This window comes from Epinephelus fuscoguttatus, linkage group LG13 (genome assembly GCF_011397635.1).
Source record: "Epinephelus fuscoguttatus linkage group LG13, E.fuscoguttatus.final_Chr_v1".
Taxonomy (NCBI): Eukaryota; Metazoa; Chordata; class Actinopteri; order Perciformes; family Serranidae; genus Epinephelus; species Epinephelus fuscoguttatus.
The window spans coordinates 26,558,492-26,701,149 of record NC_064764.1 but is presented as its reverse complement, the minus strand read 5'-3'; the positions used below and the strand labels follow the sequence as shown (position 1 = coordinate 26,701,149).

The 142,658-nt window shown below is 40.8% G+C and overlaps 9 protein-coding genes across 13 annotated transcripts; 3 read left to right on the top strand and 6 right to left on the bottom strand.

The window, feature by feature from the left end:
* Nucleotides 1–796: 796 nt before the first annotated feature.
* On the bottom strand, nt 797–18,959 carry xk (X-linked Kx blood group (McLeod syndrome)). Its single transcript, XM_049594812.1, has 3 exons — nt 18,485–18,959; nt 7,326–7,588; nt 797–2,853 (listed from the first exon to the last, which is right to left on the bottom strand). Exons 1-3 carry the CDS (start codon nt 18,727–18,729, stop codon nt 1,928–1,930), a joined length of 1,434 nt encoding a protein of 477 aa, XP_049450769.1. The 5' UTR covers nt 18,730–18,959; the 3' UTR covers nt 797–1,927.
* Nucleotides 18,960–20,898: 1,939 nt separating this feature from the next.
* LOC125900144 (lanC-like protein 3) lies at nt 20,899–29,599 on the bottom strand. The gene is made up of 5 exons (XM_049594946.1): nt 28,928–29,599; nt 27,325–27,448; nt 24,815–25,012; nt 24,501–24,708; nt 20,899–23,855 (listed from the first exon to the last, which is right to left on the bottom strand). Exons 1-5 carry the CDS (start codon nt 29,462–29,464, stop codon nt 23,696–23,698), a joined length of 1,227 nt encoding a protein of 408 aa, XP_049450903.1. The 5' UTR covers nt 29,465–29,599; the 3' UTR covers nt 20,899–23,695.
* Nucleotides 29,600–36,489: 6,890 nt separating this feature from the next.
* On the top strand, nt 36,490–42,875 carry LOC125899758 (gastrin-releasing peptide receptor-like). Its single transcript, XM_049594270.1, has 3 exons — nt 36,490–36,887; nt 40,381–40,732; nt 42,436–42,875. Exons 1-3 carry the CDS (start codon nt 36,490–36,492, stop codon nt 42,748–42,750), a joined length of 1,065 nt encoding a protein of 354 aa, XP_049450227.1. The 3' UTR covers nt 42,751–42,875.
* Nucleotides 42,876–46,359: 3,484 nt separating this feature from the next.
* On the bottom strand, nt 46,360–55,299 carry asb11 (ankyrin repeat and SOCS box containing 11). The gene is made up of 7 exons (XM_049594143.1): nt 55,167–55,299; nt 54,361–54,440; nt 54,168–54,275; nt 53,006–53,156; nt 52,777–52,911; nt 51,593–51,781; nt 46,360–48,292 (listed from the first exon to the last, which is right to left on the bottom strand). Exons 1-7 carry the CDS (start codon nt 55,261–55,263, stop codon nt 48,168–48,170), a joined length of 885 nt encoding a protein of 294 aa, XP_049450100.1. The 5' UTR covers nt 55,264–55,299; the 3' UTR covers nt 46,360–48,167.
* Nucleotides 55,300–57,037: 1,738 nt separating this feature from the next.
* Nucleotides 57,038–64,929, bottom strand: piga (phosphatidylinositol glycan anchor biosynthesis, class A). The gene is made up of 7 exons (XM_049594720.1): nt 64,802–64,929; nt 62,974–63,444; nt 62,615–62,885; nt 62,171–62,303; nt 61,734–61,866; nt 59,770–59,976; nt 57,038–59,557 (listed from the first exon to the last, which is right to left on the bottom strand). The coding sequence occupies exons 2-7, from the start codon at nt 63,406–63,408 to the stop codon at nt 59,273–59,275; spliced, it is 1,464 nt and encodes a 487-aa protein (XP_049450677.1). The 5' UTR covers nt 63,409–63,444; nt 64,802–64,929; the 3' UTR covers nt 57,038–59,272.
* A 2,079-nt stretch (nt 64,930–67,008) lies between these two features.
* On the bottom strand, nt 67,009–76,159 carry LOC125899209 (T-lymphocyte activation antigen CD80-like). The gene is made up of 5 exons (XM_049593310.1): nt 75,845–76,159; nt 70,433–70,747; nt 70,024–70,311; nt 69,780–69,894; nt 67,009–69,586 (listed from the first exon to the last, which is right to left on the bottom strand). The coding sequence occupies exons 1-5, from the start codon at nt 75,885–75,887 to the stop codon at nt 69,550–69,552; spliced, it is 798 nt and encodes a 265-aa protein (XP_049449267.1). The 5' UTR covers nt 75,888–76,159; the 3' UTR covers nt 67,009–69,549.
* A 271-nt stretch (nt 76,160–76,430) lies between these two features.
* On the top strand, nt 76,431–95,056 carry LOC125899208 (amyloid-beta A4 protein). 2 transcript variants are annotated; one of them, XM_049593308.1, is made up of 18 exons: nt 76,431–76,658; nt 79,828–79,995; nt 80,107–80,236; nt 80,349–80,461; nt 81,623–81,813; nt 81,901–82,133; nt 82,293–82,460; nt 84,964–85,097; nt 85,234–85,308; nt 87,022–87,180; nt 87,474–87,602; nt 87,701–87,800; nt 89,574–89,641; nt 90,125–90,263; nt 90,411–90,464; nt 91,900–91,991; nt 92,082–92,228; nt 92,337–95,056. In XM_049593308.1, exons 1-18 carry the CDS (start codon nt 76,599–76,601, stop codon nt 92,436–92,438), a joined length of 2,262 nt encoding a protein of 753 aa, XP_049449265.1. In that variant the 5' UTR covers nt 76,431–76,598; the 3' UTR covers nt 92,439–95,056. The 2 variants fall into 2 exon arrangements, with proteins under 2 accessions (XP_049449265.1, XP_049449266.1); XM_049593309.1 differs by lacking the exon at nt 82,293–82,460.
* Nucleotides 95,057–96,835: 1,779 nt separating this feature from the next.
* On the bottom strand, nt 96,836–121,606 carry gabpa (GA binding protein transcription factor subunit alpha). Of its 4 annotated transcripts, none has more exons than XM_049594192.1 (10): nt 121,495–121,606; nt 101,095–101,194; nt 100,856–101,000; nt 100,653–100,737; nt 100,324–100,548; nt 100,040–100,234; nt 99,855–99,911; nt 98,420–98,545; nt 97,999–98,191; nt 96,836–97,590 (listed from the first exon to the last, which is right to left on the bottom strand). In XM_049594192.1, the coding sequence occupies exons 2-10, from the start codon at nt 101,169–101,171 to the stop codon at nt 97,368–97,370; spliced, it is 1,326 nt and encodes a 441-aa protein (XP_049450149.1). In that variant the 5' UTR covers nt 101,172–101,194; nt 121,495–121,606; the 3' UTR covers nt 96,836–97,367. The 4 variants fall into 4 exon arrangements, with proteins under 4 accessions (XP_049450149.1, XP_049450146.1, XP_049450147.1 ...); XM_049594189.1 differs by lacking the exon at nt 121,495–121,606 and adding an exon at nt 103,914–104,260; XM_049594190.1 differs by lacking the exon at nt 121,495–121,606 and adding an exon at nt 103,517–103,896.
* On the top strand, nt 106,585–113,615 carry u2af1 (U2 small nuclear RNA auxiliary factor 1). The gene is made up of 8 exons (XM_049594194.1): nt 106,585–106,662; nt 108,759–108,846; nt 109,335–109,401; nt 110,134–110,183; nt 110,851–110,949; nt 111,078–111,211; nt 111,803–111,895; nt 112,456–113,615. Exons 1-8 carry the CDS (start codon nt 106,619–106,621, stop codon nt 112,583–112,585), a joined length of 705 nt encoding a protein of 234 aa, XP_049450151.1. The 5' UTR covers nt 106,585–106,618; the 3' UTR covers nt 112,586–113,615.
* Nucleotides 121,607–142,658: the final 21,052 nt, after the last annotated feature.

Here is a 142,658-nt window from a genome sequence, read left to right as displayed (position 1 = left end):
ACATCAAGCACGAGGAGGCGTTGGTGCTTGTTTATTGAGACTGGGATGTCTACATGAATGTGAGTCAGCTGCCTTCAGGTGTTGCGTTGGTATTGTAACACCTTCACTGAACTTCTTAAATCTTGCCCCTGACAAATATCCATCCACTTATCCGGGACGGGTCGCAGGGGCAGACATCCCTCTCCCCAGCAACACTTTCCAGCTCCTCCCGGGGAACTTCAAGGTGTTCCCAGGCCAGATGAGATATGTAATCCCTCCAGAGTGTTCTGGGTCTGCCCCAGGGCCTCCTACCAGTGGGACATGCCTGGAAGACCTCCAATGGGAGGCGCCCGGGAGGCATACTGATCAGATATCCAAACCACCTCAACTGACCCCTTTCGGCCTGAAGGAGCAGCGATTCTACTCCAAGCTTACCCTATTTCTAAGGCTGAGCCCACCCACCCCACGGAGGAAACTCATTTTGGCTGCTTGTATGAGCCACAAATATCCCCATATTAGGAAAATAAAATACTGAAACTAATAAAAATTAAAAAAAAAAAAAAACCTAAACACTTTTTAACAATAAAAACTAAAAACAAAAAGGCAAATCCACTCTGGAAACTAAATGAAAAATAAAACGAAATAAAAATACACTAATTAAGATTACAAAACTGTAGTAACAGTGTGATGATAGCAGACTTGACACAAAGGAGACAAATGTTACTGACGTTGCAGTTTGGGTGTTTGTCCACTAGATGTCAGCACAAGACTGTATATGGCAACAGCTTCTCAGCTAAAAACAAAACAGCACTGACAATTTTCACATATAAATATAAATTTATTTTGATTTTTAATTAGGATTTTATCTTCTATTACTTTTATCTTGCTCTGTACGAGAATGTTCGATGTGTACAATAGATTTTCTATTTTTTTTTTTTTTTGGGCTTATCTCATTTGTACAAACATTAGGAGCATTCATTTGATACCCGAGGTTTTCATCCCTCTGCAGATACATTGCAAAAAGGAGCAGGTGCAAAACAGACAACACTGACATTCTCTCTCACACACACTGTTACGCATTAAAGGTTGAGAATAAGCAAAAATACTTGTTACAGTTCCAGTTTTTCAGTTAGATATAATTTAGTGTGCACACGGTGTAAATATCCTAACTAATGAGACACACAGACGCAGAGCTGACAGACGTGACAAGCATGAATTAGAAATTAGCAAATACATCATACAGTGCTCAACAGCTGAACCAAAGCCACTTAAATCCTTTTTTTTTTGTAAACGTGCAAAAACTTTGGAGATGTCCGTGCTTTACAGGTAACGTGTTTGGTGATCAAACGGGCTCTTTTTATTAAACAGTGTGTGGAGATTCACATCTCATCGTCAAGCACAAACACATCACAGAAGCAGCGCGTATTTATGATAAAGCTCTTATCAAGGAGTAAAAAAAGCTGATTGCTTGCAGCCATAAAACTAGATTGGGGGGGGGGGGTTCAGAAAAAACCCTGTACAAAACAAACCCCCCTCACCCCTGCAGGAAGTCATCTGAGGCTCCACACATGCACACTTCCATGCCAAACAGATACTAAATACAATCAATTCAAACGCATGGCGCCTTGTGATCAGTAATGCAGCATATTAGTGGACACAATCTCCAGAACTAAAGACGCAATGGTGATGTCCATGTTTTTATATTTGTATTAAAGCCTGCAGGATGATGGGCCCAGGATGTTGGCTGATGACTCAGGTGAGCACCACCTCTGCAGCCAGAATACATCTCCAGTTAAGGACACATTTGCTTCACGTAGGAGGAACATAGAGTGGTAGAAAACAGAGTTGAGATGGATATATGAAAGGATTCAAAGTGTAAACTCAAGTGGCACTTAAAAGGTCGCAGAGGGTGTGATAACAGTCGCTCCTCTGGATGGCACATGATGCTTTAAGCGTTGCAGGATACAATGTGGTTAATGTCACCATTGATTCCACCACATATATTATTGCCCATTTCATTAGGAGTTTCACAGATTGTGTCGTTGAGCATGTCGTATGTTGTTTCATTAGGCATGTCCTCTGTGGTGTCGCTGGCTGAGTCGTGGGCCCCGTCATCAGCCGGCTCTTTGCGTGTGGTCGGGCTGGGCGACTTCCCCATCGGCCTGTTCTGAGGTGAAGCAGAGTTGCACATGAGACAGAGCAGGGAGGAGCAGTTCCACAGGTTGTGGGTCATGCTGGAGGAGAAGAGCCTCCGACATGGATGACAGAACTGGTAGAAGACCAGCATAAAGAAGATGGCGATGGCGTAGGCGACCAGCAGCTGCAGCACCAGCAGTGGGGCGCAGATGAAGTTGTAGAAGTCAGTTTTGTGGATGTACCAGAGCAGGAGCAGTGAGGCGTTCTCCACAAAGCGTAACATGTAGTACACGGCCATGCGATACCAGTTCTGGGACTTGTTGATGAGGTCTGGGTCGTTTAGTTTCACCTGCACGGCCGACCAGCAGAACATGTTGATGCCGGCGTAGAGGAAGGTGAGCAGGCAGAGCACGATGGTGGTTCCCACCCTGGTCAGAGTTTTTTCTATGTTCTCGGGGAATGGTGAGTGGCTCTGCCAGAACAGGATCCACGGGTAGAGGAAGAAAACCAGGAAGTTAAGCAGGACAACAGGCAGGACCCAGAGCTGCAGCACAGAGCTGAACAGAACCAAAACCACCACACGGGTGGCAATCTCAAAGCTCCTCCACAGGAAGATGCACAGGTAAGCCATGGGCCGGACGTCCACTTCATAGTCGTCGTATTTGATCTTAATTGCCAGGATGTTGCAGCGCAGCGCTCCGTACACGATGGACAGGAGGGAGATCACCATCAGTGTGCCTGACAGTGAAGAAGAGACAGAAATATGAGGACAACATCAAGTCTATCTTCTCAAGTCCAGGTTGATTTTGGCCGACTTTCAATGCATTCATTTTCTCATTCATCATCTCATTTTGTCAGTTTAACAAGGTTTAAAGTGATAGTTTGGATTTTTTGAAGCGGGGTTGTATGAGGTACTTAATCATAGTTAGTGTATTACCTACAATAAATGGCAGTCAGCACACCCCGAGTTAAAAGAAGCTGCAGCAGTACCACCAAGGAAGCTATGTAATGTACTGCTATGGAAAGGGGGCAGCAGCAAAACAAATTTCAGCCACCTAGAAAAATCAATATCACTTTAAGTGCACGCTATATTTAAAGTATTATCACACTTTATCTTGCTGTCAGACAGCTTCAGTTCAGTGTCTATGCTCTCATCAAAGCCACCAGACTCCACTGGCAAAAACAGTAATTTTAGCTCAGTGAACACAGGAGCCTGATGTTGTTGTGTGACTTTGGTGAATCAGAACTAACCCTTTTAAACGCCAAAAGTCACACAATAACACAAACAAATTAACCAATCAAGGCAGCTGTAGACAAGAAACTCCTGTGTTTAGCAATGTTAAATTACTGTTTTCTCAATGGAGTCTGGTTTTGAAGAGAGTAGTGTAACGGTTTCTGTTCCACGCCAGAAATAGCTGTCTGACAGTAAGATAAAGCCGCGACAATGTCCTAAACATAGTGTACACTAAAACTGATGTTGAGTTTTTTTTAAGTGGGTAAAATTTGTGTTATTGCTGCCCCCGTCCACAGCAGTACATTAGCTTCCGTGTCAGTACTCCTGCCTGCTTCTCCAAACCAGGGGCCTTCTGACTGCCGGTCAGCTGACTCTTGGCATCATCCTAAATTAACCCAACCAGATTTTGCCACGACCTCCCTAAGCCAATCATATCGCCAATCATCACTGCCACCTTTACCAAAAGGTTGGCTGGCCACATTTGGCTGGAACAGCATTAGTATCTGTTCGTTTATAAAGCTTTGATGCTTCCACCCTATATTTCATCCCTTTCAACTCCGACCTCACATAATCTTGGCACTTGTTCACAGAACACATTGTTGCCTCACGTTCCCTTCATCAGAACTGAACTAGGAGGAATGTCATTCTCTTACTATGGATAAATACCTCATTCAATCCCACTTCAAAACATCTATCTATCTTTATAAAGTAGCTAGTAACCAGAAATACTTTAAACACCAAACACAGCAGAAAAACATAAGAAACAACTATCTTCATAGTTGATAAATGAACACCCGTAACTCACTTAAAATATCAATAAAAAACATCTTTATAGTCCAAAGCCATACATGAGATACTGTGTGAAAGCCCCACATTAGGCTGCAGTATCAGCTGGTTTCCTCAGCTCGTCTCTACATGATGTATAAATACAGTGACTATAAATAAAACATGCTCAGTTTATTCACTGGTGAACAGACAGACTCCAGAGGGTTATATCAACGTTCAGGTGCTCGGATGAGCATTCAGACAGGTTTAACTTGCTGTAATTTTTCCTGCTGATTCATATTAGCTGTGAAAAGACTTCTCCTAACATGCTTCTAGTGTGCGTGATGGGGGACAAAATCTAATATAAACGAATTCCAGAGATTATCTGACGCTAATATGAGGCTTCAGTCTGAGTTAATCAAATCAGTCCATCTGTCTGGTTTGAAATTACCTTCTTGTGTTTCCTTGTGTTGAGCTGCAGTGGAGGGATCGTGACAAGACGATGAAAGACTGAAACTGTGGATGAAACTTGATTCGACTGACTCAGACTGATTTATATTCGCTGCAGATAAACTTTGGCCTTTTTGTCCAGAACGAGAGTGTGGATTTTGTCCTCCATCATGCATACTGGAAACACATCATGAAGGGATCTTTTAAAGGGACAGTTCACCTCAAAGTCAAAAACACATATTTTCCTCTTACCCGTAGAGTTATTGATCACTCTACACTGTTTGGTGTGAGGTGTAGAGTGTTGGAGATGAGATCTAGAGATGTCTGCCTCCTCTCCAATATAATGGAACTAATCATTGACAACTCCAAAGTCCGTCCATCCCCTCAGGTTAAGAGTCTAGGTGTCACCCTGGACAGTACGCTGTCCTTTGAGGCCCACATCCATTATGTTACTCTGTCTACATATGTTCATCTATGAAATATTGATCGTCCTCGCCCGTCACATTCACCTCAGAGTGCTGCTATTCTCGTTCATTCTTCAGTTACATCCCGTATTGATTATTACAACTCTGTCCTTTATGGTCTCCCTCTCAAGTGTCTTCATAAACTTCAGTTGGTCCAGAATTTAACCGCCCATATCGTTACCAGAACCCCCTCCACTGATCATATCACTCCTGTTCTTCAACAACTTCACTGACTTCCTGTTAAATATTGCATCGACTTCAAGATTCTGCTTCACGCTCCTCTCACTCTCTTTAATCAAGCCCCTTCCCACCTGTCTGAACTCCTTCATATCTACACACCCTCCTGTACTCTTAGATCCTCTTCTGTAATCCAACTCACATCATCATCTGCCCACCTGACTACCATAAGAGCCTTCAGCCATTCTGCCTCCAGCCCTGGAGCTTGTTCCCCCACAACATTTGCAGTATTGACTCCCTCTCCACTTTCAAATCTCGTCTGAAAACACACCTTTTCAAGCTGGCATATTTGGTGACAGGCATATTGAGACTTGCACTGAATTTATACCTCATATTTATGACTACAGTTTTTGTCTGGTCATTTTATTAACTTTTATTGTACATTGCAGAATTGTCTGAATTTATGATCCATGGACACATTACTGCTTGTGTCTTTTTTCCACTGTGTCTTGTAATGTGTCCTTGAGTGCTTTGAAAGGCGCCTATAAATAAAATGCATTAGACAGGACTCAGTTTGTGGTGCTCAAAAAAACAAAAAAATACATGTGAAAAACTCATCAGGAATCACTCCCTCCAGGATTTCGCAGGCTGTTTTTTGGGATGTTGCTGCCTGAAATGCCTGATTTCACAGCAGCTTCTCTAAAAAACTGAAAAAAGATGTTGCAATATTTATAGTTTTTTTATGCGATGAAATTGCGGGGTGAAGTGCAAATTGCAAAAATAGCTGTAGTACTGTTTTGGATTCGGAGCGTATCATTATGAGCATTAAGTGTTTCCCACAGAATTAGAATCTATGTGTCATAGTAGGGGGATTGCCACAGATCAGCTGTTAAAGCTGTTTAACACATTGCTTAAGGACTGTCCCCATCAGAAGCTCTCCTCCTGCTTTCTCGCACAATATGATCTCATCACTACTTGTCATATTTGTAATGAATATTTGTGAATCATGACCTGGTTACTCGAGATAACCCAAAGACCATGTTGTGTGCAGTTTCATGTAGGAACTATTTCTTTCTACTGAACTACAACCAACTGTATCACCATGCAGAAGGAAGCGTGCATCAACTGCTAGCACCACTGAGCTTGCTAACGTTACAACCCAGCCAAGGAGGACGCCATTAAGTTTACATTTCATGCTATCACGAGCACAAGCCACTCGTCTATGACGAGCAGGCTTCCTTCTGTGCAGTGATGCGTTTGGTGGGTGTAGTTCGGTAGAAAGAAAATAGTTCCTACATGAAACTGCTCACAAGAAGGTCTGTGGATTATCTTGAGTAACCGGGTCATGATTTCTGAAAAGAGACATTGCTCTTGAGGTTTTCAAACATATTTTTTAGCACTTTGCACACCACAAGCTGAGTGCCGTCTAGTTCCATTATATTCAAGAGGAGGCAGACATCTCTACAGCTGATATCTCCAACACTCAGCAACTCACACCAAAACAATCTATACTGATAAATAGCACTACAGGTAAGAGGACAAATATGTATTTTTAATTAGGAGGTGAACTGTCTCTTTAATTGCCATTATGAACAGGAGGGAATGATAAAAGCAAGCAAAATCAGTTTCAGTATATTTATGGGTGTTTGTGAATCTCTCATTTAAAGGCCCTAAGCCTCCATTCACCAAATTCAGGCTGTTAAATCGTCGAGCGTGAAATAGAAGTGTCAGACCGCCAGGAGCAGAGGATGTAAGATTTATGTATTTATAACGTCTTTTATTTTGTCCTAACTCCAAGACCAGATGTCCTCGTTTGACTTGGTATGAACCTTTACTAAATCTGTCTCAGGAACAGAAATGCTGGCTCCCACAAAGAGTTGGACAGCCAGATCTCCAGATCACCATTTTCCATCCTCGATATCAGAGAGGCGGTTGCATAACACCACTTTGACTCATGAAAACACCATCCTCTTATTTCCAATACGGCACTTAGCTTGATCAGCCCACGTTACGGTGGAGCTGTGGACTGGTGACAGGGGATTGAAGGTACACGTGACCATAAAATCAGAGTACATGTACCCCCTCCTCCTCCTCCTCCTTCTGCTCCTCCTCATCCTCACCTCTTCCGATGGACACCCCTTGCTGCAGGACGCAGATATAAAGCTGCAGGGTGAGCTGGGGGGCAGATCCCAGGAAGGCCTGAATGACAGAGGTGCGGGCGAAGGCTGCTCGGTGAGTAAACAGTTTCCCCTCCGCCTGCCCCACCTGCCGCTCCACCTCCTCAGACTGACCCCCGCGAGGCATCTGCTTCTTCCTGGTGATGCTGACATACGGCTCCTCCACTCGGCCCACACTGCCATAGATACAGAACGCCTCCAGACACCTGCAGGAACACGAAACAGCAGGGGAACGTTAGAGCTGAAGAGAACTTTTCTATTATTAATTAATTATTTATTTTCCAGAGTATTCGTTTTTCAGTTCATCTGTTAGCTGATACCTCCAACTCTCGGCAACTCACACCAAAACAGGCTAGATCAGGGGTCTTCAACGTTTTGCAGGCCAAGGACCCCTTAGTTTGATGAGAGATGGAGCAGGGACCCCCTACTACACATACTGAGCTGCACTTGAGATAATTTCCAGATAAGTTTTGAGTCGTTTTAATGTGCGCTTGCCTGTAGCTGGTAAGCCTGCAGCAGTTGTAGCATTGCTAGTTGCATTAGCCTCTCTACACTTTCACCAGTTGTTTCTGAGGCGTCTCTTGCTTGTACAGTTACAAAATGATCTACTGTGGCTCACAAGAATGTCCATACACTTGGATTAATACCACAGCTAACTGACCAATATATTTCAGTAGTATGTAACGGTTAGCTAACTAGTTCACCTTGCTGTTACGGATAAGTGTCGTACAGTGATTTAGTGTTAGCTAGCTCATAATTGCACTTGGATTCATGGGTAGCAGTTAGCCTTTAATTAATGTTGTGTATTGTAAAAAAAATGTGAATAGGTATTTTTATCTTTGTTATAACATGACAGATTTGTGTTAAATTCAGCCAGGACCCTTTTTTCCATTTGCAGTATTACATTTGGCTGTATGGCTCTGTTCTGGGGCCTCTGCCTTTCCTAGTCCTATGCAGAAAGCCTCTTCCATGTGCCTACGTGTAAAGCCTGAGGTGGAGAGAGCAAACCTCTCAGCCCATACATGCACCTACGTAGAGCAGCAGCAAACAGAACAGAGCCAACATCAATGACAAACATTGATAAGTCAGACACAACAAGAAAAGGAGGAGCTGGGGTGGAAGAATGCCAAGGGGTCACGAACCCCCTGTTGAAGACAAATATGTATTTTTGATTTTGGGGTGAACTGTCCCTTTAACAGTATGATTTGAACGAAATGGATGATATACTATATAACAGACATAACCCACTGTGTGGGTGGTTAAACAACTCTGCTCTGTACCACCGTGTGACTCAAACCAACCCTTGTTCTTTTGTTTTGTGACCTTTAAACACCAATAAAAAGAAAGTTAAAATTAAACTTCTACATCACCTATTTAGGAAGTAAACTGCATTTTTCTCAGTGTTTCAACACAGTGTGATGCATGTTATGTTGCTGAACGTACTCTGATAAGCAGATACATTTTTTAAGTTTATCACCAACTGATCCCACTCTGATAATTTTCAGCATGTCTCAGACACCGACCACACTGAGCGTGTCTCAAGGACAGATGAGTGATTACAGCCCGATAACTGCAATGAAAACTCTTTGACTTTAGCTCTCAAAAACATCTGAAATACCTACAGCGCAGCTTCAGTCAAATGATTCAGTCAGTCAGGTTTGCTCTGAAAGATAAATATATGCTTATGAAAATTTAGTTCCCTTTAAGGGCTTCTCCTAAAGACGTCCATACAAACTGTACAAATGACAGTCCTGTAGGGAACAGACTGTGGTGGTTTACTGAGCTCAATCAGTTCATTGTTCTTTGTTTTATGTATTTTTACTGTATTTATTGCATTTTTCAGGGAATCTGTACAAAAGGAACACAGCACATGGGTAAACTAATAAAAAGAACAAGTAGGTGAGGGAAAGTAAGGCGTAAATAACTAAAAACCAATCAATGGTAAGATCAATAATAATTGTAAAATAGATAAATAAGAGAAAATAAATTAAATAAATAACTAGATAAGTGCACATAAACTAAATCAAGAGGGTGAGGGTGGGGTCAACTTCAGGATACAGTCTGGCAGGTCTGCTTCTGCAGAGATGTGAACAGTGGAACACTTTGAATCGGAGTATACCATGCCTCACACAAACTGATGACTTATGTATTCTCTTGCCAGGTTTTATCAGGTAACCTTGTTCCCAATTCTTCTTCCCAAGCACCCTTCAGATGGTTAAGAGAGGGGCTAGAGATATTTTGAATTATATTATACACTCTTGAAATAGTGCCCCCCCCGGTAGGTCTTATCTTTGTTTTAATTGTTTTGGTGTTTGTTTTCCATTCTTGCATATGAATCGTGTGTTGTTGAGTTCTTTTGTATTCTCTCTACTGTCTTTACAGAAAATTGAAGCTATATATGGCTGTAACTTATGGCTGTTTTCATTTTAATTGAAAAATGTTTTAGTCTGTAAAATGTCAGAAAATAGTAAAAAAAATACCATCACAATTTAATGGAGTCCATAATAAGTAAATTAAGTTTACAATGACATTAAAAAACAGCAAATACTGTTATTTGAGAGGCTGTAACCAGAGGGGAAAAGCATTTTTGCTTGATAAACAAATTAAACTGTATCAAATGAGAAGCAAAACTGTTGCAGACTAATTTAATGTCAATCTACCAATTGTTTCAGCTTCCAGCCCCTTTCAGCTGTACACATTTTAAACACTAACTACCAGGGCTTGAGTAAAAGGTTAAAGCCTGATTGATTGTTTCGGCACTAACTCAGTTAGGCCAGAGGGGACATTTAACATTTAATATTCATCATCAATACCTATTGTACACCAGCATTTAGCGCTCTGTTATATTGAGTGTTTAAAGAGATGTCAGTCACAGTCAGATGAGCGTGGGTCGAGGTGAGGTCGAGGCAGCGCTGTGCCAATAAAACAGCAAGGCAGGAGGATTTAAGCCACAGGGGTGCTGAGGGACAGACTGTTTATCAGCTGGAGTGGCACGCACAGTGAACACATCACTGACTTGATTAAAAGATATAAATAAATAAAAGTGTAAAAGATTGAGTCTGTCAGCAGCTTTTCGGATGTTAACCTATTTGTGGCTGCAGCTGAAATTTTGATTTTCCTCTGGTGGAAATGTTTGGTGCAAACTTGAAGAAATTTTCAAAAGCATTTAGCTAAAGATTGATTTTTCCCTACTATATTTTGTCTCTTTGCACACAGGGCTGCTGCTTTTTCACACATATTTCATTATATTTTAGGAAGAAACTGTAGTCCCATGTACCCAAAGACTAAATATACAATCATAAGAAAACGACTGTATCTCAGAAACTACAAGGAGCACAATCAAGTATTTGGTAACAAGTTAAATATCAGAAACATGCACACATGTGCGATGTTAACAAAAAAATGTGAAAAAAAATGTCATAAAATGGTAGCATTTTTCAAAAATTGTAACTGTGACTGTTGACAAAATGGTGATTTTTCATGTGATTTCAAGTTGTACTGTTAAACACTTTTTTACCAGACCTCAGGACTTTAGACCATCAGATCAAATGGTGTGCCATTTTTCCTTATCAAACTAAATATGGTCTTTGAGCACAATTAAACAAAATACCAAAATCTCATTAAAGGATGAAGAGCTTAAGATCAGTCACACACTCCGTCTCTGCTGACTTCAGCTTGTTGTTAAATTCATGTGTTTGTGCATCTTTAAATGGCGAAGTAAGCAGAAGTTACAGACAACAAACCAATAATCGTAACTTACGGCCGCTATCATCAATATTGATTCTCGTGTGAAGGTGACCCTTGTAGTGGATTATCACCTGATTCTGCAGTTCCACTCATCTTCACTATAGGCCCGTTTCCACTGAAGAAGTTCCTGGTACTATTTGGGGGGCAGGAACCACTACAGGAACGTCCTCTCGCTTGGCCCTCTCAACCACCGTGTCTCCACTGAGAGCGGAGTAGGAGGAAGGTTCCTGTAAAGTTACCGGGCTCTGTATGTGACGTAACGGTTGTGCGACCATTTTGACGTAGGGATGCCGTTAGCCCTTAGTGGTGTTTGTAATAACTCCGGTCACGGTCCGTGAAAAAAAATATTTTTTTTCCAGCGGATGTCTTAGTTACAACATGATTGAGCTAACTGGAGTAATTTCATGTCATATCCGACAACGGGAGGCTTTTAACAGATGACGTCCTGATGGGGAACAGCCCATTGGTTCGACATCCCATTGTTCCGAAGTCCGTTCCGAAATCATCATGATGCCCTATGGTTAGGGTCTGGTTAGGTTTAGGCACAAAAATCACTTGGTTAGGGTCAGGAAAAGATCATGGTGTGGGTTAAAATGAAAAAGAAAGTGACAAAAACATAAGCTGTGAGCCTGCTTCGCCTCAAGCCTTTCCCAGCTGACCCAGAACCGGTCGCGGCGCACCATCAAGGTAGAAAGGGGGAGCTATTCAGCACCACAGACCGTCGGATTAATGGGATGTCAGACCAATGGGCTGTCGGACCAATGACATGGACCCTCCTGATGTTAGCTTTGCTGCTGGTGTTAGCTGTCCCGGTCAGCTGATGCTTTCTAGACATCGTGATTTCCCAAAACTGAATAATTACCACACACAGAAACACAAAACTGCTTTGCTAGCTCAGTCATGTTGTAAGTAAGATATCCGCTGGAAAAAATATTTTTTTCACGGACCGTTTATTGAGTTATTACAGACACCGCTAACAGCTAACGGTTAGCCTAGCTAAACTACGATAACCATGTTGGTATTTACAAAACATCACATCCCGCCTTGAGTATATCCAATCAGCACCAAATAATCCCAAAGCCCCAGCCAGGAGTTTTTCGGGGCCGTTCTGAGTACCTACTCCGAGGCAGGGACTTGTTGAGCCCCTGTAAAAGTTCCGGAACTCTGTCCTTCGGGGGTGGTTCCTGCGGTGGAGACACACACCAATGGCCCCAGCCCCGTAAAATTACCCCGAAGTTCCTGCGGTGGAAACGGGCCTAGAGCTTTACAGCAGGGGTGTCAAACTCTTTTTAGTTCATGGGCCACATACAGCCCAATTTGACTGGTCCAAAACCATCGCATTGCATGTAAAGAAGTACATTCTGAAAACATTCATCCATTTACAAAACAAATGATGAACAGCCTATGATATTCCAAGAAAAACTGTGTGCAAATTCAACAGTGTGTCTCACTCTCATAACATGTGACTTTTTTTTTCATAATTTTCCACTTAAGTGGTAGCTATTAAGGAAGCTACTGCTTTGAATCAATGCTGTAGCTACAGCATAGACTCTGGGTCGAAATGGCGCCTGCTAGGCTAATTTATACAATGTAAAATGCCATAGGCTTGTGCTAATAACATTAGCATGTTGTACTTGTGGGGAAAATGTGTCCGGGCAGTTTTGTCCACCCATACTGTTTGACATTGTTTCACAATGTTCAGTATCTTTAAGTATGACCACATTAAGTATTTTTTGTTATTTCAGAGAGCTGTATTCTGGTCAGGGTGGAAAAGCCTCTGAGGCTGCATTTTACATGAAGTATCTGCTCACTGTTTAAATTGCTCTTGACACCTCTGAGCTTTCACATGTGCATCATTTGGTGTGCAAAATCATCTAGAGGGCCGGATTGGACCCTCTGACACCCCTGCCTTTACAGTGTCTTTCAGCCTCTGTTTGGTTTCTGGCCCAAAACTTTACTGTTTCAGTCCACTCTCACCGCTCTCTCAGTGTTGTTTTCAGCTGCAGCAGACAGATCTATAAACCTTGTGTACATGACCTGCTCAACACCAAAGAGCAGACACACACAGTTAGCAACCAGCTGGTGAGCATGAAATTTCTCTCAGGAGTTAGTAGAGGCCAAAAACAGAGCTAAATTCATCAGGCGAACAGAGACATGCCTCTAAACAAATGCTTAACTGCTTGATGTGTAAATAGTCTAGCCTCACACTTCACTATTTACTCAGAGTGTTATTCACTGTACACTTGTTTTGCTTAATATTTATTTGTTGTTATATTATTTTTTTTAATTTTACTTTTATTCCTTATTTCATTGACTTTTTAAATCTGCTGTTATTTTCTCTATGTTTGTCTGTAAGGTGACCTTAAGTTTCTTGAAAGGCGCCTAAAAATAAAATGTATTATTATCTATTATTAACTCAAAAGGTGATGATATGCCACTGTTGTTGCTTATGCAAAAATAAAATCCAAATCCATCGAAAAATCCAAACTATCCCTTTAACTGCTGGAGACAAGATGTCTCCAATGTCACTGAAAAGTCGATTATTAATGTCTGTGACCTGAAGGTTTAAGTTTTCACTCGAGCTGCATTCTGAACCATGATTGGCTTTCAGTTGTGATGTCACAAAATCAGCACATGGACATCGTTTTTAGCTCAGATTTAAGGTGAGCTCTGAGAAACTTCCACTTCCAGCAAATGTCAAACTCTGCACACACATCATTTTTATTACCTTCAATGAGGAGGAAAAACAAGCAAATGACATTGAGAGGAGGGTGACTTTAAGCGTTTAAAAACTGCGGGAAAAGCTGTGGACCTTGAGTGAGGATTACTTTGTCAAAGGCCAACAAGTTATTTACACACTTAACAGACAGCTCTCCACCTCTTGAGAGAAGCAATGATCACACACTTCCAACATACACTGAGGAGGAATTAGAATAAAGCTCCTAATTACATAAGAGGCTGGAATTAAGAAAATAAAACAAGCAGACGAGTGTTTTGAACCATAAGTGTCACTGCTGCTATAACACAATATGATAAGGACTATGTTTATAATAAGTGGCGTTTCAGAGAACAGGAAGCGGTGCCGTGATGTCGGTGGCAGAGACAGATATTTCCCTCTCTGGTTGTGTTCTCAGAGATAAGGAGCCGGCAGCGACCTGTGCTATTCTTAGATCTGCTCTTCACTGAGGAAAGATGTAGAAGTCTGAACAGTAATCATCCAAACACACTCGAGGGGAAACAGCCGGGCAGGGTCACTTCCACAGAGGCCACTGCAGGGGAGTCAACAGGCGGAGAGACGTTGGCTTAACTGGTCCACCATAGAAAAAAACACTAAAGTATAGACGTCACTGGGTCACCATAAATATAACTGTCTCCATCAGTTGCTAAGCTTATATTCAGTAGCTGAAGGCTTACTGAACACTGACAAGCCGATGTACAACTAACCGTTTTCTTGATTAATCCATTTTTTAATCTATAAAATATCTCCAAACGTCTCTCTCTACGCCCAGGTCCCTCAGGTCAGCTGACCTGGGGTTTCTGGCTGTCCCACGCTCCAGACTTAAGCTCAGGGGTGATCGTGCCTTTGCTGTGTCTGCCCCCAAAGTGTGGAACGGCATCCACCTCCCAGTGATCAGTAGCATATGAGAATAAATAGCATATACAAACTTGTCCTCCCTCTTATTGTGTACCACTGTAAAAACATTTACTCATCTTTATTTCACAACTTGTTTGTGTTGTTTTCTTTCATCACTCCCCCACCCTTTTTGGTTACTATTTACGTTCTGTTTGCACTGCGACTATTTCCTCATGCCTCCCTCTTTTTATTAGACACAAGTTTACTTCATTTAATGTGTATCATTTTAAAGGGGTTGCTCTGTATAGTTTATGTATGTTTTGTTCTGTGTTTTATAACGTATTGAAACATTACAATAAAACTATAAATCTTTAAAAATAGACTGATAAGTAGCACTACAGGTAAGAAGAAAAATATGTATTTTTGATTATGGGGTGAACTTCCTCTTTAAAAAGCAACTAGAAATCAAGATTTAACAGATGTATTAGTAGCACCAGTATCCCACAAGTCTCTGCTCAGTAGATTAGAAGGGCAAACTGGAAATGGGATTTCTTTTTGAGACCTTTTTGGACCTGCTGTTTAAAAAAAGTGCCTGTTGATTTTTATAATCAATTTAATTTAATTTAATTTAATTTAATTTAATTTAATTTAATTTTATTTTATTTTATTAATTTAATTTTATCAATTTAATTTAATTTAAATGTATTAATTTCATTTCATTTTATTTTATTCTTATGAAGGACAAAATGTGTCCACACACTGAACTAAGATATTTTTGGAAAAATTCTGTGGGATCACTGTGACAGTTTAATGGGATATTTTTAGGATATGATAATGTATTTTGTCTTGCCTTATTTTCTGCTGAACAGATGAATCAGTCATCAAATATAAAGTCTTATCAGGAAATGTACCTGTAATGACATCAGCATGATGTAACCACTTTATATATACACCTCGCTCTTTGTCACGTTGTCCACTGATGCTGTCATCAGTCAAATAAAGTTCTTGGGAGCTAAAATGTACTTTTTATTTTCTACTCTGTGTTTAATAATGTTTACTCATAAAGTTACAGGCCACAATGCAGATGTGGGAGTAAGTCACACATGTGCAAGTCACAAGCAGTTCTCAAGTCTTTACCTTCAAGTCTCAAGCAAGTCCCAAGTAACTGTGGTGAGAATCAAACAAATCACAAGTCGGGTCTTATGAATTTCTGATTATCTACAGTTTCCACATTTAAATCAGTTTAACAGACAGTGGTCATAAAAGTTGAGTGTTATTTTCAACAGTAACAAAAACTGTTGCAGCCTGCTTACACCTTATAAATCGTACTTATATTAGACATTTTGTGGCACTCAATAAAAAGCCTCCTAGATGAACAGCAGACGAGAGAGGGGCTCTGAAATGATAGTACAGCCGTATAGCTCTAAAGTACAACACAAACAAAATGGATGCCGTGGAGGTTGTGTCACTGAGTTTTGAGCAGACCAGAAATTTTATTATATTTGCATTAACTGCCTGAATGATAACTGCCTTATGCGTTGGCTTCTGCTGGTCTGCAGTGTTTGAGTAGGTTGCCAGGTTTGGGTGAACTGTACTAGCAATCACCCGATCGTGTTTCACAAACAAATCAACCACTCAATATGTAGACATGTCAAGGCATGAACACCAGGTCAAAGTCAAGTTGAGTCTTTTATCATTGTCATGCAAGTCTCAGGTCATGTGACTTGATGTACTGGCCTTTTCATTAAAGATTATTTTTCAGGGTTTTTAGCCTTTATTTGCTAAGACAGTGTTAGTGTGAAAGGGAGAGACAGAGGGGATGAACTGTAGCAAAGGGCCACAGGTCGAAATTGAGCCTGCGGCTGCTGCGGAAAGGACATGGCTTTTGTACATGGAGTGCCTGCTCTATCATGTGAGCTACTTGGCACCCTACCAACCTTTTCTTTAAAAAACAATAAAACAAAAATTGTTGCATATTGAATTTCTGTCAAACAGATCTCCATTAGAGCTGCAACTAACAATTATTTTACTTTATTAGTCCAAGATGATGTCTTCAAATCTCTCTTTTCCTTTTGTCTAATGCTGATGGATGGATTACTGAACAAGCCGACCAGGCACAGGCCCAGGGGCCAACAGTTTCAGGGCCCCCCCTGAACTTCACCTGCAAAACGTCAGTCAAATGAACACATACTGACCAGGAAGAGACTCAAAATGACCACAAAGAGACACAAAGGAACTACAACACCGGCTAAACTAACACAAAGAGACACTACAGCCCTGTTTCCATCGAGTAGTACGGCACAGTTTAGTTCGGTACACTTTTTTTTTCTGTTTCCACTGTGAAAAGTTGTTGGGGTACCTGGCACACAGATCTGGTACTAAAAGGTGGAGCTGTGAACACTGCAGTCTGTTGATTGGTCAATAGAGGACGGTCACTCTGCTCAGGGCTGAGTTGTGGCTGGTTTTGAGGCTCATGTAACCACTGTTCATACTGTGGAGAGTTTTATAGTAGACTGTAACTATAAAATGAAAGGATGTTTTGCTGCCTCTCACAGCAGCTGGAGTCTGAGAAAGAATAACTTAATTCACTGGGACGACTGTCTGCGACTTTTAAGGTGGAACATTAACTTGTAATGTTACTCAATGCATGAGCTGACGACGTGAATCCATCAGCACACCTTAAATATCACTGTGACAACTTTGACCATTACTTTAGTTTTTATATGACATACACTTTTAGTAACGAGTGGATCTTTGAGCGTTTAAAAATATATATCAATTTCGACTGGATTATGTGAACTGCATATATTCAAATCCTCACTCCAAGAACAACAACCCCACCCACATTTAAAAGTACAGTTTGCAGTGGAAACACTAGGGTCTAGGTACCATGTCTGAAGGGTTACTTTTAGTTTCAAAGGTACCATACTGAAAGTGTTTGGTGGAAATGGGGCTTGAAATACCACAAAGCCTGTGTGTCTCGCTCCTATGTAGAAGAGGTGGTGGGGCCTTTTGTATATCTCATGCCTACAGCTTAAAAACTCAAAGAGATTCACTTTACTGTAACATCATTTCAGCTCCAGCTTCTCTATGACAGGAGATAAATGGGTTTTGATACCACAGTCATTCCTCCTGCTGTGTGTCTGTTTGATAACATGATCATGCTGCATGTCTGACAGCAGGGAGGTTTTCTACATGCAGGATTAGGCTCCTATAGCTGAGGCAGATGGTCCCTGCAGGTCAGGCCGGGCTGAGGCTTACACAGAGAAACACCAGGCCTATTATACTTTAAAGTCTCCTCCGTCAGTGTGTAACAGCTACGTGATGTCAGGTTTCCCCTTCAGAAGGTGCAGTCATGCATTAATAAATCAGACACAGCTGAATTTGATCGACCTGTGAGGAGGAGGGGGGTCTTATAAAGTACACAGACAGCGATGGCGTCCAGCTGTGTGCCTATATGGAACATATCGATGAGCATATTGATTGGGTTTTAATTTCCGAACTCATAGCACACATAGATTCATTGCAGCGGCATGTATGCAGTCAGCCGGAGACAAAAGGCCGGAGGAAATGAAAACAACAGCATGTGCGCAATGCATTCACCAAACCATAAGCAGCTTATGTGAAAACAGGCCGGACATATTTTTAACAAAAAAAAAAAAATCACGCGTGGACACAACACCTGTGGGTAATAATAGCTTGCGTGACACGGTGATTAGGAGGACAATGGCATCCAGGGCTGCTTTAGGATTCAATGAGAGATAAACAAGCCAGCACTGACCTGACGATGGGTCCGAGCTGCAGGATGTGCAGCAGCAGGATGAGCGGTCTGTCTCTGCTCAGGTCCCGGTGGATGAAGGTGAGGGTCAGCTGCACGAGCACGGACGGTACGAGCGTGAAGAGGAGCGTGAGCCCTTGCCAGATTTGGTCTCCAGCTGAGCGGTACGTGGAGCTGAGGTAGAGCGCTGCCGTGGTCTCGGCCGTGAACAGAGACACCGACACAAATATGGAACTGGGGAGTCGCATCCTCACTCACTCCGCCATTTGGGGAATGCGGCTTCGCTCGGGGTCCGCGCATCCATACCACCGGTTAACACCGGGCAGTCGGTCGGTCGGTCAACCGCCGGAGGGGACGGCGTCGTCTCTGGCTCCCGCCGCCGCCGCCGCAGCTCATCTGCGATTTTGAGGCAGGCAGGATGTTTTCACAGCCCGGTGTTGTCCCGGGGAGAGACTGCGGGGGGCGCACGAGGCGTTGCGCTGTCGAGAGAGCACGGTGCGCTCGCGAGAGGCGGCTGTCAGAGAGGAAAAGAGACGACCTGCAGTCATGGAGTTCTTTCTGTTCAGACACTGGAGCATTATTTCACTCATCAAACAAACCATATAATGAAGTTAGTCATTAGTCAAATGTTTTATTGAGGTATTAGGGAATAAATGAGAGCAGCCGCTGTAACTTCAATTCTTGTATTTTAGCTTGTTTTTTATTTTCTGTTCTTCAGCTCTTTCATGGCGTTTTGTATTTCTGTCATTTTATAATGTTTATTTTGCACTTCGTCTCGATGCAGAGCACTGTGAATTGCTTTGCTATTGGAATGTCCAGTATAGATAAACTTGCTTTACATCCATAAGACAGATAACAACACATGACTGGGGGAAATACAATAGAAGGCAAAAAGAAATAAGGGGGAGGGAGAGCACGTAACACTGAAAATAAGGACCCGAAATTTCAGGGTTTTGCTGATTTACTGATTCTGTGTGCTGAATGCTTTGGCGAATTTTATCTTAAGTAATTTTATTATTATTATTATTATTATTTAAATTATTTTAATAATTTATAGTTATTTTTTATTTAATTATTCACAATTGAATCCCCAAATAATTTGTCTCAGGGATTATTTAAAGATATTCAATTAAGATAATATGCCCTTTGACCTTTTTTCTACGTTTATAATTTCTCTTATATTATTTCACAAGGTTAGGTTTTTTGTTTTATTTTTTGTTTTTAAATATATCTGCTTTGTTATATTCTTGGACTGCTTTGTTATTTGCTCTGTATGTTGCATGATCTTGTGCAACTTTTAAGGGACAGTTCAGTTTAAAATCAAAAAAACATATTTTTCCTCTCACCTGTAGTGCTATTTATCAATCTAGATTGTTTTGGTGTGAGTTGCTGAGTGTTGGAGATATCAGCCATAGAGATGTCTGCCTTCTCTTAAATATAATAGAACTAGACTGCCAGTGCCAAAAAATACATTTGAAAAACTCAACAGCAATGTCTCTTTCCAGAAATCATGAGCAGGCTCCTCAAGATAATCCACAGGCCTTGTTGTGAGCAGTTTTATGTAGGAACTATTTTATTCTTCTGAACTACACCCACCAGCTGTCACTGAACAGAACGCAGTGTGCATTACTCATGGACAAGAGGCTCTTGACAGTGCAAAAGGTATACCTTAATGAAAGCCTCCCTAGATGAGCTGTAACACTGGCTAACTGGTGCTAAGTGAATTAGCAGTAGATGGACACTTCCTTGTGCACAGTGATATGGTTGACAAGTGTAGTTCAGTAGAAAGAACATAATTCCTACATGAAACTGCTCACAACAAGGTCTGTGGATTATCTTGAGTAACTGGGTCATGATTTCTGGAAGGAAGGCAGACATCTCTAACACTCAGCAACTCACACCAAAACAATCTCGACTGATAAAAAGGACGACAGGTAAGAGGAAAAATATGTATTTCTGATTTTGGGGTGAACTGTCCCTTTAATGTTTTGGCATGCTGTAGATTTCATGTTTCTGTTAGCCTTGTTCTACAAGGCTGTAATCTGTTCAATAAAGGGAACCTTTCCTTTCATTATTTACTTAGTTTCTCTCCTTTCCATGAATTCTGATGGATACACTGTACATCTGTTCTTTCTCCACCCAGGGCAGCATGTGTTTTGTGTTACTGATTGCACAATTGAGATGTTTTCCTCTTTCTCTGCTGCGTCAACTTGGAAAGGAAATACTGCAGCAGGAATGCAGTAAAACATTTTAACTACAACAAAGAAGAGTGATGTAAGTGCTTTGTTGGAGATGCACTGATTTATGTTTTAATTTTTTTTCATGTAAATGACATTGTCATTATGTGGAGCTGTGGAGGCAGTTCAAGATGATGTTACATTTTCAGAAAAGAAAACCCCTTAATTTGTTTTCATCCAGACACTTTATTAATGACAATAAGCTTTTAGACTTGGTTGTGGACAGCTTGGATTGCAAATGCAAAAAACAGCACACACACACATACACGGCTTATAAATGTTCCACAACATGCTCAGTTAGCATCAGGAGACTTTGGTTTGCGATTATTCACAGCCACTTTTACCAACTTAAGCCATGATGATGTCCAAAACGCTGCCCAAAGCATTTTTCAGTTTCCAATATCGTCAATCCTTTTTCACTCTGAGAGATGGGATCATATCCAAATGCTAGAAATTTGTTTTAAGGCCTCATTATCACATTTACATAAAGAAATCCTCCGTCCACTGTAATTTACACAACTGAGGAGCGTCTTGAACAGATTGCATCGGAAAAGAAATGAAATTCTCACACTGACGACATTTTTACAGGCTCACAAACCTGCACTCTAACATACTAAAAGTCATAACAGATCACATACAGTAACTAACACAGTTTATTGCAAATCATACTGCGCAGCTCAAAGAAAGTGACACTATGAAAAGGACAATAATCTACAGTTGTTGTCAACAGCATCTGTTGGTTGTACCTCACTACCCAAGTTCAGTATCAAAATCCTTCCGTTATATTCAACGTTAAACGTTGTGAAAACAATAATTTGAGAGATTGCGTAGGCCTACCCTAAAGACATAAATTCAAAGTTCTGTGATATGTGATGCCAAGCTGGTGACGTGATAGAAAAATATTTAAAGGCATTATGTGACACCAGATTTTGTTTTCTGTTTTTTCTTTTGGTTGTGATCGCCGTTTATTTAAGCTGTCAATGGCTGCAACAAGTCCTCCAACCAATAAAGCCACATAGATTGTTTGTTCCTATCCTTTGATACGACACACAGGAGCGTTTCGTAAATCAGTGCCTCTATCAGTGGCAGGGGATCAACACAAACACAACATAAATGACGATTAATGGCTTCAGTTTGCAGGTGGTAGATGTTGTGGAACGGTAACGATAAAGTTCAGGGTACAGTCACATATAAGCAAAATTAACTGGGGTAAATATTCACCTTCCGTTGCATTCAATGCAAGCAGAGGGGCAAATAAAACATCTGCTTCCGGTGGCAAAGCAAATTTGCATATTCAACTTTGGTAACCAACGAAATCAAAGCCTTCCTGTGGAGGAGACAGTGATTGTTGCCAAGTCTAACATATAAACTGCCCAATACGAAAGATGCTGCCTAGCTGGCAGTGAGTCAGGACACAGGCACGAAACATAAGAAATTGGTCAATGTACCACTAACATCATATTTCATAGTATCTATTCGCAAGCTAGCTAGTATTAGCTTGCAAGTCACATCTGGCACTGTCCACATTCAGCACACATATCGCCTCAGCAAGTGATGGTAACTTGCCTGCATTTGCTCGTTTGTGACCGTACCTTTAGGAAACAAAACTACATGGTTAGGTTTAAGAAAAGGTCATGGTTTGGATTAGCCTATCTTTGTTGCGTATGACATGTGCCAAACATAACTTAAAATAGTTCAGAATTAACTTTTGGTGTCACATGGGACACAGACAGTGAACTCCTGGGTCAAAGTCCTGTGTTGGATTGACTCATCCATCATCCGCGACCTCCTCATTGTCTTAACGTATTTTGCTGCTCTTAATACTACGTCACCTGAATTCCTCCTTGGCTCCCATCCTAATTACTATTAGAGGTCACTGCCTAACCATAAACCTAAATACAGACTGTAATCAAGCCACGGATTTGCCACTCAGCCTTGCTTCCAATTTTTCCAGTGGCCAGTTCACAGTATTGCAGCGGAAAAAATTCCCCTGTAGCCCAAAAAGCATTTTCCCCATAGACCACCATTATAAAAGAGACATCTGTAAAGTCGCCGTTGGAGCCAGCAGGAGAAACACTACTGCAAATATTCAGTGGAGTGCATACTGTAAACCCAAGCTAAAAACCTTATGCGCCAGGCAAGCAGTTCTCTTTAGACTGAATAGACGCCATCTTAGGGTCCAGTATCCAGATCTAACAATACATCCATTGCTGTAACAAGCTGCTTGTACAAACAACCTATGGGGTCCTTTTGTTGGAGGAGGACAATTGTATGTGTGTGTTTCTGTCCTGAGGGCAGCATCTTCTACATCTTCATATGCTGCAATTTCAATCAACATCAGCAGCATTACCTCTTTTCAAAACCGTCAGTACGTAATCACAAGGGTTTTCAAAGTCTGCAAGGCAAAATCATGACAACTACTTTGTCTCTGCCAAATCAGCAACATTACAAATATGCTGAATAACCTATTAGCAGTTCCTGTTACCAGTGCAGACATGGATTTAGCCTATCTATAAGTTATAAGGTGCGCTAAGATTTATGGATATTCATTTGGGATGGACATCACAGTGATAATGGACAATATTTTGTTTTCCATCCACCAGAGTTTGCTCGTGCGCTGTACGTTAGGAAGAAGTGTCAGACAGTATCTTCGCCCCGCAGTTTTAAAACCCTTGCTTTAGTAGTAGCCTTCATTGTAAATTGAAAAAGGTAGCGTTACAGTGAGTGGTGTGAATCTGGTAAAGCCTGGAAGCTGATCATCCACTTTTAGTATAGACACAAAACAAGACCATTTTCAGCTGTACTCAAATGTGATTTTCTAAATCCCCAAACAAATACCATCCATCCCTCCACTCCCACTCCAATCTCAGTCTAAATCCAGGCTCTTAGGCGCTTCTACCAATACCAGCTCTTAAGGGATCAGAGGGAAGGAAAGGTGTCTGTTCAGGTCAGTGAGCAGCGGTAAGCCAGGGTCCATTCACACAAAGATGCTGAACAGCGGGAACTCCGACTGGTCTGGCTGCAGGAGGTCGACCAGGAAACAAACAGTCCCCGACAGGCCTTCAAACAGACTGTAGACACTCGTCACTGAGTGGGAGCCTGTCTTAAACTCCTCAGTGAAGATGAACTCTGCAAACCTTTGGAGAGGGAAGAAGAGTAAATAGACATGAATGAACAGTGGGACTTTGAGTGAATAGGTAGGTAGCTACCGCATCACTGAGGTCATGTCCTCTGTATTTTCTGGGACTTTGGGCGTCTGAGGAGAGGATTAACTTCTACAGATAAACACAAACATGATGGAGTAACTAATATTCTTTTAGACTTAAAAAAGTTCTGTTTCCAGTTGCTATCCTAGCTGCTCTGTCAGGCTGTTCTTCCAGATGAACTATGGTACTTTAAGCTAAGTTTGCTGTCCCTGTTAAGTAGCTGTCTGCTCACTCTACAGCAGAAAACAGCACTTCAAAATAAAAGTTCCATGCAGAAAGTTCACTGTACGTAAAAATAAAGTGTGTTTTTTTTGTGTGTTTTTTTTTCCTCCAGATTGGACCCGTGACCCACTTTCGGACCACAACCCACCAGTTGGGAACCACTGATTTATAACATCTTTCACCATTAACTGTCATTGACTGTCGTTTGAGCCACCTGACTAAAAACTAAATGTGGTTACTGCCACACATTTTTAATTTGGGGTGAGTTTTCACTGGCTGGTTTGTACTAATGACCTCGGTATTTCTAAAATCCAGACTGCAGCTCTGTGGGAAACAGAAGGAGGGATTTCTTGCCTCTGAGCACGGTACATGTACTTGGAGTTGCCTGTGAGCCGATAAAGCAGGAGGAAGACGTAAGCGCTGCCTGCAACTCCGTGACAAATCCCAGGTCCCTTCTTCAGCAGACCCTTCTGCCACACGAGCTCCCCACTACGGATACAAGTGTCTAGATACTGGGGCTTCTTATGGATCAGGTAGGCTTTGGCAAAAAGATACGCCACACCTGTGTGATAGGATGGAGATGTTAATGTAACACAGCAACAGAAACAGCAACTGAGAAGCCATATATGAACGCCTGCGCAGAGTTATGTGTACAACACTGAGTGTACCTGGGGCTCCGTGGCACCAGTGCACCAGCTCGTTCTCCCTCTGGATGATGGCGCCCAGCTCAGCGGGCCAGTTACAGTTCTGCTCCTGGTTCATGAGGAAATCAACGCTCTGCCACACCAGGTCCTTCTCTGCTGCACTGAGCACGTCCTGGTAGCTCAGCAGCATCTGCAGCACGGATGAGAGGCCGTGGGCTGCACCTGACAGGATGGACGGGGGGGCGCGGGGATAACACATGCAGCCAGGCATGCAGGGAAGCACCATGCCAGGCACACAGACAGACACAAAGGACTACTGGAGAACATGTCTTTGTTGCTTTTTGCTTTTCATTTTCTTATCTATAGCCCACTGTACATACTTGACAGTTGTGTTTGACAGTAAAGGTTTTGTTTTTCAGTGCTGAGGAGGTCATCTACATGTAAACTTGTGATTATTCCCAGAACAGTTGAGCTCCTGTCAAGTACATAAGCAGCTGCACAATGGCTGTCCCACCAAAGAACCCTTCAAGACCAGAGACCACTCTCCATTTGACCGGAAGATATATACTGAACCAGGATTATAAACTGTATATTCAGTGATTAGTAGGGTAATTAAGCATCACAGAATCTAAAACAATTTAATTAAACAAACATGCTTTAGTGCAGAAATCTGGAGGTTTCAAAGACAAAATATTGGTCTAATCCCAGAGAGTGATTGAGTCACATATCATGCTTTGATCTGAGAATGCAGAGTAAAGTTGATAAAACAGAGTAGCTCTTCGTAGTCTTGCAATCCTCTTAACGAGAAAGTCGATATTTGACGATTCTGCAAATCCACAGATATGAATAAGCTGAATCTTTATTACGTCCAATGCCAACGTTTTAAAGTTCTTGTTTTCTGCAATATTAGCACATAGGATGCTAAGCTAAGTTAGCTAGCTGCTGGCAGTACCTTTATATTTAATGTACAGAGACCGTCTCATCCAAGCGGCAACTACTGTGGCTAAAAAATGAATGAAATTAACCTCGGGCATAAGCCCTGGGCATTGCTAAAATGACGCTGAGCAGCCTTATGTATTGTACCTTGATGCAAAAGGGGTCTGCAGTAAGAGTAGCTCGGAGGTTATTTTTAGGCAACAAATTACTTGGTTGTACCTGAGAGGTACCCATCTTTGAGGCTATAAAAGGTTCAATGTCATGTGTGCGACCCACCGTGGGAGATTTAAAAAGTAGGTGATAGCAGTTAGCAGCTAACTCAAAGAAGAACAGCGGCCAAAAATGCCCAAAAAATGAGAAAACAGTGAGGTCTAGGAGCTCCTTACCCTCTGAGCAAAGGATGAGATCAGCTGCCATATAACAGGGACAGAAAATGATCTTATTTTCATGTAATGCCATTGTCATTTTTTCTAAAAAGCTGCCAATGCATATCCTATATGTCACACTAGAGGCTGATGCTGTTGTGTTACATGCCACTGCCATCATGGCTCTTTTGCTTCTGGGATGCCAGCATGCTGTCTAAAATCACACACTGGGGCAGCATAATGCTGCAGTTGTTTGGTTCATTGTAAAAATACAAAGGCTGCATAAACAAGGGACTTTGCTGTGGCTCTATAGACGACTACTGTCTGGTGTTTGTTGGAGTCATCCATGTCCCTCTTGCCCTCCCTATAAGTACTTTGAGCCTCTTTAAACAACTTCCGTTGCTTTAAGTGTCTAATAATGAGGTGGGTGTGTCTATATTGGAGTTGGTGGAAAGCCCAGGTGATAAAAAAGTGTCCCTTTGTGCAAAAGCAGCACTATTTTAATGTCTTGGGAGTGAGACCAGGCTGGCTACATCCTATCCACCACCCTGACCTCCACACCCTCACTATAGCTACAGCATGACTTCCTGCACTGAACGCTGGGATTGGATGTAAATCTTGAGGTGCAGAATCGTCAAATATGGACAAAAATCACTGATTCACGGATGTTGGTCCGAGTCTTTCTACATAATGCTGGACACATGCAGGAAAAACACGGCTCTCTGAGTGTCTGTGAATTTTCTTTTTTATCTGCAGCAAATCGAAAGAGAAACCCCTCTGTGAGCAAATCTGTCAGATCAAGCAAACTGTAACACATGCAGCACCTTTAACCAGGTGTGTTCAACAGACATCCAGATACTTCTAGTTCAGAAATGTTTTTTTTAATCCTCCTCATCATCCTTTAAAGTTCTCGTTGTATCCATGCAGAAGTAGCCAGCGAGGCTATGCTTACTATGAACTCTGTGTTGGTGTGAAAGTTACTGAGGATCTCCAACCCTGACGGCTGTCTTCATCCGATGCAGTCAAGGAAAGGAAAGTTAGCTTTACACATGTTAACACATCTAAAGCATGTCTGCATATCTGCATAGGACTGCAGCAAGGTTTAGAGTAAAATCTTAATTTCCAAAAGGTAATTCACACTTGAACTGACAAAGTCTACCTGGATAAAAAGGACACATATTAAGGACTTAAATCAGTGTATCAGCGAATTAGGATCAAAGCTGCTTTTCTTACCAAGATACTCAGTTCCATAGTACGAGTACATGAGGGGGAAAGGCTTCCTCTTCCTCCTGGCATATTGTTTTCCAGACTCAATTATGGCCTGACAGATTGATTTGATTTGATCCTTGCTCAGAATCTGCAAATAAAAGACAACATTGTTTGCAAAGTTAATCAGCACTGGAAATACAGATATAAGACATAAACAAAATAATTTAAGAGTTCCAACTAAACCTGTTACATCATGGTTTTTGTGTTTCACAACTCCAAATGTAAAAATACAGAGCTGATTTTAAAGATGAATAGTTCATCAGCAGAAATTATTTGTCAACAGTTTTGAGAACTAATAAATCATTTAAGTCAATTATCAAAAAGACACATTAAAAATTTGCTGGTTTGAATGTGTGGATGCTGTTTTCTGTTTTATATAATTGTAAGTTGAATATCTTTGAGTTTTGGACTATAGCCAGACTTTTGATATCGATATTTGACCATTTAAAATATCAGATATTTTTTTTCCTACCATACTGATTTTTGTCATAAACATATTGTTGGAAATCTGATTTTCTGGCCTATTGGTTAATGCTAGTTTTAGCTGTCTGAATTTTTGTTAGTAGCTTGCACAGAAGTCTAAAGTGTGTCTGTTCTCCCTGGTACGGTTAGAACAGTATTGTTTACAGTTCCTGCCTTGTAGCGAAACAACAAAAAGTAGACAAAAACAAGACAAGGGCATTTACGAATTGAATATGACCAATGGTGAAGTCACTGAATGAATGTCCCACTTATTAAGAGATTTAAGCTGCTACGCTGAATTAATAGGCCACGTAAAAAAAAAAAAAAAAGTTAACCCTATATAAGCCTAAATGTTTAACTAAGGTTTTAAGAGAACCTTCAGGTAACATTACCTTAGTCTCCTTAGTCATTAGTTCAAGGTCCTCACAGTTCAATATATTCAGCATCATACTTGTGTTTGGCCATGTTGTTGAGTTAGTTTGCTGAGTTTAGAAAACGCACTCTGTATATATTCAATTAAACGGTGCCTTTCACATTTGGGTTGGGCTCCAAAAAACTTAACTAAAATGTCATTAGACATCTGTATCTGTTCAGGTATCAGTTTATTTTCATTATTGTTGAAGTAGTCCGTGAGTAATGGAAGGTTATTTTGTGTTGACACAGAAGTGTCCCAATTGACCCTGTTCTCCCCTATCGGCCTATAGGCCTACACTGACTCAACTGAGTTATCGGTCAAGCTGAAACTGTGTTGACCTTTTCTGACATTTTCTGGCATAAACAATAAATTAATACACCTATAGGCTACACATAATCATGATTTTCTGTAATACATTCTGTGACTCACTGTTGGTAGGTGATAACAGAGGTTATGATGATCTGGGACTCAGATCACCATTTTCTGACCTTTTGAATAAATCATTTAGCCCATAAAATAATCAAAGCATTATCAGGAGCTGCAGCCCTTTTTCATCCGGTGTTTACAATCAGGCCTTGTAACAACACATTAACAAAAGCTGGTCGTTGTCTTGTGTGTGCATGAAGTGTTAACAGGTCCTGAAGGTGAATCAGGGATCTGAAGTAGTCCCCCCCCTGTTGTTTAGCTCACCTCTATCCCCAGCTTCTGTTTGAGGACCAGGGCGGCACACAGGTACCCAGCCCTCCCCACGAACAGCTCATCCGAGCCGCACTCCAGAAAATTGATGGGCGCACACACCTCCCACAGGTTACGAAATTTGGTGAGCGGCTTAACGAAATCAGCCAGACCCAGAGACTTATAGATCATAGCGGCCACCGCGTAGATGCCCGCCCCGCCGAGCAGGAAGGCGGCGCGCATGTTTGTGTCCGGCTCCGCGTCCACATATCTGACCGACACGTCGATGATCTGCTTGGCCGCCTTCAGGTACACGTCCCGCTGCTCGGAGAACAGCGGACACTCGCTGACATGATACAGCATGTAAGCCACTCCGGCCGGTCCGTCGTACAGCCCTCCGTCGCAGTCGCTGATGTCGATGGGGACCTTCTTCAGGATCTTGTCCACGGTGGCGATGACGGCTGGCACCACGGCCTGCGCGCCCTGGCCCGGCAGCAGCGCACCGCTGTAGTCAGAGAAGCGGTTTGCAAAGCAGCGGAGGTTTTCCATCATAAACAGCTGGAGGCCCCAACGTTACAACGCAGATCTGTGCTCGGCTGCTCCAGGTATCCAGGGGTGCGAGAGGAAAAACACTTTGATTGCTCGTCCAGTCCCATCAGCCCGCAGCTGATTGGATGTCAACAGTGATGGCTCATCCTCATGTTGGCTGATGACTCCTGCAGCCTGTCACCATAATGATACCTGCACTCTCATGTCTGGTGATGAGACGAGCTGGAACAAGCGATCACATGATTTGAAAGTACAAGCCCTACCACAATATGAAACAAGTCAAAGTCCTTCATTCAAAAATAAAAAAACACACAAAGATAATATTTAATGAAAAGTACAATTTTTTTTCCTCTTTTATGATGTTATATTATCAGATATACTCCATTATGGTATTAGTGGTAAGGTGGGGGCATGGATGACCAGGGGAAATATGGAGTGAAACAAAGATGAATATGATTAATGTAAGGAACATAAACAAGAGTTTACTGATGCTATTGTGCTGACCTTTATTCACCAAAAGTCAACTTTTTTTAATTAGTTTTTTCAAAAATTGTTGTTACTGAAAGAAAAAAAGTGTGGGATGGGGGTTTATGAATTATGAAAAAACTTTGACCTCTGACATGGAGATTGTCTGAAGGTTATTTTTGGTTCTTAAAAGTAATTTTTCACATAATCTTTAGGGAATGTTCCCTGAAGGTCCTCTATTTTTTGTTGTTGTTTTCTTAATTAAATAACCTTCAGAAAAGGTTATCTTCAGTTTTGCTCACCTTTAAATCTTTGAATGACCTTTAGAGAACCTTTAGGGGACGTTCCCTGAATACTATCTTAGTTGGGTTTTTTTTAACATTTAAATAACCTTCATAAAACGTTTAGAGAAAGTTGCCTGAAGATTCTGTAGTTTTATTTATTTATTTATTTATTTTTACTTTAAATAGCCTTCAAAGTACCTTATAGGAATGTTTCTTTATGGTTCTCTCAAGGTGTTTTTTTTTTACGTGAAACATTTCCTGGATATTTAAAAACCCTTTAAATAATCTCCAGACAACATAGGGAACATTCGCCAGATGCTTTTTAATAAAACTTTGAATAAACCTTAAGAGAACCTTTAGGTACCCTTTAGGGAACGTTTCCTGGTGGTTATCTTTTTGCTGGGAATGTTGTCTTAATATTACTGCTTTTGTTGGTGCTGTTTGCCGGTTTATCTCTGGCTGACATCTCACTGTGTCACTATAAGAACGATTCATTTCTCCAGGAAATGAAGAAGTGTCCATTCGTTCTTATAGCTTTAAATTCAGCATCTTCTCCACCAGGTGGCGACAGAAACCTGCAGGCTGAGCTGGCTGCTGTCCATGGTGCTGAATGATGGTTTTTAATGCTCATATTTGTTAAACAAATACACACAAAAATATTTTAACTATAGGGAACTGATTGAATAAGTAAGAAGAAAAAGATATAATTTGTAAATCTCCAAGGGGAGATTAAATTTCACTCTGTTGTCATACACACAGGCCCGAAATACACATACATGCACAAACAGGACCTATACATGGAGAGAAGTCAGAGGGGGCTGCTTTGGACAGGTGCCCCGAGCAGTTGAAGGTTCCCTGCCTTGCTCAAGGGCACCTCAGCAGTGCCCAGGAGGCTGACTGGCACCTCTCCAGCTACCAGTCCACACTCATACTTGGTCTGTATGGAGACTTGAACTGGTGATTCTCCAACTCCCAAGCCAAGTCCTTATGAAGCCAGGTACTGCTGCCCTAAATTTTAAGTATAAATTTGAGGTAGTTGTACTTGAGATTCCTTCTGTTCCACTTTACACCTCATTTAAACCACTGATTCCACAGCAATTAAATTAAATTAAATTAAGTAAAATAAAATAACTTTTCAACAACTTTTTCACAAAACTGTTCAAGACTCAAATTATCCCTAGATAGGGAAATAAAATTTCTGAGTGTACACACACGCACACGCACACACAAAAACACACACACACAAAAAAAGTTAATAATGGGAACATCTCAGCAGCTACAATATCTGTTTATACACTCATGTATAACTCCGAACAGTCCACTATTGATGTAATATATTTCAGGCACAGGGGACATTTTTCTGCAGAACGAGTACTTTTACTGTGACACTTTAAGTGCACTTATACAATAAATACTATCCACTGAACATAAGTGTTTTTTTATTTGGCACCAAGACTATGAAACTGTCTCCCTCTGGGTCATTACATAGGATTTAAAAAACAGAACAAACAATAATCTTGTAGAATAAAACCCAAAGCACTCTTTAAAACCACCAAACACATTAAATATTCAGTAGATCATAGCCAACAATCAGCCATGTTAATCACAGCTTTAATCGAATGGTGTGCCATTTTAAAGTGGTTATCTGAATGTGTGGGAGATGCTTTTATTTAAATTTTGTTTTGGTCTTTGCCCAGTTTATAAAGAAAGAAAGAAAACAACAGGCAATGAATGCTGTTGACAAATATGGAAGCAATGGTCAATTTTTAACCACTAAAACTGGCAAAATGAATCCAAATGTCTTAGAGATGAAGAGACGCAAGGGTGAGGATAATGGAGAGAGAGATGAGGAGGAGGTTGCTTTGACATCAAATGAGAACAGAAGTGGATGCAGTTCCACTCAGAGCTCTGAAAACATCATTTGGATCAACATGGTCCATCTACATAACACTTGAAATAGCAGGCGGTGGAGTCAGTGTGTGTTGTTGTTTGTGAGTTCAGATAAAAGTGTCCAAGAAGACATTTTACTTTGAAGGCTGTTTTTCCTCTCAAATGATACACATTTTGGGGGGAAAAATACTTCTGAGAATTACCAACTCTGCAGCCATTTTGCTCTTTGAAATCATATTTGGCAACAGAAGAGTATTAGAAATTTAAAATGGTTAAAGTCATGCTCACCAAAGCGTACTTTTATCTCTGTTTTCCACCCCGTCAATACGGGAAAATTCAATTTGCATTTATATTGGAAAATGATTTCAAGCCAAGTTGGCACCATCTGACGCACCAGAGAATAATGCTGCTATATGTCTCGAGTATGATGCTGCAGCAGGGGGTTTTTATCTCTGGGTCTATAAAGTTAAACCAATGTGGAAGAGCCTTAAACTGTCACTCTTTCTAATGGCCAACAGGGGGCGACTCCACTTGTTACAAATAAAGGTCTATGAGAAAATAATATTACTTCTCACTTGGTTTATTACCTCAGTAAACATTTTCCTTGTGAGTTCATGGTCTCAGTCACAAGTTTCAGGTCTTCTGCAATACACCATGATGCTTATTTTGTAAATTATGGTCCCATTTAGATTAAAATAAATTATAAAGCAGGGTTTGCTTCAGAGTGTGGCTACCTCGTGTTTGACAAGTTGCTACCAGGTGGTCGCCTTTGGTTCTCAGTCAGATCCACCCATTGTTCCTTCACAGCTCCACCCTCTAATCAAAGTATAAGTCCAACTGTCTTTAAACAAGTACTTCCTTATTAGCAGTGTCGTAGCTTATAGTGTTGTTAGAATTGGTCAAATCTGTTGCCATATCAAACTACAAATATTATTAATTACAAATAAACAAATTCCAGACATTAAATGTGATCAGGTTTTGTTCCTTGCCCACTTTTTTGTCAGGACTGACTTGGCAGGGATGGCTGCCATCTTGTTTTTACATGGATTAGTGTATTGTGCTCTCACTACCACTAGACGGTATAAAAAGTGTCCACAAACGAGGACAACAGGTCTAAGTTATGTAGAATGAAATATAAGGTCAAGTAACCCCACAATGTGATGTCCTCATATGAGGACACAGGGTCTCAGGAGGATATGGCATCAGTGAAAACGGCAAACACCAAAAGCTCCAATACAGTAACCCACAAACCAATGGGTGACATCAAAATGGCTATGTCCACTTCTTCACGCACCTTCAGGAGAGCCAATCCAGGCAGTTATTTTGGGCCCCCCAAAATAATATGAGAAAAGGGGCCACTCACATTGGCACATTTTGCAATGACAAGTATAACCTCCCTTAAAATGACAATAAAGGCACTATACAGAGCACCAGCCGCTGCCTCTTAAGTGAGGCCTCTTCTTGCTACCATAGGATTTTTTCCATTGTACGTTCCTGCAAGTCATGACTATGTTACATTTGTACATTATTTTGTGGCAGATATGTTTCTCAGCAACGCTGTGGTGAAGGTGTGGTTAGATTTAGGCACAAAAAAACACTAGAAAAATGTAATGCTTTGGCTTTAAACACCCACGTTTGGTGGCACAAAAGCTGCTGAAGGAGCAGAGATGGCTCGGTGAAAAACACCTCGGGTCAGTTCCTCAAATGCTGCTGGGATATGGCATGATGTGTCAGTGGGAAAAACAACCAAATCTGTGGCTCAGACCTTACAGTGCAACCATCAGGGCGTTGATGTACTCCTTTACCTGGGGGCCCCAGCGTCTGGGATCACCACTGCTCATCTTTCAGGGACCTTCAACAATGTGTCAGAAAGAGATTCAGTGAAGGCATGTTGTACAAGAAAACATAAAGGTTTGAAAGGTTTGACCTTTACTTCCACACCTTACTTAGTTTTTAAGTGAGGTTCACAACATAGTTTTGATAATTTGGCTGTAATTTATTTAAAAATGACCATACACCGCTTACCAACACTGAAACGATACAGGCAATAACAAAAACATGCTATGTAAATCACAGAAATACTTTTTTCTTGGGTTTGGGATACTTATTAAATAACTACAATCTCATACAAAAGATTTCCCAAAGCGTTCTTCCTAAAGAGCTGAGGTTCTACCCCAAACTATTTGCTTCTGAAGAACCCTTTTTTTGAAGAAAGGGTGACAAGCCGAAAAACCCTATATGGCTCTAGTTAGTACTTTTGGTTGGAAGAGTGTAGGCTACATTTGTGTTTTTACTTTGAACAGAACAGAGTCATCTTATTGCCCACTGGTTCTTGGGTTCTGGGGGTCCTGATCCCCACTAAGGGTCATCAAAGCTTCACAAGCGGGGCCTTAGGAAACTCTGGTTGTTTGTTTTTAGATATTTTTTTTTAGGGCTTTTGCCTCTATTATAGAACAGCTGCAGAGTGACAGGAATAGAGGGAGAAAGACTGGGGATGACATGCAGCAAAGAGGTCACCCTCCCCCCCAATTTGTCAAATTTAGATCATTCATCAAGATATAAATATCAGTAAAACTCACAGGGTAAGGGCAGAGTGAAGAGCTGAATACAAGCTATGTTCACAGGACCTTCATGCTCTGCTAAACAGCCTCACACTACATTAGAAAAGTACACAGTTTAAACAACCAGAGAGCTAACAGAGTGGGGCGTCAGACAGGCGTCAGAGAGAAGAAAACACTGACATTGTTTAAAAAGAAGCCTATTAAATATCTGTGATTGCTGAAAAACAAAACACTGACATAATCCTAAAAGATGTCCCTTAGTCAGGGGTCCTCAGTTTACTCATTGGTAAAAGAGGGGTAGGTAAAGGAAAAGGGTTGGGAGCCACTGTTATAGCTTGTATCTTACAGTATGAGGTATAATATTGTACAAAGAGGGGACTTGTGTGGGGGACCTGGGCCTATGTGAGGTCCAGGGTACTAAATGGGTTAACAATTGATTTTAAAATCAGTTTTCTCAAAACTCCCCAAAGAATATTTTGATTACAATCAGGAGACAGATAGACAATTCAAGTCTGCAGCATTAAATAGAGGTGCCATTTCAGGTTTGTATAAGATGCTGATCTACTCCTCCCTGAATCCCAGCGCCCAGTGGGAACGAGATTTGGGGGTCGTATTGACTCCTGAAGAGTGGCAAAAAATATGGAGCCACCCAGTGGTGATTTCTAAGTCCATTAGAGCCACAGACATACAATCAAAGATCCTCCATATAGCTTACATCACACCCTCCAGTATTAAAAAATAGATCCAAGCTCCTCTGATCTCTGCTGGCATGGTCATGGGCATCTGGGAGCTTTGATTCATATGTTATGGCACTGCCTGGCAGTCAAGTCCTTCTGGGGGGAAGTATGTCATTCAGTCTCAGCAGTAATGAATATAAATCTTTCCACATGTCCTCTGGTTTGCTTGTTTGGCTGTAGGGCTACACAAGTTATGTCAAAAGAAGACTGGAAAACAGTAGCTGCCAAAAAAACCCCCAATATTACTGAACTGGAGAATTCATAAGCTAGCATGTTTCTCAATATAAGCTTGGTTGCCTGAGTTCTCCAGTCATCTTGGTGTGGAATGAAAAGATGATATGATCTGTGACACAACTTTTTCAAGGGGAACCAAATTTGGAACTGCATTTCAACATGACCGACATTGAGTAGTAGTAGTAAATGGGATGGCAAATGGACCCTATATAGGATTGCCCATGGGTTCCATGATGGCCCCATGCCAACATAGGCGGGTTTACCAAAGTGGGCTCCGCAAAGTTATGTTAGGACTACCTGGGTACCAAATGGGTATTGGCCCAAAATGGGCATCTTATCTGGGGTCCACTTGGGTAAACCCACCCATGTGGACAACTGGCATGGGGCCAATATGTAACCCATGAATAAGCCCATATATGGCCCAGTTTTCAGCCCATTCACTACCCACATGGGCCCCACATACAAATGTTGGTGGGGAAGTTATTGGTCATTTCATCATGTCTCTTCAAACTGTCCCCTCCTCTGAACTCCAAATCATATGCATCATATCAAGGCGACTACTTTGTGTGGACATCTCCAGATCATCTGTGCATATGTACCAATATTTTCTCAATTACATTTAGTAGAGTTTAAGCCCAGCTCACCTCTACACAAAGAATTAAGTTGAAACAGATCAGCCTATATGTTCCCTGTAGATATTTTTCCACCCTCATATCCACAGCTTTCAGCCTGTAGCGCGTAAAATGACGCACGCAACAGCAGGAGCTCATATAGTTTATAAAGTCAGTCACCAAACGCACCAGGAGAAACCGGGCCACCCTGCTGAAAACCTCCGTCCTCTCCCTGCATAGGCTGCCATGTCTCTGGAGGACTCCCTGGTTATTACCCCAGATGACAGCGGGTCTCTGGTCCTGAATGTGTCCATGAGGGAGCAGCTCCTGTACAACATCTGGCTCCCCGGGATCGGCATCGCTGCTGTGTACGGGCTCATCATTATCGTGGGTCTGGTCGGAAATGTCACCTTAATGAAAACCTGTCTGATGGTGAAGTCCATGCGGACAGTGCCCAACTTGTTCCTGTCCAGTCTGGCTCTGGGGGACGTGCTGCTGCTGGTGACCTGCGCCCCGGTGGACGCCAGCCGGTACCTGGTGGACGAGTGGCTGTTCGGCCGCGTTGGATGCAAACTGATCCCGTTCATCCAGCTCACCTCGGTGGGAGTCTCCGTGTTCACCCTCACTGCTCTCTCCGCTGACCGGTACTTCTCACGCAGTTAGTCCGAGCATGCTTTTACACTTGTTGACTGATTAATAACTAGGTTTCCTTACTGACACACTTTATCTGTTGTTTCAGAGCTACACTGATGCAACATGACGCGTGGATAGAAATGGGTGAAGAGTCATGCTTTTACGCATGGCTGCAGTATTACTTCACATTAACACATTCTAAAAGTCTTTATGTTTAGAGTACTTTTTTCTGCACATTTTATCTGACATGACTGTGGAAACTGTTGTATAAACTTAACTGGCTAAACTCTGACCAGAGTGACCTCCTTTTTTCCCTATTATTAGAACCACATTGTTACAACACTATAGGACATTACAGGCCTGTAAAATTACGTTTTGCTGTTTTATTCCCGAGCATAAGGTCTGAATGCTGCATCAACAGCCTCTCCATGCTGCCAGGATCTAAAATACTGAATAATGTCTTTGTTTATTAGTCCAAGTCGTCAGTTGCTCCCTTAATATTTAACACTTTTGGGTCTACAAATGTGGGAATCATCCTAAAAAATATCCAACATGTGTGGGGGGAAAATGATTTTGGAAACTCTGAAGTGCAAATTAAGCCAGAGCAAACATCTTTAGCATCTTAATACAACCAGGCACTGAAAATAATAATAATAATAATAATAATAATAATAATAATAATAATAATAATAATTACTTTTTTAAGGACACAGAGAAAGGTCCACAGCATACCACAAAACAACAGACAATCATCTATGTACAAAAAATATAATAGACTAAATACAATATATATATATGTATATATATATATATATATATATATATACATACATATATATTTAAAAAAAAAGACAAGAAATACCCGACACTATATTATACAAGTTCATAAAAATGGACAAAATTCAATAAACTGCACCCACAAACAAGCTGGAGTGTGATAGAGTGACACAATCTTTTCAGCTTTAACAGCTTTATTAATTTCAGTTTCCTGAAATTATTTTTTTCAAATGTATCAACAGTCCAGCTCCAGAGCCTCTTTCCAGATTTATTCAAAGACAAGAGAGTAACAGAGGGACAAGGAGCAGCATGAATTGTAAAATACTGAATTTGAACAATCAGCTTCTTCCATAATGGGCGGTCAACTCTGGGACACATTACCAACTAAAATCAAACTGATTACAGATTTAAAATCCTTCACAACAAAGGACAAATACTGGGTAAAAGCAAACCAGAGCTGTACACACTCCTAGCTAAATGCACTCAAACCTTTAAGCGGTATTAGTGTCAGTGTTTTGGTACTGTATATGTGGTATATGTATTGTAGTGTGTGGATTGTGGTCTATGTATTTTATTGTGCCTTCCGTGGTTGTATGATGTTTTAAACTGTATATTTTAATAACATTTTAGGTCTATATGTAAAAGCCCAACTAGAGATAAGAGCTGAAAATTAGCAATAGTTATAAACTCTCTGTGCAACGCATCAGTCCCATACTCTGTATTGGAACTATGTTAAATTGCATTGTCCCTATGACATAAAATAAAATAAAATAAGAAATAAATTAATAAATAAATTATAAGGTTTTAACAAGTGTAAGTATGTAAAATAAATATATGTTTTTTTCTCATTATATATATAACAATTCATTCTCTGTACATTTATTTCCTGACTGTTAAGTGTTGGGATTGGGATACTCATTATACAGAATGGCCCATCTTAAAATTACATATTTTATGTCACTGGATCCAATTATTGAGACATTAATGTGTTATTGCTTAAGTGTTGCAGCTGATAACAGTGGGGCTAATTTTAATTACTTTATATTCTGCTGGGTAGCTTGTGAATTTCCCTCCAGGAGTCATTAAAGTTTTTTCTTGATCTATAATAAATGATCATATTTTATTTACTGATTCTCTTTCATATTAATAATCTGAATCGAGAGAAATCTGAAGGGTCATAACATGATTAACAGATTAGGAGAACAGAAAGTACATGAAATTAAGTTTATTTTGCTGGACTTTCCTCCTGATATCTGCTTATTTTCTTGAGAAATCAGGAGGACTTTACCTCTAATATTCATATGATGAAGTTACACTGAACCCAGTCACCAGAATAAAATGCAAATACATTTCATACACATCACATCAAGTAGCTCGGATTAGATGTATATGAGTTTTTCATCAGAAGGAGAAGTGGATGGTGGAAGGTGTGAAATCTGGGCAAGACTACTACGGTGTCCATTTAAGGACATCCTCAGGTGTCAGACCTTAGATGAAAAAGCATCAGGTCTCAGGAAATCCTCTGTCAGATGTCAGATGAAACAGCCTCAAACAGAATGGTCTCAGAAAAAAACAGCTTATTAATTTATCAATCTATTAGCAGGGAATACATGAAACATCATCAAGACACGACTGCGTCACAAGGGAAAACAGTTATGTCATCAAGTGCAACTTCAACAATCCTGGCAGGTGCCTGGTGAGCAAGATTAACTGGTACAAGATGGCTGCCGAGAAGCAGACCAGTGTTTGAGACCAACAAACAACAATTTTTTTTTTTTTTTTTGTTACCAAAATGCAACAAAACTGAGTATTTTAAGTGAAAACATGAAGTTTTCCTAACACTAACCAAGTGGGTTTTGTGCTTAAACCTAACCACACGAAAACTGAAACATAACATTTGAGGATATCCACCACAGTGCATATGAAAGGCACAAATTCAACATATGAAACACACAAATGTTACATATCCATGGTCCACAGAAATGTACATTTCCAACATTTCTGGTGACTCTGGTGATTGCGTCGTCACACCAGTCCAGCTGCACATATGCAACCAGTAATGAAAGGTTATATATTCTCTCACTTTCAGGAGTCACAAGCCAAAAAGGTTGGAAATCCCTGACATAAGATAGGAAGAGATAAAGAGATTGAAGTGCAGAGCTAAAATGATTATATGGGCCCAGCATGGTGCTGATCGAACAACCTAACACAGATTAAATATTAAATCTGTGACAGAAGGGTCCAGATTTAGGTTTTCGTTGTCTGAAAATGTGTTGGGAACTGCCAGCCGCTCTCTCTATTTTCAGCAGCTTTGACCTTTCTTAGGAAGCAAACAAACAAAAAAAAATTACCAGTTATGATAAATAAACCTTCCACCTCTGTCTGTAACTCTGCCTATCCAGGAGCTAATAATATCTGCTGTTGTTGCTGTTTTCTTTCATCCAAAACCTAATTTAATTTTGTCTGCTGTATAATCTACAGCCAGAAAAGGTATCAAAGCTGATTTTTATTTGATTAAAAGGAGAAATTGAGTCTCCCTCAGTTGGAGGTGGTGGGTGGAGTGCTTCATTGAAATCAGTGACGAGACAATAACTCATTTCTCTGCAGCTGTTCTTGATTGCATACATAATGAAGAATGAGGTAATCAGCATGATACAAACAGCCTCTCCACATGATGACAAAACAAGTTTCAGTGATGCTCCACATATTTCTCTCTTCTCTGTTCAGGTACAAAGCCATAGTCAGACCTCTGGACAGCCACAGATCCAGCGCTACTCTCAGTATCTGTTTACGAGTGGGGGTCATCTGGCTCCTCTCTGTGACTCTGGCTGTCCCCGAGGCCGTCTTCTCCGACCTGCACACCTTCACCACGAGCCACACCAACGAGACATTTGTGACCTGCGCGCCCTACCCCCACGCTGGGGAGCTGCACCCAAAAATCCACTCCACAGCCTTCTTCCTCATCTTCTACATCGTGCCACTCTTCATCATATCCGTTTACTACTGCTTCATCGCTCGCTGTCTGATCAGGAGCTCTGTGGACATCCCTGCTGAAGGACACCTGCACCTCCAGAAACAGGTGTGTACGTTGGGTCCTGTAATTTTCTCTCTTATTTACAAAGTGGTCTTTAAAAACGTATTTCTAAACTATACATTTCCCGGTTTAGTGCTTAGTACTCAAACTGTGTATTGAGAAAGCCATCCATCCATCCATCCATCCATCCAGCCAGCCAGGCGCCCAGGAAGCATCCTGATCAGATGCCCAAACTACCTTAACGGACCTCTTTCAATGCGGAGGAGCAGCGACTCTACTCTGAGCTCCCTCCGGATGTCCGAGCTCCTTACCCTATCTCTAAGGCTGGGCATTTCAGCCACTTGTATCCGCAACCTCATTCTTTTGGTCACTACCCATAACTCATGTAATATACTTAAGTCAAATTAATAGGTTCTCGTATTTTATTTTCCATTGTCTGCCACTTTCCACTTCCACTACATTTATCTAATAACATCAGTTACTTTGCAGATTCAGATTGATTGCTGATAGTAGTGTTTATGGAGGCAGCACCGTTAGCTGTTGGCCGCTGTCCCAGCCACCTCCATTTTGAGAATGGACAATTCATATGCTCTGATTTTTTTTTTCCAAACTGGAACCTATTGTCCCACGTTTTCTGGAACAACACTTTCGAAACTGGTCCAACACTGACTGAGAGCACTGCAGCTGTGAAACAAGCTGTAATGTAACCAATCGTGCATGTTCGCACTGTTAATTACTTTGACTGGATAATTAGAGTGGACACCCATAGTCAACTGATTAGAGGAAGCAGTGGGAGTGGGAGGGAGAGAACTGTGATTGGATGAGCACTAAGAAGGTCTTCCTGATTGGACTAGATTGATTGAGAGTATCCTTACAGAGGAAGGAAGAGGAAATCGCTATCTCCAAACCCACAAGACTTCATTTAAATAAACATTTTAGCGTTTGGACATACAGGGTGCTGAACAAGCCACGAAAGGTTACACTGCAGCCTGTTTTGCCTCTGCCAGTTGCAGCAGTCACTCTCAATGTTTAAAAAATATTGTTCCCATTAGTCATTCAGACACTCACACATGGGAAAGCAGGGTTGTTAGTTTTGCAAGTTTTTGGTGACCAAAGTTCCTTGGTACACCAAAGTGTAAATTTCAACCCTGCACAGCCTCAAAGCAAGAACAACGAAGCTAAAGTTCAGCTTCTTCCAAAAGGCTGTGAGGCTTATGAATGCTCTGGCTTAAAATCTATCCTCTGCACTTAATACTGCTGTGACTATGTGCAGCTATTGATGCACTGTTACGCACTTTAACATGCTGCTTGGTTTTTGACTATGTGTTGTATTTATTATAGGCTCTTAAGTTATTTAATTATTTATTTTGTATGCTGCTGGACCAGGGTAACGGATTTTGTTCCCACACGTTTTTAACATGTACGAATAAACAACAATGAACTGAACCTTGAACCTTGAAATTTAGATGCTGACATGATAATGGAGCTAGACGGAAAGAGAATCAGGATTTTTTTGCAGTGTGTATCAAATTTTATAGTAATCCATCCAATAGTTTTTAAGCTATTTCATTAAAGACAAAAGTTCTGGTTGCAGGAGAGGAAATTTAGAGGACCACCAAAGTTCATCCTCTGGGAACCATGAATGTTTTTACAAAATCCACCAGATAGTTGTCAGGATATTTCAGATTGGACCAAAGTGGTGGACCAATTGTAGAAGCTGATTCCTTCTCTCTCTGCTCTCCCATCAGATCAAGTCCAGAAAGCGTCTGGCCAAAACTGTGCTGGTGTTCGTCGGCTTGTTTGCCATCTGCTGGCTGCCCAGTCATGTGATCTACCTGTACCGCTCCTACCACTACGACCAGGTGGACACCTCGCTGGGCCACTTCATCGCCAGCGTGTGCGCTCGCATTCTGGCCTTCACCAACTCCTGCGTGAACCCGTTTGCCCTCTTCCTGATGAGCAAAAGCTTCAGGAAACACTTCAACCAGCAGCTCCTGTGCTGCACTTCTCCCAGACGCCTGTACAGTGTTAACAGTCAGAGCACAAATATAACCTCCGTCTGAGAGCATGTGCGACTTCATAGACTTGACAAAGACCTGTGCTTCTGTCGGACTGGAGGCTTGTTGATTGTCTTTGCTCCCATGTTTACCTCTGATTTACAGCTATCCAGTCAAAGCCACAGGAAAAAGAGGAGGTGCCTCAAAGGTTTTGTCAGAAACAATTCAGCGACTGTTCACTGAAAGATGGAGTCACTGCCGACACAACTTTTTTCTCGTTGCTTCAGACTAATATTTGATGTGCCCTCATGAATAAATGTAATAAAAGAAAAAATGCTTTGTTAGTTTGTACATTTTCTCAGTTTGTATCTGTAAAATGAAACTGAATGTGAAACATAGATTCGATCAGCTGTCATTTGCAGTGCAAACCGTGCGTGAAAGGTCAGATAGCAGCTTTATTGTGCATGTTTCTATCTGCACTATGCCATTATTACAGAAAGATGACGCAGAAAGATGGAGCAGAAGGTCCCTCTGATACTGACTGAGGTATTCATGGTTATACTCTTGACATGCGCTGCTCTGTGTAGTAGAGGCATTTTACTGGCTACATAAGAATGTGTGTCAAATGCTAAGTTATTAGAATTGTCAAATGTCACATTGTAGATGTTTCTGTTAAACTGTGGGTGTTAGTTAATGTTGGTTGGCTGTACGCCTGTATACTGTATGTATATATTTCACTAGCCATTCGTTAATTATAACGTTAATGTTAATGTGTAATATATGGAGCTGTACTTGAAAATCATTTTGCATTTTCAATTCAAATATTGGTGCTTTTTGTGAATAATCAATTATTGTTTAATGTTGCAATCTCACAGAGCCAAGCTGACATCTTTAAATGCCTTGTGTGGGGGGCATTGCCACTCTGATACAATTGCTGTGAAGGTAGTGGTATCTTAGGCTCCACTGGTACCAACCATGGCATTCTATGTTTCTGCTTTACAGACATGCATCCATTACAATCCATTACAGTTAGCAAAAACTGTATTTGTGTATTTGAATGCTTCTGCGTGCAAGTGGGACGTGCTCCTGAACCAGCACCACACATTACATACCTGAACCAACACTGCCATTAACCTAATTACAGCCCTCTGACGTCATCAGTGTGCTGCTCCTGTATGCTTCTTCAGAGCTAAGCTAGTTTTCCAAATTGAAGTTAGTACAATTGAACAAAATCCTCAGTAACAATGAACAAAAACCTAGGAAACTACTTCAAGATTAGCGAGTTAACGTGCTAACGAAGTTGGCTATGCTAACAAATAAGCCTATTTATAGGCTAAAATTCTAAGATTAACAGTAAGGATAATGTCAAGCACAGCCTACCTACTTAGCAATCTAACTTGCTAACGTTTTAGCCAATTGGCAAGCTTACTTGTTAGCTTAGCCAACCTACCTAGCAAGCTAAATTGCTAACTTTTTAGCCTATTGGTACGTTGGTTAGCATACCCAACCTACTTAGCAAACTAACTCGCTAATGTTTTGGCTTATTGGCAAGCTTAACATACTTGTTAGCATACCCCACCTACTTAGCAAGCTAAATTGCTAACTTTTTAGCCTATTGTTAAGTTTACTTGTTAGCATACCCTACCTACTTAGCAAGCTAATTTGCCAACGTTTAAGCCTAATGGCAAGCTTACTTGTTAGCATACCCCGCCTACTACTTGCAAGCTAACTTGCTAACGTTTTGGCCTATTGGCAAGCTTACTTGTTAGCATACCCTACCTATTTAGCAAGCTAAATTGCTTACTTTTTAGCCTGTAGGTAAGCTTACTTGTTAGCATACCTTACTTAGCAATCTAACTCGCTAACGTTTTAGCCTATAATTGGCAGGCTTACTTGTTAGCATACCCTACCTACATAGCATGTTAACTTGTTGAGCCTGCAGTAGCTTATATGGTTTTTGTTCAGTATTACTGAGGATTTTGTTTAATTGTATTAATTTGGAAAACTAGCTTAGCTCTGAAGAAGCACAAAAGAATTTTTGAAAAAAGCTCAGGAACAGCACGCTGATGATGAGGAATTTTATTAATTGGGTAGGACTGGAAAGCTGTGACTGTGCAGATTCAGTGACCCCATTTGTTCCCATGTGCAATGATGTTAGTTCCCAATGTTGCTATTTCGTGTTTTTGAAGCTTGACCTGCACTTTCAAAATTTAAATACGCACCTGACCAAAACACAATGTTTATCACAGATTTATGACTGGAAAAACTTGACACACACTGCCGAGCTGCATCTCAAATTAATCTAAGGTTCCCTGCTTTCAGAAGCCACTTCTAAAGGTCATAGGCACTGTAGACCTGCTATCAACCCCATAAAGATTTAGCGCCATTATCAGATTAAAATTTGTCCAATAATTTGGTTTATGACCAAATACTTGCAGAAATAATGTCTCTCTCTTCAGCCACAACCCTTGTTTGTGTCAGTGCTGATCAGCATATGTAAGCATGCTAATGAGCTGAATTAATATGGTAAACATGTTTGCATTGTCATTGTGAGCATGAAACTATTGATGATTCATGATCTGTTGGTTGGCATTATTCAAGCTCTACAATATATTGGTGATGGCAGTTTAACAGCTCAGTCAAAATGTATGACGATATTAATTGTGCAGTTTACAGAACTGTGGTGTAAATTTGTTGTCCTGTATGGTCTTCACCATAAATATCTTTATGTATGTGTCCAGTATGACCCCCTCTGGTCGTCGGTTTTATGAGAGGGTTTTTGTGATTGTGAACTTCTTGCTGTTAAAACTCACTGAATAAAAATCTAAAACTTTTAGTCGAATTGATTTGTATCACAGAGGAGCGTCTGTCGCTCTGTAGCATATCTGACCTTTTCAAATAGAGCAACACAAGTGAATGGAGCTCCAGCTGAGGTATTGATTAAATAAGGTTCTTTGGATTATTCATTTCACTACTTCTCTTTGTATGGAAGTACAAAGAGAACCCACTGCGAACTGCTGCTTCACAAGAAATGTCGACATCCAGGTTGTTTAATCTATTATGCTCTGTGTTCAGCACCTTCAGAAGTTATTTTGTCATAAGTGGTAATGTTCTCTCACAGTTGTAGCATGTTAGCACTAAATCTTGGCATGAGCAGCAGGAAATCCATCAAACACAAACACCTACAAATAAACACATAAAGTCACAACATGCATCCCCCTTTTCAAATCTTTTGCTGATGGCCGAGGCTTTTCTTTGTCGTTCAGAGAAAGACATGTCAACCTAAATCAGCTCAAATAAGACTTCTCAGGTCTCTGCAGAGGTGACCTTTCAGCGTGGCATTTGAATGCGGGAAATGAATTCCCCTTCAGTGACAACGTCTACGAAAACTCCATACTCAGTTCTTCAGATCCTATTCGCTTACTGCTGTTTTCGACATTTCTCATGTACTTTACTTTGCCTTCCTCTTTTCAGATTTGGCAGTGCTTCACAAGCTCGGCATATTCCTTTACCAGTTTTGGTTTATAAACCTACTTTGAAAGTCCATCAAATACAAAACAATTAAGATTGAAAATCTCTTTTACAAGAGAAACCTGGCTGAGGTAGCAGCCAATCAAAACACATTTAAAATGCAACAAATACAACATATAATACAAAAATCCACAATAAAACAACAACTATTCAAACATAGTGGCCTCTCAAGAAAAATAAGCTCATGTCTCTATCACCACATTCTTTATGATGCCCTTAAATTCATCAATTAATATAAGTGTTTCTAATTTTAAATCTTTTTGAGATTGTTCCATGTCCAAGGTGCAGAGCAGGAGAATGCAGTTTTCCCCAGATCTGTTAAAACCCAGAGTACGTTAAAAAGGAACCACCTGGAGGAGCGTAGCTGGAAACTACCAGAGCTGAACAGAGTCCCAGCACTGAAATTTCTAACTTCTCTACAATGCCCCACAAAGTATTGATATTCAATACCATTTTCTGTACCACAGGGAAAAGTGACACTGGGTGCAGAGACTTAAAATGTGTATTAAAAGATGAATATGACGACGCAATGACGTGACAGTGGGTATTTTTCCTTTCTTGATGAGAGCAGCAGAATGGCTGTAGTTAACATTAACAGTAAGAGAGAGTGAGAAAGCTAGGCTGTATTAGTGCTGCAAAATAAAAGCTCTGTGCCAGAAATTTACTGTACTTCAAAAAAAAGTGATGTGTTCTCAAGTCACTTGCAGTCCACTCAAAGTGAACCCGCAACCCCTTTTGCTGCCTCCAACACCAAATGTGGAAACGGGAGCCAACTAACAGGCTAACAGTAAAAATACCAACTAATGAATTATAACACTATGGAAACATGAAGACAACCTGCATTATATTTATTTACACACAAATGGTGGGAGGGAGGTGTTCTCACACGAGGATCACCAAAGAATACAAAACATTACAATCATCTTGTTAAAATACTTTTTTTTACAAAATACAGTATTTAGTTTTTGTGGATACACGGATTTACACCTTATACTATTTTGTGAATCCTGTATGACAATATTTTACACAAGTTTTGGCTTTGTACGTAAAAAATGATCAAAACCGATGCAGCAGAAACAGATATTGTCTATTTTATCCCACACATCCTTCTTATCACCTACGTTACCCACAATGCAACTCAACCAACCAGTTCTGTTGGAGAGTCAGGTGTTACGTTTGGTATGCTAATAGCAGCTAATGTAGCCTCACTAGCTTCAAGCAGAGATGAGGAGGAGCTACTGAGGTCTGGTGAGACCACCTCTTTCTGACTCCTCACACACAAAGATTATTTTTTATTGTGATACTTGTCGTCTTTATTGACTCTAGTGACATCACTTGAGGCAACATGTGAAACTATGAGCCACTCTCTCTGGAGCCACAAAAAGCTTTATACAGCTATTTCTGCATATGCACTTGCACTATCCAACACATGTAAACTGACTTTGGTGTGTAAAGTCAGTGAAGTTTCCCTTTAAATACATTTTGTAAAAAAAGTAAAAATGGTAATAACTTCATTAAAGGTTTAAAAATACAAAACTTGACACAATAAAGGTACAGCAATATGAATGCTACTTCCAATGCTTGTATCAAAAGCATTTAATTTGAGTTTTTTCCTGTTAAAGGGTTTTTTAGGGGGAGTTTCCTTCTCTGCTGTGAGGGTCCACAGACAGAAAACATATTGTACATTGTAAAGCCCTGTGATGCAAATTGTGATTTGTGATATTGGGCTCTATAAATGAAACTGAACTGAATTGAATTTGAGTAATATGTTAATAACAATTATAATTCTAAGAGCAACCGATTAATAAAATACAGATCACTATGTCCCATTCTCTGAATGCGGAAATCTTTTTTTCCCTGCATCATGTTAGTCAGGGACAGAAGGTACAAACATGAAGGACAGCTCAGTCGATGCAGCAAACAAAGAGCCACGGTGGCAGGGCAGAGACGTCTCATTGGTAGAGGAGGAAGTCCTTGATGCTGTGTGGGAGAAAGAGGCCCGAGGCTCTGTGAAGACGACTCCTCCCCAGACTTCGACGTATACAGAACCGACAGAGCTGAGACAGAGAGCAGGGACCTGGAGAGACAGAGGGCAGAGCTGTTATTATCACAGACTGTATAAAAGGAGTGGAAGTAGCTTCTGTGATGTCACCCACTGGTTTGTGGACTACAGTTTTAAAGGCTTTGAGCTCAGACACAACATTAAACATAATTCAGTATTAACTATAGCTCCATCTAATGTGAATAAGTGTGATGTTTCCCAGCTAATCCTCCACTCGTCTGTGTTAAGGACACAGTTTACACATTATTTTTTTACTTCTGATTTATTAAAGACTGAGCAAAACATGATGCTGAATTTAGCAGCAGACTTCAATAATAGTCATATAAAGTGGCAGTAAAAGAAATAACTTTTGGCATTCATTTTTTCATATGATATAAAGGGAATACTGTAAATCAGTAACACACTCTCAGCCCTAATGACTAAATACATATTTCAAGGCATGTGGCTAGATTTATTATATAATGAGCAATTTTGTAGGTAAAGAATGAAGTCAGACGGGGAAGCACAGGGATATCATGTACTGACGTTGAGTGACAGACCCATCAGTCTAGGTGTCATTATATCTGCAAATTCTGATTTAATACTTTGTCTCTATGTCTGGTGGTTTTAGTTCTCATATTTATGGTACCTTTGGCAACAGAACAATCCCTTTTTGTCCTGGTTACATGTTCAACACAGACAAAAAATTAGCTTAGACTGGTTGTTAGTCGTTACAGACTCAGACAGTGCAACAGGTATTAGAGCTCCGCAAAGACATTTCAGAAAATGCTAAGCTAACATTATTTAAATATTTGTTAAAATATCAGTATTTGCTAAACTGAAGGCAAATTACTCCTGAAAAGAACCACCGTTGACGGTTTGCTACCAAGAATCTCCGGGACTAACTATCTTACTGCTACTTCCGCTATCTCACTGGAAGTTGCGTACATTATCCTACAGTAGTGCCCTCAGGTAAAAGGCGAATATGCCAAGTGAGCAATTCTAGAATAAAACCAACGGATCCGGTACAGGGTCCGCCAGACTAGCGCTATGTTTCACTGCCACTGAAACTGCCTCTAACACTGCAGCATTTTTTTTAATATACAATCTATGACCATAGGCGACTGTTTGCGAGGATGCTAGAGTTTACACATTACGCACGGCTTTTTTGCACGCTTCGCATGGCCCAAACCACCGCTGGTGACTTCTTTTCAGTTGTTTTTTTTTAAAAATACTTTTATAATGTCTGTGGAGCAGCAGCGGCGTAAATCTACCTCATTAGAAGCTCTGGGGGAGACTTTGAGCGGGAGTGATGTTGAGATAGAAGACTCATCAGACAGCAACAATGAGGAGTTTGATGAGGAAGAGGAGGATTTTTTGTCACTTGTACTTGGATCCAGATTATGAGCAAGTTATTGTGTTTCTTTTGCTTTTTTTTCAACTAGATAGATAGATAGATAGATAGATAGATAGCTTTATCATTACATTGGTGAGATCTTTTGTAGTCATTTGATGTGACTTCATTTTTCAGTGTTATTTTGAGAAACCAATGCAATGCAATTCAACATATCTCTCTGTTTCAATAGTGAGGATGATGAGGAGAAGACGAGGAGTTTGTGCCACCTGCGCATGAGAAAACCGCAAATTCTGCTACCTCAAGGCCTATGACACGCAGATCATGGGGAGCCTCTGCCTCTAGTCCATATCTCAATTTACCTTCGATGGCTAGCTCATCCCTCTCTCCTCCTCAGTTACAAATCTGGGGGTTCAGTTTGACCCCCACTTAAATGACCATATAAAACACCTGCGCAAGACCTCATTCTACCATCTTCGCAACATCTCCAGACTCCGCCCCACTTTAACCCTCCCAGATGCAGAGAAGCTAGTCCATGCCTTTATCTCCTTGAGACTGAACTACTGCAATGGACTCTTCATCAGGATTCCTGACAAGAACATCCAGAAGCTGCAGTACACCCAAAACAGCGCTGCCAGGGTCCTGATGGGAGTCTGTAAACATGAGCACATAACCCCCATTCTACACTCGCTGCACTGGCTCCCTGTCTCATCCCGGATCAATTACAAAATCCTGCTGCTCACCCACAAATGCATCAATGGACACGCAACCCCCTACCTGCAAGAACTAATCACTCCACAGTCCTCCACCCATACCCACAGATCTGCAGGCAGCCTACTCCTCCGAGTCCCCAGCACCAAGCTCTACAGTTGTGGTCAAGGAGTTGATGAATGAATTCAGTGGCACCTCTTTGCATGGGAATATTGTTATCACGGTGTTATACACTGTCTAATTCAGAATATGTGTAAGGCGAGGATTGGTTTATCACAATTTACTCACGCATAGTAAGAGTCACAATGTTACTGACACTGGGAGGTCTTACCTTTACATAGAGACCAAGCTTATGCATACGGACCTGATAATTGTGGAGCTATTCTTGATTAATTTTGGGTATGTCTATTAAGGCGAAAATCACCTTTTAACACCTAAATCTAAATTAATTGCATACATTAACTTTTGCTGTTGAAGTATTTTAAAAAAGTCAATTCAAATGAATTTTGGCAGATGTGTCGAAGTAAAGCTGCTGGATTTTGGACACAAGTGTCCCCCTGTCCTCTACCACCAAATCTGGTCTGCAGTCCATTGTAATCCATTTTGCAAGGGACTTAGTCGGTCACAGGTAGACTTGCTCAGTTTGCGTCTAAGTGCCTGGTTAATTTGAATTTTTCTTTAATTTTGTTAACACGTTTTTGAAATAATTAATTTATCAAAATTAACCTGTTATTTTGACAGCCCTACTGATAATACATTCATGTTAGAGTTTGGGATTTTGGCCGTCACTATCTTGGTTTTTTGGAAGCAGAAGTGACAATATTTGGACAAGAGGGTGGAGCTGTGGAGGGGCGAGGCCGGGGTGGATCTGACTGAAGGACACCGCTGTGGTAGCACCTTGTCAATCACAAGGTAGCCACACCCTAAAGCACACCCTGCTTTATTGTCTATTTTACTCTGAATGGGACCATAATTGATAAAATGAATACCATGTTGTGTTGAAGACGACTTGAAACTTGTTATTGAGACCATGAACTCATTTAGAAAATGCATACTGAAGGAATTATTCAACTGAGAAGTAGGGTTTATTTCTTGTAAGCTTCTTTAATATTGCAGCCAGTGAAGTCACCCCCTGTTGGCCATTAGAGGAATTGCAGGTTTAAGGCATGTACACATATGCTTCACCTCTCAGACACAGAGGTTGCCCTCTAGTTATACACTACAATAAATAAATTGGGTTTATGTTGCATGTATAAGTTTCCACGACATACCTTTGTTCTGCAGTGCAACTCTCACTGCGCTGTTGGGTGATGACAAATCCAGAGGGGTCTTACCCTCAGGGTTCCGACGACACCCATCGGCCCCAAAATCCAGCAGAAGATCCACAACTTCTGCTTCTCCACCTCGAATCGCAGCATGTAAAGGACTGTCCTGCCCACACCCCATCTGAACATCTGCTCCTGCATGTGCACAGAAACAGAAACGGTCAACAGCGGACTCGAGTGAACAAGTCAGAAAAATGATGTGATTTAAACTTAAAACACCAAAACCATCATTGTGTGCTCACAGAATGTTTGTTTCAGCACTCACTGGCTTCAATTATTAGGAAGCCTTGCAGAGAGGAAATTGGTGACTGTTTAAAAAACATGAAAAGAGGGGAACTTGGAGCAGAACCATGAATAATAATTAATTGCAAATCAAATCTATACTCGCCATAAAAAGCATGTGCTGCTCAGATCTGCAAAAGTGGTTTCTTGTTTCCATGGAAAATTAAAGTGAAGACAGATACTGAACAGCTAACAATCACCCTGACTACGAGAGAAACAAAAGCAGTAACATCAGCTGTATTTATCTTCATTATCGATCAATCTGCTGTTTTTTTAATTAATCGATACATTGTTTTGTGTATATGATGCCAGAAAATAGTGATCAATGTCTGTTACAATTACACAGCTCAGGGTCGCATTTTAAAATATCTTGTTGTGTCTCAGCTGACTCAAATGCTTCGAAGCTTTGATCACTGCCGTTGACAATATTTTCTACATTTCTGCACATCAGTACCACTTCTAAAAACTGCACAGCTCTGTCCTTTATATTCATATATATATACATGCTCTTCAAAAAAATCGAGATATACAGTTGGATAGTTTATTTAAACCAGTATGTACATTACTTGCTGAAAAATTAGGCTTCAGATAATATATCAATTATTAATCATACATTTGATCTAGCTCTGACAGTCAGCACATCAGAGAAAGAGTTACAGCATAACTTTAGCTTGGGCTCTACAAATATAAGTAACATTTGTATTATTGTAAGAAATCTGAAGTGAAACCAAAAACATCAACACTTGAGATGTTGTTTCACTCTATACATTACCCTGTTTGGGGGTCGAAAGCTCTGTGACTTATGATTGCTCCTGACTTTTTGTGACACTGTGGAGTTTGCAGATTACCTGAGTGTAGCAGCATCCTGACACAGGCTGCAGACCCGGCCATGCAGGCAGAGTACAGCGGCGTCCCCACCACTTGCAGCTCCACGTCAATATGAGCTCCATACGACAGCAGCAGCTCCAGACACTCCCTGTGACCTGATGGAGAAACAGCATCAGAATCTGATCTCCCCTTTAAATGTTTACATGTGTTTGCACACACAGACACACACACAGACAGACACACACACACCTTTCTTAGCAGCCTCATGGATGGGTGATGCCAGCTGGTAGGGGGTGTGTACGGAGGCACTGTGCTGCAACAAGAGCCTCACACAAGCAGCACTCCCGCTGCTGCAAGAGTTGAAGAGAGGTGTGGCGCCATCTGTTGATACTGCCTCCACCTGTGGAGGGGGATATAAAAGGAAAGATGATGATAGTACAGCCAAAAGAGCTGCACAGGCACATATGCACACACAAACCAACATCAGACATCAAATACACCTTGTAAACAAATACACATTATTAATGGATAAAGGATGAATAAAATGAATCAAATTTATCTTGGTGGTGTTGTTTCTGAACTGGCACCTCTCCAGCCACAAGTCCACACTCCATATTTTGGTCCGGACAAGGACTCGAACAGGCGACCCTCCGGTTCCCAACCCAAGTCCCTATGGACTGAGCTACTGCCGCACCAAATTACCAGACATTGTTAAAAGAGCAGTCCATTAATTAAGCACTGGAGTCCTTTAACGCTGTCAGCCTCACAGTTTGAATAAAAAAGGGATCCACATGATGCAGAGAAATGCATTCTTCTAGCCTGAGTGTCAGACTGAAGCTCCCAGAACCTTCAGTTGAGTGGGTGGGGTCTATGGTCTGGAACCAGGCTAGCATTCTTCCTTCTTCTCAAAACCTAATCTACAGGACCCACAATGCAACTCTACCATGGACCCTTTTTTTCTGAGATTTTGGTATGTTATGTGATCAAGCCTCAAGCTGCTATCCACAAGCAGAGATGAGGAGCGGACCACAGAGGCCTGGTAGGCTCTCTTCTCTCAAACTCATTACCCCCATTTTCTTTTTTCATTTTTTTTCAACTTGTAGTCTTCAAACCAGTTGTTCCAGCCGTGTGATAGGAAAATACTTTTAAAAACTAGTATGTCATCTGCATATTTCTCTTCAATATAAAGGCTTCTTTTTGATATTTTTTCAGCTTTCTTTACTTGTTTTCAAAAATAACGCTGTGAATTCCTCTATCTATGATTCCTAAATATTTAACCTCATACATTTGTCTATGAAGTTTCTCTTCATAGACAAATCCATCAGGTGTGATACCCAAATCTGTCCATTCAGATCGCAAATAACCAGAAAACAAAGCCTGCCTTAAAACTCAAAATAACAATTTTTCTTACATTTGCACCGTTTTCCACCAAGAACTTAGCACAAGCATAATGTCCACCGAGGCAAGCTTCATGGAGAGGGGAGACTCTGTCCATGGAGAGTGTGTCTACATGGAAGCCCTGCAGGGGAGATCAGAGAGGATGATACTGTCAAATACAACCGTGGATATGCTGTGCATCCTGTGCCACATCAACAAGGACTCACCTGAGCGATGAGGCTTCTCAGGTGTAGCAGTCTGCCTTGGTAGGCGGCTTCATGGAGAGGAGTTCTGTCGGACCAGAAGTCTGGGACACAGAGAGTAAGATTCACTTTCAGAGAACACACAGATTCGCTCATGGCAGACTGATCCTGCTCTCTGTCTATTGTAATGTTAAGATGGCCTCGTTTGAATCCATGTTAATCTGGTTTTTCAGGGTCACTCAAACCCAAAACACCAAACTTGCTCAATACACACCCAGTTTACATGCAGAGTGGTCAGGCTCAGTGCTCAAATAATCTGTAACTCTGACAACAAAAACCTAACTTTCAAGAACCTAATAGCTAGTAGGACACTGGAATCTGTTGCTTAAAGTTTATCTCTGATTGCTTGGTGAAAATCTTTACAGAACTTTACACACTAACCTCAAAACCTCACACCAAACCAGCAAAACAATACACATCTATTGCTAAAGCAAACAATTCATGCAAACTCTTCTTTAGAAAATGTGATTCAGTGATAATACAGTACAAACAAACAAAATCAGCACCAACTATGCACTGATTGTATAAACAACAAACACTTGTGGCTTTTGCTTTTTCTGTGTGCAGGGCAGATTACAGTGGTTTCAGAGACCATGCTTCAAGAATCCCTGTTAGTGTTCAAGTATTCACTTGCAAAGTTAAATCAAACTTACTACGAAATTTGTACATTTGTTCAAGAAATAACAAAAATAAACCAGTTGCGCAACTTAATTTCTCTCAAGACACAAAAATTATCTAAAAAGGTCAAAAAGACAAAGACAAAAACTTACCAGCCATCAGTGAGTTGCATGCCAACCCCCCGTAGATGTACAGGGGCCTCTGCCAGGGTTGTGAGGACAGGGAAACCTCAGTCTGAACAGCAGCCATGATGACAATGAAACAACAAAAGACTTCTCCACAACTGTCCGGGGGCTCAAGCTTGGCCAGGCGGATACATAAACCTGAGGTTGGCCTTCCTCCCTCTCTTATCTTGGTCCTTGGCCACCTCCCCCACATTGCCGCCTCACGCCCACCCTCATCCCAGTCCATGCACATAGTCTCCAGTATGTGCTTAACAATGGTCCTTTGGAGGGGCCTGTACTCATGATACACCTTGAATAAAGTGATTAGAAATGTGCATGCAAACAGGTACAAGCATCAAGCACACAGGCCTGGACAAGTTTCTGGCTACTTTGGTGATACTAGAAGAGTGAGACATTATGTGTCTGACATATTCTGCCACTACACTAATCTTCTTTCAAAATATATTCTGAGGAGGTGTGGACACAAGTGACGCTACTGGGACTTGAGTCCAGTTACAAATTTGATGACTTTATACTTGACTTGACAATATCAAAAAAGACTTGCATACCAACCTGAACTTTATCACCAGTGACTCGTGACTTCACCTGGACTTGAGCCCTTTGACTTGAAAATACTTGATACCTTACCCCCAAACAAGATTTGAAAGCATGTTATTATCATAGTGTGCCACAAATCAATTAATTTCTCTAATCAACTCACATTAAGGATATTTATTCCCAGTGAGTTGACACCTAATTCTTCAGCTCCACTTCGTTTGAACCTATCTGACAGCGTCCAGTCAAGTTGCAGGAGAGGATCATAAAGAACTTAAATTACATTACTGAGCACCAGCTGAACAAAATATGATACCAAAGATCATTTCATTCACATAAAAAAATTACAAAGTAAGCTCAATATTTAGGCACACATCTACTGATCTGTTGCCCATTTAATACATTACAAAAGCTTGCAATTCTAGTTTTAGCTCTCTCTACATGAGCTCAAGTTTTTTTGCAGGCATGGTAACACAACAACCTCCCATCACGACGCTATGCAAATCCCCATTGTTGGCCTTGAAAAGTGACACCACCCCTTCTCTATCACCTCCTGTTTCACAGCTCATCTGTGTTTTGTCTGGTGCTCTTCATCCCACAGAGCCGTTTCTTTGTAAAACTAATTCCAAGAGAGAAGTCATCAAATGTGTTTTTAGGCGTACTGTCTCATGTCAGCTGACTTTGGGCTCCTGGCTGAAGACTGAAGCTCAAGGGTGATCATATCATTGTTGTGTCTGCCCCCAAAACGTGGAACAGCACCCCCTTCCCAATCAGATCCACCCCCCACATTGACGCCTTTAAGTTCAGGCTCAAAACCTACTTTTATTCACAGGCGTTTAAGTCGCCCCTGATGTGGCGTTCCCTGATGTGTGCCTGTGTTGTGTCTCTAAATGTGTGAGCTGTATTCCTGACAGTTATGTTGTCTCTCATGTGTGAGTTTGTAGCATCTTATTCCTTTTGTGCAGCACTGTGGTCAACGTGAGAGTTTTTAAAATGCGCTTTATAAATACATTTTTAAAGGAGAATAACAAACAATGACAAGAAGAAAAAAAGAAGAAAAACCATTTTGCTTTTAAATTCTCCTTGTCCCCTTATTTATTTTGAATTTATTCATTTTTCCAAATTCTTTTTTTCTATTGACATGCTGTCCTTTTATTTATCAGTAACATCTTTACATCTTTTGTTGCCTCTTCTGTATTTGATAGTATGTCCGCATTGTCTACATGTATATGCAGTAATTGGTGGATAAAGGGATTTTAACAATAAGTAGATAATCTAAGTAAAAAGATATCTGAAAACATGTGAATTATTAGAAAGTACGCTTTATTTTATGGTGTGGACAGTTTGGGAGTTACATGATCATCTGAAAAAAAAAACAAAAAAAAACCTCCCAGGTGTTATATAAATATGTAACATTTCAAATTATTAAACAAAGGAGTGATTCATGATATCAGAATCAGACAAATAATGGAATTTGCACTGATATACACACAGCTTTGCACAAACAGTGAAATTAACCGACAAAACCACTGCTATAAATGAAGTATGCATCTAACTGGAAACTGATTACTGCTGCTTTATTTTCTGAGAAGTTTAAACCTAATTAGCCCTTTTACCTCCTCTGTTCAGTGCAATCTATGCTACGTAAAAAAAAAGTGCTTGTTAAAGCTCCGAGGAGTGCCACAGGTTTCCATTTTTATCATTAAATATATTAAAAAAAATCTGTTTCCAAGTCTTCAATAAAATGCTTTCACACAAGGTCCCTTTTGATAGGTTGATGTAAACAATGGTTAGTATGAGCACATTCAGTGGTAGAGTTGCAACAATTCACTGATTAGTTTTCAACTATTAAAAATAATCGCCAACTAATTTGATAATTGATTAATCAAGTAATTAAAAAAAAGGTCAAACCTCTGATTCCAGCATCTTAAATATGAATATTTTCTTGTGTCTTCTCTCCAGAGACATTTTAGGGTGTCATCTTTGGCTTTGTGAAACACTGATTGGCCTTTGTTGCCATTTTCTGACATTTTACAGACCAAACAAAAAAATAATTAATAGAATAATCAACAGTGAAAATCATAATTAGCTGCAGTCCTACTCAGTAGCCATGTTTCAAATGTCAGTTGGCAAGAATACAAAGGCGATATCCCTTCCCTACTGGTGTTAAGTATTGAACAGCGAGAGACAAATAGTTTCTTGATCCTGTTTAAGTTGTGCCATGAATTACACATATGATGTTTGTCTTTTTTTTTTTTTTTAACTTGTGTAGTTGTTTTAATTACATATTTATACTTCAGCAATTGTACTACAAACTGGGTCTTTCTTGACTTACAAAATTATCTTTTAAATTGACAAACAAATGTGTACTCATGGCACATTTTTCTCTCCCCACTGACATCCATACATATTTTTTTCCAAAATAAGGTTTCATGGCAGTTCACTGGGAAAACAGTGACTCTGGGCTCTCTATAGCCCCTGGGAATATCGTGCTGTTATGCCACCTTGCTGTGCAGGAGAGTCTGGGGGACAGGATCATGGGCGGCACACATTTTTACGATGTGTTATGAGTGTTTACCACAGGAGATTTAAAACGTAGTTGTTAGCAATCAGCGGCTAAGTCCAAGAAGAACAGTGACCATAAATGTCTGCGAACTGGGAAAACAATGAGGTCCAGGAGCTCCTTTCCCTCCGAGCGGAGGACCAGATCAGCTGCTATATAACAGAGATGGTAAATAATTATTATTGACATGTTAATGCTATTGTTATTGTTCATAAAGGCTGCTGACATGTATTTTATATGTCACACTGGAAGCCAACACTGATGTGTTACATGTCAAGCCCATCATGCTTCTTTTGATTCCACAAAGCCATGATGCAGTGTATAATCACACACTGGAGTGGCCTGATGCTGCCGTCGTTTGGTTCTGTGTGAAAATGCAAAGCGGGAATAACGAAGGGACTTCAGAGCAGCTCTATAGTGTGATCTCTGTGTGAATGGAGCTATAGGCTGCGTATAAAGATGGATGATGGATCTCTCACTGTACAAAAATTGAGCCAAAATATCCCAGGCACAACTGCCACCATCTCACACGGGTGACATCATTAAAAGAGGGAGTCTGCGCAGTAATGATAAAAAGTTTACAATAAGCTCTTTGATGGTGATCACTGTGGTATCAAGTTCCCACACATACACCCTTACCATCAATTGCAAGCAGCGCCATTATTCATGAGCACACGGATTGGCACACACAGCTGTCAATCAAGCTTTAAATAACTGATTAAAAACAAAGTTATCAAAAAAACAAACATTTGAACAAACAGCAGCGTGACAAGAACGACCTCCAATGACAGAAACCATCTTTGGCAAAAATGTGTTTAACGTGTGCTTTGAGTTTTTAGTTTGGCCATTGAGATGTTTTGATTTTTAGGGAGCTCTCATGTCATAGATTTTGTTATACGATCTATGGTCGGCGCCACAAGTGGACATAAAACATAACGTAAGCACCTGGAGGTGATGGAGAAGTATGGAGTGATCGCTACGTTGACATGTCTGGTTCTGTGGGTCGCTTCACGCCACCTTTAGAATGAGCTCCGACATCACTGCTTGGTCCCTGCCTCCACAGTCCCTGAGGGCCGGTGGCGTCCACGGCGATGTCCATGACCCGATCTGGCACCAACCACTGCAGGAGCAGCAGGAAGAGGTAGTCTAAAACAGCCACAAATGCAAAGATGGAGCCAGCCACAGGGCCGCAGTGAGCCCTGAGCCTCCGCAACCGTCTGTCCAGGGGAAGCACCTCCTCTCGGGCCACTTGGTCGTACACCTGAGAGAAAAAACACAATGATCAGAGTCGACAGGAGAAAATCAGGTTACACAGGAAATCAGTAAAAATGTTTACGTGCACTGTAGTAACCTGGTTACTGTGTCTATGTGTACATTTAGCAGGTCGGTAATCAGATTCCTCTCTCCCGGATCTTATTTTGAAAACACGTTTTAGTTTTTAATTGTAACTGTATTAGTGATCATACAAGCTACCTTTTCAGTCCTCTCTGCAACATTTTTCCAGGTGTAGAGGTTTTGCACACGCGTGTGGATAGAGGCAGGTGAGGGGACGGATCCTGAACGCTGCCGGGCGATGACCGTCTCCAGACCAGCACACAATGCCCGCACAGTTGGCTCACACAAGGTAATCAAGTCCTCAGGTAACACCTCAGGAATGCCCCCCACACGAGTGCTAACCACCTGAAAAATAAACATGGATGTACACATTGTACACCAACACACGTGAAAATAAATTACACTCAGCGTGAGAGTACAACATCTGTTATAGCGTCACTTTCAAGATGAAGTGCTTTTCCTACCATGTAAAAAATCAAACGCTTCACTGTGACCAAAGAGTAAATTAACAGCTGAAAAGCAAAACTTCACTGATCTCTTATGGCCAAAAGAGTCAAGTCTGTCTCACCTCTCACCACACCCTGCATCATTCACACCCAACAGTGACGTTGTCCTGACCACACCCTACATTACTACACTGCACAAGAAAAACAAGACTTTCATCTTGTTGTTAGTGATTCCTTAATCAGCAATTAGCCTCTACATGTTGTTTCAAATGCATTAAAGAAAATTTCAGACAATTTCTCAACCTGGGACACTCAAAGACCAATTTCAGACATGGAATACGTAACATTTGTGGCTTCCTCAGTCTGTGGTGGCTTTTTATTCATTCAGACACGGGTGACTTTCATACAGAAGAGTATTAGGCTGCATTCACACATAATCCAGTGTGTGTCTTATAAATGGCCCATCTGTGGGGGTCTAGAGGTTGAAAAGAATGGCAATCTCTGGAATACAGCTATAAGGCTGGGCATAAGCAAAAAAAAAATTGCATTTTGAGAATAAAGTCGAAATATCAAGAAGTTGAAAAACCATTTCAAAAATAAGGTACCTAAAGTTTCAAGATGAAAGCTGGTCTTTTGAGAATAAATCAAACTACTAACGCTGGCACACATGGCTGCTATGAATTCTAAATTGTACTTCATAATTGTTTTTTGTAACATGGAAATTATTTCTCTCTTCGCACATAAACACAGTGGGGTAAAAAGTATTAGGACCTTTAAGACTTTATCTTGAAAGTTGTGTCAGTTCAGGAGAAACCACACAAACTTGAAAAAGGTAGCCTTATGTTGTGTCATAAGACAAATTTGATTGACTAGAGTAGGCGACTTTATTCCTGACATTTTGACTTTACTCTCAAAATGCAAAATATATATATGCCGGGCACTATTACTGAAAGTTTATTCTCATAATGCAAGATAAAAAAATATCTTCATCCTCTCATTTTCCCTTTATGTCTGGCCCATAACACTCTTCTAATCTTTTACATTAATGTTCTTTATGGCTTTATACAAACATGACAGGATCAGTATGGGTCCTTCTACCATCACATTAAAATTATTCTGCATTCTTTGCATGTTTCCTGATGCCACTTCTTTCTCTTCCTCCTGAGAAACCACTAGACCCAGCTTCCCCTGTCACATTTGACTGTCTATCTGGTCTGCTGCTGCCATTTGCAACTATAATTTCAAAAACATTTTTTCTATCCATGGGTTTTTTTGCACCACAATGGCCCCCTTTTCTCTCTTGTGAGTTTTTGTGAGATGTAGTTGAGCAGCCACCTACGAGCACACACCCACTGGAAATCTATGACAAGAACACTTCACTATCTTCAGCTGTGTAAAGTCAATCCTAAATTCAGTTGTATGGACTGTTTTTTTCATAGCGCTGTTGGTTTGAGATTAGTAAATGATTATTTTATTACTGTTTTATAGCTCATAACATTATTCAAGCAGTCTTTAAACATTGAAAAATTATCGAAATCAGTGGTTTACTTTGCTTCATATTGCGACATGAATTAAGCGGAATGTGTGGACTGAAAGCTGACAGACTCTTTCCTAAGATGTTTCTATACTTGAATTATTGCATAACTGGCAACACACCTGCAGCCCACAGCTGGCTCCTTCTACAATGGCCATGCAGAATGCTTCGGTCAGAGACGTGTTGAGGAAGATATGACCCTGCACCAGAACTCCACGAACATCTTTATGCTCCAAAGCCCCCAGCAGACGCACCCTGCAGTGACCCAATTCAAAGAAGTAATAAAGTTTATTTACAGAACACTTTTCAAACAAGAGATGTAGAGCAAACAGACAATAAAGTTAGGCAATACAAAGACAGTAGATGATATATAAACGTGAAAGTAAAAAACAGAGACCAGTAAAAATAATAAAAATTAGCGTTAGATAGCGATTTTCTCAAAACTAAAAAAGATTTTACCCATAACATGACTTTCTGAGGCCTGGAAAATGAGATTTAGAAATTCAATGACTTTTCTAGGTTTGCCATGACCGAGGAAACATTGAATATCCAGTAATACCTGTCATGTAGTTGGTATTTCTCTCTCACTTCCTCCAGCACAAGCCTCTTTGGTCCCTCTCCACCGATTAGGAAGTGCAGATCTGGATGTTTGAGGCAGAGCTCTGGGATTATTCCACCGAGAAGATCGATTCCTTAACAGAGGAAGAGATTGTGAACACTTGATTTGACAGTGAAGATGATGCAATACTAGGCTATATTAATGCTTATTATAACCTAACCAATGCTGAATATTTGTAGTTGGTATCATTTTTGATATTTGAGTGTTCAAAAGTCAGAAAACCAGATGAAACTAAAAGACATATTTAGGTGGGAATGACTCAATACGTGAACTCAAACAAAAAAAAGGGCAGTGTCCTATTCACCATAACATTCTGATGTCCACACTGACCAGCAAAATATAACCAAAAAGGTGAAAATGTCTGACACAAGAGCCTCTCCGTACCCTTGCGATAGACGAGACGGCTGACCACAACTATAGTGATCCTGCCATCTTGGCGTTGGGAGGGATCAGGGGTGAAGTCTGTAGGGTCGACAGCGTTGGGAATAACAGACACTATCTCTGGGTTGAGTGCTGCACGGAGCACTGTGTTCTCCTTACTGGTGTACGACACGCACACAGTGTGGTTGGTGTCACACAGCGACACAGTCAGAAGTTTGTTGGTCAGCACAGAGCTCACATCAGCGAAGCCGAAGAGTGAGTGGTCAGTGAACACCTGTTAGGGATAAACACACTTAGGTTTATGTCGGCAGATTATTTGCAGCATCCTAACTTAAAGACTTGACTCATAATAAGTACTATACCGTATTAAGACCCATGGTCTTGGCGTGAAACAGTGCATCATGGGCCATGGCGGAAAACGAGCTGTGTGCGTGCACCACAGTGATGCGTTCCCTTACAAACACACAGCGCATCAGTGGGAGACTGTGGAAACAGGTGGTGGCTGTGGACTGGTTGTACATCACCTGCAGGGGGAGGTAGTAGACCTTCAGTCCGTTGGTCAGGTACCTGACACCTTTCCTCCTGCCATAGGCATGGGTGACAATTACCACCTTGTGTCCCTTTTCAATCAAACACTGGGATAGCTGGTAAATGTGACTTTCTACTCCTCCCATGTTCGGATAGAAGAAGTCAGACACCATGCAGATATTGTGCTTCCTGCTGGGGATCCCAGTGACCTCTGCAGGAGCTCCAGAGGCTCTCTGAGATGAAGCTGCCGCTCTCCTTCGTTGGCCCATTGTAGATGCCTTGTGTGGCTGTGCACCTCACGAGTGCTGAAACAATTAGTTCATTGATCTATTAGTTGATCAACAGCAAGATTAATTGATGACAAAAGTATTTTGATAATTTGAAAAATAAGTTTAACAATATCTCAAGTAAAATTTAGTGCTGAAGAATTAAATTAATCTGCAACAATTATGACTTAATTAACTGTTTAAAGGTATACTACGCAGGATTGTTAGTTACTATATGAACACACACATGCCAGCAAAAGCATAAGCCAACCCCAGATTCACTCTCTTTTGGTGCTGCCTCAGAAAATAAGATGATATTAAGAATGTACAGGCAGATAGAAGAGTCTCTGCAGAAATATACACTGTCATATGCATTGAGTGGTTCAAAAGTGATGACTGAGAGGGATTACTTCTGTTTGAATCTATACATTGTGTTTTTAGGAAAATCCTGATGACAAAAACATGCCAAACATTCACTGTTTTCAAATTCTTGAGTGTGGAAATCTGCCTTTTTCTTAGTTTAATGTCACTGTAGGTTATATATCTTTGGGTTTCACTTTCAACTTGTTGTGTTGATCCCCTTTTATTAATCACTTACTTGTTTAGTTTATTAAATGTCTGAAAGTAGTAAAAAATACTGATGTGGTTTTCTCAGAGCCCAATGTGACATCTTCAGTTTCTTGCTTTCGTCTAACCAATGGTCCAAACTCCAAAGATACTTAGATTACAATGATATAAAACATTTTTGAAGCACATTTTTGTACTTTTTGTTTAATAGATTTCAATTAACAGAATAACTGTCACTGAACTTTCTCTCAATTCATAAATCATTTACGCACTAATTACATCCAATTATTCAAATGAGTCCAAAGTTCTAATGATGACAGACAAAATTTGGGCTGTTATCATATGTAAGCAGTGAGATGATGCTCATTCTCATCATTGCAGATAAATGTAAACAGGCAACTAAACAAACTGCCACGATAACTGTTTCTAAATTACCTCAGGCACTTTTTAGTGACCCATTAACACGCACTGTCTTACCTATGTTGACGAGCAACCCTTGGTGCTGCAGTGAAGCACCTGTCTCATTTCACTCCTGGATGTAGCAGCTTCTCTTTTAGCATTTTGACCCTTTAATTCGCATTTGCTTTCCGTTAAACGACAGAATAGTCAAGCTCACTTCTCAGCACAAACCAAGCATGTACAAACGCCTCAAAGACTAACTGGTACAATGTAAGGATACTACAAGCCCACTCTTCTAAGCTACCTTAACGTTGTTTGTAGCTAATCAAGTTCATCGTAAATTAGCATCAAGCTAACAAAGTTTGATCATATTTAAGCACATGACGGACATTAAAGCAAACCGTTTTCCTATCTGTGCGAACTGCCTTACCGTGGACAAAATGTCAATCCTGTTCCAGACTGTGAAAACACACAAAACTCTTTTTCAGATGTAGATTCATCTCTACTCGCTAGCCCGGAGCTAGCCAATTAGCCGCCCGTTTCACTTCCTGGTGCGTCACTGCGTCATACGCAATGACGTACAAGGCAGCCGTTGCTGCCATCTGCTGTTGGGATGTTTGTGACATTATTGTGTAAAATTTAGCCTAATTTGTGTGTTATTGAAGTCTTACACGGTCTTATACTCGGACATGGTAAGTTTTACATATACAAAGCACTGTTTTATACGTCTCTTTCCAAAATAAATGACTTTTAGATGTAATTTATTCTCTAGGATACATTATGGCAAGGCTATCTAAGGTTAGCTTAAAGCTAGCCATAAACAAAAATGTACAATACTGTATGGTGAAAACGCATGTGAAGAATCCCCTGAACAACCACAAAATGTTTATTCATTATATTTTCAGGTTGTTATTTATTAGATGCATATTTTTACAGCTCTTATTGTTAGATATAATTATATTATTGGTTGCTTATAATGGTGATTATGAGCAAAGTCGTGCATCATGTGTCTGGCTGCTAAGAGATGTGTGTATTTTTGCTGATACTGTTCAAGACAGAAATAATAATGAAATGTTGTAAAGGAATACTTCAGCCACAAAATGGCCATTTGTAAATCAGTTAGTCACACTGTGTTACTTTGAATTGGTGACGAAAAATGTGTTTTTCATGCATGCCTTCAGAGGAAAGGGCAAACTTATTGTGTTGTATGTTATGCAGTTACAATCACTGGCCATTTTTTGAGGTACACCATGCTAGTACAGGGTTTGACCCCTTTTGCCTTCAAAGCAGTCTTTCTTGGTGCCATGGATTCAACAAGGTGCTGGAAACATTCCTCAGAGATTTTGGTCCATATTGACATGATAGCATCACACAGTTGCTGCAGATTTGTCGGCTGCACATGATGTGAATCTCCCGTTCCACCACATCCCAAAGGTGCACTATTGGATTGAGATCTGGTGACTGTGGAGGCCATTGGAGTACAGTGAACTCATTGTCATGTTCAAGAAACCAGTTTGAGATGATTTGAGCTTTGTGACATGGTGCGTTATCCTGCTGGAAGTAGCCATGGGTGGACTGTGGTCATAAAGGGATGGACACGGTCAGCAACAATACTCAGGTAGGCTGTGGTGTTTAAACCATGCTCAGTTGGTACTAAGGGGCCCAGAGTGTGCCAAGAAAATATCCCCCACACCATTACACCACCAGCACCAGCCTGAACCCTTGATACAAGGCAGGATGGATCCATGCTTTCATGTTGTTTACACCAAATTCTGACCCTACCGTCATTTGAATGTCGCAGCAGAAATCAGGACTCATCAGCACAGACCAAGTGAGTTACTGTTGCCTTTCCATCATCTTGAACCAGTCTGGCCATTCTCCTCTGACCTCTCACCCAGAGAACTGCTGCTCACTGGATATTTTCTCTTTTTGGGACCATCCTCTGTAAACCCTAGAGATGGTTGTGTGTGAAAATCCCAGTAGATCAGCAGTTTCTGACAGACCAGCCTGTCTGGCACCAACAACCATGCCACGTTCAAAGTCACTTAAATCACCTTTCTTCTCCATTCTGATGCTCAGTTTGAACTTCAGCAGGTCGTCCTCACAATGTCTACATGCGTAAATGCATTGGGTTGCTGCCACATGATTGGCTGATTAGCTATTTGCATTAACAAGCAGTTGAACAGGTGTACCTAATTAAGAGGCCTAATTGAGTGTATATGTTTCAGTCCAGTTTTAAATTGTAAGGTTTTAGTGAAAATGCATGTGTTAGTGAAGTACTGAGCTAAGGACTGGATAAATGAGACTTGGATTATACTGCAAGAGTTGTGTGAGTTTGTTGACAGATGTTTGCTGTTGGTAAACATGGTGCCCAATAAATCAATATGTTTGCCATTTTTTTGTGGAGGCATGAAAGAAAAAGAAGTTTTCTTCTCAATGCAAGGTAACACAGTATTGATTTACAGACGGTAATTTTGTCGGTAAACTAATTCCTTTAAAGAGAAGTGAGTTTGCCATTCAGGTTTTGTCTATCAAACTTTGTTGCTTTGCCAAATTTGGGTTCATAAACTTCTCTTGAAAATGTTTACAAGGCAACTATGCAGATGATGAAGAAGAAGACAGATTAAAACAAACAAATTTCTTTGATGTACTTTATTGTATTTAATGGCATTTGTAATCTCTCTTGCACGCACATACTGTATACACAGTGCCAAATGTTGCCACATTTCCTCCAGCTAGACAAAAAAAGGCTGAATTTAATCTCTGCCCGAGCTCCACTAACCAGTCTCAGCATGCTGGAAAGCTTTAAATGACACTGGTACTATGCTTTTACAGTGTTTTGCTTTTAAGCACAAAGCAAACAACTTACACAAAGAAAGTGAGAATGATGACAAGATATAAAACAACATAAGGAATAAGCAACTCAAAAAAACAAACAAACCGTAGTATGCGGGTGAAAAGGGTTATTCAGTTTTTTTTCCAGAGCAAAACACACCCAGTGTAGGTTTCATGTCACCCTTTGCTGATCATAAAAAAGTCTACACATTCACATGTTCACATATTATTGCAATTCCCTCTCATCCAGCTCGCTTCAGATTTGGCGTGGTCTCCTGTTTGCAGCCGCAGAAGCAAGGCTGCTGTCCGAACCCAGAATATGAGACTCATGGTTGACTGGCCATCTGGACCACCAATATGTGTCCCAGTTCCAGGAGTTCAACAACATCTTTCCAGACTGAGAAAGATAAAAATGTCTTTGGCTGTCCAGGTAGGGCTCATTCACAGGCTTAAATGGCACAAAATTGTCACAGGGGTTTCCTCCAAAACATGATGTATTATTCATATAATATAAAATGACCTTAATGTGTTTGTTTACAAATGTAAAACAAATCTGATAAAGCAACAACATTCAGTGTAACCAGTATATAACAGGCAGTTACAGAAAAACAGGCTGTATTTTAACACACAATGTTAGAAGAGCCTCGATCAAGGACCTTTACAAGGTAATCACAGTAGATAGTCACACTAATGCAAACACATTTCATACAACTTCCACTCATTACAATTGTTGCAATATAGATGAAGTTACCTAAAATATCTACAGTAAATATAAATGTATTTATAACCTTTTTGGAAGTACGGCACTTACAGTATATATAGATAAACTAAATCATTAAATGGCTCAGTTTTCTGCTGTATGTCTGAACTTAAGTATATGGGAGTATATGTGAAACAGTTTAACTTTTTTTGTACATTCAGAAAATGGTCTTATTTACATTTAACCATGTCAACAAGACACATTCAAAGCTGTTCTGGCTCAATTTGAATATAAATAGTGTCAAATTTTACCTGCTACAGAATCAACTTTTTGTTGTTGTTGTGCGATGATTCCTGTATTTTTTGTGTTTTCTTCATGTAACCCAGGTGTCTGCAGGTTCTTAAAAAGTCTTTAATTGTCTCAAATTTAATTTCAAATATAAAACCTTCAAAAGCATTAAATAGTCTTAAATTTGGATTTGGATTTCTAAGGTCATTTTATCTATTTTTCTTTATCCATCTTTTAATTTCTTTTCATCACTTTTGGTCCACATTTCTGATGTTACAAACCTTAAACCCCCAGTGTTAACCTAAACCGTCTTTTTACTTTACACTTGCACTTAAGTGTTGACAAAATTTATATTAACCTAACTCACTCTCATAACCATACGTTAGACCTACTCCTGCACAGGAACATATATATATATATATATATATATATATATATATATACCTTTACTTGCAATATTTGAATAATAAAATGATTATTTGTCTAAAAATCAGTCTTAAATTTGGTTAAAAATATCTTTAAAGTATGTAAGTGTGTGATACCTGTAGAAACCAACCTCCGAGGCTGAGAAATGAACCCAATGTGGAGGTGCAAAAAAACTGCAGTTCCTCTAATGACCACTTGAGGCTGGCTCCAAAACAGTGTCCATCCCCATAGACTCCCATGTTAAAATGCCCAGCCTTACAACTTTACAGCCTGGTACAAAAAAAGTTTTGGCTTCTACAGCTAATGTCAGCAGTCATGACAACTGCACGGGGGGTGAATTTTTAAAAAACTCACCCATTTACATTTTAAAGTCCAAGAGTTACCCATATTTAAGTGTGTGGCCACTTGAGTGATAGGCTGTCTGTAAGGCCTCACCACAGTCTAGAGTCAGATCCATCCCTCGCTCCTCCACAGCTCCAAGCTCTCGTCCAAATATGGTCACTTCTTGCTCCAAAAAACCAAGATGGCAACAGCCAAAATGCCGAACTTGAGGCTTCAAAACAGCATTCCACAAACCAATGGGTGAAGTCATGATAGCTACGTCCATTTTTTATGGAGTCTATGGTCGACACCATGTGTATCTAATTATATTTAAATGTCTTACTTTGTCCTCAGATCGCAGGGGTTAATCTCTCCTTACAGTGAGTTATAAGGAAGTATAACAATAAAAATACCTCCCTGCAAATGTCCATAAAAGTTCACAAGGCTGGTACCTTCTTCCAAAATAAACACCACATTCCTTGAGCGGCATGAACACAGGATGTAACCTGCCTGTTGAGAGACTCTGTTTGGGCATGGCGCCACATTTGTGACTAACAGTTCAGCGGAACACACTCTCACATTGTCACACTGGAGTTCATCGTGGGTTCTTAGCAGTATGGGTCATCTCTTATCCTTGGCGTACTCCTTTTTCAAAGACAAAGACATGGAAAGATTAATTCCACTGGGAGACCCAGTAACAAGGACACACTGACACAGACGAGCAAAAGCATTGGTGGCTTGGTTAACAACTGCAGAAAGTGTTGCGCAAATCTGGTTTAACCGGTGAAACTGAAATAAAAAATCTTGACTAAAAATCTCAAACACTTGCAAAACTTACCGTGAGGTGTTGGAACGATACCGCCACACGAGCAGGGAAAGTCCAAGCACCAATGTAATGGGAATGATTGTTAAATGCCGGTATCTACCTGAACCTTGCTGCTGCGGGGAGGGTCCTGTGCAAGAAACACAAAAATATGATGACCTAACTCAATGATTTGATGTCAGATCCTAAACTTAACTTTTGTAATGCTTTACAATATGTTGTTTTTATGACTTTTGCTACAGCTAAAACAAATAGTTACCAGTGCTGCAGTCATTGATGATGTTAGTTGACACGCCTTCTGCCTTCACATCACATGTAGGCTTTGATGTCCAGTTGAGTTTAGTGCTGAGTGTGCTGTTGAAATAGTAGTAACCTGTAGCATCCAGGTAGTCTGTGTGGGTTATGTAAGTGGTGGTTGAATTAGTAAGAAGCTGTCCATCCAACCTCCACTGAATCTCAGTCATCCCGTAGCGTCCTTTCACGCAACAATGGAAAACCTTTCCACTTCCACTCGGGTTGTCGTCATTCTGACAGACATGGTAGTCCGCTGGTGAAAGAAGACTCAAGTTAAAATTATACAAAATTTCATTGCTTCTCTATTGGAAATTGTCGCATGAAGGAATGAGTGATCAAACACTGTCGGTATGCGTGATGAATGACTGACTCACCAGACACGCTTAGATTCACAAATGATCTCTGGTATGTTTCTTGAATGTAAAAACTGCACTTGTAAATCCCCTGGTCATCTGCTGTGATGTTGTTCAGCAGAATGGAGCAGTTGTTGCTGTTGTCGGACAGAAATGTCTTGGCCCTGCCCTTGTATCTTTCGTTAAACACTGAATTCGTCTGATTGTGTCTGAACACCATCAACATGAATGGTTTTTCCTTCTGCCACTGGAGCTTCTCATTCACATTTCTCTCTGAGCAGTTGCATTGCAGAAGGACACTGCCGTCTAAGCTGCCTTTGATAGTCTCGTTGTCACCTGGAGAAAAGGTAAACTGGGATAAGTGCAGTTCTTGACCTCCCATAAAAATATTTTAAACACATATACAATGAAACATTTAACTCAAAAATGTCTGCCTTAAAAATGTGAGTACATGAATAATAAGTTCAAAAGTAGGCTTATGTGTTGTGAAAATATAAAATCAACTGAGTTAGGTTCACTAAAGAAGAGCCATTTTTGAGCTTGACATGAAGATGTTACAGCTGTCTCTGCTCCTGCTGGGGCCACTTACACATCATGGTATGTAATTTTTCAGCTATCTCAGATGCAGGTGCATAGGAAATATCACTTGAGCCTTAAGAAAGAAGATCCCACACTGCTCTCTCCTCTCTCAGCATCACGATTTATGTATCATACTCGCGTTTTGGTCCATTTAGACCTTTGTGTGATGCTGAGCAGTGTGAACAGGGGACTGAAATATTTTAAATACTACCCGTCATCATGTTAGAATAGTTTCAATAGTTATCAGTTGAAACACAGACGCACATTTTCACATTTTCTTTAGAAGTGCATCTCTCAGACATCTGGAGGACATCTGCTAATATGTGATCCCAGTGGTCGTACGTAACTGAGTACACTTATTCATGTAGGCTACTGCACTTAGGTACAGTTTCAAGGTACTTGTACTTTACTTGAGTATTTCTATTTTATGCTACTTTATACTTCTGCTCTACTACCATGTAGAGGAAACTGTTGTACTTTTTACCCCACAACTTATATTTACACCAGTATTCACTAATTACTTTTCAAATCAAGATTTGACATTAAAAAATCTGATAGGATAATAGAATACAAAACACCACGAAAGATTAATTAATCCAGTTGTTCCCAAACTTTTTGTCTTGTGACTTCATTAAAATCACACTGAACTTAAGTCACTTTGCCTTGCTTCAGATGTTTATAAGCTGTGAACATCTCCTCCCCAGGAATTTTTTTTCTCTGAAGTTCTCACATGGTTGCATTTAAATAACTGTTTGAGGTCCAAAGAGCTAAAATTATCACGTATTTCACAAGCAAAAGCCAAGATTTAAGCAAAATCCAAACAATGAAAACAGACCGCTGTATCTGAGCTTCATTTCCACTTGTTCCCCCCCTCATTAATCATCTTACAATCCTGACAGATTTATCTCGTGACCCTTCAAAGGTTGGAACAAAACTGGAGAGAAGTTAAAACTAGCTCCACCTCGAGCAGCTAAAATACTAATTACACACTGATGCATCAGTATTATCACTCTATTGATGTCATATGCAATAACATGTGAGTCAAGAATTAGTACTTTTACTTTTGATACTTTAAGTAGCTTGTATTTAGCTGATGATAGATCTGTACTTGTACTTAAAAGGGATAGTTCACCCCAAAATCAAAAATACACATTTTTTCTCTTACCTGTACAACTATGATTGATTTTCACTTGAAACTAATAAAGCTTAGGTATTTTTAATCTAGGTTGTTTTAGTGTGAGTTGCAGAGTGTTGAAGTATTAGCTGTAGAGATGTCCGCCTTCTCAAAACTCAACAGCAATGTCTCTTCCGAAATCATGACCTGGATTCTCAAGATAATCCACAGACCTTGTTGTGAGCAGTTTCACATAGGAACTATTTTCTTCTTTCTTCCAAACTACACCTGCCGACTGTATCACGCTATAGAAGGAAGTGTCATGATTTCAGGAAACAGCTGTTGAGATCTTCAAATCTATTTTTTGGCACTTAGACCACCACAAGTCGAGTGCCATTTAGATCCATTATATTCAAGAGAAGGCAGACATCTCTACCGCCGATATCTCCAACACTCGGCAACTCACACCAAAACAATCTAGCTTGATAAATAGCACTAAAGGTTGTAGGAAAAATATGTACCATTTGCATTTTCAAGTTGGCGATCACAGGTAGCAGCCCTGTCTTGGCAAGAGTGCTGTAAAAATGATTTGTAACATGAAACTGCCTTATTCAGTGTTTTTGCTCTGAAGATAATTTGGCTCCTGGTAAAAACCTCCTGAACAATGAACACTGAGAGAATTCTAACCTCGGTAATCAGCAGACTTGGCGTGCTCACTCAGAAAGTCTCAAAAGTAATAGGGTGCCGGTCCCAAATAATCCACAGAAAAGTACAAAACCTGACAGCACTCACTTATAAGTGTGACACTTTTAATTTAATAAACTGCACAGCAGCAGATAAATGGACGCGTTTCAGCTCATAGCCGTACGCTGAGGACGCAGAAAATGTGATGCAGAAAATTTACAATGTAAAACTGTAAAACTTACTGTGCAGCCCTTATTAGAGGTCTGCAGGAGCAAAGCAAGGTCCAGATCACATTTGTACATTAAGACTTAAGTGTTTTAGACAATGGCTCACTTATAAGTGAGTGCTGTAACTACTCTGCTCTAACTTTGACAAGTTTTAACTGGTTGCAATCTGCAGTCCTCACCACATCATGCTACTAAATCCTCCTGAATCTTACATCTTCTTTCTTTTGGCTTTTTGTGCCTTTATTACATAGGACAGACAGAGTGAAAGGGGAAGAGAGAGTTGATGACATACAGCAAAGGGCTTGAGGCGGAAATCAAACCTGTGGCCGCTGTGGCTAGGACAGTACCTTTGTAGATGGGGTGCCTGCTCTGCCCACTGAGCTACTGAGCGCCCCTGCACACTGTTTCTTTAAATTAATGATAAAAGACTAGTTCAACTTCATTCCACTTAATTCTTAAAGCCTACTTCACTTTCTCTGTGTAACAAAAACAATCGTCATCTTTTACCACAATGACATTTGAATTAAGTATCCAGTCGTGTCCAGTAACCAATGTCCTGCTTTCATTTCCCCCTTATATAATTTTAATGCATTTGCTAGCATTTTTTATGTTTGTGTTGTTATTACTAATCCAATTACTTCCTTCCGCAGTAACACCTTCATTAGCAAAGTCCCTTGTCCCCCCCATTGACCTCCCATAGCCTCTGTCTCCCCTTGCTGTGCCTGTGATAACTAAAGTGCCTCATAGTTACATATTAAAATCAATTTATAAACTGTACAAACTCCATCTGGCAGACAACTGTGCAGATTTTACTGATGGTGCTTAATTTGTGAACCCTGACCTTTTGGTTCTTTGTTGTTCAAACATGACTGCAAAGCCACTCCTAGTTAAAAATCAGAGACTCACTTTGTTTGTATTCCACCTCAAGTGTATGAAGAACAAAACCAGATGAAGCGAGCTGGTGATGTCTGAGATCATTTAGCCTAAACAATGTAAAAACGTTGACCTACATAGTGCTCCACTCCTGCTGATATCCGACAAATAAAATAGTTTGTTCTAGGAGACATGCTTTGGTGACCTTAAACAAAATTATGGACTTTTTCACTGAAGCCCAAGCCACAAAACTCTGACAAGTAAAGGGCGTTTAAGTGAATTTAAATAAACAATATAAATGTATTTGCTACTGTATGTATTAAAGAAATGCCTTCAGTTATTATGGAGCTCTTAAAGAGGGAAGAGGGATCCCTCCTCAGCTGCTCTTCCTGAGGTTTCTACCGTTTTTTTCCCCCGTTGAAGTTTTTTTGGGGGGGGGGTGGTTTCCTTATCTGCTGTGAGGGTCCTAAGGACAGAGGGATGTCGTATGCTGTAAAGCCCTGTGAGGCAAATTGTGATTTGTGATATTGGGCTTTATAAATAAAATTGATTGATTGATTGATTAAACAATGCATTGTTTCAGTTTGTAAATGAGTCATAACAAAGAATTCAAAGAATTTACCTCATGACACATTTATACGTGTACAACAAAAACCAATCATTTGGATTTGATTTACAGCTCTGTAAAACTACTCAAGGGGTGTTGGTGAAGTGAGAAAACTTTTACTACCAGCTCAGTCCAAAGATGTTAAAGACAGACACAAAACATGTAACATGAAGTTAAACATAAGAATCAAACAAACCAAAATCCAAGTAAAGTTTCATTATTAACCTTACTTCACCTTACTCCATGAATATGTCCTGACCTCTAACAGTCCCTCTTGTTGTTTTAACCCTGTTTTTATACTGAATGCCTAAAGGACTTCCATTCATACAGTGTTGAAGGAAGTATTCAGATTGTTTATTTAAGTAAAAGCACTAATATAACACTGTGAAAATACTCCACTATAAGTAAAGGTCCTGCATTCAACACCTTACTGAAGTAAAAGTAATTTTGTGTTAGTATTTTACTGTTATATATGATGTTTGTGGATTAATGTTACTGCTGCATTACTGTGAATGTCCCACTTTACTGCTGTAGATATTTAAGGTTGTACTAATTTTAACTCCTTTACATACTGTTGCATCTTATTCTATAAGACCACCATATGTTTTTAGCGTGGCTAGCGTGTTTTCAGCTTTGTCATGATGCATTTTCCATCTGATCCAAGAGGGATTTTAAAGAGTTTATTTAGCTCCAGATGTAGGAGGATTTTCTCAACACATTAAGGAACACTTCATCCTTCAGTTTATCATAGACTCTTAAAATCAGAGTAAGTAAGAGAGAAAAAGTGCCATATTTACCTCTGTAATGTAGTGGAGTGGAAGTATGAAGTAGCATAAAGTGCTCTAAAGTACACTTACCTTGAGTTTGTACTTTGCACTTTTCCAACACTACATTTATGTGGCACTAGTGGCAAAACTCTATTGATCTTAGGTATTACCAGAGCAGATGCTGGTTCTGTAACCATTATTACTACCAGAAATATTGAGTGTTAAATCAGTGTTACATTATTAGACCTACTTATATTTCTGAACCCCTGCAGCCACACAGTACTTTTTAACTCTTAGGTGCAGGATTTCATAAATGCTGAAATCTTACAAGGGGAACTGGGTCACAAATTTGTGATGTGTTTGTTAGGCAATCCATAAATGGGAATTGAAACACAAAGTACATGTCAATCATGCGTCAGTAATAACCAGTATTGCAGTACAGTCTACAGTAGGCTACTTGGGCAATATACCCTGCTGTTAATAATGACACACTAATAGACTCATTTGATTATTCTGCACCATAGCATTTAAAATACATTGCCAGAGGCATTACTGTCGAGTTTGAGTGATATGAAGGCATACCTGAGACAATGATCACCATTAACACTCCCAAGAAGGTCCTCATGTTGGACCCCGCGTGTGAAAAAAGACTCGTGTGTCGAGGAATGTGCTGCTAACTTGGTCCAACAATGTCTAGAAGTATGGTTACTCTAATCCGCCCCGCGTTGTGTTAATGTCTTGGTCACATTTCCAAGATCCGTCAAGTACAGGTGGTTGAAATCCCGACCCGTGATCATGTCAGCGATCCACACACGTCCGTCTTCAGACTGAGTGAAACCAAGTGAAAGTTCAGGAGCCTCTGGTATGAGTTTCCGGATTATCGTCATAAACATATAATAGGAAATTAGTGTCTGCAGAGTGATTGAGTAATCCGCCTCCCACTCTGGACGATGAAAACCATATTGATCCAAGTCAGGAATCGGAAGGCCCTGTGTGAATGTTATCATAGCACAACATGGCTGGCTTATAATAAAACACTATTTGATTCATAGTGGCTTCATTTATTAGGATTTTCTACTATTATGAAATTAATGGAAAGCCTACAGTTGCACGCGCGCGCACGCACGCATACCCACTCCCTCGCCCCCACCCACCCCCCACACATTCAGCCTCGCGCCGTCACCGTCGGGAGCTAAACAGGGAGGGATCACCGGGATTGGGATCGGAACACTTCAGCCGCCGCTGCTGCTGTCGACACAAACAACCACCGGCTTTATTTTATTTCTAACGGAATAATCGTGACCATAACAGGGGTGCTGGATACTGGGAGGACGGCATGGGAGAGCTCACGGCGTTTCTGCTGTTACTGGTGGCGACCTTGACGCTTTCATCCGAGGTGAGCACAACGGAGAAATCCCAGGCTGTGGGAGTCGGTTGAACCGTTCCCTTGGCTCCGTTCATCCGCGGGCCTGTAGCCACAGCGGCCACTAAACCCACCACGGTGCCAACCACCGTGTCTAATCCGAATAACGACATTTTATACTAACAGTTAAACTGAAATGTAATGTAACGTCTGTAACTGCGTATTTTTTAACGTTCCGTTGATGACATGGAGGCTGTGTAACCGTTAACAACCGTGCTGCTACCAAAGATAACATTATTACAGCGCTTTACCGAGGCCCACCCTTCATTTTATCCAGTATATTAGTTTTCCCTGACAGTCAGAAACCTTTTATTATACGTGTCTATTGATGTGACAGGTTTTTACTGTGACACAGATTTACTGCGTAGAATTAGCAAGCCAAATTATGTCAGCAATGCTACCAAGGCCTACCGTTAGATGTCAGTGATTGACAGGTCGGCCCTGCCATGTTGGACATGTTTTGGTTAGTCTTGGGTTGTTTTTTTTAACGTTATTCTTTTACTGTATAATAAAAATACCTTTAGTTTACGGCTGTTATCTGTTGTATTGTTAGCTAGCTTCGTTAGGTCACCAAACTAGCGCAGTGGATAAGGTGTAGGCAGCTAACGCTAGCTTACTTTTCCATTATATTACACGCTAACGGCTAACATAACGTCGTATGCAATCAGTTAACCCTGTATAAAGTCTTAATTGTTTCAAATAAACCCGTCAGTACCTCAGATATACCTAACAAACACAACACATTCAACCGTGATGTGACTATTATATGTTACACCCTGTGGTACCGACGTTGTTTCTTTATTTAGCAATGCAAATGTCCAGTGTTATTTGTTGCTGCTGCGCCGACCTGGCCCACTTGGTCCAGTTCAGCAGCGTTGCAGCTGCAGGGTGGTGATATTGCTGAGGAGAATGGAAAAGGATGCAGCCTTTTTTAGTTTGACACAAGCAAGATGGCGCCTGCAGCTTGCTGCTGTTGCTGTGCAGGACCACAGAGAAATACCCAGCTCAGGACCAGCTGGAAATATGATGAACATGGCCTACATTGCATAATGCAGATCATTATATGCATGCAGCTGTTTTCTCATTACCATGCTGCATCTGGGGCTGCATGTTACTCAGGGAAATTTTTGTACTATAATGCAGGCACAAGATAATAACACACTCTCTGTAGGTTTCCCACCTGAACCAACCCCCTGTGCTGCAGTGAAAAATGTCTCTACAGCAGAATTATGCAGGGCACACTATTTGATGTAGCATTCAACGAATATCACTGTATTGACAAAGCCGTGACTGCCTTAAGATAGTAAAGCTATACTATTTGGGTGGGACATCATGTAGGCCTATGCAAATGAATCTTATCATGCTCACTTGTATTTTTGTTTGCTATGGTGTCACAATCCTGTTCCCAGTTTCTTGTCTTTTTGTTGTACTGTTTTACAATTGCCATTTTCCTTGGGTCTTATGACCTGTCTGGTGAGATTCACTCAAGCCAGCCTGGTTAATCTAGTCAAATCCACCCATTGTGTTGCTATGTATTGCATTTTTTGTGCTGCATGTTCTTAAGGCTGCAGGCTGAGTCATGATTAAAAGAGTCACACATGCCCCGCAGCAGCAATACCTAGATGTGATAACCTTTTGTCATAGCTTGCTGCCACACTCCCTAACCGTCATGTGTTTTTCAGCTTTTTCTTTGACGTAAGACCGGGTTGGACTGGTTGTCTCAGTAGCTAGTAAGCACAAGTGCAATTTACTGGTAGCATAAGACCGGGTTGGACTGGTTGTCTCAGTAGCTAGTAAGCACAAGTGCAATTTACTGGTAGCATAAGACCGGGTTGGACTGGTTGTCTCAGTAGCTAGTAAGCACAAGTGCAATTTACTGGTAGCACATGACTTGATATCACTGTGCCTTGTGGCTTAAATGTGTTTACAAGGGACTTGATTTGAAGGGCATTAGCCAGGGGCATGTGGTGAACAACTGCACATGGACTGGTATGTTCAGACTTTTGTTATTTGAAGCACAGGTTTGCAGGTCTTAGGACTCTCATCCCACCAATCACACATTCTACATATTGACACTGTTTTGTTTTATATATTGTAGACTGTAACATAGATTCATATAGCACTCCCTGTGTTCAAGTGGGTGCTGGTTCCTACACTTTGTAGTTTCTATTTTAACTACTTTGGTACAAACAGAATGAGCAAGACTGGGTTGGGTGCGATATGATGCAAGGCGCTCAAAAAACAAACAAACAAAAAAAAAAACGGGATTTCCATGACTAAATAAATGATGGAAAGAATTATGCAGTGGGCTGATAAGGTGAGAAGAGAGTCATTTCTGTAGAAAGGAACAATGGGCTTTCTCATTCTAAATCACAGGAGGATAATATTATGCACATCTTGACAGGCAAACATAGCATCAAGCCAGAGTTAGTCATTTAAAGATTGGCAGCAGATGGCCTGTTGGCTCACATATTATCAGCATGCAGCATCAGTCTTCTCTGATGTCTGCCAGAAAAATACAAGGCACAGAAGGGGAAACACACGGAGACTTCCTCCAATTGTTTCCCCAAACACAAAGGAAGAAAAACAGCGCAGAGAGCTATGTCCTATTGGACAGCGCAAGACCAAAAACTGGCTCAGCTGAAAGACGAGGTTGACAGCTGGATATTCATAGCCTGTAAGTTAATAAGTTTATCTACTTTATCTTTGATGTGATAGCATATGGTCTTCTTCACACTCGTATTGCACTTTCTTTAGATATAAGAAATTAATAAAACCTCATAAGACAGGCTAACAAAGGACACGTGCTGCCCCGTGGCCGTAATGCTTAGCTCTCCGGCTTATGGGCTCAAAGGGATGAAACAGAGTATCATGCCTTGCTTAGGCTTAAACCAGTAGTAAATTCCTTTATTTATTTATATAATACCTTAAATGTGCAGCGATGTTATTGAGTAATTTATCTTTATGATTCAGTAATCCCAGAACTGTATACAGAGACGGATGAGCAGGATTGAAGTAGAATAAACTGAGAGTGGCTAAATACGCATAAGATACATCAGTATATTTACGGGTAAGCTCTACTTAAGCCAGTGTCATACTGTCAATCTTAATCGTTGTTGTCTCTTTCCCCTGGTCTGTCCAGGTGCCTGCTGATGACTCTGTGGGTTTGCTAACTGAGCCCCAGGTGGCCATGTTCTGTGGGAAGCTCAACATGCACATCAATGTGCAGAGTGGCAAATGGGAGTCGGATCCCTCCGGGACCAAGAGCTGCATCGTCACCAAAGAGGGCATCCTGCAGTACTGCCAAGAGGTATTTAAACAGAGTGAGACTGCCATGCAGTGAAAGAGAAACTAACTACAGCAAGTAGACTCGAAGACACAACTAATGTAGTAAGAAAGAAAATCTTTCACTTTTCTCCAGGTGTACCCAGAGTTGCAGATCACAAATGTTGTGGAGGCCAACCAGCCCGTCAGCATCCAGAACTGGTGCAAGAAAGGCCGCAAGCAATGCCGCAGTCACACTCACATTGTGGTGCCATACCGCTGCCTGGGTAACCAGTTTTTAATGATACAGTTGTATGTTACTGAGTGTGTCTGTGTGTGTATGTTTTTGAATTGAAATACTAACTGCATGAAATAAGCAAAGGCATGTTTATGTTGCAGTTGGGGAGTTTGTGAGCGACGCCCTGCTTGTTCCCGACAAGTGTAAGTTCCTGCATCAGGAGCGTATGGATCAGTGTGAGAGTCACCTGCACTGGCACACTGTAGCCAAAGAGGTGAGACAATAACACAGCATTCAGTGTCACTGTCTGTATGTCATGTTCAGTGTTGGGCTCATAACTCAATAAAATAAATAAAATAACACTCATTATTACTTTTACTTCTTACTCCCTACCAACATTAATTCATAACTTTTCTGTCACTTCCACAAAACTAAAAATTCGCCTGTGACCAGTATCTTTCCAAGGATCTGTCTAAAAGATGGAGAGGTAATTGTGGAGGCAGGCAATATTTCATCACTACATATCCAGCCACAAGCTTCATTAGTTCTTTGGAACTTAGAGCCTGCAGCTGTTTACAATTAAAATCCAGTTTTGGTTGATTCGCCAGAGTTGGGCGACAGCCATCCTCCACTGCGGAGGAGGGCTCACTTTTGGTGGGGTGTACTTCCACAAGCTTCATGTTGTTGTGCTATCGTAGCAATGTTAAATGTTTCAAGAGGTGTGACGTCATGTTTTTCGCAATGGAAAGAGTGATGTTCTAGCCATCTTTCCTCTCAACAAAATCATGTAATAGGAGTATTTCCAGCTGCTGAATGTAAGCGTTTCGTTTTTCTGAGCTAGCTTGCTGCTTTGTGAAGTGCACGTGCAGCGCAGCAATTGTGAAAATAAATCTAGGGATGAGGTTGATTGTCAGATTTCAAATCAGTAGGGGAGACAATACGAGTAAAATGAGTTTTTGTTGCACCACTCGTTACTGGAAAATGTACTGTAACACGTTCCTGCCCAACACTGCTCATACTGTATGTAATGCTCCCGCTGTATCTGCTAGTGGTCTTTTCTTTCTTTTCTATCTGGTCTTCTGTTGGCTCCTTCTGAATGACTCAGCACTCCTTAATTTTGTCCTCCCTCGATTCTGTCATCAGCCATCTCCGCCACTTTGTTCTGATTATTATTCCATTTATCGTCACTCCTTTTTGAGTGTTCATTCATGTTCAGTCACCCACGAAGATAATCGACTGTCAAACATTGATTCTTCTTCAGTAATCTGTGCATCAGAGCTGAATAATGAGTGTGTGGCTCTGCTCCTTATCTCTACTCACCAAGGTTTACCACAATAAGCTCTCAAATTTTCATGAAATGATTGAATATTGTGTGGTTCCATTTTGGTTATGTGAGTTTTTGGAAGTGATGATTAATGCCTGTTATTACATTTAGTCTTGTGGAGACCGCTCCATGAATCTCCATGACTACGGGATGCTGTTGCCATGTGGTATTGACCGTTTCCGTGGTGTGGAGTTTGTGTGCTGTCCGGCAGAGGCGGAGCGAGAGTCAGACAGTGCTGAACTAGAAGGGGAGGAGTCAGACGTCTGGTGGGGCGGAGCCGAGACTGAATACTCTGATAACAGGTATTATCACACATTCATAGAGTCTCATGGACACACACACACACACACTTGTTGAAACATAAACTGAACCAGCCGCTCTCCCTGCAGTATGTCACGCCCAGCAGAGACAGTGCCAGCCACTGCAGAGGACGATGAAGATGAGAATGAAGAGGCGGAGACTTTTGAAAGGGATGAGAACGGAGACGTCGACGAAGATGAGGAGGAGGATGAGGAAGATGACGACGTGACCGATGAGCGGGATAGCGATGAGCGCAATGCTAACATTGCCATGACAACCACAACCACCACCACCACTGAGTCAGTCGAGGAAGTGGTTCGAGGTGAGAAATCAAGCGGATACACACCGTTTGTTCACGTGTATTCATTTAGCAGTTGTTTTTCATCGTGTGTTGTTTTGTTGATTACATAACAAGCTCACATTTTGCATTCATTTTATTTTGATTCTTAATTTGCGTTTGCCTGTGTGTACATTATCTCAGCCGTTTGTTGGGCTCGTGCCGAGTCAGGCCCGTGTCACGCCATGCTGGAGCGTTGGTACTTCGTGCCTGAGAAGGGCCGCTGTGCTCCCTTCTTGTTTGGGGGCTGTGGGGGCAACAGGAATAACTTTGACTCGGAGGAGTACTGCCTAGCTGTCTGCGGCAGCTCGCGTAAGTCCCAGGACTGGAGCCGTCGAAACCCAGAGGGGGCCGCATCATGAGCCTGATTCCTGTCCTCAGGCTGCTGCAGATTGTCTGTGTGTCATCCATTTTCTCTTTCTCTCCCTGTCCTGAATGTCTGTTGGCTCTTAACCACTTGGACCGCTGACAAGTGGATTCGCTTGCTTGTTTTCTAGTTTTGTGTTGAGTATTAAAGGATTATTTTCTCAAGATAGAAGATATAAACTTTTGATTGGAAAAGAAAAGGCCATGAAATCACCCACGTCCCTGGTATAACAGATTTTTGTTTGCGTACCTTTCAAACAAAACTAAGACAGTGTTTTTCAATTTGTGGTAAAGATGAAGCAAACTGATAAATGATAAGGCTGATGATTTTCTATATTTGTCTTACCGTCAGGAAGTCCAATGGAGAGACCAAAACCAACAATGCATCAGTCTGTCTACTTTCAAACTCTGTTATCCTGTTGGTGGCTCTTAGCCCTGAGCCCATTCCTTACCTACAGAGTATGTTGATCTTAAAAAGTGCATCACAAATACATATTTATGTGGTTTGAAAATGTAATTCCCTAAAACGTCAAGTTACTGGAGTAAATATAGCATCCGCTGGGGACAATTTTTGAGCCACAGATTAAAGCACATCTGGTTCTCTGGTTCTCTAGTTAGTGTTTACAGCTACCAGTACAATGAATATGGGATTTACTTAGAAACTAAGCCACAGTGCCTGTGAAACATCAGTTGGTGCAACAGTGTGGCTCACTGATGTGTTTTTAATGGTTTTTGGACAACAATGGAGGCCCATGCCACAGAGGAATTCACTATACCAGGCTTCAACTACACAGGCACTATTTGTTAGTCGAATCAGTTTATTGATGGTTTCTGATCTCTTTATTGGACTAATTGAAAGTAAGATAAATATAGAATATCACCAGCTGTTTTCCTAAAGCTGTAGTTTGTAACTTTTATAAAAAATAATGTTTCATATTTGCTGAACTGTCACTTTATTCACACAGCAATAGCGGAGACAGATAATTACCTTGTAGTGCTTCTCATGACAATACCGCATGTGAATGAAAACAACCAATCAGAGTTGAGAAGACAGCACTGATTAAGATTCTGTTACTTCATTGCCAATTTCTCCCCTCAGATGTTTTCAGAAGTATAATTTAGTGTGTGGTTCAGCTGTAAAATGGGAATGTTTGCTTCAGCTGGTGGGAGGTGCTTCGTACTTTGGTCGAATGTCTCCAACATGGCAGCCAAGTCACAAACTTCTTTATTTTACAGCTGTGCACAGTGCACTAAAATATGTTTCTGAAAACATTTAGGCTATGCAGTAACAAAATCTTGATTCATGTTTGATCAGTGCTGTCTAGTTTGACAGTTTGGCCAAAGTTTACCAGCAGTGACTGACAATAATTGGCACTGCGTCAGAGATTCTTTGGCTCTGATTGGCTGTATTCGGTATGCCGCGGTAGATTCTAGCAAATGCCATCAAAAGCAGGAGGAAGAGGAGGGATGTAATTTTTTTTCACAGACTTTCTGTCTCGTCCGTCTTTCAGAATATAGTGACAGTTTCAGCATGTGACACATAGTTATTTTCCCTAAAAGTTACCAACTGTAGCTTTGAAGAAGCTTTGAGAGCAGCCATTTTACATCAGTAAAGTCAGTTCTTTGACTGATGCTTGAACACTGTAGTGAAAGGAAAATGAAAAGAAAGGCAAGCTGATGTGTCCCTACTGGAAAGCAGCCATGACACTCTAGTACTCATTCACTTCGACATCATTTCATTACTCATTTCATCATTTTCTAACCAATAACACTAACTGATACTTCTTTCAGCATGTGGACGAGGCAGCGTGAATACTGAACCTTGAATGTCTGCGTGTGCCTGCATGCATTACTCTACACATGTGTGTTTGCATGCCTTGCAGATGCAAGGTTTTGTGTCTGCTGCTGCAGCTCCGTAGTAGCCTGACCTGACAGCTGTGGGTCTCTTAACGGTGTCATAAACATGTCTGTTGTGTTGATATCCATAGTGTGTGTCTATGTGTGTGAATGGGGGAGGGTGTTGCTTAAGGTTAATGGGTTCATTTGTGGTTTCCACCCATACTCCTCAGTGGTGCAGCGTCTGCCCTGATCCTGACTTGGCACTTTTCATCTTATCTCCAGGCTCCCACATTAAATAGAGATGTAGACACAACACTTGTACTGGGAAACTACTCATCCTTTGTCCCTCGATAACCTGTGTGTCTTTTACACTGTTATTTGTATGTGTGTTAAAACATTCTGTATGTACCTAACATAGTGAATATTTTTAACATACTTAAATTTCAGTTATAATTGTTGAAACCTTTTGTTATGTTGCCTTTATGGAATGCATTGTGTTTCAGATGCACTGGGATCTGTGTTTCTTCTGCATCTTCTTTACTTGTTGTCTTAATATCATCTAAATGTTCCCCCCTGCCCTGTATTTGATTCCTGCCTCCTTGTTCTTCAGTGCCCACCATGGCCCCCAGCCCTCCAGACGCCGTGGATCGGTACCTTGAATCTCCCGGGGACGACAACGAACACTCTGACTTCCAGAAGGCCAAGGAAAGCCTGGAGGCCAAACACCGTGAGAAGATGTCCCAGGTGTGCTTGTGTGTCACATTTCTGTCTGGAGTATTTCCCTGTCAAGGCGTCTAAATGTCTGATCTGTCGAGACAAAGCCTGAGTTTGTCAGTCTGTGATGCTTATGTCCGTGATGTGACACTTTCTTTGTGTCCAGGTGATGAGAGAGTGGGAAGAGGCTGAGAGGCAGGCCAAGAACCTTCCTCGCGCTGACAAGAAGGCTGTCATCCAGGTAGGACGCACGTCATAGTTTCTTTTGTGTTTCTGTGTTTTTAAACCATCAGTTATAAATTTCAGAGGTGTTTGTTATGAAAATATTTTTGTTCCCTTATCTTTGCCAAAATGAATGAAAAGTCAGCTAGGTTGATGAGTCAGGTGGCAGAGGATAAAGATTCTGACACGTTTATTTATTACTTTATTTCAATGTGAATTAGGACCATTGTAAGGAAAAAAGAAGTAAATACAGAGCTGGGGAAGAGGGGTAGTATTCTGAGAAAACACTGAACGAAAAAAAAAAAGCCTGAAATATCCCTTTGTCTCCTGGGCTTTTTGGCAGAAGGTCAGGTGACATAGTATAAAGAGCGACAAAGAAGGAAGTCATGGTGGGTGATTGGGTCAAACACAGGACTTTCACCCATGAGAGCGAGATTGTGTTCTGTGCGCATCAACGTTTGCTATTTTTAGAGTTAGCTGACTTATTATCTTCAGTTTTTAGGATGCATAAAGCTGCTGAATGCACACTGTGTACATACACTATAGCAGCATAGTTTAATCGGCCTTTTCCTGTTAACCTCATAATGTCAACTTTCATTTTGGAAGTATTTTTGAATGATAAATCTTGATTGGACATTTGAACAACGGTTATTTAAAGCCTCTACGTTTGCTGGGATTTCCCATTTACTGGGGCTGTTGGTGGTGTGATGAGGTTGATTCAGCCTTGCAAAGTAAAGTGATGTGGTTCCTTGACTTACAAAATAACTTTTTTTTTTCATAAATGTGTGACTTTAATCTCCTTGCAAATTTACCACTTTGTAATTTCATAATACTCATTTTTTTCCATGTAAATTCTGAGTTTTTTCTAGCAATTTCATCCCACTCTCCCAGCTCTGTATTTTATTTAATTTTTTTCTTACAATGGCTCTAATACGTCATCGTACATAAATAACAAGTGGCATGTTGAGCTACAGAGTCTTTTGCCAATTTATTGCTCTGCTGGCTGCCATGACTCACTCATTGTGAATTTTATCAATTTATTACATTTTTGATTGATTGGATAATGTAAGAAATAATATATATTATATAATAATATGTAAGAAAAGAGTGATTTCCAAATTAAAAAACTTAAAAGTGTGCATTTTTGCCATATATTTGACTTAAATTGAATGATGAACACAGGGACATGGGTTACAACATGAAAAAGTGTTTGTTTTTTTTTTTCACAGTGTTTTTAAATCTATTTTTAACTTGATGATTTCTAAAACAAGGTTATAATCTAAAAAAGAAACTGCCATTTAATTCCTGAACATGTTTGTAAAGTGAAACATTTCAAGAAGCTCAATTTATGTCAGAACAACACATGAAGCAGTGGGCTGAAGCAGAGCAGCGCGGTGCGTCGGCCGGCACCAGTGTGGGTTTGTTCATAGAATATAATGGAGACGGGCGTTTTGATGCGTGGCGTATGGTGGCGGTGTATGTTGCACTTCAGAAAGGAATAATTAAACTTGTTCAAAAGCAAGACAAAAAAAGGTGACATTTTTATATCAAGTACCAAAATTATTTTAGTATTGTGATCCTTTCCTCCACCATCCCTCATGGTAAATGTGTATTTCCTAACACTTTGTGTCCAAGGTAGAGGACCTTTTATAAACACAAAAACTGAACTGTTAGTGTGTATAATCACATATGTAGTATTAATAGGTTGTTGTAAAATGTACTGTATTTGCAGCACTTCCAGGAGAAAGTTGAGGCTCTGGAGCGGGAGGCAGCAGGAGAGAGGCAGCAGCTAGTGGAGACCCACATGGCCCGGGTGGAAGCTCTGCTCAACAGCCGCCGTCGCCTGGCTCTGGAAAATTACCTCAGCGCCCTACAGGCCAACCCTCCACGGGTACACATATATACACACACACACACACCCCTCTGGACTTTTCAACAAAAGCAGAGCTGTTACATGAAGTCATAGGTGTGTTCATAGTCAAAGGACCCATTTAATAGGAGAGTTAAGAGACAAGTAACAATAGCTGCCTCAGTACATTTAACGTATGTGTCAAATTATTCTGCAGTCGTACCTGGCAGGAAATATAATTAAGTGTAACTGTATTAAAAACAGCAGATATGTTTTGACAAGGCATGCATAAGTGTAATAATATCAGTAACACCTTGCATTACTGCCTCCACCAGGCCCGTCAGGTGCTGAGCCTGCTGAAGAAGTATGTCCGTGCTGAGCAGAAGGACAGGCAGCACACGCTGAAACATTACGAGCATGTCCGCACGGTCGATCCCAAGAAGGCTGCACAGATCCGACCTCAGGTACTCACACACATCAAGTCAAAAATCCCTTTATCCTAAACTTGTAATGTGATTTCCAAATTAATCTGGAACTTCTTCACTTTCTTCTGACCTTTTAGGTTTTGACCCACCTACGTGTGATTGATGAGAGGATGAATCAGTCTGTTGGTCTGCTCTACAAAGTGCCCAGTGTGGCGAATGAGATCCAAAACCAAGTCTGTAAGTGTCAGCTTTTATTTTTCTTACTGACTTTGAATGACTTCTCTTTACAGTCAGGGTCTGAGGATTAATTATTTTGTATCTAAATGCTATGAAATATTTCACTATCATAAAAAAACTTTTTGTTAAATCATGTCTGCCCACAAGAGAACCGTCTCCCAAAGACAAAATGCACTTTGTTGCCTTTCTTGCCTTTTCTGACCTTTTATTGACCAAATGACAATTAAGTGAATAGTTGGGAGAATAATCAGCAGATTAAGCGATGATGAAAATAATGGTTGGTAGCAGGTTGGTACACTAAGAGAATTGACTTGCAGAGAAATTAAATCTGTAGTTAGCAACTTTAAGAATAATCCTTTTTTTGTTTTACTTAATTGTCAATATATCCTGACTGTAGTGCACAAGACTGATAATTTGTGAAAAAAAAAATCATATCCCTCTGCCTCCTTATAATACACTGCTGTCAGTCATATCAGTGAGCTTGTGAATTGTGGTTGAACTGTCAAACTATGCATCGCTGATCAAATATGAATCAAGATTGTTACTGTATTGCTTTTATATGCTGTTTAGCTGTAAAATGAGAAAGTTTGTGGTTGCCATGTTGAAAACTGTCAAGCCAAAATGAAGCACCCTCCACCAGCCAGAGCAATGATCATTGGTTGTTTTTGGAAAGACACAGCAGATCCTTGCAAATGCAAGAAAATGAGCACTAGAAGGAGGAGGGACACAGATTATCTGTCACTTATCTACTATTGTCTGAATATAGGAACACTTTCAGCAAATTCGACAAAAAGATTTTTATAAAAGTCACCAACTGCAGCTTTGAACATGTCTTTTGTATCTGTTATGTTATGTGTTTACTTTAAAGAGATGAGCTCACACTGGAACAGTGGCACCAGCAGGATTATATTTTATCTGCTTGCCCACTTGTAGGGCACCTTTAACACGCACTTCCCACGCCTGGACATGTACAGTTTACTCAGTGAGTGAGCAAGACAGTGGTTTTATAGTGGTGTTACTGACACAACACCACTATAAAACTCTGATTGGCCTATCACGTGCATTTCAAAGACGAGCCAATAGACCTGATAACAACAGCCAGCAAGAAAACAGAATAGAACCACCTATTTGAAGTTCATTCTGCGTCTCCCTGTTGCATCAAACTCCTGCAGAACAGCCTTTGCATCAATTCCAATATCATGATGATCCCGTGATATTCAGCTATTCATGGCTCTGCATACTTGTCGCTGCTGAGGCTTTTTTGCTTTCTTATTTCAAAAGCCTATAAAATGCTCAGTTTTTTTGTCTGCTCATTTCTAACTACTTGTGTTTGTTAACAAACAAGATAAGTAACACAATATTGCTAGCATCACAACTGAGCGGCAGAAATGTTTATCTGACCTCTGGCCGTGACATATGCACCAATCATCGGCATCCAAATGTATTTACATCATAGTGAGTGGACACAGCTAAAAAATGCATCTACTGCTGCCAGCACCACTGTACTGGAATAACATTTAATTAAACAACCTTAAATATTACCACCAGACTTAATTTAAGTAGCCCCACAGCCTCTCTTAGTGCTGAGTGAGGATTAAAACCGGTTAAACAGCATGTCTGAGGTCCAGTGATGGATAATATGCTGATAAGCAGCAGCTCTCCTGTTAGTCTCTGTTTAGTAATCAGGACACTGGAGGCACTGTTTCTCCCTCCCATCTATCACCATGCTGTGTCTCCCTCTCTCACACTTTATGTCTTCATTTTCTTCCACAGCTGTTATAATGCAGAGAGTTCAGTCGGAGCTGTCTCAGCAAGTCTCTTCCCTGCAGAGCGATGGGCGGGTGAGTCGAGTTGCACCCACTCACCTATGTAGGGAGTCTGTTCTGTGAAATCTGCACTGTCTCACTTATATGAATAGAACCACCCTGCAGACACACACTAAGTGGCCAAAGGAAAGGCAGAGAATACAATTATTGTTCAGTGTTTTTTAAAATGTCTCCGCTGATCACAGGAAGTGATGACTGTAATCAAGTACAGTGAATGAACAGAAGTGGAGAAATCAATCATCCATCTGAAAATACATGATCTCCCAGGACGATACTGTGCCTGAAGGGCAAAAAGATTTAGACTGTCAGATCACAGGCGTAGTTTCAGCTTTGTGTATTGGGAAAATAATGACTTCAGCGAGTTGAAGTCCTGTGGGTGATGTCAGGCGTTTCTGCCTTTTAGCAGGTAATCATCAGGATGAAATGACACTTTCAAAGGAAGCCTCCCTTAGGGGTCCCACATCGATCCGTCCCGACTAATGTTCCTTTGTGTTGCAGGTGGATGGCAGAGTGAGTTACGGTAATGATGCGCTGATGCCTGACCAGGCCTACAGCTCTGCTCCTATGGACCCCGGCCTGGACGGACTGGGCTTCATCCACCCTGAGAGCTTCAACCAGCCCAACACAGAGAACCATGGTAAAGATACTTGTTTAAATACCATAAAGTGTGAAACTCAGCAGGAGCTCACTGAAATTAGTCACTGATCAGATAATCCATGCAAATTTGATTTTGCAATTTTGCATTTGATCCCTTTTCAAAAATGGTCTTAATTATTTCCTGCAGTGGAACCTGTTGATGCTCGTCCAATTCCAGATAGAGGACTCCCAACACGACCTGGTGAGTGTATTTGTGTGTATTACTGAGTCACGCATGGCTAAGAGGAAGTACTGAACACATGGCAATTAATCAATATTACATTTGATCATATCTACATATAACTGTCTAATGACATAGTCTATATATACAATATAACAAGTTAACATTTACCATAGTGATAGCATGAGATCTTGAAGGTATACTGTGCAGGATTTTCTTAACATATTGACTCTTTGAAAAGTAATCCCTCCCAATCACTGCCCTACCTGTATTTTCTTATTATTTTGCTGTATTCGAGATGTTTCTGGACTCAGTGAGGAAGTGAGGTTGGGGCTTTATAAAAAGGTAGTGACTAGGTGCCAGACCGAAAGCAGCACGCAACCAAGAGGAAGCTCCAGTACAGAAAAATCGTGCCAGCAAGGTGAAACGCAAAACTGACAAAGCTGGGGAAGACTTTCACTTTCACGAGAGATTCTGTTTAACAAACATCCGTCCATCCGTCCATTTTCATCCGCTTATCTGGGGCCGGGTCGCGGGGGCAGCAGACCAAGCAAAGCACCCCAGACGTCCCTCTACCCAGCTCCTCCTGGGGGACCCCAAGGCATTCTCAGGCCAGACAAGATATGTAATCCCTCCAGTGTTTTCTGGGTTTGTCCCGGGGCCTCCTACCAGTGGGACGTGCCTGGAACACCTCTAATGGGAGGCGCCCAGGTGGCATCCTGATCAGATGCCCGAACCACCTAAGCTGACCCCTTTTGACGCAAAGGAGCAGCGTCTCTACTGCAAGCTCCCTTTGGATGCCCAAGCTTCTTACCCTGTCTCTAAGGCTGAGCCCAGCCACCCCACAGAGGAAACTTATTTTGGCCGCTTGGATCCGCGATCTCATTCTTTCGGCCACTACCCAGAGCTCATGACCGTAGGCGAAGGTTGGGACCATGACAGTCTGGCACAGCACCTACATTACTGCAGCGGCTGTACCAAACTGTTTACAAACAGTAGCCACCAATTCCTGCATAGTATACCTTTTAAGATGTTCTGTAAACAAACAAAAGTTGTTTGAATTCACTAAAACGCGTAGCATTTTTCTTTGTGCTCTAATTGGCTAAATACAGTTCCTTCCTCATAAAAATCTATGTATGTAGGTATGTTTTTTATTGTTAAAAAAAAACAACAACCCTCAAATCATGCATTGTTTTCATCAAGTTTGTTTGCAAGCAGTCTTCCTCACAGACTTTGCTGCGCCTCTTTGCACTTTACCACCAGCAACAGCTCATCAGCACAACAGCTTGAATCAATGAAGAGAGTGTATCACTTCACTGCTGATGCAAATAAAACTGGGACACGATTGTGTAATATCACATTGTACAAATACTTTCCTACTTTATGTAGGATAAACAACTGCGATGACACAACTAAATGTGTTTTTATTACACACTTTGTCTGTATTTAATTTCAGTGTCTGCCCTGAAACCAGAGGAGATACCAGAAGTGCGGATGGAGACTGAAGAGAGGCAAAGTGCTGGTTATGAAGTTTACCATCAAAAACTGGTATGAAAACACATCATGCCCCTTATCTTTGGTCCTGCAGTGGAGTCTGTGCTCTGTACACATCAACAGTTTTTTTTTTTTAATCGGCAGGTGTTTTTCGCTGAGGATGTGGGGTCGAATAAAGGTGCTATCATTGGACTCATGGTTGGAGGGGTTGTCATAGCAACTGTCATTGTCATTACTTTGGTGATGCTGAGGAAGAAACAGTACACTTCCATTCACCACGGTGTAATTGAGGTAAGTAAAGTCCTATGTTGAGGGGTCATGTTTCCCAGTGTTATCATGTGTTTTTTTAAGTTACATAAAAGACTTGTTTCACTAACCTGCTTTATCTGCGGTCTGTAGGTGGATGCAGCAGTCACACCAGAGGAGCGTCATCTGGCCAAGATGCAGCAGAACGGTTATGAAAATCCCACCTACAAATTCTTCGAGCAGATGCAGAACTAAAAGAACTGCTCATCAGCATTTCCTCCCCTCACACTTTCACTCGTCAGGTCTGTTCCATTCTGGTCCCTTGCCCTCAGCCCCTACACCTTCAGATTCTCACCTTGTTAAGGCAAAGCAAAGGTGTGAAGAGTGCTACAGAGGTTCGTTTTTATGTTGTTGAAAAGTTAGGAGCAGATAAGTGAAGCCTTTGTACCAGTTCATGTCTCGGTCAGGGGTTTGGGCCAAAGGAAAACAACATGGAACAAAGCCTACCTAATCCCTGATCCCTTGATTGTAAAGAGCTTACATCCACCTGCAATTTATCGGACAAGGGTATCCTTTTTCACCTGCACTTTGGCCAGTCACAACAAAAACTCTATTCAGCCTGTTTATACCTGGTGTTATTGTGCCTCTTGGGTGATCTGATCACAAGTGGACGGCTTTGAGTCTGTCTGTAAACACAAGGCATTAGAGTGCATCTTCACATGGGTCTCTAGTGACCACTGCAAAATAAACTGGTGAATCATTTCCGTTTGCAAAGACCAGCTGCTTAGTTGTTTTTAACCGTGAGGAGGTTTGTCTTGCTGTAAACTCTGCTGTATTAGCTCGTGCTAACCGGGCAGATGTTGAACTGACTGTTCTTTGGGAGCAGAGTTGCTTCAGAGACGGCAGTTCGGATCTGTGCCTGCGCAACTACACAGAAGGTTTTTATTATCCGGTCGGGTAGCAGATAAGCAAGGACGTTAGTGTGGCCCAGGACACAATAGCATTCACACTGCTGAAACAATGTGGCCACATTTGGCCCAGACCAGCTCCAAATGTGGTCTGAGCGTTTGGATCTCCAGACGCATTGAGGACACATTTGGTTCACTCACACATGTACTTAGAGTCGTCCACTTGTGATCTGATCACCCAGGACACCTTAATACCAGGTGTAAACAGGGTCATAGAGTTCTTACTGAAAAACCCTGCTGATGATTTATGTGACGTCTCACAGCTGAGACGATGTAAGTCTAAGCAGTTTAATTCCCAATCACTCGCTCATTGCTCCAACTGTTCCGTTTTCCTCAAACTGCTCCACCCTCCCCACCCCCACCCCCACTCTCCGATGACAGCTGTGCTGTGTTTGATGACATAACTGCTCTTAGAGCTGGCATTGGGAGGAGGGGCTTTCAAAGCGCCTCTCCGCACGATTAAAGCCCAACTGTTTCAGGTTTGTTTTTCAAAAAAGGAAAAAAAAAATGCAGAAAAATTCTACATAATCAAAATATGTAAAAGTTGAAAAATATTGAATGTTTTGTTTTCTGATTTTTTTTTTATGTGTAATATATTAAGACAGAGATTAGCTGTAAGTAAATGTAGTGCATGGCAATATTGATGACAGATACAGTATACTGTATGTTGAGGTCCTCAGGAGCGGTCCTCTCTTACTAGATATTTTAGCAGGATTGTACATTTCTAGTGTCTTCTTTGTGACCTTGTGATATGAAGAAGAAAAAGAGTATTCAGAACCCGGTCTGCTTTGTCGTCACACAGACTTGCTTTAACTGAATCTTGGCTCGTTAACGCTCATCTCCATGCTTCACTGTTGTGTTAGCTGCATGGGCAAAATGCTCTATATGTAATATATGAAGTGTAATAGTATCCGAAAGGAAGACGATTTTGTTACTGTTTGCGTTCTATGCACTCTGTCATTTTTGAAGTCTGATTATTATCACCAAATATTATTATTGCTGTTAAGTCCCTGATGCCAATTCACGCTGTTGCTGCACATCTGGGTTTTTGTTAGAACGAGGAGATCAAAGGTTTTCTGAAAGTGTATCATTCCAGATTTATCATTCCACTCTTTCTCTTGATTGTAAATATTTGGAAGATGGAGATCTGGCTCTCAATGGCCTGGTTTCATTATCAAGCTCCACCTCTCCGTCTCTTGGTCGTGTGTTCTTCAGTCTTTCTTTCTAACCCTGTTTGTCCTGTTTATCCTCTCTTTCCGGCTGCGTCAGCAATATTGTACAGCGCAGCACTTTTGAGTATTTGCTAAAGAGATGGGACTCGTTAGGCCTACAAATGTTTTCTCCTCTTCACACACATTCCTTCACCAAATCTCACATTCTATTTTTCTACATTTCCTGTGTATACATGTACAGTGCTTCTGTTCGTCTTGTGGTGGATATTTCTTTGTCTGCGTTATCTGTTGTCAAGTCCTCACGAAGAGGTGAAGAGTTAACAACACTAGGAGGATGACTACGACTCACATCAGCATGGAGACACCTTGCCCTCTCCCATTACTATTAAGTTATTAACGCCACCTTCAGTCAACATGAATGTGACATGCATAGTGTGCTTTTATACCATAGAAATACAACACATATCACCTCTCTACATATGATATCCACACATGTACAGACACACTAACTGAAGCTCTTAATCAGGTGAATGTTTAAAATTTGTATCGATGCTCACCCTGGGTGTCTTTGGAGGCTCGTGTTTTAAAAAAAGAAAAAAAAAAGTATGCTTTTTGTTTCTCTCATTGATTCAGTGACCTTCCTCTGTGTGTAGTTAAATGAACCATTTGCTTAGAGTAAGAAAAGGCTTTCTACACTCACTATACCATGAATAAAATTTTGAATGTACATACATTTCTGGCTGTTTGTCATTTTGGATCTTTTATGATGATTCATGCAGGATTTTAAACTATGCAGGGTTGTTGGTTTCTGTTTATAAACACGCTCACCAGCAAAACTGAAAGCAGTGGGGGAAACATGGCGACAAATTTCCCAAGTACAGAAAATTACAAGCAGAGGGCAGAGTCTCTGCAGAAAAATACTCTTCCACATATTTCTAGTTGGTCATAGTGGTAACAGAGGGATTACAGGGTTCCACACATTGTCACCACTGAATTTTCAAAACTTTTCCATTATACTTTACTCGATTTCTGTGACGTAATCTAATTTATTGATTAGGCCTAAATAGTCACACAGCCACACATTACTAAACACACTTCCTGGGTATTTGCAAGCTGCAAATATGGCTGCCAACTTGCAACATGCCAACAGACCAGGGGTCTCATTTATAGAACGATGTGTAGGATCCATACTAAAAATATACACATGGACAAGAGCCAAAAAAAACCTACAATCAGACTTCCACCTCACCATCTGCATTGCCAGTTTCCTATCTCCAAAATGTTGTTAAGTATGGGTCAACGTTTCACCCATCAAGTCTGTTCTTATAGACCCCAACTTTTGCGTAGGAAGTAGTGCATGCCTCTTTCAGGACTCGTTTTGTGCGTATGCAAAGTCTATTAAAATAGACCTCAGACCAGAAAATACGAGTACCCTGCAAAATGTTTTTTTGGGGGGTGAGAAAACCAATAATCCCTAATGCAGTTTCACCTGTATTTGAATTATAATTTTGTTTTATGAGTTCCTCTGCGTTTATTTATTAAGTGTGTTTTATGGACATGTCTAATAATTGTTTCGCGACTGTTATGGAAGGAAGTTGTGCTTCAACAATTCCAAAAAGTATGAAAAGGTAAAGTGTCCCAAATTTCCAAGAAAAGAACAACAAAATACCCACATTTCATCTGTTAAACTGGCTCACATCACAGTAAATCTACACTTACATGTTTAATCACAGAGCCTTCATCAGAGCTTTCTGGCATTTTCCTGTTTCTCTCCTTAAGTGACGGTCACATAAGGAGCGCACGTGATGCTGGTCCCGTCTTTGTGTATCTGATACTAGTGATTCAATATTTTAAATTAGTAATACAAGCAACGTATTTTACGTATATTAGGACATGTTTGGGGATTTTTCTTAGTGTATCTGAAACAGTAGCCAAAACCATGTAAACTCAAAACTTAACCAAAACACACTCTTAATTCCAAATCAACTCCAGACCTGGAAAACTGCTTTCTTAATTTCATAACTTTTCCAGGAATTTCATGACTGTGGGAACCCTGGTATTATTTCTAATTCTGTACATTGTTTTAAAGAAAATCCTGCATCTTTTAAAGGTCTTGAGGTGTGTCAAATACACATTTACTAATTAAAAAGCCTTATCAGATTGTCTTAAATTCAGAATGAATGGGTCCTACTTGTTTTGGGAAACACTATTCAACGGTAAAACAGACTTGACACCGCACCTGTATGCTTGCAATGCCCCTATTATTGCACACTATGCATTCAGATCATTCTGTATAGAGTGCTAAGCACATAGAGTATCAGCGTCATTTTACCTCACTTCATTTTTAACTCACATCAATGTGAAAGAGTCACTTTCCATTGAAAGGTTGGTCTTCAATTTTAATTTAAAGTGTGCCTTTAAAAGTCTTAAATTGAATTTTTTCATGCCTGTAGACACCCTGATAAATATTTACTTTCCAAGTCTGAGAGATGAAGAGACTGAATCACAGATGTTAAGAAAAATGCTTGCCACTTTATTCCCTCTAGTGGACAAAAAAGGGTCCAACAATTCAGGGAACAAACACTAAATAAAATACAAAACAGATCCTCTATAAATGGAAAATATGAAAATACACTTGTCCTTGTGGCTATCAAAAACATGAAGTACCGGTATATACAGTGGAAATGATCCTAAACTACAGACGAGGAACACATTACACAAAGCTCACAGCTCAGTCAGACATTCAAGCATTCAGTCACATGCACACAACAACAGCACATCTCAGTAATCACACAGACATTTGTCTCCTCATCCTGAACACACGTCTCTTGGTTAGAGTTAAAGAAAAGATAAAATTTTTAACCTGCCTCAGTCTAACTTGTAAAGACAATAACAAAGTTGTTAATCCGTACTGATTGGGGATCAGTCTTGCATTCCTGTGCCTGATAAACACAGCTGTGTCAAAAGAAGAGAACAGAGTTGATTTCCAATCAGCGGTGGAGAGCAAACTTTGGCAGCTGGACGGCGCTTTGCCACAGCCTCCTTCAACTGTCTTTGTCTAGTGTTGTGGTGGCCAGCGTCACTGTAGTGATGGGCTGACCGATGCCGTGCATCTGCATGCGGGCCAGTTTCTTCTGTTCGCACTCGGTCACCAGGTTGTTGAGCTCAGCAGCGCTGTAGCCGATCAGAGTTCTCAGGTCACACACAAACTTGTAGACAAAGCGCTTGCCCTGCACCTTGCTGATCATGTCCCCATCGTAGTAATACCTAAATGAGAACATGAATGTCAGAATCTCACGAATAAAACCACACAGGTTAAGAGTGAAGCAAACCATGCCATGTTTTCAATGCCTCTGTCAGAACAGATCTGCACTGGGTCAAGTACTTGCAAAAAAGGTGAAAACTCATCATGTTAACAGCTTTATAGTGTCTTCTGTGGCCCTGGAGGAGCTTTGTCATCATTATCATCATCTCAGTCTTTTTTTTAACAGAAAGACCCCCCTTGTTTATCAAGTAGTTGCATTAAGGGAAATGTAGGATCTAGTGTGTCAGGATCATATTCCCCCCTAGGGACTACAAGTCAGGATGTGGCTGCGACCATTTCTTCATCCGTCACCAACTCTATGGAAGTGTAATGCTGAGCCACTGGAGTACCCTTCAAAAACAGAAACAAACCTCAGGGCTCTGCTGAGTTTCTCGTAGTTCATCGTAGGCTTGTTCTTGCGCTGGCCCCATTTCTGGGCCACAAGCTCCGGCTGGTTGAGTTTGAACTCGCCATCCTCGCCCACCCAGGAGATGCAGTCCCGTGCGTCCTTGTCTGTCAGCAGCTCCAGCAGGAACTGCCACAACTGGATCTGACCATTGTTTCCTGGCACCACAGAAACACAGCATTCAATTTAGTTTCATTTTTGGAGCAATTTCATATTCAATTATTTTCATTATTCTTGCACAAAGGCTGTGTCGTAGTGGCCGAGGGTCTGATTCCAACCCATCACCCTTTGCCTTTTTCAGCACTTTCAGGCTATCTGAACAGAGGCCTGGAAGCTGTCTACATACGAGCTACATACAGAGCCCATGTGTGTAGTGTGTATAGTACCTGTGCGGTTGCCAGGCGAGCTGCGCTCCTCTCCTCCTGAAATTCGGGGAGCTCTAGGGCCACGGTTCTGCTTCAACACTTTAATGGCAGTGGGTGTGCTCACTTGGGCCGGGATTATCTGCACAGCTGCAGACACAGACAGGAAGGTTAGAGATAAACAGAATATTGTTCATCAGAACAACTGCTGGTGTTTAAATGATCCGACATCGATTCATAAAATCCTGAGATTAGTCTTTTAATGTATGCCTTTGACCGAAGACGTGTGAAGCTTTAACCCGGTTAGTCTTGTGTGGCCGCACTTTGGTTCTTCGCACGAGATGTGGCCAGATGAGAGGCTAGTGAACCTCGGTTTATTCAAACATACCGGGAGCTGCTCCACTGAAGGCACGGCCAAGCCTAAGGCAGATACCTAGTGCATTTCAGTTAAAAACTATGAATACAGAGAAGAGCAGGACAAAAGCAAAGCCATATGCACATACTTGGCTTATCACCTGCTACTGTATGGATACTAATACAGATAGCCTATAGTTAGCCTGGTTAGGTACCAGAACTGTGTTGTAGAGGCCTGTCCAAGGGTGTCGAACACACTGGACCAAAAGTCAGTTAGCCTGAGGCATGTCTAAAACATGTGTAAATGGTCAGCTGGGGATTTCATACATCTATTATACGCATCACTTTGATCAGGGTATTTTCTAGCCAATTTGGTGTTGGTAAGTGTGCCATCTGGAGGACCCTGCAATGCAATAGTCCCGTGTCTGGCACATAGTGATAAGGAGTGCATAAAGGCAAGAATATCGCTCCAGTGGCTGTCAGAAATGTGAACACCCAAGTCTTGTTCTCAGGAGTCTTCGAGAAGTGCAGTGGGACCGGGGGTTTTTCCATAAATAATTGATATTAACCGTTTTTGATCAAAGTCTAAGGTGAGAAATTGGTCAATTTGTGATTGAGAAAATGGGGAGACTGTTTTGGGGTGTCAATTCTAAGTGAAAACTTTGGTATCTTTAAATATACACCAGGTTGGAGGGTTTCTTGTACAATTTACAGCATGAATCCTCTGAGAAATCCTTTCATATCTGAGAAAAACTGGTATTATAACTGATATATTCCTAATAAAATTGATACTGGAACAAATCGAAATGGAAATCAATTAGAACTGGGAGCTTTGAGAAATTCTGGGAAGCCCTGGTTCTTAATAAAGCTATTCCATCTGCAAGAAAAGGACATGAAAAGGACATTTTTCTCCCTTTGAATGAACTGTCTGCTGCCCTGCAGGCTAGTAAAGGGGTTCTCTGTGTTGTGTCCCATCAGATCAGATAACTTGAGTGACTCATGACTGGCCAATTCCAGTCTTCAGCTGACTGCATGTAAGGGTATGGTCATGTTTCGGGGAAACCTTTAATTACCCCTCTGGCAGATTTTTCAGTAAAACACTTACGTTGATCGATGGTGACAGTGGCGTCCCCTCCGGACTGGTCCTGGCTTGCCAACACATCTGAATGAAGCACAAAGGATTAAGACAAAATCTGCATCAAATTCACCAGACCCGCGTACAAATCAGATGTAACTTTGGCCTTCATTTGACTCCTTAAAACACCGTCACAGCGACTCTCTCTGACTTACATTTACGCAGGAGCTCCAGGTGACTCCAGAGTATCTCTCCATTGGGCACTTTCTGTAGGAACTCCTCCTGGCTGAATGAGCAGAGATCTCGACCTGGAATGTGAATGCTGCCTATTTCCATCTCATCGATGTTAAACTCCTTCATCACCCACACAGCCCAGTGGATCACCTGATCAGCTGTCCAGAGCACAGGATCTGAAGAGAGCGAGAGAAACTGTGTTTATTCTCACCACATTAAGGATTGTCTTCCGCACAGAAATGTATCTCATCAAAGTGTTTCTCACCGTATGGTATGCCCAGCCGGACTTGCTCTTTGCGGTAGCCTTCAAGTGCTGCAGCCCAGCGTGTAACCTGCTCGGAGGTCTCATCAGAAAGGCCAGATCGCTCCACAGCGATGAGCTGACCCTCCTCCACCAGTGCTCCCTCCTCTCCTGCTGCATCTGGATCAATCACCACCTCCACTGTTTCTACTGGCTTCACAATTTCCAAAATGTTTAGCTTCTCCTCACCTGGACGAGAGGAAAGAACACAAATTAGTGAGGCTGATGTAGGAATGTGCAAATGTCAACACCGACACAGACATGTTCTGATCTTTGAGGCATTTTATTAGTACCTGGTTTGGTTATAATTTGCAGGCTGAGCTGCACGGTGCCATCTGTCTTTACGCCTTGATCGAAGAGGCTGTGGTCAGGGTGAAGCTGAGAACAAAACAACACGTAAGCTGAATCAGAAGTGAAGAAGGACATACTTTGTTGTTCAAGGGATAGCTCTCAGACTGTTTTAATGGCAACAGCAACAAGAAATGCACATTGTTACCTGGATGTCCTGCAAGCAGATGTCATATGCGTCCAGTGATATTTGAATACGAGGCTCCAAGAGCTTCTTCAAATTGCCAATGGGCTCATTGATGTCGATGTCTTGTTGAATCAGATCTGATGCAGTGATGGTCTGCTCCTCGACCCTACGTGTAAAAGGAAAGTGAGGTCAAATAACTGTAAATGTGTGTATGCTGCATGCAGAGGGTATGCAATTCAAATCACCATCATCTTGCTTACCCTTCCTCCAGGCACGCCTGTTTCTCCCGTTCATCGATCTCGATCTCTATCATCTCTTCTGTTTCACTTTTAGACATTCTGTTCGACGCAGAGAGCCAAACTGTGGGAAAGTAATGAAAGAGTGTTGGAAGAGAAACACTTAACAATATATTCATAAAGGCAGTAATGCTGAAACAATCATTAAAATAATCAACAATCTTGTCAATCAGCTGATCATTTAAGTTATTTATCAAGCAACAATGCCCAAGTCTCTGGTTCCTGCCTCTCAAATGTGAAAACGTTGTGCTCTTTTCTGTTTTATATCATTGTACACTGACTATTTTTAGGTTTCAGACTGTATGTTAGAGAAGAACAACTTATTTGATGGCATCGCTTTGGGTTCTGGAAATTAGTGATGCACAATTCTCACAATTTCAGACATTTCAGAGCCCAAGTGATTAATAAAAGAAAAAAAAATTGAACATGTGATTAACTGACATTAATTCTCACTAATAAGTGCTGTAGTTGAATGAATACAGTCCAGTATCAACCAAAGTTAGCAACAGTCTCCCAGGTGCAGCACGCAACGTTTTGTTTTACTATTGTTTACAGAGTGGGTGTGCAGCGGGCAAACCCAGTGATGCTGGCGGTCCCTTATCTTCATCTACAATGGCACAGACACTTAAGCAAGAATTTCAGAGATGGGTTATCCTAAATGTTAAAGCACATTTTATATGTTTTTATATGTTTACATATGGTATTGGCCATGATATTATTTCATGTTTAAAAGTGCATAGTGCTGCTAATATTTTGTGTGGTTTTCAATATAAAACTTGGTGAAATGACTTCAGTGTGTGTATTGGTATTTTTTGGACATTTTCAGTACATTTAACAACACCACAATATAACACATAACTGTGATAATTTTGGTCACTATAATCGTGATATGAAACTTTCATACAGTTTCCTCTCTATTGTGGGTTATAATGCAACTGGATGGAGAATCTCCCCTTTATTTGACTTATTTTCAAAGGAGAGACTTTTTCACACATACGTTTATTGACAAAATCCCTTCAATTTTAGTATTAAAACATTTGTTCAACCAAAAATAATGTTCCCATTTTCATTCCTTTAAAGGTCATTCTGACTGATAATAAAAAAATATCATATAATACCATGGAACCGCAATATTTTCTGGGATGGTTATCGTACTGTAAGATCTCATACCACTGCAAACTTTAATATAAACCCCAAAATATTCAATAAAGTAAGAAAAGTGTAAACATAGGGGACCCATTATCTGTTTTGCTAGATGTTAAGTATTTCACCTTTACCTGTGATGTCCCTGCTTGTGTTAATGGTTGTCTGCTTTTTCTTATCATAAAAAATAATAAAGTATAAACATAATAAGAGTCAAAATTGTCACATTTGAAATGGCAATAAATTTCATAAATGATTTAATGATGTTGTCATTTTAACGCTGCCATGAAGATATAAAAACATACATTAAAACCATTGATTTTAACACAGTAATGTCACTAAATTGCACAAATACACTATGGCTCACTGCATTTTTTCATATATTATTCTGTAATTGAAAGGTTTAGTGGCACAAACATTTAGAAAAGCACTTTAAAAGTTGACATAATTGATGCCCAGCTGACATAGAATATTTCGGCTGCAGTGTATAAATGTGTGGCAGTGGGTTAAGGGTCCATGATGTGAATATGAAGCAGCAGTTGGGGGGTTTTCTCCTGTAAAGGCCTCTGAGCCTCGACTCCTCGTTGGCCGCCTGGAACAGTTCACTGTCTGCTCCAACTGCTAACGTTAGCCAACTCGAGGGCGAGGCTTTGGCGTCTAAAGGCCAACTGCTAGGCCATTAGTTGCCAAAAATAGTCACCAAACACATCCACACATCGTGAACACATGTTGTAAAAACGCCTAAATGTTGGATTTAAACACCTGGCCACACGTGTGGATCCACTGAAGCTGGTCCACAGTGAACCAAGTTAGCTACTGTTTTGGAAGCGAATGCTCCGCGGGGCGAGGCAGCCCATTACACAACCGTCGGTCCCGGCGTGCTAAACAACGGTTAAAATATCCTAGAAACGCATTGCGCTCCATAGCGAAAACAAATCTTTGTTAAATCACACTTTAACTCTGCGCGTAGAAAACTTTTAAAACGGAAATAGAATAAACGGAAACAAAACAGCATAGGGCAAATGGAAAGGAGCCGGAAATCCTGGCTAAGGTTTACAGCGTTACAAGACTTCCGAGAGCAGCCGCGATAAATACGACACAAGCTACACAGGGAACTAACACCACAGAGCCACTGCGATGTCGCTAATATACTCTAAAAACGCTCGGTTACACACAAACTGCTGCTATACAAAGAAGCACGGACTGAAAATGAGTTTTTAATCGTCTCTGGATGTATACGCACTGTGTGTTTGAGGTTGGACGGTGATCAGCGCCGCGGCAGCAGACAGTCTCCTCTTCACGGCTGTTAGCAACCTAGCTAACACACAACTGCTAAAACTGGGTTTGTCCAAAATAAACTAACGCTGTTTCAGTTTTTCCAGATAACCAGAAATCGCCAGGAGCAGCTGTGCTATCTTGCTAGCTGCAGTGGAAGTTGGCCAATACTCTGAGTGTGTTTTTATGACTAGCTTGAGAAGGTAGGCGTCCTCTTCCCACTAAGCTAAGTAGTCAACAACAGCTAGCTAGCTAGTGAGCCACAAAATAGCGGGAAGACCAAGCACGACAAACAGTCCCCTTACATGACCGCAGTTAAGTACACTTTCTGTAAAACAAGCACGTTTTGTGAGACATACCCATACCTTTTAAAATTCAGGCCTTGGTAGATGTTGGATTGTGTTCAACTGTGGTAGATAAAGCAGCCAAAATTCTCACAGTCGAGTCGTATCATGCAAGTTTTTGGTCAACTACACACACACTCATAGGAGGGGCGGAGACTAACTGGCAAGACAGTTACCCTGAAACAAGTATGGAAAACACTAAATGTCACTTCTCTTTATTTTAGCGTGGACTTTATTCGCTTTATCATAATTTTGGATCGTATTATTAGAGCTAATATGTGTCCAGCACATGAAGTTTAGCTTTTTAATAAACATGTTTCCCCATCAGCTTTAAATATCATGGTTAATCATCCATTTAAAATACACTCTGATTGCTTAAACAAACATATTCCCCTCAGCTTCCACTAACTCAATAACATGCTGTGTGTCCTCATGTGACCGCATTTTTATTTTGAAGTTCCCCCTGTTTCCTGTAAGATGTTTAAGTACGGAAATAAAGCCTAGGAATTAAATCAAAATATGCAGAGGCCACTATTTTGATAGCAGCTATTTTAGATACTTGCAACAGGGTGGGTTACACTGCTAGGGTGCCCAGGGGTAAAGATGAGCCGTGTGCCTCTATTCAGCCTCCCCCTACACAAACATCCCCCTAAACAGTCATATTTCCTGTGTTTAAGAATATGGACAATTTAAGCATAACATATCAAAGGTGACACAGGCTGCATGTTCAAAATCTCATTACTAGATAAACATGCAATGGCCAGTTCAGGGCTCCTATCAAGTCAGTACCTGATCCAGTGGTGTAGTGGATGAGGTGGGCGTACTACTATGTAGATGGGTGAGTTCCTGAGGAAGAAGTAGGTATACCCTCCCATATATTCCAGTGTTTTATGGCTGATAAGCAGGTGTACTGTAAAAGGCCAGAAGAAGAGGTGGGTGTACTCTCCACTATGCTACAGCACTGGTCCATCTAGGGCTGAGGGCCTAGATATGAGCTCAAAGCATTTAGCCTTTCTCCAGTTCTTTATCCAGCCTTGGTTTTTGTGTCTTTATGTATCAGGTAAAAGCTGTGTGATGGTTACATTAATGCACACTAGTATGTTTGGTCGTTTTATTTTTGCAGACTTGTAAAGAATAGTTTAGACAAACTGTGATATTCAGTGTGGCATGTTCTGTGCAATGGCAAAACCAATTGCCTGTCCAACATCAGCCTCTAAAAATTTCTTACATTATCATGAATCCTGAATGTGTTGAATCACAGATTTGCACTATTGCTGTTCTGCTGTTTAATATCTGAAGGACAAACCGATATCTGTAGATGTGATTCTGATGTTTTCCAGTCATGTTTCTAACTCTTGCTTGATTTTTTTTTTAATTAAATGCATAAAAATGTTGAGTTTACTAATAAACTTGATGAAAACAAATTGGTCTTGTTTGTGGCCTTAATGATTCCTTTTGTTTAATGTATCATTTTCATGTCTGCCATAATGTTGCTCCCAGGGGATCACTAAGATTTGTCATTTAAGACAAATTTAATGAAATGAAACGACATGTAAAAAGCCAGACTATTGTAAGCATTTAGGCTACAGAAAGACCATTTGGATCCGATGGCATCAAGTGTATATGTCATGCTTTCAAGGTCCACTGTCATCCCCCCCAGTTCTCAGGTTAAAGTTAGCTTTACATTTGCATTTATATACAATCACATTTGCTAATCCTTGAACAAAATTCACATTATTATTCACATTATATTTATTCATCCAGCAAAACATGATCACTTCAGTTTAAATCCTGATCGTAGCGAATAATTTACTGCAGGGTTAAACCAGTAGATTCAGAGGTATTGAAGGATGCTACATGTGCAGCACATAAAGAGTGTATTGTGTACGTACAGTATGAAGGCAGCTCTTGTTTCGAAAGGCACGGTCGAGACGGAAATGACCGACATTAACGAATATCCTGTTTGGGTGTCGTAACTTCAGAATAAAAGCGGTCAATTCCAAGTAGTGTTTTGAAGTGCATGTACTGGTAAAGGCACATATGAATAAGACGTGAAAAAGTTTTACACTTCACCCTTAGAGTCTGCACATAAAGACTGATAGTCAGCAGTTTTCTTTTATAACCTATGTGGTTTTAAAATTAGCTTTACAGACACAAGATGAGCTCCATGAATAGTACCATGAAACAAAAATAATTACAGTTCATTGAAAATGTGAGGGCAGAACAGGCTAGTGAGTATATATTTACCTATTTGTGTATTATTAAACTTAAAAAATATAGACTCAAAATCCAAGCACATTATAGGATTGGCTGAGTCACAGGGTCTCTATTTTTATTATTATTATTTCGGTGATAATATTAGGGTACATAATTCTAACAGGAGTAGTTTGGCATACACAATGCAAACCAGGACATTACCTAACTATGAGCTCTAAAACCAACACAGTTAAATCCTCAACTTTTGGACACAGTATCAATAAAATTTAGTTTCATTTTCTAGCACTGTTTGCTATATAAGTTTCACAAAGATAGCACCTATTTCATGCATATTGTATGTAATTACCTGATATTGTCCTAGTGTGGCTATTTCACTGTTAAAATTAATTTATGTGTGCAGGTTTTGTCAATAGCTACATGTTGGAGATTATAGATTATACATTTATGTTGAAGGACGTGGACCGGAAGTATCGCCGTTGCTGCGGGTGCTTGAACACAGGCGAGCCAAGATGGCAGAGTACCTGGCATCCATTTTTGGGACAGAGAAAGATAAGTAAGTAGTTATCGTTGTTTTATTTGATTGCTGGGCGGTTTTTGTTTGCTATATTCGCTAAAGTTCCCGTTGACTAGCAGCACGTTATAAAGCGGTGTTCGTAGACTTCAGCTTGTAGCCGGCTTTAGCAACTAGAAGCTAAGCTAGTGTTAGCATGCTAGCTAACGTTTGTAAAATACCGCGCCGTGATTGCATCTGTGTGCTGTGTTGTGTGGTGCTGGGACGGACAGAAAACAATTAAAACGAGTTACTTTTTCAGAAATAAAACAGAATAATTTCGGTTATCAAACTTTATTAAATTTAACTCCAAATCCCACCTACCCTCGTGCCAGCCAACCATAGTTAGCTACTTTGTAAAACCCATAATGGTCTTTGTTACGGTGGGAAACTCACGGATAGTCCCACCGTGCGAGCCCCTCACTTTGTTATTAACGTTAATTAACGGTTCCCTAACCGTTTAATCGCACAGTGTTAACATTATTTATCATTTTGAGCAGTAAATTCACAGTAAAGTAAATGAATGGAAGCAGGTGTGTCTCTTTTCTCTACTCTATACTGAGTGTATCACGTTACTTTAACGTTACTTTGTTCCAACTGCACTGCCTCCTAACACTCCTGCCATGCCCCTACAGACCTCAATTAAGAGAAACACAAACACGGATCTTTTACAACTAATGGAAAAGCCTTTTTTAACCTGAGATGATAGAGGATTTTCCATATTAAAGTCGTTTATATTGGTATTGCTTACCCCCTGGAGACATGATGATGTCTTTAAACATATTATAAAAACAAACACTTATTTGTTTCACTATCTATTTCTCTTAAACTCTCTGTAACACAGATAAAAATGGCCTTGTTCAACCCGGCTCAAAAGAAATAATGTGATGTACACAGAAGGGCCTGGAGCCATAAGTTGATTAATTGAATAGTGGCATTTTTTCTATAATCCATTTATCATTTTAGTCCCTTTTCAAGTATAAATTAGACTACACCCTGCTAAATTACATTTATTGAGCCAGATTGAATTTTCAGACATAGTAACAAAGTGTAAAGAGTGTTTTTATATTGACCCAAACTCAGCGGTCAGCAACCTTTATTATCAAATGAGCCAGATTAGGCAAAACCAATAATTAAAACATATTATTGGAGCCGTACATCATATTTGAGACAGCTTGTCAATAGGGATGCACTATATTGGATTTTGTTGCCGATATCCAATAGGCCGATATATAACAACTTATTTAACTGATAATTGATACTGCTATCAATATATACACTTTTTTCCCCACCCAATTTTAGAGAAAAATTAGTGGAAATTCTTCCGTCTTCTGTAGTGGAATTAACATCATATTATTCATGCATACTCTTATCGTGACGGCCCACCAGAAGATGGAGACGTGAAATAGAAAGCTTCTCAATGTAATATTCATTCATTGTGGAAAATAAGAAAAAGCATTTTTGGCTGATTCGGATAATTCATTTGAAAGCTGATATCGGCTGATACTGATGGCGTGCTGATATTATCGTGCATCCCCTATTAAATCTAATTCAGCCTTCCAACATTACCAATAGATATAAACTTTCAAACATTCGTTAATATGTTTTAAGTCAAGGTGGCTACTCTGCAGTGGGCGAGTTATGATTATTTGGTACTTGAATTTTGCAGTGTTGGTGGTGAAAGCAAACAATTCTGTCCAGGCACTATTAAATTCTCTATCATCCTTTGAGACTTCCTTTTTTGGGATTTGGGATCTATAGTTAGCTTACTAAGGATAACCCAATACCACCATTAAGGTTCCACAAAATTCATAGTAAAAGGCACAAAGCAGAAGTTGTAGACACACCATTTGGGTAGTTGACGAAATGTTTACACACTTTTTTTTTAGTCAGTGTATAGGCTACACATTTTTACAACTGGAAAAAAGGGAATCACTTTAGGCCTACAACAATAATAAATGAAACTGAAACTTATTTATTCATATAGTTTTTAGTCAAAGCTGCAGGGAGTCACAGGTGGGGGGCTAAAGAGCCACATGCAGCTCCAGGGTTGCTTAACCCTGCCCTAACTCATTTTCATTATTGTATTTTCTCCCCAGGGTCAACTGCTCTTTTTATTTCAAAATTGGTGCCTGCCGACATGGCGACCGCTGCTCCAGATTACACAATAAACCGACATTCAGCCAGGTAAGATCATACTGTTTTTTTTTCCTTGTTCTAAAATATCCTAATATAGATAAACTGATAAGGGAAGCTAATATTTTCAGTCAAATGGAAATTATGGGGAGACTTAGTTCTGTAATAGACAGGGCACATCTACCATGTAATGTTTAGCATTAGGGGAAAAAATGACTTGACTTGCTACAAGTTCGAGTCACATGTAGTGTGCATCTTTGACTCAAAGATGATTACGTTGTCTGGCTGATATTAGTAGAACTTAAAGACTTTGAGTCCTACTAATATCAGGCAGGCAACAGGACAGGGAAATATTTGAATAGGGTTTATCTGAATATCTGAATATATTTGCAGAAAGCACTGAAAACATTACTTTTTTCTGGTTATCCGTATACTCAGTCAGCATAGAATTGCTCAGGATATTTACAGTGTTTCTTTGATAGTTTTCTGTGCTCTTGACACAAACAATCCATTTCTTAATTAACATTTTTGTGTTTCAGACAATTGCCCTCCTGAACATTTACCGGAACCCTCAGAACAGTGCCCAGTCTGCTGATGGGCTGACCTGTAAGTGCTTCTATACGTTCTGACAGTTTTTAATTTGCATTGGAAGAGATGTGCAGAGTATTTTCTTTAGTGTAACTGGGAGACCACATTTATTAATTATTTATTTATATGTTAGTAAAAGCCCTAATTGTTGAGAGTTTGACTCATCAATAGGAATTTGTTTTCAAACCAAATTCTAAAAGAGGGAGGGCTTGCTTTTATGTAGAATGTAACGATTGCTCAGAAGATTATTTGGGGGAGGGGGGCGTCATGTTTATAAATTAGCTCAGGATAAAATAATTTGTTCAGGCAAAGCAGAAACTAATACTGGAATCTTATCAATATTGTAATTACAGATTAAAATAAATTTAAGGCCACCAGCCTCTAGGAGCTCTTCAGGTAGTACCTAAGTGGTAGTCCTATGATGTGATGTCAGCGTTTTAACCTGCAAGAAGTCGCACCTAAAGTCCCCTCTGTATTTGTTGTACAGTTATAAATGTAATTGTTCTCTACTGAAAGCAGGCGTTAAATTGTATTGACGAGTGATCTAACCTTAAGAAGCCTGTTTGGAGGCATCAGCGTTATGTTAGTCCACCCAAGTGACCTCATGCCACTCAATCCAGTCATTCACCCTCCTGAAAAAAGCACATTGTGTCCAGAATTTGTGTTTAACACAGAATTTACTGCAGAAATTATAATATAATATCCATGTCGTTTTGTATTCCCGTTATAATTCTCTCTTATAACCACTAGGTGCCATCAGTGACATGGAGATGCAGGAGCACTATGATGAGTTTTTTGAGGTAAGTAATGCCACTCTGAAGATATAATGCAGGTCTGCCTCAAACCATGACTACACCACTTTGCCCCAGATACATTTTCTTTGACTTCTTTGGAGGAAATAATTTAAGATTTCTCCTCATAATTAACTAAAACCTACGCAGTATGTAGCTGTTGATGACATAATAATTGGGCCACTTAAAACATGACTATAAATACTTCCTGTTGTAAAACCTCAGGCAGTCACATTAGGGCAGTGGGTCTGTTTTGCATGTAAAAGCACCAAATTATATCTTAATGTCAAACTCTTCCTTTAATGGACTGAAACTCAACATTTCAGCTAAGGGTGCTTTCACACCTGCTCTGTTTGGCTTTAAGTGTGGTTCGTTTGGGCAGGTGTGAACATGTTCCGACCTCGATCCAAACCAGCTGCAGTCACATGACACATTGTTTGGGTTAAACATGAGCATGTTACCGTCCTGGAGGATTATTAATGTGCACCTCCTCCTGTACTGCCTTAATATGCACATTCAGCACATCCAATGCATCAAAACATTGTTTTCTAGTTGGAGCCGCGCCTCGTTTTCAAACTGTATGGTTTGACTAAAATGAACAAATCAAGCGAACTCTAGGTCTGAAAGCACCCTAACACTCAACTACATGACATCACCCTTAATTTTTCTCTCGCAGGAGGTCTTCACAGAGATGGAAGAAAAGTATGGCGAGGTGGAGGAGATGAACGTATGTGACAACCTTGGGGACCATCTAGTGGGAAATGTGTATGTGAAGGTGGGTGTCAGGTCTAAAATCTGTCAGTGTTACCACTGCTGTAATGCCATGTGTTTTTAGCTTGGATCCAGAGCTGGAGATTTTTCTCTTCAAATAAACTCTGTGTGTCTCTTGATGGTCCTTTGTAGTTCCGTTATGAAGAGGACGCTGAGAAGGCTGTGATAGACCTGAATAACAGGTGGTTTAATGGACAGCCAATCCATGCTGAGCTCTCCCCCGTCACAGACTTCAGAGAAGCCTGCTGTCGCCAATATGAAATGGGGTGAGTGCTACGTGATAGGACACAGCTTGTTACACAATAAACCAATAAGAAATTGTGGGCGGGCAGACTCAGACTAGAACCTGGAAGAACAGTTGCTCATTGAAACACTTCCCCATTAATGCTTTCGATGATGGTGTACTCTTGATAAAACAAAGAGGAAGTTCAACACTGTGTTTACTTAAATCTGTAGGACATCTCTGTTCAGGGTTTCAGCCATTGCAACAATGACCCCTTTTAAAAGATATAATGTCTGGTTACTACGACCTCGCTGCACCCAGTTGTCTCCCATAAAGATAAGGGACAGGATCATTTTTATATTTTTTACTTTATACTTTCTACTACTTTTCTACATTCTTTATGCTCCCAGTTTACTCCCTGAGATAATCCAGTTATTTCTGATTCCTAAAGTATGTCGCACATCTTTGTTTTTAAGATGATGTCTCTCTCCATCAGCAAACTGTAGCTTGTATGTTGCAGCTGCTGTTTTAAACTTGTTCTCCACTGACATTCCTCCATGTCTTTTACCTCAGATGTTATTTGGCTTATTATTCTTTTCTGCTCTAACTGCGCCACGCTGTCCTCTCTCCGCAGGGAATGCACTCGTGGTGGCTTCTGTAACTTCATGCATCTGAAGCCCATCTCACGTGAACTGAGGAGAGAGCTCTATGGGCGTCGGAGGAAGAGGTATGAATATCAGTTACCTTATACACTCAGGCACTACAGTTCAGTTCAGTTAGGGACTAGATGTTGCAATCCCTGATGCACAAACTTGAGACTCTTGAGTGGGAGTAATAGTGCCGTCTGGGGGTTCAAGTGGGAGCCAAAGGATTAGATGGATAGAAAAGAGCATAGGGAAGGCAGAGCCAAGGAGAGACATCTGTGCGGACTGAGCTCTCCCTGCTGGACCGGGCCGTACAGTCTACCTCCTCCTACTCCCTCATTTTGATGAGGGAAGAAACGAACAGGAGAAAAACATACCAAACTTTAATTGAAGTGGAGTTTAACTGGTTTATTGTTGTTGCATCTACTTGCGATTGTGGGTTAAAGTTAGAGCCATGCTACGGGAGGAGGGGTAGCGGTGTAGGGAGGGTGTTTCGATGATAGGGGATGATAGAGGGCTAATTGGCAACACCTGGCGCCCCCCTCTGCTTTTAATCCCTAGTACCCTGCTGTTGTGAGTGGTGAACATGAACGTCTGGGTGTTCTCACAGTAATTCATAATCACTCCTCCTGCACTCCCACAGCCGCCACAGGTCCCGGTCTCGATCGAGAGAGAGGCGATCTCGCTCGAGGGACAGAGGGCGAGGAGGTGGAGGTGGCCGTGACCACGAGAGACGTCGCTCCCGAGACAGAGAGCGTTCAGGACGGTTCTGAACCACAAGCCATGACTACTTGTCCTTCCCTCCCTTCTGGTATCCATCCCCAGTTTTTTTTTTTTTTTTTTTTTTTAAAGTTTGTACCCTTCCAGGTCTATTCAAGGACTGACTGAGAGGTACCTGATTTTGAAGCTGTGACAGCATTGATGAACTTGTCTGTTCTTGATTTCTGAAAATGACTTTCACCTCATTAAATTTAACATTTTTACTTAACATGACTGATGAATCATACTTACTACATAGCATTAATAATGTTTTTATGTGCTGCCTTCCTGTTGGAAATACAGTAAGAACTAAATGTTATTAAACCAAACGTGTAGTTAGTTATTCAGCTCATTTCATTGCTCTGAGGTCGCAGTTTCAGATGAAAGCCCTGCATCAGAGTTCCTTTGACAGTCCTTTAAAACAGAAGGCAGCAAAAAGATCTTTTTCTGTTGGTCTTCGCTCTTTTGAAAAACACCTGATAATTTGTTTTGAGAACAGCCAGAGTAGATTCAAACAAAGTCCTTAAATCAGAACATGTTCACTTAACACTGAGTGAGCTCATATCATTTCTGCAGCGAGTTTTTTTTTTTTTTTTACTGTACAGATTTCCAGATGGGTCAGTGTATGTGTAACTTTTGGGTTTTGTACGTCAGAAATCATTCTGCCCTGGCTACGGTTGTGTTTTATAGTATTGTGCACAGGGCAATATAATCTGCTGAAGCTTAACTTTGTGCTGTGGTCCTGGATGTTTTGTGCCATTTAAGATGGTGCTCAAGTAATGAAATACATTAACTTAAGTACAGTTTTTGAGTTTCTTGTAATTTGTTGTTGTTATTTGTTGGACAGTGGCCCAGGTGATGACCTTCAGTTTAATCAGTGAGAAACCAGGAACCCTGGAAGTACACACAAAACACACACAAACCCTGACAGAGGCCCACAGGCTGTCACTAAAGAGATGTTAAAGGGGAACAATGCTTGTTTTCAAAATTCACGCGTTATTCCTGTGGTTTGAGACAGTCCAAAAATATTTGTTAACATAAACGTTAACGTAAAGTCAGGAGCTGCTCCATTAATAATGAACTATGAAAGATGTTCTAGATGGCACAGAGCACCCAGGGGAATGTTCTGAGTATATGGGAACATTTTCTATTCAGAACATAGAACACTACAACAGAATAAAGCTAATTTGGGTATAAAAATACAAACATTTTATGAGTCCACAAATCAGGCTCCAAATGACTGTCTATGGAGCAGCTTCAGGCGTAATAAATGGTAAATGGACTGCAGTCTTCTGACCACTCAAAGCGCATTTACACAACATGTCACGTTCACGTGCAGGTGGCCGAGGCTGCTGCCTGCTGCTCAGCGACCATTCACACGCTCTCACACACCAATGGGGCAGCTATCAGGAGCAATTCAAGGTTTCATATCTTACGCAAGGCTGCTTCGACATGTGGAGTGGAGGAGCCGGGGATTGAGCTGCCAATATTGCGATTGGAGGACGACTCACTACCTCTGAGCCCCAGCTGCCCTAGATATACCCTATGACATCACAAGTTTGAGACTTCTTTGGTTTCTGGCGTTGAGAGCTCATACTCCCAAATATTGACTGAACTTTAATAGACCACGGAAATACACACTGGGATTCTTAATTAAAGTGATGTTACCCTTTAAAATATAGTAATATAAATTGGTGGAAGACAGTGCTGACGGTACTATCTACCTGCGTACCTACCTACCTATCTAGAAGCACAATGGTTGACATGTCTGCTGAGTGTGGCAGCCTTGCAAGAACGTGGACGTTTTCAGCAAGGCAGACAAATGGCATGACATTGGGTCTCAGGATCTCGTCGCAATATCTCTGTGCATTCAAACAGCCATCAATAAAATGCACCTGTGTTCCTTGTCTGTAGCTCATGCCAGCCCAGAGTCGTAAAATAAAGACAGTGCAGGCAGTGCAGTTGCTCTCTGGCCTGGGAGGTGGGGGGCCCATAGAGAAAGCGGGCCCTCCAACAATGAGTTGGGTAGAGAATGGGCCCTTATGTGTGATTGCTGTCTTGAAAATATTCCTATGTTCAAAGAAGAACTCACATAACATTCAAAAAGGTGCCATTTGCCATATATGCTCTTGAAAAAGGCAAATAAATAAACTATAAAATGAGTAAATTAAATGAATAATTTCTTATTTTCTTTGGATTTTTTGTTACATACAGATACAATGATGATTGCTGGGTAACATATACTGTATGTTGCTGTTTTGAGACTGAACATGTGACCAGACAATAGCGTGCAATGGGGCCCGTTGTAACTACCTTACGCCACTGTGCCAACCCATACCATAACCCCACTGCCACCATGGGACACTGTGTCCACAACATTGGTTTTAGCAAGCTGCCTGCACACACACACCATATATAAACTGTCTGCCATCTGCTTGGTACAGAGTAAACTGGGACTAATCTGTGGAGAAATCTAGAAGTAGTGTGTCTTAAAACACACATAATACAAACAGAAGACTGTTTTTCCAAATTATTCTGCTGATGGAGGAAAGTTTTTTTTTCTCTGTGCTCACCTTAAATCTGAGTTCAAGTGTTTGTATGAGAGTGGTTTTCTGACAAAACTAGTTTTGACGTCAATCACGGTTCGAGTTTCAAATTACGCAAGTGTGATGTGGAAACTTTAAAGAGTAGCAAGAGACACACATATTTCTATTCTAGATAGATGAATTGTACATGTCTTATCAGAAGTAAATGGTGTATCACAGAAGAGAAATCTTTCATATTAAAAAGACAAATCACTTGTTTGTTCTGTTATGTCCTCACGTGGCTTGTTGTTACCACATGTAGTGTCTCAATAGATCAGAAGGAGGCAGTACTGACACACAGGCTGTGCACTGGATGTGATGCATCAACAGCTCTACAGAAACACACTGTCCTGTATATTCACTTCCTCATGAGAACATTGAGTTCAGTTGAGCTTAAAGGGCCACGCTGTCTTCAGTCAGTGATACCATTAATTCTGCATTCAAGTGCAGCTCGATGCTTCGGGTAGGGTAAAATAAATTTTCTTTTATCCTTGATATTTTCCAAATTGAACACATAAACGACACAATAATATTTGGTTGGTACAATAATATAGAATATACAAAACCAAGACAAGACAAATACCAAAAACAACCACGCCACTAAGAATATAAAATAAATTCATATTAAAAATATCAAAATATGTGCATTATGATACAAATAACATGGTTGTTAGTTGGACAACTGTCTGTAACAATATTAAAAGGCTTAATGTGAAACCAGTTAAAGAGGCAAAACACTATATGCCAACATCAAAAGCAAATTTTAATTCGTGAAAATGTGATTTAATCTTTAACCTAATTTAGCTTAATCATCTGAGGATATTTGTTAGAAGGAAACACATATACAGCATGTCCTCATAACATGATTGGATTAATATTAATTTATTTTTTTCTGACTAATATTAGAGGATAAGTTGAGCCACATGTAGTTGATGTCATCCCGTTTATTTTTCTGCAACTGTTTTGGCACATGTTTCTGATTTTACACCAAGTGATAGTTTTGTTCTGTATTTAACTTTTTAGGCACCTGGCTGTCCAAAATCTAAGTAATTCAGTGTCCTTTACATAATAAAGAGCCTGTCTTTTGGCAATATTTAACATTTTTTACAGTAAAGCTTTCTTTTTTCTTAAATATGCTGTTTTCACATTAAACCCTGTAGTATATCAATCTTTTAAAAGTTATTATGACATTCATAAATTGTTTGTTAAAGACTTTAAAGTTAGACTTTTGAAAACAGAAAAAACAAAAATATTCCCTTTTATGATGAAAATGAAATCCATAAACCGTAATGTTGTGTTCACACCAGGTGCAAATAAAACAATATGCACAATTGAATTACATGTAAAGTCAATGTAAAGGTCCAGTGTGTAGGATTTAGGGTCATCTATTGGCACTAACTATGTTTTCATTAGTTTATTATCACCTGAAAATAAGAATAATTTTGTTTTTGTCACCTTAGAATGACCCGTTTATCTACATACAGATATTGGCCAGGGAAGTTGTCCCACACACTTTGCACACAGGAGGAGTTTCAATTCTGCAGCATCACCATTAGATGACACTAAATCCTACACACTGGACCTTTACAAATATATCACTGCATATGTGTTTTGCTTAGGTTTTATATGACAAAAACTCCAGCAAATAATACCATCACTGAGTGTTATGTTATTTCCCTTTTTTCTTTGAGAGTGCATTGGTTTACCCTTACTGCCCTTACTGCATTATATACTTTCAAATCCCAGGTTGCTGTTTCAAGACGACTTTTTTCCCCTCTCACAAAAAAATGGGTGACTCCTAATTTTTTTTTTTTTTTGTCGCACCATCATTTGCGACCACATCACAAGAATGAATGTTGGCATTGTTATTATGTAGCAGACATATGTATTTACATTTCTGTACGTTTCAACAAAGCTGTAGTTAACATGTGGTAATGTTTAGACACAAAAAACCACTTGGTCATGATCCGGAAAAGATGATTTTGGTGCTCCAATTGCAGCTGGAAACACAGCGATGGCTCACTAAAACACAGCCAGTGGTGTTGTTTGTTGGTCTGGAACAGTTGCCTGATAATTTTTCAACCTGTTACACTCCATTTCCATTTTTAGTCAGACATTGCAACCACTGTAACTGATTTCCTCAGGAGGAGGGTTCAGTTTCTTCCTAACCAATCACTAGAGACAACGTGTCTGCCTGAATCTAATGCCATTTTAAGTCCACACTGATGCGTAGCCAACAAACCTGTTTTGGGTTTACACAGTGAAGCAAAAGTAAAACAAACTATGAGGTTTGGGCAATATTAAGAAGACATGCTGATTTACAACAGCTTTGATAGCATCATCTATCTTGTCTACAGTGCTCGCCATTGTTGTTATTAGTCCCCACTGGTTCCAGAACAAGGGCTTGACAATAGTGTATGTCTCCCTGCGGCACTTGTTGGTCATTCTTTATTATAACTGAGAAGCCGTTGTTTCATATCATGATGCCAGACAAAGCAGTCACCTCAAACTCAGTGATGTGGGTGGATTCAAAGGTCTCGTCCAGCTGTGACGCCCAGGTCTCACATCATCCGCCATCACCTTCACCACACAATGACAAGGTCACCTTATATAACCTACACGTAATCTGAACTACAGAAACATTGATATGATACGTATGAATTATACAAATGCAATGTATCTCTGGTTTGCAGAAACGTACAACGCCAACATTTTCTTGTGGCGACTGGGCTGTCATTCCTGACGAGGAAAAAAATGGAAAGCGTTTCAAGTGACTCAACAGCTCCAGTGTCACTGAATATTGACTTCACGTGGAGGTGACACTCAGTGTGCTGAACCAGAAACTGTAACCATCAGCTTCATTATTAAACAGGGCCGCTCCACAGGGGCAAACTAGTCATACAGCACAACCAATATAACATGACGGAAAGCCACAGACAGCGCATCATACTGTCCTTGACTGTCCTCTGCATGTGGTCACCTGATCTGTCAACATCAGCTGGCCAAGACGTCACTGCAGGATGATGCTGGTCTCCATCAGTCATCGACACAAAACTGCATTTATAAAGTACCTCAGTCTAGATTTTCAGAAACAGTGTCATCAGGTGTCTTTGCATAGCGTTATAATTTCATTTGTATTAGATATTTTATTCTCCTTTTTCTTCACTAATGCTGTAACTCTGTCATTCATGTATTAACCTTTTTCACTCCTGTATTTATACGTTATTTATGATGTGTGGTTTTTTATTTAGCCCTGTCCTGTTTATTTTTATTTATTGCTTCTGCAGCAAAACCCACTGCCCCTCAGGGACAAATAAAGGTCTTGACTCTTGAATCTATTAACTTGCCTCCTGTGTGCAACATTCAGTCATGGGAAACGACCTTCAGCTGTAATCAATATTTTTAGGTGAACAATAGATCACATGACCACTTGTATGGGAACAGGGTTGCCCAGAAAGCTATTTTGTACTCCCTCAATATTCAGCATTAATCTGACTCCTTAACACAGTGGATGCTGACTGAACTGCTGCTCCATGTTGGCGTTCATGTCAACCAGTGACGGACAGTGAACACAACAGCTGTGTGCTCGGCTCAGGAGCCATAAAGAAGGTGTGGTTGTTCTGTATCCTGTTAACATCATGCACAGATTTCATTTACACGTAAATAATGATTTTTTTTTTTTTTTTGGCCACTTAGAGGCAGCAGGAGCAAGTTCTGAACTTTGGTGCTGAGCAGGTGGTGTGTAGTGGGGTCAACTGCTATGAGAGCAGTGAGACTCAACCAAAGTACCACAACTGTCCCATAATTAAAGCTGCAGGACAGAAAACCAAAACAAAGAGCTGTAAAACACTTTAAAGCGTAATGAAGCTCAGGCGGCTGCAAAGTTTTGTCACTGCTAGCTCCCTTCACATCACACATCGTCATTTGATCCATTGTTGATGCGGGAATATTGATTATAGCCCTTTTGTGCAACATTTAGAGCTAGCTATGATTTCAAGTTTCGGTCGTCAACATGAAGTTGGCTGAGCCTGCTAGCAGCTGACAGTGCTAACATTAGTTAACATTAGCCCCTTTTACACAGAGATGAGGCTATAAAGCCGCTGCAAAGTCCCTTCTTTATGCCTCCTTTGCATTTTTACACACAACCAAACAGCAGCTGCAACATGCTGCTCTAGTGTGTGATTATAGACTGCATCCCCACAGTACGCAATCAAAATAGAACAAATGTGATATGTAAAACAACAGTGTCTCCCTGTAGTGTGACATAATACGTGTCTGCAGTGCTTTATAAACAATAACAATGGCATAACATAGTGTAAGATGAGCTTTATTTCGTGTGGACGCATCTAGTAGATTGTCTCGTTTTTCTCTGCTCATTATTTTACATCAACATAATTTAATGTTAACTACATTCCAGTTTGTTTAAATATATTATTTTGCTCTTTGCGTTAAATTTGGTACTATCTAATATTGTGTGCCTTAGGTGTAGGTAAAGAGAGTTATGATTAAGTTTGGCAGAGTGATGTATACATAAGATGTGAGATATTGTGGCTGATGTTCAGTTGTCATTCTGCGTTCTTTTTCGGACATCTAGGTGGATCAAGTTGCCCAGAGAAACCTGCCTTATAATAGCAACAACAATCATCTACCTTCGCTGTTACATGGCGGCTGATCTCGTCCTTTGCTCGGAGGATAAGGAGCTCCAAGGCCTCATTGTTGTCCCACTTTGTGGACATTTTCAGCTGCTATTCTTTTTCTTTGAGTTAGCTGCTAACTGCTGTCAGCTACTTTGAAAATCTCCAAAATGTGACACCCGTGATCCTATTCTAATGACTATAGAAACATCATTTTGGTGCTGGTACGACCTCTGATCCCAGCTCAGAGGCGAGACAATTGTGTCCCTCCGTTCCACAATAGTACCTAATACACATCACTGCGAAGCACGTCAAAGACACAGTGTAAGACTGGCTATTGTTTGCTGGGAGGGAAACCACACGGTGGGTGCTACGCTTCCGCGACGGCACAATCCCAATATCAGTGGTAATAACCATATAAGCGCAGTTCAAACCCGCGGTAATGAACTAACCAGTGGAATACACTCACAGGGACTCGCATGACCTGACATTCACATGTGGCCGGCACAAGTACCACAACATCGAACAGAGAAGCTTGATTACAACACACACAGAGGTATTGTGACTTCATTATGTGCTCAGGATGCCATGACTCCACTATATCTTTACATAGGACATAATGGTTTGCTGCTATATTAATTCTCTGAATGTCGCATACAGAATCTTTAAGTGCAAAAGTGCAAGTAGCAATATGGCGTTGGCCAAAATGTCAAACTCAAGACCTGTCCCTCATATATGTAAGATTTTGACGTAATGTAATGTTGCATTTTAAAAACATTAACAACACAACAATGGACATTTGCCTGTGTCAATATAAACACACACAACTGTCATATTTATCTGCAGGAAATAGGTCAAAACTGCTGCCTCATGCTCTCCTCTCATTGACCGGGTCTCCTTTCTGCTTTGTCTCGATGCAGCTTGTTTGTTTATCTGTGTCACCTTTCTGTCAATCAATCCGTCCGTCTGTCACCTCCACAGCCTGTAGGGGACGCATGAAGTCATCAGCCTGCACTGACGTCAGCTACTCCAGCTCCACAATACAGCCAACAGTCTGCAAGATGTTTACAAGTCTGTCTTTCATTCCTCAGAACTGTTGGTTATACAAGATTGCAGAGAGCCTGTGTGTTCGGTGTGTGCGTGTGTCTGTGTGTCTGAGCTTCCCTAAGTGGGTCATGTGTGTTTGCACAACCGCACGGAGGGCAAAGAAATGGGTTGAGTATGAGGGCAGGGGTTGGCATTAGTAGAGCAGATTGTTTGAGACAAGAAGCAATATTTTGTTCCAGCCCAGCAGTCATGAGGCTCTGTTGAATTTGTCGAGGTAATTAACAGTCTCGTCCAAGAGATTTGTGCCTCTTGCCCCTCTTTTGCTCTTTTTTTTTCTTTCCCCATTTGTCCACAGCTGTTATTTTCTGAATCACATGCTCAGATCCTCTGTCACTTTGTGAATCCTCTGCTTGGCTGTGTCTCCATTCATTTACAAGAACCATACTTCAAAGCTGCTTGTTCGATTTTATCAGTTATTATTTCCTGTCTGTGTAACACAAAGTTATTGCATGACCTCAAGTCAAATGACAGGAACAAGCACTTTGCTCTGAGGAAGTGAGCGCACATCCTGTTGACGTCATGATCTTATGTTCACTTTTGCAGTTTCACTCAAAGGAAAACATAAAAAAATAGTTTACTATATTGCTGGACAAATACCTGTTTGGAAGACGAGGGTCCTAACAAAGGAGACATGGAAGTCTGGGGGCTACTCAGGAAGGTGATTCAGTATTTCCTCTGAAGTTTTCTCTCCAACTCAGTCTGTTAAAGTGCCTACAGTAATAAAGCAGCGCTGGCAGCAGCTCTCGGGGGACATTGAGCGGGAAAACCCTTTCACTCAGTGACAGTAGGGGAGGCATTGACGTAAGAGATGATAAAAACAGATGGGAGGACAGGGGCTCAGAAAATGGAGCTCCTGAGTCAGAACAACAATATGTACCTCTCCCGTCATGTGGCACAAACAAACAACACCTTCGCGCATTCAGTAAAATATAAACAAGCGTACTGGTGTCAGTAAAATACCAAATATGAAAACAGTACAAGGAAAAGTCCTGCATTTCAACCCTTACTTTTGAAAAGTATGTAAGTATTATCTACATGATTTACTTAAAATATCAAACGTAAAAGTCCCCTGTCAACACTTTTTTGGGATTAAAGGTGCATTATGTAACTTTCTGCATGTTTTATACTTTTTATTGCCAATAGATGAACAGATTGTTGCGTAACTTAAAAACAGAGACCTTTGCATACTTTCTCAGTTTCCTGTAACAGCCTGAGGGCTGACTTTTATGTAAAGGACTTGGGCCAAACTTTCCAGGAAATTCCGTAGAAATCCCTTTCTGACAGAAAGCCCACAGGGCAAATTTCTCCCAACAGCATGCTGCATCTCTCTACAGCTCCACTACAGTGCTACAGTGTGCAACAAGGGTTAATGTTAGCTAAGAAATGGAGTCTGCTTATGTCAACAAATGACCAGCACCCGCCACAACACAGAGTCCACACATGCTGTGTTTCCATATGCAGTTTGCAGCAGCAGCCTAGAGACTGACCTTCACTTGCCGCTGTGGTTTGCACTGGCTGAATGTCCATCTCAAGAGCTGCCATCTCTGTTCCTCAGTGGGGTAAAGTGGAAGAACATCAGAGTACGCTGGCTATTTCTTGTCTCATTTGTTGCCTGATAAACAATAAATTAATCTTATTCAGTGCCCCCTAGTGCTAAAAAAATTCCTAGTTGGAACAGTCACATGAAATATATTGTAATAATGTGATTTTAGCTGGCTATTGTTTGCTAACTGGCTTGCTTTATAACAAAGATAAATTACTAGCAAGCTATATTGAGTGAATAGTGTCAGCTGATTGATTCAGACTCCTGGACCTCTTTTGCAAATAACTTTATTAGCTACAAATCAGCCAACCCCTCACCCATGGCAATTATTTGCCATGTATTTCTGTTTATCTGTATCTTCATCATCATATGTAAAATTAAGCTATCATTGATGCTTCATGCATTGTAACAACTGGTGAACCAGGTGAGAGTGGACTGAAACGCTTGACTCTGGAGACAGTTTGGGTAAGATAACAGTCTTTACTGGTCAAAAGGTGGGTTCAATACACAAAAGGACAATCAGTGAAGGCAAACAAATCCAGTAGGGATGCAGCAGAGTCAAACAACAGGCTAACTCCGGTTGCGCGTTTGCATGTAAACTGAGATAAACTGAGTTATAGACAGTCGACGTCACAGTATGCGCCAGAACTTGCGCCTGTGTCAAAAGTGCGACCTATGTTGCTATGGTGACAGTGGATACATGGAAGACTTGAGCTTCTCGTTACACTGCCACCTACAGGTTTGGCATGCTCTTGTGTATATATACACGGGTAAGTGTAAACGAAGATCTTTTTGAAAACGGAGACAGTGAAATGTCCGTTTATGAAAATAGCCGGCAACGTGTAAACGGCCTCCAAAAGGCAGAGAAAACACACAGGGGCGGGAAGTGAAGTGATCTGAAAGAGAGGAGATGTGAGTTTCAAAGTAAAACAGGAAACAATGAATGGAATAAAAACATAACCTAAGAACCTTGAGCTGTGACATGTATGAGGGTGACATCACTAATTCGCTTTAATAGAGTTACCAGCATGCATCCTTGCCATTACCATGGAGCGTGGTGGCAATACATGGTTTTCACTGGACAGGAAGGGAATACCTGAGAGTAGCCTAACTAAAGCTATCAGATGAAATCAGGCAAAAAGTAGAATATCTTTAATAAAGTAGCTGAGTAAAAGTATGAAGCAGCAGAAAATGGAAATACTCAAGTACCTAAAATTTGCACTGTAAATGTACTCTCTTCATAGAGCTGACTGTCTTAAACTTCTCTCACTGATATTTCAAGATTTTCTGCATTAAATCAACACCACACAATCTGCCACCTGCGTGCTGAAAGCTGATGGAAACGTGTGTTTAATAGCAGCTGTGTGAGAGGCGACACATGCTGCAGACTGATCTCACTCACACACACCACACGGTGCTTATAGACGTCTGTGGCGGAGCTCGTGTTACACGTCTATGAAAACAGAGACCAGAGTTACAGTTACATAAGCCTGTGGTATGCAAGGTCACTGATAGCAGAGATGCCGCTCATATTGAGCTCATGATGTGGAGCAGAGTAAAGTTAGTGACAAACACCAAGAGCCACTGGAGCCACTGACAACACTGCTGTCATTAATAAAGAACACACAAAGCTGCTGGCTTTAAAACTCAATGGGTTTTCTCATAGAGGGTTACAGGATGATACATTAAAAACTCTTGTCATTTTGACTAAGAAAAACAATGAATATTAAACATAGGCCTACTGTATTATATATCTTTCCTACCAGCAACTGATGCTAACTACCAATATATGAAGGAGCTGTATATTCAGAACATATCTATGATTCAGAGCAGGGATTCTCTGCACATGGTTCTCAAAATGGAGGTATTGCTCACTCAAACTCATGACGGTGTTGTCAGCGATTACTGGGATATAAGCCTAGTGCCGTGCGCTGGATTCGCTACCAGTAACATCAAGCCCGCAGGAACAGAGCTTGGCTTTGAAGCCAATTTTATATAGTGGCCAAAAGTGGAACTACAACGTTCAGGTCTGTTACAGGTTGCCCCGCGGCTCAAAAAAGACTTTTTCCCATAGACTTGCATTGTGAAAATGACGTTTGTAAATCAGTGGATACGTTTTTTTGAGCGTCACACAACTGCAAAATGACTTGTTTCACTATCAGGATTTGATCCATTTGGTCTGATAACATTTGGAAAGCCTAGATGAGCTGCACAATTGACCTTTCGCTAAGCCCCGCCCCTTTGTAATGGTCCGACAAGCTGATTATTGGGAAAATGAAACAGTGATTCCAGAGAGAAGCAGACAGATGTGTACAAAATGTGCTTGATTTCCAAAAATATGATAACATTTCTTCAGGGAGTGCAGTTAGTTACAGTGTGCGCTGCATGCTTACTTTGACAGCTTGTTGGACCATCACAAAGGGGCGGGGCTTAGCAAAAGGTCAATTATGCATTACTTTAAGCCTCAATAAAATGTGAACAGGTGAATAATATAAAAATTATCCCCCTGTACAGTTGTCATGAATGCTGACATTAGCTAAAGAGGCCAAAACTAAAAATACCAGGCAGTAAACATATTTATTTTTGCTTTAAAGTTGGGCATTTCAACATGGGCGTCAATGGGGCTTGACTCGATTCTGGAGCCAACCTCAAGTGGCCATTTGAGGAAGTGCAGTTTTTGGCACTTCAGTGCCCTAACCACTTGCCCTAACCAAGAAATCCCTTTATTTTTTTTAGTACGTTTATGTTTATTGAGTTTTAGTTTGTGTATACAGTGTACAACATTATTTCCACAATCAGAAAAGTAAAAGTAAAAATTCATCAAAAAGGGTGAATATATTTATATCCAGTATCTTGAAGTTCATATATCACTTGGTCCAGATGTTTTTTCCACTGTTTCCACATAAATCATCCATTTCTTCCATTTACTAACAAAAACATTTTCTGTCTAAGTTGATAGGTCATTTTTTCCAGAGCACAAATTTCTCTTATAATTTCCAACCATTGTTCTACAGTGGGGGATTCAGTCTTGTACCAGTTCCTTGTTACTCAGTATTATCTTGGCCAGATAGCTGTCACAATCCATGACACAATCATTTGTATTTCCAAGGTACATAACTTCGCAGTTATTATGTATTGCATATCCCAGAATCAACTGTAAGATCTACATTTTCCCAGAATCGGTGTAGCTTGTGACATCCCCAAAAAATATGTGTGGTTTGCCTCTCTGTTCCCACATATTCACCAACCTGGTTGTTGTGACCCAGTTGTTTTACTCTATTTTAGGTGTAAAGGAAATCCCTTTCTGTTTGAGAGCCCTCTAGGAAAACTTCTTCCAGTTGTGATCACACCACATGGTTTTACATCAAGTCACATATACCTGTACAAAATTCTACAACTGATATTTTAGAGAGCAAACATCATTAAGTTGTCTGACATGGTGACTAAGGAAAGACCTTGATAAATGTAATTAAAACACAGACTGAAACACTTACTGTGAGTTTGTCATGTAACAAGCTTTACAAAAAAAGTGAGGTCCAGAGATAATCTGTTAATGGATGTCTGATTTAAAAACATTTTATTCCGTAGTCACTGTGACCCTCAGATGAAGTGCTCCGCTGTGTTACCAGGCAGGCGGCCCCCTTGCATGTCATGAAGTATTGAAAAGCTGCTGCTCGGCCTGGACTCCGGGTTTCATAACAGAAAAGCCCGACTGTCCCCTGAGAGACACCTACACACAGCCTGGAGAGCAGCGTCTGTCTGGACGAGCTGACACGGCAGCACAGCCTGACTCACAGCAGCTCTACACTCCATCTAATGCACCACCTCTGCCTTTCTCTGTGCATCAGCGTCAAACTCTTCTCAGAGGCACGACTGGGTTTGTGTGTTTGTGTATGTGTGGGTCTGTGTGCCAGTGATCAAGTGCACTCCTCACACTGTTACATTATTAGTACGGGGAAACTGCCTGTAAATGTCTGATAGCGGCCTCTATGTCAGTGCTCTGAATGGTGCACAAAATAGTCGTTCATTTCAACAGCAGCAAAAGCAGTAAACTAGCCCAGGGACAAGATGTTGCTTGGATATCCCTTCTTCCCATCTGTGCCAGTCGTGCTCTGTGTCGTGATTCAAATCATGGACTAACGTATGGACAGTGTTGGGCGAGCTATTAGGAATATGTAATCTGTTACTCATTGAAAAAGTATACATTTCTTTGCTAATTACTCACAAAAGTTGCATTACTTATTAAATTTCTTTTGTTAGTCTTTTACTGTTTCTTTTACTTAATCTAACCACAGTAACTTTACTTGCTTAAAGTTAACCTCTGTAACTTTACCTTAATTACATAGCTGTATGTTAAGGATGTAACACCATTCGTGAGGCCCTAATTCGTCAATAATATGAACTGTTGTGTCTGCATTCTCGTAGGATATCATTCAGACAGTTCTATGTCAATACGTTGAACAAAGGTATATCACGACTGGTGGCGGTGTCAACAGGTGGTCTTGCTGATGCCAACGTTACATCAACAGGCTCTTCACTGCCAACAGTGGCACTAATCTCAGCTGGCTGCTCCCGACCTGCATTTAGTAGCATAGGATTTGACATGTAAAGCTCTGCTGTGTCATCTTCTGACTCTATTTGTGTTCTCTTTGTGTTGCCCATTTGGAGCCAAGCCAACGTTATTGTAATGTCGACTTATTTAGACTAGCCGCTGACAAAGAAAAGCAAGCAGGTGAGAACGGGAACAGTTGAGCTCCACGTAGTGCCCCTTGGGTATATAGTACCCCCAGTGCCCCCTGGGAAATGCAGTTTATTTAGGGCTGTTGTGAATCACCCAGAAAACCTGATAAGGAGAGGACAGAAAAGAGTATTGGCAGCTTGGGAGAAGTGCCGGTGTGCAAGAAAAAGTCTCCCTAGAGTAAAATGTAAAATGTCTCTCCCAACTCATCAAAAACCACCACTTGGTAAGTGGCCCTACGTGTCAAGCCACGCTCTAGGCACCTCTTGTTTCAGTTTAGGACACAAAGGGACGGTGTGTCAGTTTCTGATCGTTACATACATTTTGTCTTTTCAAAATTAACCTCCGCTTTTACAGGAAATGTACAGTGTCCACTCATTACATGCATACAAACCCATGGTTTTGGTTAAAATAAGTATGTTTGTTCCAAATATAACGTAACGTGACATATCACATGACGTATTATGTTTTGTTATTAAATAACTCAGTGTTGACTTTCATTTGTCGTTGGAAATGAACAGTGGTCTCCTGGGAAAAGGCCTGTGTTTGTTTGACCCATCCTCCACCCCTCCCTTCCACCCTATACAGACTTTCTTGCTACGTCAGTTAATTGGAATGTCTGATAATGACGTGGCTCGGTGCGTCTGTTATAGACACTTAAGGGTGCCTTAGTGCTTTGGTATCAGATGCCGAAGGCTGATACCGAAGCACAACTCCAGATGTGTAGGAGCCACTAATGACTCAACAGGTGTTGAAATAACATGAATAAAAAGCGACACCATTAGCAAGCTTGGCTAAGCTTCCACTTTAGTAGCCTAGCTTGCTAGTTTGCACTTTCTGAGTGGAATACAAACATAACAGTTGATGGATTCTCCCAAATGATGAATGTTGTAAGGGCGCAGTTAGCTAAAATCGTTCACAACACATTGCCAATGCTATGCAGGGAAAAACAACATCTTGTATCAATGTTTGTTGGACATACTCGAGTGTAAAAAATAATTCAAATTCCAGTTTGACTTAAAAAAAAAACATTAACAATGAAGGTCTTATTGAAAGCTCCTCAATAGGCAGAAACAACCCAGTGTGTCCTTTGGAATACTTTAACACTTGGCTGACATCTGGAGCTCGGAGAGAGATCAGAGCAGAAACAGAAACAGACGTGAGTCCTCGACATCAAGTCTCCCCAAAGGGTCACAGTAAGAAAATAAGGGGAACAACAAACACATTTTGGCAACCAACACAACTTCAAACTGTATCCTCCTGCCCCTCCCAATAAAGTGCAGAGGTTAGTTTCAAACTGCTGTGTTCCCCCTGAGGGGCCTGAGTGTGACGCAAGAGAGGAATCAGAGCAAACAGCTGCTTAACCCTCCATTCATCTGACTTCTCTCATTTCCAATGCATACTCTCTTTGTGCGTCTGTCTGTCAATCTGCATTCAGCCCAGCTCTCTCTGTCTGCTGATATTACTTTTCTTTTATCTGTCTGCTTGTGTAACTGCAGGCGAACAGTATGATAAAAACTGGAGAGGACATGGAGCAGAGAGGAGATGAGAGCCGGCAGGGGTCTCTATCGTTTCACGAGATGACACGCTTTGTGATTTATACATTTTGACGGAGCAATGACGCAAAATGAGAAAATTAAAACCAGGACATGTTCTTCCTCTCTCCTGCCTCCCGCTCCCACTTCACAGACTCATAATAACCCTGTGATTCCTCACAATGCTCTCCATTGTGCTCTGTTCCTGTTGGCTAAAGAGGCATTTCCTATCAGGAGTCAACCCCAGGATCCCCTGGACTCCTTTTCTGAGAGCAAGCTGTATGTTCTTAAGAGCAAAGTCATCTGAGCGGGAATCACAGTTGCTCTGGGATTGTTTTGACCTTCACCAGGTGCAGTTACACAGAAAAAATACTCACTCACTCCATTTCAAAGGAAAACACTCAAGTGCAAACGTAATGAAAAGGTCAAGATTATAACAGTGGCGTTGTTTTCACTTTCACTCTCACCACCAAAAGATTACTTACATATGTAACTCTGTGAGGAGCAATGCAGCTCTGCATGTGTAAGCTGTGGTCATAGAGGAGCCCAGCAAGAAGACAAGATGACAAGTAGGTCAAAATAAGAGGATGCTGCAGGATCTCCATTGTACATTGCATATATATGAAAGCAAAGAAAGGACATAAGGGTGTGAATCTTATGAGCAACATGAGGCCTAACTGTGAAATTTAATCATTACTGAATACTTAATTGGGGCAGCGCAGTGGTGCAGTGGTTAGCATTGTCACCTCACAGCATGAGGGTTCCTAGTTTGCATGTTCTCCCTGTGTCATCGTGGGTTTTCTCCAGGTACTCCAGCTTCCTCCCACAGTCCAAAGACATGCAAGTTAATTTGTGACTCTAAATTGTCCGTAGATGTGAATGTGAGTGTGAATGGTTGTCTGTCTCTATGTGTCAGTCCTGTGATAGTCTGGTGATCTGTCCAGGGTGTACCCTGCCTCTCACCCAATGATAGCTGGGATAGGCCCCAGCCCCCACGAATTATGTGTTTTGCCCCCTACTGTCTATTCCAATAGACAAATACTCTTAAAACATAAACTACCTGAAAGGAAAAATCACAATTAATGGTATTAATAGACTTTGTTTCAACCAAAAACCTGACTTTTATTATTTTTCATAACTAGCTAACTCATACCAGTGAATTAAGTGATGCTTTCAAACACATTGCATTTATATTTTGCATTGTATTAAATGCAAAATATAACAACTTGAATATACACTGATTTTTTTTTAACACTCTTGTTTAACATAAAGATCTAAGACTTTTCTCACTAGATATCTCTCTCTCAAATTTTGGTCACAAATTTGGTAAAATCTGTGGTAGTGAGTACTGCTCCTTTTCCAAGATAATCCATCCACCTGGCAGGTGTGGCTGATTAAACAGCATCATTCCTACACAAGTGTTCCTTAGGATCGTTGCAATAAAAGGCCACTCTAGAATGTGCAGTTGATTCACAACGACGTAATACCACAGGTGTCTCAAATTTTGAGGGAGCGTGTCATTGGCATACTGACTGCAGGAATGTCCACTAGAGCTGCTCCCTGTGAACTAAATGCTCATTTCACTACTATAAGCCGTGTTAGCATTGTCACCTCACAGCAAGAGGGTTTCTGGTTTGAACTCCAGGGTGGGGGAGCCCTTCTGTGCAGAGTTTGCATGTTCTCCCTGTGTCATCGTGGGTTTTCCTCCAGGTACTCCAGCTTCCTCCCATAGTCCAAAGACATGCAGGCTAATTGGTGACTCTAAATTGCCCCTCAATGTGCATGTGAGTCACCCTGCCTCTCGTCCAGTGTCAGCTGGGATAGGCTCCAGCCTCCCTGTGACCCCCAACAGGATAAGGAGTTGCAGAAAATGAGTGAATGAAAACAAAAATGAAGCTGTCTCTGATGTAATTTCCCTGAGTTTGGCAGTATAACAAATTTGCGACCAAAATTTGACAGTAATATATCTAATGAGTGCATGAAAATAAAAAACAGTCTGCTCTTTGACTTAAACCTGTGAAAAACGGGAGCAAAAACAGAAGTGTTGCATTTAAATTTTTGCTCAATATATTCAATTTGCTCAAGTTTAATTAAATATTTCAGATCGAAAACATATAAAGAAATAAAATCAAGTAAAACTCAACACCAAAAGTCCATGGAGAAAGTTTGAGTAGTTGAATTCAAGCCACATAAAATCAGGATTTTCCAAGTAAAATATTTGAATACAAAAATTCAGTTGTTTAAAATAATATTTATATTTTATTTAAATTATTAAGCCCTGCCATTGCTTAAATACTTACAGTAGATTATTATTTATGGTGTTTATTGGCAGCAGTTTGTGTGTGTGGGTGGATATGAATGTGAGTTTTGAATCATCTCTCAGTAATAGATCATATAAAACGAGGAAAGGTTTCCTGTTGTGAGCTTCGAATTGGATCATTACTCAGGATTAAAAGGTGAAAACTCAATAGTTCCTCAGAGAACCTTCAATAAAAAGCTCCTCTCAACTAATAAAGACCTCTTTCCTCGTTATACCCTTTAATGATTCCTCAGGGCTGAACCTTACTGCTCTACCAGGAACCAATACATTTTCATTTGATTTATATTCAGCAGAGGAAAAACATCTTCACAAGGAAAACATTTTCATTTATCCAAATGTGTTTACACCTTGGCAGCTTTGAACTTGTTGAATTTAGCTCGCAGGTTTTAAATCTTTTTTTATACACAGCACGAACAATCTGTTGGGACTTCAGAGCAGAACACACAGTTTATTGTTCAGTAGTGGCTCACTGGACATTCTTCATCATTAAACACTGAACTGTGCTATTTTCAACCCTATTGATTTCCCGGAGAGGAATGGCAACGATAATAGTTCAGAGCCTGAACCATTTGGAGTGCTGACGCAAGTGCAACTTTCTAGGCGAGGGGTCGTGATGGCAGGTGCCATGACCCAGTGACTCCACTCCAGCGAGTTAGATAATGGTGGCCTGAGAGGTGTGATGGGCTGTACCAGCAGGGCTGTTACTGACACTGACAGTGGCAGCTAGGGACAAAAGGCCTGAGTCTTACTGGGTGACATAACTGCAGGCAACAGCCCAGTGACGAGGGTCCTCCGTCACTGCCAGTAGCTGTGCACTGGCTCAGAAACTGATGGGGTTCAATTTGTGCCACTTAGACAGGGACATGTCATTCACACCACACTGTGTGTGTGTGTGTGTGTCACTGTCAAGCTAGTGCTGACAGGCACATCCATTACGTCTTTCCTGTGGCTCTCATCAGATTTCATGCACACTACATAGAAACAAGATTCTAACTGTATTCTAATAACTTCACAATCTTTTAACAAGTGAAGACTTTTTGTGGTGAAGTATTGATGTGTTTTCTCATAACTGGGGGAACAAACTCTGCAGCATTATTTATGTGTAACCACATACAAGTATGCAGCTGTAACAAGACTAAAGACTGTTAGTGTCTACAGTGATGCTAGCAGCTCTGTGAGGCCTTGAGCAAAATGCTAAAACATCTTAGTTTAGCGTTTCAGCATGCTAACGTTACCTGGCATTAACAGGAAACCACAGCTGAGGATGATGGAGATGTCATTAGTTGTAGAGGTATTTGGTCATAAAAGCATTTAACACATTAGAAGATGGTGCTGGATGAGAAAGAGGAAGTAATTAAAAGGCATCCTGAGTGGAACATGAATGTCTGTGGCAAATTGTGTGGTGAAAAATTCAGTAGTTGTTGAGACATTTTATTAAAGGGCACAAAGTCAACTTGTTGATGACGCTACAGGAAAAGTCACAGGATCACAAAAATCTCTAGAATTCATCATGTGGGAACTATGAACTTCAGTAAAACATTTCGGAACAACCCATCAAAGAGATTTCACAGAATGAGTAAATCTATTTAGACCTGCTAGTGGTGCAAGAGGAACATTCAGGCTTAGTCCACAGGCACATTAAAATGTTGCCTTTTCTATGCATTTTGACCTTAGTCCACATGCAAACTGTGTTATAAACTCACTGGCCACTTTATTAGGTACACTCCCCTTTGCGTTCAGAACTGCCTTAATTCTTTGTGTCATAGATTTAACAAGGTGCTTGAAACACTCCTCAGAGATTTTGGCATCCCCTGTTCCACCACATCCCAAAGGTGCTCTATTGGATTGAGATCTGGTGACTGTGGAGGCCATTGGAGCACAGTGAACTCATTGATGTTCAAGAAACCAGTTTGAGATGATTTGAGCTTTGTGACATGGTGCGTTATCCTGCTGGAAGTAGCCATCAGAAGATGGGTACACTGTGGTCATAAAGGGATGGACACGGTCAGCAACAATACTCAGGTAGGCTGTGGTGTTTAAACCATGCTCAGTTGGTACTAAGGGGCCCAAAGTGTGCCAAGAAAATATCCCCCACACCATTACACCACCACCACCAGCCTGAACCCTTGATACAAGGCAGGATGGGTCCATGCTTTCATGTTGTTTACACCAAATTCTGACCCCACCATCTGAATGTGGCAGCAGAAATCCAGACTCATCAGACCAGGCAACGTGTTTCCAATCTTCTATTGTCCAGTTTTGGTGAGCCTGTGTGAACTGTAGCCTCAGTTTCCTGTTGTTAGCTGACAGGAGTGGCACCTGGTGTGGTCTTCTGCTGCTGTAGCCCATCTGCTTCAAGGTTGGACGTGTTGTTGGTTCAGAGATGGTCTTCTGCAGACCTTGGTTGTAACCAGTGGTTATTTGAGTTACTGTTGCCTTTCTGCCATCTTGAACCAGTCTGGCCATTCTCCTCTGACCTCTGCCATCAACAAGGCATTGTCTCACTGGATATTTTCTCTTTTTGGGACCATCCTCTGTAAACCCTAGAGATGGTTGTGTGTGAAAATCCCAGTAGATCAGCAGTTTCTGACAGACCAGCCCATCTGGTACCAACAACCGTGCCATGTTCAAAGTCATTTAAATCACCTTTCTTCCCCATACTGATGCTCAGTTTGAACTTCAGCAGGTCGTCTTGACCATGTTTACATGACTAAATGCATTGAGCTGCTGCCATGTGATTTGCTGATTAACTATTTGCGTTAACAAGCAGTTGAACAGGTGGACTTAATAAAGTGGCTGTTGAGTGTCGGTCACTGAAAACAGACCTTTTCTAAAACTCCTTGAGCAAGGATCCATTTTAAGTGTTGACGTGGAAAAAAAACAAAACAGAGTTTTTATTTTTATATGTAAGTGTGCGCTGTCATCTGCTTTGTTAGGTGTTCAAAGCTGGAAGTGGCCAAAAATAGAGCTGGTTCTAAGCTTTCTGACAGGACTCCTTATATGTTTACACATAAATACAGTTATTCTTCTGCTATATCAAGGAACAGAGGTGTCAGATTGTGCTACAGAGTCAGTAGGGTGCATCCTTTGTGGACCATTAATGTCTGTACAAACTATTGTTCATCTCATCGTTGTTGAGATATTCAAGTCTGGATCAAAGTAAAAACAACCAACCTTCCATAGAGTCTCATCCTAAACATTAAAATGTTTGTATACTTGTACTACCTTCTCTTTACTGCATATGTTTGCAAGTTATTGTGAACTAATGAGATATTACAATATCTGATTACATTGTGGTATATGTCATACCGTCAATGGCTTTCTTGCTTTCTTGTATGTATAATTAAACACTGTCTGAAGAGTGCATGTGCTTGTGAAGTGGTCAGCCAGCGTTAAGGATCAGGCTCCGGAGTTAAGTGAACTGAGGCAAGGGAAGAGTAATGAGATCAGGATGGAAAATTCAGAAGAAGAGATAAAAATGCTGCAGACATGTTACAGCTATGGGAAAGCTGAGTGGAGAGAGGCCCGTGTAAAGGTCATGAGCTGAGCTCATCATTTTAAAAAACATTGTGAGTAAAAGTTAAACAGCTGAGCACAGATTCCAGAGAAGGCATATTTCCATTGTACTGTTGATCTTTTGGCCTTTCCACTGAAGTGTTAAAACTACAATTCATTGTTTTACAGGAGGTTATGTCATTTCCTGGAGTACCCCGCCAAAAAATAGCTCAGCATCACAAACCAAACAAAAGTAATTTTGTAAGTAATCCACCTGACTTAATTAGTATATCCAAAGCCTAAAGCCTGAGGCAAATAATTAACCTCCAATTTTGCCGTTATTCAGAGCAGGCAAAGAAAGCACTGAAAGGCTGAGAAGGAACTGGACGTGCGTCACTGGACTTATTTTCCAAATGCAACGCCCACTGTTTTCAGTCACCAGTCACACAGTGGCAGCGATTGTGGCGGTTCGAATGACCTGTTGATTCTTAAAGTGGTTCAATTTTCTTATTACGTCAAGGAGCAGCCACATTTCAGCAGCTGTCCGTTCAAACTAAATGGAGCAAATGGGATTTTATTTATCCTTTTTGTAACTGATAACATTACAGAAGGTTGAACTCACTGTGGCACAGCAGATTATAGTGATACAACACAAGGAAAAACATCAGATTCATTCACTGTAGAGAAACACAGACACTGTGTGCTGAATATTTTTAAGAGGGCAGAGCAAGAGTGGTTTACCATCAGCTCAAGAGGTGAAACTTGGCTCAGTTTAAGCCCTGAATATGCGATGTTCTGCACACAAGCAGAGTAATAAGACATAAAATTGACATACAAGAAATAATGTGGTGTTTTACTTGTACAGCATATATAGTCTGACTCTGTGAGCCTTTTTCAATGCGATATGCTTAATAGAGTATGAATAATGGATGGATGGAAGCTTGAGGTACAAACAGAGATCAAGTGATTTTACAGTAAATAGGACACAGGTGTGCTTGGCCTTGGGGTGTGCTTGTGTAACACGGTTTATGTAACATGAGGTTATGCACTGGATATATGACTGAGATGCTAGAATATTAACATCTTTGTTTGATTTGAGAGTTACGGTTCATGTTTCTCATTTTATTTAAAGTTAAATCAGCTGTTTTTGACGGTATCAGTACATACACTGTTAGGCTGTAGGCAGTGTATATGTTTTACCTTCCACGTCCAGATACGACTTGGGAGGTAACCTGAGTATGTTGGTTGTTGACATTCTGGGACACCGTGTCAAGTTGTGCCTGTTACATACTTTGTCTTCTTTCAAAATACACTTCCATTTTCACAGGAAATTTCATGTTTACATACAGTCTCTTTCAAAATAAATGCACTACTTCGGTACAAATACATGAATTTATGTTTTTTTCCACACATGGTTGGGTTTTGGCAAAAAGAACAGGGTTTAGCTTTATAATCTTACAGGATGCGTAGACCACTCTCCTGGGTGAAAGTCTGTATTTGTTGGACCCATGAACCACCCCTCCCACCCACCATAATTGGACTTTCACCGCCTTACATTTCGTCCTTGTCCCACCGCTTTTCCCCATGATGCCACCAGTGCCATTATACTATAACAGTAACAGGCTGTTAAAGGACATGCCAATGTTAAAGGACGGCTGTTTTCGTTGGTGTCTGATGCTCCAAGTCACTGCCCAAGCGCTGGATTTCAATGACTTTGGAGTTGTTGATTCAGCTTGATTTTACTTTCCTCTAATTTGTTTTTATTGTTAAATTCTGGATAGTTTCACCTCTTAAGGCATCTAAAACTATTTGAATGAAACAATCCAAAAAAACCAACATCGCTAGATAGCGTGATTCAACCTGTGACGCGGGGTCAGGAGTAAATATTATGACACTTTAACTGGTTGTATGACAAAAATGCAGCACAGCCAAACTTTTGGCCTGTACTGTACATATATATATATATATATATATATAACATATTACTTACATATTACTGCACATCAAATAGAAACATTGGCATATAGGAGACCTTGCTGATTTGCCAATTACATCAATATCAAACCACAAGTAATACTTTATTTCATGACTTCAATACCACAAGTTTCAGAAGCACCACTCATGTGACTCACAGACGTCACAATTAATGTGATGGTTTCCACAACAGAGGAAGCAGCAGCGCTCTGGTTTAGAAACAGCTGCCCGCTGAGTTTGATGAGCTGTTTGCCTCCAGCCCTCACACTGAGAGACACCATTATTACTGTGAGTTAATAAGTACAAGAGTGTAATCAGGTGAAGCTGTATCCGGGCGTGTCTCTGCTCTCATGTGGTCTGCAGGGTCTTACAGGGGTCAACAGATGCAGGGAGGGCAAGGCTGTAAGACAAAGAGGATAATTAGCATTTTAAACTTTATCTGAAGACGTTTTTTCCCTCATAATTTTCTCAACTGTCACTGTGGCGCGTCTGGTAGTAGATGTTTAGAGCAGGACTTTGGGGTAGAGCAGGTTAACATGAGTCAGTTGGATCAATGACTACTGGCAGACAATCAATCTGTGAGGGCAAACTGATCCAAAAGGGAGCTGGAGGACAGAACAGAGATCAATAAGTAAACAAGAGTCAAGGCTGGACCACTGTGGGAACAAGGGCAAAGGATATGACCACTGTTCATGAGCAGGTACATTATACAATTCAGCATCAGTCAGGCTGCAATCATGCAGGCAAAAAGTGGGATGCAGTGGGTAAATGTGTTAAATGCAGATGTATAGATGTATCTATGTGTGTGTGTGTGTGTGTGTGTGTGTGTGTGTGTTCAAGAAATCTTTATGGATCTGTATTTATAATTATAATGAAATAATTCCCCCAAAAAGTGGCATCAAAAAGTTATATACTATGATAACAATTCTTAATTCTCAATTTTGAATTTAAATTTTCCATTTTAAAAAAAAAATAATATTTTTTTTTTTATTGTATTTTAATGGAATTTTTTGTTGTTGTTGTTGTTGTTCCAGAATTCTGTGCTGAGGAAAGACAAATAATGTCCCGACATCCACTATAGCTGACAAAACATAAAAACAATTTTCTTTGGAAAAAAAAAAATCACTGTGACATGTTTTTATTTCATCCAATAGTCTAACCTCCAGTAAATAAAACTGAATTGAATTGATTTGAATTAGCTGTTGGAATACGCAGAACAATCTACACCCATGCTGGTGTCTCTGTGAGGTTGTATTTGTTTTTTAAGCTTAATGCTAAATTTAGTATGATAACATGCTAGTGTTTGGCAGGTTCAGTGTTTACCATCTTATTTCACTGTGTTTGCATGCTAACAATTGCTAATAATGGTGCATTTCATTTCAGAATCCAAGATGGATGGATGGACAACAGGGACGTGTTGCAAAATATTGCATAATATATTGTTATCATCTGGTATTGCTAACAGTGGCTAACTTGGCTAGAACTGGTAGCCTGTGCTTTGGTTTTCTGACTTGTTGGATTGGAATGCAATAAACTCCCGTGTGATGTCATTCCCAGCTCCAAATTATGTTCTCTGTCTCTACGGGAGCCTGACGAGTCCTGAAAAGCCTCAGGCAAGGTTTGCCCTGAAAATGTGCACTGTGAAGAGGACCAGGTTGGGTAGGGCTCGTTTTGTGAAGAAAACGTAAGAGGAAGGAGGTGGTGATAATTAAGTCAAAGTTAGCCAAAGGTAAATATCAAGTCACCCTGCGGGCAGGGAGAGAAGGAGAACTCTCTGTCCTTCCTCCCAGCTGGAGCAGGGAGCTTCTTTGGCAGGGAAACAGCAGTGTGGAGAGGCAGTGATCCACCAAGCTAGTCCATTTTCTGCTGAAGATGGCCACACAGCCAGTGTGTCCTGGGCAGTAGAAGCCGACTAGTGCTTTTTGGGGGGGTTGGGCTTGGTCAGGCTCGGGCTCAGCATTTCATGTGATGATCTGTGTCAGGCAGAGTTTAGGCCTCAGCTCACATGGGTCAGTTCAATCAGGCTGTAATTTTTTCAGCCCACTGAGAACCCTTACGCAGTATTAGTGCTAATGTGATTAGTTTTACAAATATTTAGTCATAAACCAAAGTATCAGCCAAATTAGAATTTTAATAAGGATGATGGTGCTGCATAAATGATTTCAAGGCAATCCATCAGATTGTGGCTGAGATATTTCCGTTGGGATCAAAGTGGTGGAACAACCAACATACAGGCTAATAAAATAAATATTCTTAAGAAATGAGAAAGAAAGATTTGTAGAGGTTATGAAGAGATTCATTTATAAATCAGTGATACCAGCGGGCTCCCTCTTAGAAAAATCCTAATAAATAATCTTCAGTGTCCTTGTGGTGGAAAAGGGGGCTGGGGGCAGATACTTAGCACTGATGACACCCACCTGCAACATATTGTCACGCAGCAACAAAGTAGTAGCACTATCTCTGGTGTCACAAGTCAAGTGTAAGAGGAGCTGCAGGCCGAGGAGTCAGGCTCAGTGACGCACCCACCATCTGACTTCAAGTCCTCCAAGTTTCCACAGAGACACAACTTCTGACACTCCTGTGTCATGATACGACCACGTGGTGCAGGGAGGCAGGGTGGCTCCTCTCTGATGATTGTTCCTCTTATGATGCATCATTTCTCTTCCACAAATTGTTCAAGTTCCCTGCGGGGAGAGATGAAACAGTAACATAAGAGATTACATGAGAAGGGGTTCACTGAGCTGCAGGGAAAGTTAGGAAAATGCCATTTCTGTTTTCTGTGCAGGGAGCAGGAGGACATAGAGAGTCGAAGGAGAGTTTAAGAATAAGGCTGGCAATGTTCTATATTTTTGTCCACAAATTCCATGATCCCCTGTCATTTTCAGTCGGCACAGAAGCTGTCGTAGTGGTTGCTAGGTACAACATAATTTGCATTTTTATGTAACGCATTATATACCTGCAATTGACCCTTCGCTAAGTCCAGCTCTCTTAAGTGTTGTCAAGCCTGTCAAGCTTTCACAGTCGGCATGTTATGGTGCTTTCAGCTATATCAGTGAGATATTCCAAAGGAAATAACAGCAAATTTGTGGAATAGTAATTCTGAAATACCAGAGAGAAGTAGACAGAGCGGACTACAATATGCTTTTGAGAGCTATATTCACAACACAACTACTACTGAGAATGAAGAGGATAAAATCAGGCACCTGTCCATCCCAATGAAAGCATCCTCCACTTCTTGACCAGTCATGTGAAGGACAAAAATTTAGGAAGTTATTATATACTGTTTTATTTTAAGCCAATGGATGGAGTGGAGGGGGGTGCAATGACTCAGCTTTAAATGGCAGCTGACAGGGGCAAAGAGGAGAACATATTTAAAGTTTGGCAGTAGCAATGTGAATATCTGAAAGAGATCGTAGAAAAGTTTGAGTGTCTAACTACAGATACTACAGATAAACGCCATCCCTGGAGCACTCTCTTGAGCCACGCTGGCAGCTCTTTGAGGCTGTACTATGCATACATTCAGAATACCTTGTGCAAAATAGCTAGCACAGCTTAGAAGCGCTAAGTAACAGGATTTGTTTACAGAAAGGAATATTGCTAGCCTTATCCTTCAGCTCTCCATGTTGTCCATCCATGCATCCATTTTCATCCGCTTATCTGGGGCTGGGTCATATGGGCAGCAGGCCAAGCAAAGCACACCAGACGTCCCTCTCCCCAGCAACACTTTCCAGCTCCTCCTGGGGGACCCTGAGGTGTTCCCAGGCCAGATGAGATATGTAATCCCTCCAGTGTGTTCTGGGTCTGCCCCGGGGCCTCCTACCAGTGGGACGTGCCTGGAACACCTCTAACAGGAGGCGCCCAGGAGGCATCCTGATCAGATGCCCGAACCACCTCAACTGACCTCTTTCAACGTGAAGGAGCAGCGGCTCTACTCCGAGCTCCCTCCAGATGTCTGAGCTCCTTACCCTATCTCTAAGGCTGAGCCCAGCCACCCCACGGAGGAAACTCATTTTGGCCGCTTGTATCCATGATCTCATTCTTTCGGTCACTACCCAGAGCTCATGACCATAGATGAGGGTTGAGACGTAGATGGACCAGTAAATCAAAAGCTTCGCCTTCTGGTTCAGCGCCCTCTTCACGATGGTCCTGCGCAGTGCTCGCATCACTGCAGATGCTGCACCCATGTTGTCCCTCGCAGACAATAATTGTTTAAATGCATTTTTGGTTTGGGGCCTTTCATTTTTAACCATATAATAAGAATGATGCTATGGGAGCTATCTGAATCTGCCAACATGCTTTATCTTACCTTGCATAATGAATGAATGTTACGTACGTTGAAGAGTATTGTATTTCCTGTCTCCATCTGCTGGTGGGCCATCAGGATAAGAGTATGCATGCATAATATGATGTTAAATCCACTATAGAAGAGACTTCATCATCACTAAAATTAGGTGGGGAATAAGAGGATATATTTGGTTATCGGCCAAATAAATTATTATACATTGGCATATCGGATATTGGCAAAAAAAAACTACTCTGCCAAGAACTTGGGAGGTGACAGGGACAGTAAACAAAGAAGAGTTGAGTGATAGATAATTGGGGTTTGTATGGGTGTTTATGGCTGAGGGTGAGAGTCTAATTAAGGACACACACACACACACACACACACACACACACACACCCACACACACACACACAGCTGCTTAGTGAACTGAGCATGAGAGAGTAATGGAATGTAATGCCTGTAATGGAATGCTCACACAGACGCCAAAGCCTGCTGTACAATATTAACAGAGCCCAAAGTGCGTCATAGCTCTCACAGCTGACACTGTGCGTGCGTGCGTGCGTGCGTGCGTGCGTGTGTGTGTGTGTGTGTGTACGTGAGTTATGTGCTTCCCTTTAATCTCTCTCTACTGTAGTGCCACACCAGTCTTGTGCTGATGTATGAGCCTCCACATCAAAAGTCCTGGGTGGTGTCAGCACAGTGAAGGAACAATGGCAGCACATTTTAACCTAATGAGCAGTGTGAGTGCTGTGAAGAAGATTAGTGCTATGAATGGACTGTGAGAGTGAAGCCAATTAATTATATGCTGTTTTGGTTCCTTGGGCCTCATTTCAGACATAATAGCTTCTAGTTAATTTTAAACTTGATGATGAGAACATTAGCAGTCACTTGAAACAACACTGTATTTATTTTAGAGAATAAGGAGGAGGAAGTCTGTTTTAGACGTTTTGAAAACAGAGACAAAATGGAACACAATTGTACTTAAGTACAGTTTTGAGGTATTTCTACTCCAGTACTTCTACTCCTTGCATGTCTTCGGTTTCTGGAGTTCACGCCTCATGACGTCCCGACAGAAAGTCTAACATGTTTGATTTTCTTTTTGTCGTTCACGACTTCTCCCGTCACAGCCGTCACTTTGACCAATAGAAACACAGAACGATCTGCTGTCGACAAATCCCAGCCTTTTAGATATTTCCTTTAGGGACGTTACCACACAGAGTAAAATAAGAAAAAAAAGATGGTGTGAAACAGCAGAGGCAATTTATCAATCAGGTGAGTACTGCCATTAGCATCAAGCTAGCAGAGAATGTTATTTCTTCATTCATGGAGACAGAAAGTAATAAAATTTTAAAAAAGTAGTGGAGCTTTTACTTACCACAACTGCAGAGGGTACCAGCTTCATTTGAAACACACCACATTATAAACAGGTCTGTATTTATTATTCCCGAAGTATTTTTTTATTTTTAATTTTTACCTGCTCCCATTTGTCTTGTTAAAGTTAATGCATTGCACCGTCATTTCAAACTCAACACTTCCTGTATCTGTTTCAAATTAAAAGCCCATTATAACTTTGGATGAGAGAATCCTTTCATTTTCTAAAAAGGCTTTTATTGTGAAATTTGCAGGAACTTGTTGTGGCGGAGTCAGTGACTTGCCTAGTTTTCATGCGGCCAAGTCACAGCACGATTTGTCAGCTAACATTTGTATGTGGGGTCCATGTGGGTAGTAAATGAGCTGAAAAATACACCCCATATGGATTATGATAGTACTACCTGGGTACCAAGAGGGTATGGGTTCAAAATGAGCAGCTTATCTGGGGCCCACTTGGGTAACCCACCCATGTGAGCAGTTGGCATCGACCCCGTGGACAA

What these genes read in the sequence shown, in the direction of transcription:
- xk (XM_049594812.1), bottom strand. Translation starts at nt 18,729, where the DNA reads ATGCGACTCCCCAGTTCCATATTTGTGTCGGTGTCTCTGTTCACGGCC. An exon ending in CAGCTCGGACCCATCGTCAG is followed by an intron (nt 7,589 to 18,484) that starts GTCAGTGCTGGC and finishes GTGTTCCTGCAG; the next exon opens with GTGTCTGGAGGCGTTCTGTA. An exon ending in AGGGGTGTCCATCGGAAGAG is followed by an intron (nt 2,854 to 7,325) that starts GTGAGGATGAGG and finishes CTTCACTGTCAG; the next exon opens with GCACACTGATGGTGATCTCC.
- LOC125900144 (XM_049594946.1), bottom strand. Translation starts at nt 29,464, where the DNA reads ATGATGGAAAACCTCCGCTGCTTTGCAAACCGCTTCTCTGACTACAGC. An exon ending in AACAGAAGCTGGGGATAGAG is followed by an intron (nt 27,449 to 28,927) that starts GTGAGCTAAACA and finishes TTTTATTTGCAG; the next exon opens with ATTCTGAGCAAGGATCAAAT. An exon ending in TACATGTACCGTGCTCAGAG is followed by an intron (nt 23,856 to 24,500) that starts GCAAGAAATCCC and finishes CCCTCTCCAAAG; the next exon opens with GTTTGCAGAGTTCATCTTCA.
- LOC125899758 (XM_049594270.1), top strand. Translation starts at nt 36,490, where the DNA reads ATGTCTCTGGAGGACTCCCTGGTTATTACCCCAGATGACAGCGGGTCT. An exon ending in ACTGCTCTCTCCGCTGACCG is followed by an intron (nt 36,888 to 40,380) that starts GTACTTCTCACG and finishes TTCTCTGTTCAG; the next exon opens with GTACAAAGCCATAGTCAGAC. An exon ending in ACCTGCACCTCCAGAAACAG is followed by an intron (nt 40,733 to 42,435) that starts GTGTGTACGTTG and finishes CTCTCCCATCAG; the next exon opens with ATCAAGTCCAGAAAGCGTCT.
- asb11 (XM_049594143.1), bottom strand. Translation starts at nt 55,263, where the DNA reads ATGGCTGCTGTTCAGACTGAGGTTTCCCTGTCCTCACAACCCTGGCAG. An exon ending in ATGCAACTCACTGATGGCTG is followed by an intron (nt 54,441 to 55,166) that starts GTAAGTTTTTGT and finishes TCTGTGTCCCAG; the next exon opens with ACTTCTGGTCCGACAGAACT. An exon ending in CAGGATGCTGCTACACTCAG is followed by an intron (nt 51,782 to 52,776) that starts GTAATCTGCAAA and finishes GTGCACATGCAG; the next exon opens with GAGCAGATGTTCAGATGGGG.
- piga (XM_049594720.1), bottom strand. Translation starts at nt 63,408, where the DNA reads ATGGGCCAACGAAGGAGAGCGGCAGCTTCATCTCAGAGAGCCTCTGGA. An exon ending in CCGTCTCGTCTATCGCAAGG is followed by an intron (nt 62,304 to 62,614) that starts GTACGGAGAGGC and finishes TCCTCTGTTAAG; the next exon opens with GAATCGATCTTCTCGGTGGA. An exon ending in GAGCCAGCTGTGGGCTGCAG is followed by an intron (nt 59,977 to 61,733) that starts GTGTGTTGCCAG and finishes TTTATTTTTCAG; the next exon opens with GTGGTTAGCACTCGTGTGGG.
- LOC125899209 (XM_049593310.1), bottom strand. Translation starts at nt 75,887, where the DNA reads ATGAGGACCTTCTTGGGAGTGTTAATGGTGATCATTGTCTCAG. An exon ending in TGTGAATCTAAGCGTGTCTG is followed by an intron (nt 70,312 to 70,432) that starts GTGAGTCAGTCA and finishes TTCTTTCACCAG; the next exon opens with CGGACTACCATGTCTGTCAG. An exon ending in CATCAATGACTGCAGCACTG is followed by an intron (nt 69,895 to 70,023) that starts GTAACTATTTGT and finishes TTTCTTGCACAG; the next exon opens with GACCCTCCCCGCAGCAGCAA.
- LOC125899208 (XM_049593308.1), top strand. Translation starts at nt 76,599, where the DNA reads ATGGGAGAGCTCACGGCGTTTCTGCTGTTACTGGTGGCGACCTTGACG. An exon ending in ACAAGAAGGCTGTCATCCAG is followed by an intron (nt 85,309 to 87,021) that starts GTAGGACGCACG and finishes CTGTATTTGCAG; the next exon opens with CACTTCCAGGAGAAAGTTGA. An exon ending in GCCCAACACAGAGAACCATG is followed by an intron (nt 90,264 to 90,410) that starts GTAAAGATACTT and finishes TATTTCCTGCAG; the next exon opens with TGGAACCTGTTGATGCTCGT.
- gabpa (XM_049594192.1), bottom strand. Translation starts at nt 101,171, where the DNA reads ATGTCTAAAAGTGAAACAGAAGAGATGATAGAGATCGAGATCGATGAA. An exon ending in CCTGGAGCTCCTGCGTAAAT is followed by an intron (nt 99,912 to 100,039) that starts GTAAGTCAGAGA and finishes TGCTTCATTCAG; the next exon opens with ATGTGTTGGCAAGCCAGGAC. An exon ending in CTCGCCTGGCAACCGCACAG is followed by an intron (nt 98,192 to 98,419) that starts GTACTATACACA and finishes CTGTGGTGCCAG; the next exon opens with GAAACAATGGTCAGATCCAG.
- u2af1 (XM_049594194.1), top strand. Translation starts at nt 106,619, where the DNA reads ATGGCAGAGTACCTGGCATCCATTTTTGGGACAGAGAAAGATAA. An exon ending in TTTGGGACAGAGAAAGATAA is followed by an intron (nt 106,663 to 108,758) that starts GTAAGTAGTTAT and finishes TTTTCTCCCCAG; the next exon opens with GGTCAACTGCTCTTTTTATT. An exon ending in TGGGAAATGTGTATGTGAAG is followed by an intron (nt 110,950 to 111,077) that starts GTGGGTGTCAGG and finishes GGTCCTTTGTAG; the next exon opens with TTCCGTTATGAAGAGGACGC.